The following is a 144,179-nucleotide window of genomic DNA, read 5'->3' on the forward strand; positions in this document are numbered from 1 at the left end:
ATATACATTAAGACTCTGTCTTTAAAAAAAAAAAAAAAAAGAAAGAAAGAAAAGAAAGAAAGAAAGCTGCTTGACTTCTAGGACCCCTCCTCTGTTTCTGGGTAACCATTCCTTCCTCTCTCCTAGCCAAAGATCAGAGGCTTGTTCACCTGCAGAGAGAAGGGCCCTCTAGTCTCAGAGCCAGAGGACACTGAAGGATGCTTATGTACTGGATGTGGAAGCCTCCAAGCCATCTCCCTCTCTGAGCTCTGGATGGGCAGGAAGCTGGAGGCATCTTCTTGGGTACATAACCTACTGACATCAAGGGAACTCTAAGGAGAGAACCTAGGAGGGGCAGGACCCCCGTGATCGGCAGAGGCTCACATCATCCAGGCCAATATCCCGTGGCCATGCTGAGAGAACGGTGAATGAAATGTGATCACAGATACAGAAATGAGGATTGACACCATGAGGAAACAGACAAGTCCAAGACACAAGATGTGCCAAAAGATCAGGACCAGGACTCTTCATCGGGTCCATTTGATGAAAAGTTAAAAAAAAAAAAAAAAAAATGAGAGGGGAATTTAACACCCCCCCCCCCCAAAAGAGACATGGTGGACAAGAGGGCTCGGGGTAAAGAACACTTGCTTGCTGTTCTTGCAAAGGGCCAGAGTTCTGAAGCCTCCACCCATGTCTTGAAGCTCATAATTGCCTGTAACTCTAGCTCCAGGGGAATGTGACACCCTCTTCTGGATCCCATGAGCACCTCACTGCAGGCCCACATACCCCCCCCCCCACTATACAATACATATATACACAATTTAAAATAAATTCAAGGGCTGGAGAGATGGCTCAGCAGTTCAGAGCACTGGCTGTTCTTCCAGAGGTCCTGAGTTCAATTCCCAGCAATCACATGGTGGCTCACAACCATCTGTAATGAGATCTGGTGCCCTCTTCTGGCATACAGGCAGAACACTGTATACATAATAAATAAATAAATCTTTAAAAAAAAATGAGAGAGAGAGAGAGAGAGAGAGAGAGAGATGTGGGTGTGGCACTTGACTAGTTCTAGGTCATAAAAACAAATGAAAACTTGAAATAAACATGAATATTTTAATGTAGATAGTTTTCCTATTGAAAACTAGGAAATGACTGTTAACCATCTTATTGTTCATTTTGATAGATGCAATCATTGTATTTCAGACAATATCCTTAGTTTTTAGATTATACCTATAAAGATTCTGTACTTAATTATGTCATCAGCCTACAACGGCATCCCAGCCTAAAAAGCAGGTGGGCCCTCTGTGCGTCCCCCTCTTTCCTTTCTGCTCCTTCCTTCCATCTGTCCTCTCCCTCTCCCTCTCTCTCTCAATAAAGCTCTAAAAAGGTAACCATGGCTGTGATTATTCCGACCAGCACTCTCCTCTGCCGGCTTGGCTACCGCGGGTGGCGGCCAGCCACGAGCAGCGCACTGTTTAACCAACATTGGTGCCGTTCAGACTCGGATACACCACCGAGTGCTGCGGGCCGCAGGAATATCATAAGAACTCAGCTGGTTATGGCAAAGTCACTACCTGGAGGAATCAGGGAATTCCTCCAGAGGAAGCCAAATCCCAAGGAGTTTTTGGTGTTACTTGGCTTGTTATATATCAGCTGTATTCTGTTATGAAAATCATGTGTGCCTTCATAGCTTTCCCAATTGATTTTTCCCTAAGAAGGGCTAATAATTTGGACTGATAACTCTCTAGACATACACATTCCAGGCATTTGGAGAACAGCCTCAGGAAAGGCTTTCTCTGGAATCAGATATCTCCCCTAGCCACTTTCAAGGACTAAAGGAGACATCACCCAGGTGGTCACCCAACTTCCGAGGATTAACAGTGATAACAACCCACAGGCGAGTCTCCTGACTTAAGGTAAATTCCACAAGGGGACATGGCCTAGGTCAGGTAGACATTAAGTAATAGCTTTACACAATTTAGCTCAGACCCCTCCTTTCTTACAGCCTCACTAACTTTATAGACCTCTAACTACTTACCTAACCACTTCTAGGAATATTTAGATAACCTTCTGTGCTGACAGCTATGCTCAGCCAGAACCCCAGTTCAAGCCTCCCTGTAATTATCATCATTGGCAGCATCCGGCCAGGTCCATCCCCAGATGGAGGAAAGTACCTTATCAGAGATACCTCCATACTTTCTAAGAATAGACTTAAACATCCAGGCCACCTGTTTGAGAAGGCCTGGCGGATGTGCCAATTAAGCTTAACTTTCTCCTTTCCTAAACCTTACCTCTAGTCCCAGATCTCCCTTTAACTATCACCAGAGGCATCTAGCTGTACACAGGTTGCCTAGCGACTGAGCACACTTTCCCCCACCCTGCAGAAAAAACGGCAGATAGCTTGGACAGATAGGAGCTACAGGAAAAAAGAAGACAGTTTTATTTTCTCCCATTGACCTAGCAACTTATAGATTCTTAACACTTTCTACCAACCACATTTGAGATTATAGTTGAGCACATAAGAGCCCCCTTCTTAGATATTACCTGAATTTAGCCTTTAGTTAATTCATTTCCCTATTGGTCACTTCCCTTTGGGGTTGCAAGTGATAATTAACGGTTATTGCCTCCCTGTGTGATTCTTATCACCCCTCCATTTGACCCTGGAAGCCTGGCTTTGCACTGCTAAGGGAATACTGCTTGTAAGTGTATATATACCAGAACTCCCAGGGCACGAGAGGACAGAGAAGAGAAAAGAGAATGGAAGAACTAGATGGGTAAGAACTTGAGAGGAACAAACTGAGATGGGGAAGAACTAGATTGAAGGGCTACAAGAGAGTACTAGAGGAAGGAGATGGAAGATGAGAAAGAGCCAGATGGGGAAGAACAAGATGAGGTAGAACGAGAAGAGGAGAGAGGAGACAGGAGAGGAGATGATATGGGAAGGAACAAGATGGATGAGAACCTAGAAGGGGCAGAACTAGATGAAGGAATTAAGATAGAACCTAGAGGGGATCGCAGACAAGTGCCGAGAGAAACCAGGCTAAAGATGACCTAAATATGAGAGCAGAATATAAGCTTATAACTGTCACAGAATAATAAAGTATATGGACTAAGGAGTTTCGTGTACATAGATTCATTTCTTTTCATCAAAGATTAATTATCAGCTGGTTGTAGATTCTTCCCGGACCCTGGGAGGGGACTATCGAGGGGCTGGACCCCCACAGTTCCCGATAACCGAGCACAGAGTACCTGCTGTGACCGCTGCCGTCTGCCACCTCCTCCCCCATCCAGCGAGGTCCCTCACCTCTGCTGGACCCCCACACAGCTTCCACTACTGCTACCGCCATTGATTCTTCACAGTGAGTCTGCCGTTCTCATGGTTGTAGTCTGAGCTATATTCTTTGTGACAGACACCCCGGGGGTTGTCCTCGGGCTGTATGGCAACGGGAGGCACATTTTCGCTCCTGACGAGGGGGTCAGTGGTGTCTAGGGTTCAACGGGGGACCAACTGCAGTACAGCCAAGCCCTCACCTCCCCTTGACGAGGAGGAATTGTGACTTGAGCTGATTCATAGATCTCTCTCCACTCTTTGGGGACGCCCAAGATTGTAGTCTGATCCAGGTTTGTTATTTTAATTTTCTATTTTTCTCTCGGCTACAGCCATGAGACAAAGGGGCGGATACATTGGCAGATAGGGGCGGGCACAGCGTAAACCTGGCCACATAACAGTGTAAACCTAGCCACATAACAGAGTCGCAGGAACTTTGCCAGCAAAAGGGCAAATAAGAGTTGCTTTATCCCCAAGCTTTCTGCTAAAGCTCTAAACCCTTCTCCTTCCCCACTTCTGCGTCTGCCATGTCCAACCTTTTCTGTCTGACTTCCGCCGGCAGTGGGCAGGCTCAAATGGGTGGGCTTGGGCAGTTTCTATGACTTGCCCTAACTCACCTTAACTCCACCCACTCATTCTCAAATGCCTTGAGAAGCACAGATGGGTCTGGAAGCGGCTAAGATCCATACAAATAAGTTTACAGTAGTCAGGATGGCTCTTGAGCCAAAAATCAGCTGATAGCCTCAGACAAGTCTTCCAAAAGGATCGGTTTATAGTCTGCCTCCTGGCAGATCTTCCAAAAGCTGTCCTTAAGCCACTGTTGTGCCCAGATCGCGACCCCCAGAGAGACCACCAAGGACGAGCAAGCCGGAATGCAAAAGCAAGGTTTAATCGTGGATATCCAAATGCAATACAAGCCTAGGCAGGGACTTCGTCCAACAGATCCAACGCAGTGGAAGCTGGAGGAAGTGCCCACCTGTCTGCAAGCTCAGTTTTTAAAGGGAAAAATCACAAGGTTACATCATTTAGGGGGTACTAGTACGGGTACAATTCTGATTGGCTTGTGTCTAGGAATTCCAGAAATCACAATTCAGTTTTCCTTCTAAGGAAGTAGTTGCCCACCACCATTTTTCATTGGCTGCCCCCAGATGGGGGCATCTGGTGATTACCCAGTCACTATGGAAACTAGGGTTGGGACATTCTATGGTCAAGCAGTTGCCTAGGGGGCCAGGGAAAGGACATTCCATAGTCCGGCAGCCATTACCTCCTGACTACCTTGTGACTCTGTACTTTTACACTTCCTGGTTTCTGGAATCTGAACTGACTGGTCTCAGTAACTTCTGGCCTGTTCCAGTAACTTATGGCCTGTAGCTAAAAGGAGCAGTCTTAGGCCTTTACAGTCTTGGGCCTTTAGTTTTGGGGTGAGAGCATTTTGGTCTTATTTTGGTTCCACACCACCAATTATCAGGGGGAAAAAAATTTAGGACATGGAGTAAAATCCATCTCTTGTTCCCCAGACCTCCCTGACTAAAACTTAAGAATCTGGAGAGCAAGGCTCCTGACCCCACAGGCAAAAGAGTCGTCTGTGGCATTTAAGGTGTGCCAGGGAAGATATAAAAGCCCCAAAACAAAATCGCCAAGTGCTGGCACTAGCTGACTCCCAAAAGCTGTTAGGTCCCTGTTTTAAGTGAATGCCCTGCCAGGCCATCAACAGCCTTGTTAAAAGTGCCACCTAGAAAGACAAAGAGTCAGCTGACTGCCCCCAGGCACCAAGATGCATGGGTACATCAAGCTAAGACCTCCAGCAGACCTAGGCTTGGCTACAGACATGGCAGGGAACCCAGAACACAGCAGGGAAGCAATCAGTTTCTTTCCTTCTGGACACCAGAGCCACTGACTCAGTCCTGGGAGTTTTGGGATGTCACCTCTCCTTTATTGTCGGGTACAGAGGACAGCCTTACCACCTTACCAGATTTAATTGCACTTTCAGAGTTACTTAATGAAAAAAGATTCCCACCTAAAATAAGAGCTCATTGCTTCACTCCAGATCCACTGCCTGTGTTTCTCACATGCATACAGACAGGGCCCTGATCTTTGCCTTGTCCCTAATTCCAAAAAGTAAATTCTCATGCACCACAAGCTTTTCTCTTCCCGGTTCCCTGTTCTAACTCACTGTTCAGCCAATGATATAGGACCACCACAGAACCGGAGTCCAGAAATCATCAAGTAAGAAACTGTAACAGCTACAGGTATTTACACCCCCCAGACCCAAAAGTGTCTGGGTGCTACAAAAAAGACTTTAATATAAACATCTATTACTGTGAGATGCTTTTAACAATTGATCACCTGTCTCCTGGATGCCAAACTAGTAAAGGAAACAGGTGCTTTAAAATAATCTGTCTCTGATAAAGCTTAACATGTTTCAAAATCCATAGAGACAGGCCGGATCTACCTCAGCACTCGGGAGGCAGAGCCAGGTGGATCTCTGTGAATTCGAGGCCAGCCTGGTCTACAGAGTGAGAGCTAGGACAGGCACCAAAACTACACAGAGAAACCCTGTAGCAAAAAAAATGGGGGGGGGTGTCTGGGTATAGAGTACTTGCCTAGAGTATGAAAGGTCTTGGATTCAGTGCCCAATATAAGAAAAAAAGAAGTCAGGGAGCGAAGATTAATAACATACACTGTCAGAGACATCAGAGGTCCTAAGGGCTGGTGACCAAGTTAGACCGGGAAGGCAGCTCTTGCCCCTGTCCAAATGGAGCTTGTATCTGGTCAACGTGACCTTAAAAACCCAGACACCCAGTCCCTGGGTAAGGTTTTCAATTTTTGTGTATTTGTTTGGTGCTGGGATTGACCGCATTCGGCTTTGTGCACACCGAGTACCTGGTCTACCCCGGAGCCCCACCACTAGCCCATTATTCATCCATCACCTGCTACATTTGAAAACAGGCAGGCATCATGCTTCCTAACGTCAGCCTCAGACTCTCCTTCCTTGAACTTGAGGTTGGGGCATAGACTCTCCAGTCTTACAGGCCACAAGAATTTATTATAGAGATTCAGCTGTGTATTAAAGCTATACCTAGAAATTTCAAGGCATTTTTCTAGTGGGAAGTCATTTATCACGGAGTATTTGGTGTTATTCAGCTTTAATATTCAGCTGCTCCTCGTTATGAATCTCTGTGTTCACAATTCCCATAGAACATGTATGTGTGAGCATCCTGCTTGGGACAATACTTGGATAAAGTCACATAGGCAGGGCCTTCTGCCTCTGAGCTCCCGGCTCCCTTTTTAGCATTTGAATGAGGTATCTGCCTTTTGCAAATATCCCTTTCAGCTACATCCAAAGATAGGGCCAAGCTCCAAACAAAGCACTGAAGGACAAGCAAGGAACAGAACAGCTCCCAGACCACCTGCTAGGTGCCTGACGCCCTTGAACTAAGGTAAAACTAAGGTCCTTTCAGAGGCAACCTGGCTCCTAGATGCACAGCTTTGTTTTTTGTGCAGATGAAGCTCAGACCATCCATCCCCTTCCTTCAGGCCTAGTGGCCTTCCAGAGCAACTGACTGAGAACAAAGGAGGTTTTTGCATATCCAGGTGGTGTGAAAGGTGGAATGGGATTCCTGAGACAGAGAACTGGGTGGCCAGAGAGAAGAGAAGACAGAGATACTGTGGAGGGCAAGGCAGATCTCTTGTAGAGTTTTCTGAGAGCCAGGAGTGAGGAGCCAGGAAGGAGAGATGGAGGACGAAGGAACAGAGGATGAAGATGAGGTCAAAAGCATAAGGGCTTAGTTATTACTGGGGCTACTCAGGACAGAAAAAGTAGGTACAGCGAGGAACTGAGAGTCAGGATGGAACTGAAGCTGTGTAGATAGAATTTTGTCTTAGAGGGATAAAGTAAATGGACAAAAGAGCTTGGTGTATCTAGATTCATTCCCCTGCCGCTGGTAGCATCTCTCCTGGGCCCCTGGGAAGGAAATTAAAAGGCTGGACCTCAAAATTCCCAGACTCTGGAATCAGAAGCCCAGCTTTCCCAGGGTTCTAGAATTGGTTCTTTCTTTGTGGAACCATATGCCACGGACCATAGCAAAGCAGCTTCCTCCTGGGAGACTCTGAAGAGGTTATGTTATTATAGGGGACTTTTGCTTTAGCCGATTGTTATTGTGACGCCGGGCCTCTCACATACTTGGCAACTGCTTCCCCACTGAAGTGTGTGTCCCCAGCTCACGGCCACATCTTTTGCCATCCCCTGTTGCTCTGTAAGGTGGCTTTACTTTTTATTATTTAAAAAAAAAAAAAAAAGGAAACCCAGTAAGACAAGAAGTAGGTCATTGAGATCCCAATACTTCCCTTGTCTGGATTAAAAAATTCTTAACGTTTTGTCATATTGATTCAACTTTTTTTTTCTGTGCTAGTATAAATAGAGTATTGACAAAAGTTATAAAAGTTAATGAAAAAAAAAAAAGATACCAACCCCAGGGTTCACAGACATCAAGTTTGTAACCCCATAATGTCATTGATCTTTGATTTGCTTATTTGTTTTGGTACTGGGTGCTAGGATCCTGCCTCACTCCTGCACATGCGCAGCTCGGGGTCCTATGTCTTATGTCATCAGGGGGTTCTGATGACTACGTATGCGCCTTAAAAGCCAGATGCAGACCCCATGCTCCTTAATTACGTCATCAGCCTTCAAGGGCATCATCCCAGCCTAAAAGCGGGTGGGCCCTCTGTGCGCCCCTCTCTTTCCTTTCTGCTCCTTCCTTCTGTCTGGACCTCCTTCTCTTCTCTCTCTCTCTCTCTCTCTCTCTCTCTCTCTCTCTCTCTCTCTCTCTCTCCCTCTCTCTCTCCCTCCCCTCCATCTCCCAATAAAGCTCTTAAAAGGTAACCATGGCTGTGATTCTTCCAATCAGCACTCTCCTCCTCCGATGAGGAGCATAGCCACAGCGTAATCAAAACCCGCCCCCCCCATCTTTCTCTCTCTCTGGTCCTGGCTCTCCTCTCTCCTGTCCCCTCCCTTTCCTCCCAATAAAGCTCTCTGTAACTCTGGTAGAAGTGGCCGAGGCTCGTGACTTTTCCGCCAGTAACCAGTGCCACCACTAGTGCCGTTTACCTTTCACTGGGGATTATTTGGAAGTGGGGTCTCATTAAGTCGCCCAGGCTAGCCTTGAACTCACTCTCTGTAGTCTAGGAAGGACTTGACCTTTTGATCTTCCTACCTCAGCCTCCAGAGCAGCTAGGAACACAAAAGGTCCTCGACTACTTTGAGTCTTCTAGATTAGAGTATTTCTACCCGAATTCAACAGTCAAGCATACAGCTTCCAGTCTTGACCACCAGACACCAGTAAACAAGGCCTGCAATGGAGGCCTCCAGTTCCTCTGACTTAGGCAAGGCCAACTTTAAAGCACAGACTTTCCCTCTCCTTAACATTGAGGGAGCTGCTGGGCATGGAGGCACACACCTTTAATCCCGGCACTCAGAAGGCAGAGGCAGGCAGATTGATGTTATGTCGAGGCCATCCTGGTTCACGTAGTGAGTTCCAGGATAGCCAGGGCTACATAGACAGACCCTGTCTCAAAAAATCAAAATATAAATAAATAAATATTAAGGGGAGGCTGGAGAGACGGCACAGCAGTTAAGAGTACTTGTTACTGTTGCCAAAGATCCAAATTTGGTTCCTAGTGACTGAAGGGTTTACAACACGCCCCCCATGGTCCTATTTACCAGGCGGACACTTCCGCCTAGCCATTTCCGGGTCAAAGCGTCTCTCGTAGCCAGGATACCCGGCGGACCCGGACACCTCCGCCTAGCAAGTTCCGGCCAAGGCATCTCGTGTGACCAGAATCTGTGACTTTACATGGCTACGTAAACGCACAACGTGACCATGTGATCTACGCACACGCGTGGAGTAGTGACGTGACCTGGCCACGCCCCCAGCCGGTTTTAAAGTGGAGCGCCATGCTTCCCAGTCCTTCTTCTCTCCACGCACGTGTCTCTCCCACAGGCCTGCGCACTCTGTCCCTTTAACTCTAATAAATTCTTATAAGCGGATTCTGTCGTGTTTCGTGACGTTTCCTTGCAGGGTAAGAACACAACGCAGCTAAATAACTAACAGTGACTACACTGAGTGTCTCACAACTGGCCGTAAACTCCAGGGCATCAGACACCCTCTTCTGCAGGCACTGGTACACACAGAGAGACACATGAGCCTACATAAAATCTCTCTTTTCAAGTTCTGAAAAAGGATTATGGGGAATGGAAATCCTTGGGGGAGGGACCAAGACAAGGAGCCTGTAAGTCTGGCTGCAGCAGCTGCCGCCAAGCCAGCAGACAAACATGGAAAGCTGTGGGCAAACCGGCTAAGACCAGCCATCACCCCATCACCCGGGCCTGGTAAACCTGACCAATGACTGTCCTCACTAGGCCACCACAGCAGTGCATCAGCATAGGGGCATTCCACCTGGGGAGCAGGCACGCATGTAAGCCATGCACAAAGGAGGGCGTGTGCCGAAGATTCAAATCCTTCCTGTGATGTGAAAGGCAAATTTGTGGGCACTCCGTCCGTCCGTCTGTCTGTCCATCTGTCCGTCCGTCCGCCTGCCCGGGGCAGCCAGCTGTGTCTCATGGCTGCTGTGCTTCCTGTCTGTAACCAACGTTCACTTCTTCTTTGAAAATACAGCTGATCGGTGGGCAAGGTCAGGCCCATTCTACAATGGTTGAAAGATTATGTTCTCACTTTGCCAGGCAGTGGTGGCGCACCCCTTTAATCCCAGCACTGAGGAGGCAGAGGTAGGCAGATTTTAGAGTTCGGGGCCAGTCTGCTCTATAGTGCTAGTTACCATACAGCCATGGCTACACAGAGAAACCCCGTCTGAAAAACAAACCAAACCAACCAACAAACAAACAAAAAATAAAACTGTGAAAGGGCTGGAGAGATGGCTCAGTGGTTAAGAGCACTGACTGCTCTTCCAGAGGACCTGGGTTCAAATCCCAGCACCCACATGGCAGCTTACAGCTGTCTGTAACTCCAAGACCTGACACCCTCACATAGACATACATGCAGGCAAAACACCAAGGCGCAGAATACTAAAATAAATTAAAATTATGTTCTCAATCACAACACTTGAGAAACTTAGGACAACCAGAAATTTGATGCAAGTCTGGGCTACATAGAGCATTCAAGGCCATTCTGAGCTACATAGAAAGAAAATGGATCAAAAATGCCCAGGGCTGAGGTGTGCCTTAGTGGTAAAGAGCATGCCTGGAATGCTCCCTATCAAAACACACACACACACACTCAAAAAGAGTGTTTACACAGGGCTATTCAACTGGTGCACTATTTGACCCATTGTTTAGGAAACTGAATAGACTAAAATACAGCCACACAATGCTTTACTAGGTGACCATCAAAAGCACTGGGCTATAATCGCCAATATAGAATAGTACATCAACGAGGCTTCTCATTGGCTAATAGGATCAGAGGCTGGAGAGTCCCACAATGGCAAGCCACAAGCACCAGGGACACTAAGCTCAGTCCAAGAAGCTGGCGGCTACGGAACAAGAGGGACTAATGCCACATGGCTGAACTAATGCCACGTGGCCCGGGAGCTGCCTGGAGCGTTGCTGGTGCAGATCTACGTTCAAAGGTTGAGGAAGCTGGAGTCTGGTGTCCATGGACAATGGCAGCAGGGTAAAAGTAAATAAAGGAACAGCAACGCCCACTCAGCAAGCTCTTCTGCACATAGGCGAGCGTTCCCCTTTGTCCATGCTTTGCTTCATCCACGCCCTGCCTAGCAGGCAGTGGGCCTGCACAGTTAGAGCAGGTCATCCCTCTTTGCTGATCTACAGGCTAGTCATCTCTGGAAATACCCTTTCAAGAACACACAAAGACATACTTGACCAATTTTCTAGGCATCCCTCAAGTTAACAGTCAAACTAACTATTACTGGTTACTGGGGGAAGAAAAGGCAAGATATAGTCTGTTACTTTTTATGTAGGAAACACGGGAAAATGCTGATATTTATATTTTATATATATATATATATATATAAAATGCATGATATATACATATATATGCATGCATCAGAGAGATAGATCATAAACTAATAAAAAATAGTTACATAGAACAAGGAGTGTATTCACTACTCTTCCTTTGATATTTATGTATTTATGTATTTATGTATTTATTTATGGGTATGGGTGTTTTCCCTGCTGTACATCTGCACCATGTACATGTCTAGTGGCTTCAGAGGCAGAAGGCAGCATTGGATCCTGTCTAAGTCAGGGTTATTATTGCTGTGATGAAACACCATGATCAAAGGATCTCAGAAAAGAAAGGATTTATTGGGTTTACACTTCCACATCAACTGTCCATCACTGAAGGAAGTCAGGACAGGAACCTGGAGGCAGGAGATGATGCAGAGGACACGGAGGGATGCTGCTTACTGGCTTGCTCAGCCTGCTTTCTTACAGAACCCAGGACCACCAGCCCAGGAATAGCCCCACTCACAATGGTCTGAACCCTTACATCGATTACTAATTAAGAAAATGCCATGTAGGCTTGCCTACAGCCAGATCTTATGGAGGCATTTTCTAATTGAGGCTCCCTGCCTCTCTAAGGAGTCTAGCTAGATCAGTGGTTCTCAACCTTCCTAATGTTGTGACCCTTTAATACAGTTCCTCATGTTGTGGTGACCTCCTCCCATCATAAAATTATTGTGTTGCTACTTCATAACTGAAATTTTGCTACTGTTACGAATCGTAATGTAAACATCTGATATGCAGGATATCTGATAGGTGATCCCAAATGGGTGGTGACCCACACATTGAGAACCACTGCCTAGCTTGTCAAGCTGACATAAATGTAGCCAGTCCAGATCCCCTGGAAATAGAGTTATAGACAGTCACGAACCTCAGTGTTAGGTGCTGGGAACTGAACCCGGGTCCTCTTGAAAAGCATCCAGTGTTTTTAACCACTGAGCCATCTCTCCAGCCCTTCATGACTTTTTCATCGATCTGACAGACTACCTGAGAAACACCACTTTACAGGGGAAGATTTGGCTGGGGGGGGGGGTATTATTTGAGAAGAGACACAGTCCTTCACAGCAAGGAAGGCATAGTGGCAAGAATTCAAGACAGTTGGTCACACAGCCTTGAGTCAAGAACCCAGAGAGGAGACAAGAAAGCAGGGCTGGTGTGGGATGTCTCCTGCGGGGCGTTTACCCACCAACCCCGCAGTTTTCTTGAGTGTGAGCAGCAGGAAATATTAGATAGAAGGATTTAGATTGTGGAGATAAACAGATAGAAAATAAAGGATAGCCTCAAGAGGGCCTGGAACCTTTTCCAACAAGCCCTGACTGTCTCTGCACCAGGGTTTTTATAGAGATGCCAAGGGGTGGAGCAAAAGACCTCCTCCCCCAGCACAGCCAAGTGCAGACCATCTCAGACACCTGCACTCAGGCCCATGGTCCTGATCATCCTCTATGCGGACCTGCTGGGTAAAGCCACAAGGAACCCGAGAACGGGCTCCCACAGTCTCCCTGTGAGTCACTGATCAGAGAAGCCCCAGAGGCTCCCTCCCCCCAAAACAACAGATTATTGTCATTGCTCTTGGTTGCCCACCAAAACTAGATGGCACTGAAGACACAACACACTGATTTCAGGATAGAGAAATCAGGCTGGCACTGACCTGAAAACGCCCTCCCTGCTGACTGGCTTTCATAGTGCCAGCGGGTACTGTCACCGGGAGAAAAAAACCATTGCCAGATGTGGTGGCACATGTCTTTATTCCCAGCACTCAGGAGGCAGAGGCAGGGAGATCTCTGAGTTTAAGGCCAGCCTGGTCTACACAGAAAGCTCTAGGACAAGATTAGAGAGAGAGAGACCCTGTTTTAAAAACCAAAAAACAAACATCAACAAAGCCATCAATGGTCACCTACAATACCAACCTGCCAAGCAAGATGTGCCCACTGGTGCCATAGTGGCATGAAAATTAGGGGGCAACCAACTGTTTTCAGACCAGATTTGAGGCCGGCTCAAGAGGAAGGAATTTGTGCCTGGTACTGTAAACCTGGTCATGGGTTGGGAAGCCCTCGGGAGAAATCACTACTGTTGCTTTGTTAAAGAACACGTGGTCAAACTGCCTTCTAAATGTCAATGCTCATTCCCATAGCTTAGTGCTACCTTCAACCTCAGCCAGAGAGGCTTTTCTCTACAGTGGCCACAGAGATTCATAAACAGTCAGAGTGCTAAGTCCTAAATGAGGCAACTTTCTCAATCTCCCACCCACAAGCCTCAGGGAACATCATGGAAGAGAAACAGAAAGAACGTAAAAGCTGGAGGGTTGGAGAGGAGAGCCGTGAAGTGATGTCTCTGGGTCGTGCCAAGGCCACCGCACTCAGGAATTCACCGTAGCTAATGGTGACTTGTACAAGACCAAGTCAAGGAGAGCAGCCAACTTTCCAACAGCGGCATGAATTGGACTCAGTGAGTTATTAGCATCAAAAGAGACCATAAAGGGGGCCGGGCATATTTGGGGGTGCCTAGGGGAAGTGGACGGAGGAGTTGGGAGTTTCTAGGGGGGACTAGATGGGAGGAGCTGACTTAAGCAGCATTGTTTACAAGTATGAGATTGTCAGTGACCCACTTCCTCCAGCAAAGGTCCGCCTCCCAAAGGTTCCTCCACCTTCCAAAACAGCGCCACCTCCTGGGGACCAAGTGCTCCAACACAGGAGTCTATAGGGAATGGTTTTTTTTTTGCAGTCAAACCACAACATGGAAAGAGATGGAAGCTCTTACACACACACATATGCACTATATTGTTTCAATTTGGGAATTGTGGCTTACTTAGTCAAAAATTTAGTTCCCCGGTTCTCCGGTCTGTGGATGGTAGATCTGCAACTTCTCAGTCTTCACAATCACGTGACCCAATTCCTGTAATAGACAAGGAAACATGAATGCATTCACTTCTATTTCTCTGTAGCATGCTACTACAAAGACATTCCTTTTAAACACTTCAAAGTTGCTTTTCACGTGTGGCTGTATTTTAAAGATTTACTCATCTTAATTTTATATCTATGAGTGAAGGCTTCTGTGCATGTTTGTGTACCACATGCATGTCTAGTGCCCACAGTGACCAGAAGGTGGTGTCAGATTCCCTGGAGTGATGAGTTAGTTGCCTTGTGGGTGCTGAAAGCCAACCCTGGGTCCTCTGCAAGATCAGCAAGTGCTCTTAACTACTAAGCCATCTCTCCGGCTCCCCGTGCAGATTTGTTGTGAAGAGACACCATGACCACAGCAACACTTATAAAGGAAAACATGGAGCTGGGGCGGGCTTACAGCTTCAGAGGTTTAGTCCATTATCAGCATGGTGGAGAGTGTACCAGGCTTTTTCTTCTGGGCGACCCAACCAGCTCCCAAATCATGATGCAGAGAGACTTATTATTAGTTCTGAATGCTTGGCCTAGCTTAGGCAGGTTTCTGGCTAGCTCTTTTAACTTAAATTAACCTGTTTCTCTTTATCTACCTTTTGCCTCAGGGCTTGTTACCTTTCTTTCGTCTGTATATCTTACTTCACTGCCTCTCTGTGGCTGGCTGCTGGCGCCTACCTGGCTTCTGGCAATGAGCATCTCCATCGCTCTCTCCTCTTCCTTCTTCTCTCGTTCCTTATTTTCCTTTCTCCTCTCGAGTCTACGTTTCTCCTCCTATTTATTCTCTCACTGCCAGCCCCGCCTATCCCTCTCTCTGCCTAGCTATTGGCCATTCAGCTCTTTATGAGACCAATCAGGTGCCTTGGGCAGGCAAGGTAAAACAGACGGAACACACCTTTACATAATTAAACACACATCCCTACATCGTTAAACAAATGCAGCATAAACAAAAGTAACACACCTTTACACAGTTAAAATGATATTCTGCAGCATGAACAAGTGTAACACATCTTTGCCCAGTTAAAATAACATTCCACAACAGGAAAGAACGGTGGCACTCAGGCAGGCATGGTGCTGGAGAGGTAGTTGAGAGTTCTACATCTGGATTGGCCGGCAGCAGGAAGAGAGAGAGACACTGGGCCTGGCTTGAGCATCTGAAACCTCAAAGCCCACCCCCCATTGACACACTTCCTCCCACAAGACCACACCTCCTAATAGTGCCACTCCCTATGGACCTATAGGGGCCATTTTCTTTCAAACCACCACATACATGGTATGGGGTTTGGGCTTTCCAAAATTTTTTACAATAATTTTCCTGTTACCATTCATTAAGCAGTTTCCCCACTGATTTGAGATGTCATGTCATCTATGGAACTCTCCTAATGCCTGAACGATCTGTTTTTAGGCTCCGTGTTCTGTTCCACTTGTCTATGCTGTGTCAAAGTCCACCATATCAGTTACTTCAGATTTATAATATCTTGGCCTATGAAACTTACTCTTCCTTCTCAGTGCTGGTTTGGCTTGTCATAGATACATACAACTATATTCCACATAAATATAAGAAATACTTGTCCAGGGACAGCTAAAAGTTCGTTGGGAAATTTTTGTTAAGGTTATATTGAACTTACAGGTCGATTTGTGCAAGGTCACCATTTTAAGATAATTAAGCCTTCCCTTCATTATTATGATTTATTAAGTTCTTCACATGTGTTTCTTTTAAAATATACTTAATTTTGTTTGCCTGGGGATGGGAAAAAAGGGGCTTTATGGATGCCAGGCAAGATCTAAGTCTTTCTTTTTTTCCAGACAGGATCTTACTGTGTAACCCTGACTGGCTTAGAACTCACAATGTAGACCAGGCTGGCCTCTAGCTCACGGAGATCTGCATGTCCCCACCTCCTGAGTATTGGGGTTAAAGGTGTGTGCCACATGTTCGGCTGAGTCTGTTTCTGTAGTTTTTCAACATGAGCTTGAATCTCGCTTGTGAGGATCATGCCTTGCTAACACAGATATCCGTTTCCATTCCTCCCCTTGATTAGACCCTCAGTGGTCAGTCCTCCTATAAAGAAGCGACACTTTTTTATGTTTAGCTTTGCTCCAGCCACCCCGCCAACGCCCTTTGTCGACTCTCCCACGCCACAGCCAAATGACCCCAGCACAGTGAGGCATGCTGCAGCCATCACAGGTGCCTCTGGCTCCTGACTGCTGTGGAGATGCCCCAAAGTCTCACCGCAGAGAACAATGCTGGCCGAGGGCTCTTGAGTAGCCCGTTATGAAGATCTCCGAGTTCTAGTTTGCCAAGAAATTCTGACCAGAAGTGCATTCTGAATCTTGCTAAATGCATCTTTTGGGATCTATTTAAATCATACCGTGTTCTTCCTTCAGTGTGTTACTGTATTCAGTTAATATGTTTTCTAACGTCATCCTAAAATAAGCCCCCCAGGCTCATGATGGTTGATACAATGGTTGATTCAATGTACTAATGTTACAATTTATTATAATTTTTCATTTTTTCTGCACTGAAGACTGGACATTGCTTTTCTTTGGTTGCTCCTTGCCCATTCTTGGTGTGTGTGTGTGGGGGGGCACATTATATAATCCTTGCAAAGTGAGTTCAGTAACTTCCTGTTTTCCTTTGCTCTGGAACAATTTGCATTATGAAAGAGTTATTTTCTTGGACCACTGGCTCATAACATAGCCCCAGACTAGTTGTCTATACATGAGGGCGGGGACAGTGTTGACTACTGGTTCGATTCATTTGACCATTATTAGTCTAGTCTTATTTTCCATAAACTGTTTCAACAAATCTCCAACTATACCCAAGTTATATACTGGCTACCTTGCTGCATATGGACGGAGGTTCTTCTGTTGCCTCATCATCAAGCAAGAAGTTTAGGTCGTCAGTATCTTTTATCACCCGCGTTGTGCTGGATCACATACTCCTTAGGGTTTGCTAGAGGAACAGAATCAACTGAATGAATAGCGATTCCATCAGGGAACTGATTAGACTGGCTTACGCAATGTGTCGAGCGGTCCAACAATGGTTGTCTTCACACTGCAGAGGCCGAGAATGCTGTAGCTGCTCAATCCACAAAGCTGGATGCCTTGGCAGTTCCAATTGAAGGCTCCTGGAGATCCACTGGTCTTTAGTACACACGGGAAGGCCAGGTTCTGAGGGTAGCAAAGGATGGGAGAAGCAGCAGCAACCACAGGATAGATGCACTCACTAGCAAGAAGCAAAAACAGGCAAACGTAGAGCACTGCCTTTGTTTAGATCTTTTTCAAGCTGGGTCACCACAGGAAGATGCTGCCTACTCTGGGTTTGGGTCTTAACCACTTGGTTAATCTTCCCTGGAAATAGCTTCACAGACCTGCCCATAATTCTTAGTTGATTTCAGATTCAATCAAGTTGATAGTCAAGGTTAACCATCACTGGCTAGCTGAGATGGCTTAGCTGGTAAAGGCAAGTGCCACCATGCCGGATGATCTGATTTTGATCTCCAGAATCCTGTATTATGACTAGAGAGAACCAACTCCCACAAGTTGTCCTCTGGCCTCCACCTATGTGCTGTGACGTGTGTGTGTGCATACATACAACATAAAAGCAAATAAGTAAATATAAAAAAAAGACACTAACCATCACAACTACCGGTTTTTGCTAACTTCTTAAATACAGAATGGGATGATAAAACTGTGGTTATGCATTTCCAACTTAACCTGAATTTAGTTTGTCCTGAGCCATATGCCACCACACAGGACAGCAGTTCCCATTCCTTCCCTGTCTTTCTCTTCACTTGCTGCAGCTATCATGAGCATCAATTCCACACTGGCTGGGGCTGGAGAGCAAGAGATGGGAACTATGAAACCATCTGACCATCCACAGCTCAAATGATTGGCAGTTGGCTTCTGGACCTCCAGGTCTACTGCATGTCTATTGCATGCACTCACTGCAACGATCTCATTAAATTATTGTTGCAATAATTTATATCTTTAAATATTTGGACTTCATTTGTTTTGTAGCTATCTTCTCTGAATGAAAGATGGCCTCCCGCAGGCAGGCTCCTCAAGACTCAGGAAGCAAACACAATTTACCAGGCTCTGGAAGTAAACAAAACTCACAAATCTAAGGAAGCTCCTGAAACTTACAAGATTCACAAAGTTATACAAACATAACAATTGGTAGTTGGTTCACCAAGTGAAAACTGAGAGGAATCATTTCTTTGGTCTGTTGTAAATGCCCTAATCTGGGGTGAATAGGTATTTGTTCATGTCTCCACAGGAAAAATCACACAATAACACATAACTTTTGGTAGACTTTATCATATTATTATATATGAAACTACACTTTATCTGTGACCAGCTTACCATACCAAAGGTGACATTCCATATATACTGATGTGTACCCACCTTTTTTAAATGAGTGTTTCTTCATCTTGCTCTACTTGGAGGAGAACTTTCAAATTCTTTTTTTATTGAAATGGTATTTCATTGCTGGTTGTATCACAAATAACTTATCTGATTGTATTTTGATGGCAATTGGATTGTTCACGGTCACAAAAGATAACCTTAGCACACATCAGTTCACACATGTGGGTAGAGTAAATTCTCAGAAGTGATACCACTTGGTCAAAGGTTACACACATTAGTAATTTTGTCAAAAATTGTCAAACTGGATTTGAGAGACATTCAACCAATTTATGCTTGCAACCACTGATCCCCTGAGCTTTACCTGCAGAGTATATTATTAAACTTCATAAATTTTGACAATTTGATAGGTGAAAAATAGTATCTGCCTACATTAAATTTACATTTCTTTTATTCTGAATGATATTGAGTATATTTTCATGCATTTAAGGGAATTCATATTTTTATGTGAATTGTTTGTTCATTTTTCTCATTTTTTAAATATTTTGTTAATTATTTTCTATTGATTATGAATTCTTAAATATATGAGAGGGACTTTTTCTTTTGGAGACAGGGTCTTGTGTAGCCTAAACTGGCCTCAAACTAACTATATAGTTGAGGATGATCCAGAACATCTTAGTGTATTTTGTATACACAGGTGCTTCTGTAGCACAAATCTTAAAAGGTCTTATTAATAAAAACAAACCTGGAGTCAGGTATTGGGGTGAACGCTGAAAGGTCAGAGAAACAGAACCAGCCACAGCTAACCTCACCTTGCCAATTCCTCAGCTGATCTCGTTTCCTCAGACTGGAAGCCCCTGAGTCCTCATCCAAATGAGCTGAACTGATGCTCAAAAACCTAAAAGCTTAACCAGCTCTAGTTCCTGGTTTTCACGCCTTATATACCTTTCTGCATTCTGCCATCACTTCCATGGGATGAGTCACCATGCCTGGCTGTTTCCAGTGTGGCTTTGAACTCACAGAGATCCGGATGGATCTCTGCCTTTGGAATGGTAGGATTAAAGGCGTGTGTTCCACCATTTTCTGGCCTCTGTATCTAGTGGCTGTTCTGTTCTCTGACCCCAGATAAGTTTATTAGGGTGCACGATATTTTGGGGAACACAATATCACCACGTTTCCTTGCTCTTGTGCAGGTCAAAGGTTGACACTGGGTGTCCTCTTCTCTCTCCACCTTCTCTTTTGTGACTGGGTCTCTCAGTGAACCTAGATCCCACTGTTTTGCTAGAGTAGCTGGCCAGCAAGCCCCCGGAGTCTGCCTGTCTCTACCTCCGCAGATGCATACCACCACATTTGGTGTGGCCTGCTCCTGAGGTACAAACTCAGGTCCTCACGCCTGTGCACTAACACGAGCCATGGAGCCATGGCTGCACCCCTATAACATTTTTTTGAGGTAAGTGTCTCACGAAGCCCAAGCTCATCTCAAACTGGCGATGCACCTGAGTATGACCTTGTATTTCTGATCCTCCTGATGCCACCTCACTTGGGGTCACATGGTGCATCACCATGCCCAGTCTGTAAAGTGCTGGGGACTCGACTTAAGTTTAGTCATGGTGGACAAGCACTCTCTACCAACCGAGCCACATTCCCAGCCCATAGATATTTCCCTATGACATTTCACTTGCCTGCCTGCCTTCCTTCCTTCCTTCCTTCCTTCCTTCCTTCCTTCCTTCCTTCCTTCCAGACAGGGTTTCTTTGTGTAGCCCTAACTGTCCTAGAACTCACTCTGTATACCAGTTTGGCCTCAAACTCACAGAGATCCTCCTGCCTCTGCCTCCCTCGTGCTAGGATTAAAGGTGTGCACCACCACCTGGCTTTCACTTTCCTTTTGACTTCGCTTAAGAACTGTGGGGGGTAAAATAAAATATATATATATTCATATATATATATATATATATATATGAACTGTGGGGGCTTTTTTCCTTTTGTTAAGTGGAACTTTGTAGTAGAGTTGCAAGGGCCTCTTTACTCCAGTTAGGAAGAAACTCCCCTGTGTCTCCTCTCAGGACTTTTATGGTCTGGTTTTACCCTTATCTACAACCTTTAACCATTTGGAGTTTTTCTTGTGCTTTGTGGTAGAGCCGTTTTTCCTCCCAGACGGAGTTCTGATGTCTCAATACAACTCACCGAATAGTCTTTTCCCCATGGAGTTCAGTCCTGTTAGTAGTAGTAGTAGTAGTGTGTGTGTGTGTGTGTGTGTGTGTGTGTGTGTGTGTGTAGGTGTAGCTCACTAGTAGAGGGCACATTCGAGAGCCTGGGTCTGATTCCCACACTACCAGGAAAAAAGTGAGTATGTGTATTTCTTGTCAATTGTGTCTCTACATTTTCCACACCCACTGTTTTCATTTCTGAGAGTTTGTATGGTTAAGGGTTGGTATGGCTGGTTCCCACTAGTTGATCTACAATTATTTTTTTGCTAACCATTCTTTGTTTTTCCATACATATACTAGAATCAGTAGCTCTCGCTCTAACCAAGAACTCATCTTTTAAAACTTATATTGTGTGTGTGCACATGACATAGGTGTGTGAGAGTAGAGGCGTGTACATGCCACCATGTACATGTGAAAGTCAGGGGACAAGTTTTGGGAATGAGTTCTCTCCTTTCACCATGGGTTTCAGGGATTAAATTCAGGTCTTCAGGGCTGCATAGTGATCACATGACCTGTTGGTCCATCTTGCGTGCCATGAGCTGATATTTTTATTGCTTATGTGTTTTGTTCATAAATTAGCTTAGAGGCCTAATGTGCTAGTTCATGCTTGAAATACCAGGACTCAGAAGGGTGAGGAAAGGAGATTGGGCTATATACGTGAGTTCAAGGCCAGCCTTGGCTACAGATGTGACACTCATAAAGAATTAGCTGGGTGCTGATGGCCGCACACTTTTAATCCCAGCACTCGGGAGGCAGAGGCAGGCGGATCTCTGAGAGTTCAAGGACAACCTGGTCTACAAAGTGAGTTCCAGGACAGCCAGGACTGTGACACAGAGAAAACTCTCGGAGACGGGGGCAGTTAGCTTAGGTAATTGCTCTCCTCAAGATGACCCAAGAATATGGAATGCTTCCCCATTTGCTCAGGTCTCCTGTGATATCCTTCGACAGTATTTTAAAGTTTTCTTCATAAAAGTGTTCTACATTCCACATTAGGCAATCTCTCAGTCACTGTTCTACTGCTGTGAAGAGACCCCAAGACCAAGGCAGCTCTTGTAAAAGAATGCACATAACTGGGGGCTGGCTTACAGTTTCAGAGATTCTGTCCATTATCATCACGGCGGCATGCAGGCTGGTGCTAGAACGGTAGCTGAGAGCCACATCCTGATCCGTAGGCAGAGAGAGAGAGAACCCAGGCCTGGCATGGGCTTTTAAACCTCAAAGCTCACCTCAGTGACACACCTCCTCCAACAAGGCCACACCTCCTAGTCCTTCTAATCCTTCCAATATATGAACCTACGGGGCCTGTTCTCATTCAAACCACCACAGGCTGAGTCTTAGCAATCTCTACCCAAACCCCTTCATTGGTGTCTGACATTCATTCATTCTCACGTGCTCCACGGCTCCTCTTTGAATCCCAAGGGCTGGAAAGCAAGCCCTAACATCTCCCGGCATGTGTGACAGCTAGTATTCTACCTGACCCATCTAGGACTAAGCAATCTTATAAACAGGAGCAGGAAGACGGAAGTGAGCCAGAGACCATCATCATCCTGCCGTCGTCCAACCCAGCTAGCAGAGCTGGGCTGACTGGCCTGCTTAGTGTGTCCATTGCCCTCTCTGTGAACACGGGGAAATTGTTCGAGCGCCAGAAGCGACAGCTTCCTGGCACCTGAATTACAGCCGTGAGGATCTGATTGAAGCATTCAATCTCCTAATACTTTCAACTTAGCACTTTCAAGTTTTTAATCTAATAGAGGCTCCTACAATACATATCATCTGCCAGAAGCTGTTGGATGCAATTTCTTAAAAATTATGTCTGTGACTCTCAGTGTTTCCTGGCCTGACAACGATTCTGAAAGCAGCCTGTCTTCTGCGATGAAGGAACTGGATTGGGGTGGCTTTTGTTTTCTGCGCTGATCCCTGATGGGCTCAAAGCTCTTCTGTGTGAGTGTTGTCCAGAAGGCTGGCTTCTGTTAGATCTTCTGCTGTTTTGTAAAAACAAAGATCTAGCAGTTCTTCAGAGGGTGTCAAAAACCTCCCATGATTATATATTTGTCAGATTCCAATAGGTTTGCTTTATATGTCGTAATATTCTCTTACTGAATGCAAAAAACACAACACATTATTATCCTTCCTACATTCAGCCCTGTCCCTGATACTGCATATGAGAGAAAACAGATCTGTTTCCCAGAGTTTAGCTTATTTTGGTTAACATGATACCTAGTTCCACTCATTTCCCTGCACAAGACATAATTTGTTTGTTTGTCTGGAGACAGGGTCTCACTATGTAGCTCTGACTGTCCTAGAACTCACTTTGTAGACCAGACTGGTCTCAGAGATCCACCTGCCTCTGCCTCCTGAGTGCTGGGATTAAAGGCGTGCGCCACCACATCTGGCTTGTAATTTCATCCTTGACTGCCAAGTAAAACTCCACTGTCTATACACATGGTCTGTATTGTTCTGTTGATGAGCACCGAGGCTGATTCTATACCTTAGCTGTTGTGAGTGGTGCTGATACTGTGGATGCTGGGTTTCTGTGGGGACCCACTGTGGTGTCTGGGTTCTTGTATCTGGAACAAGGAGTTGGACATGTGACCAGGAGCAAAGTCAGAGAATATATTAAGAAAGAATATAGCTCTAAGGGAGGACGCAGTCCAAGCACATTGTTCAGAAGCTTGCCATCAGCGCTCTGCAAAGGACAGGGGCATTTATGTCACATGAGGGAAGCCTCTTAGGCCATGTGCCTACCATGGCCTTTCTCCTTCAGGCTGCTCCATCTAGTTTCCAGAGTTGCAGGTCACTGGCAGGCTGTGGCTGTGCCAGGGGCTCCAGCCAGCTGCAGGAGAGGGTAGTTCCAGCCTTTCTCTTTGCCAAGTTTTTCTCACATGCTAATTTTCTCATGGCAGCCTTTGAGCATGACATTTCAGACCTCAATTTCTACCATACTCTCCTGCCTCAATCCCCACACATCTCTGGTCCCAGAAACCTTTTTTTTTTTTTTTTTTAATGGGGGGAGAGGGAGCTGAAGAACGTTGTTCTATTATCTTGTAACTACTTCCTGTTGATGGGGGACATGGACTTGACAATTGTAGCCAGAGGGGAGGAGCTGGATTCCCGTGTAGGAACAGGCTGGAATCTCTCCTCACAAAGGAGTTTGGTCTGATGTGCTCCATCCTAGAAGACACAAAGACAGTCATTAGGAAGGTTCCCCCTTGGGCCATGAGTCCTGCTGTACACAGCCGACCTCACTATTTTATCCGTAGAGTTCAGAGGCTGGAAAACAAACACTCTGATGATTACATGCTAAGAACGTGGCAAAAACAACCCCCAGGGCACCAGCGGTGGAAGAGATTAAAAGGAAAAACAGTGTGAGGTTGTAATCACGGAGTACATGTTAAAGCACCTGTGCCAGAGGAAAAAAAAGACACACAGCAGGGTGACAACGACCCACGGGTTTGCAGACAGGACTTAACTCTGCGTTAAGGCATCCCTTTTTTCTTTTCTGACGAGACTTTTAAGGTGCAGGTGTAAATGACCTTCTCTTCAAGGCGGTCTTGAGGCTGTGGAGACTCAGAAAGGACAAGTTTTTAGAGTGTGGCTTATGTGTGGTGTGGCTGTTCACCGAGGTGTCATCCAGCACCAGACTTGGTTCCTCCGCGTATGTGTGGCTTTTGTGAAAAGGACGCATCCACAGGGTTCAGAGTCTACGCGGTCAGTGAATTGCACCCGCATCTGACTCCAGTTCCATAATTCTCTTTGCTGGTATTATCTGGAGTTTCTCCCAGGATGTTTCTTTCTTTTCCCTTTCTTTCTTTCTTTCTTTCTTTCTTTCTTTCTTTCTTTCTTTCTTTCTTTCTTTCTTTCTTTCTTTCTTTCTTTCTTTCTTTCTTTCTTTCCTTCTTTCTTTCTTTTTCTTTTTTTTTTTTTTAAGATTTATTTATTTATTATGTATACAATATTCTGTCTCCATGTATCCCTGCAGGCCAGAAGAGGGCACCAGATCTCATTACAGATGGTTGTGAGCCCCCATGTGGTTGCTGGGAATTGAACTCAGGTCCTCTGGAAGAACAACCAGAGCTCTTAACCACTGAGCCATTTATCCAGCCCCCAGGATGTTTCTTATAAACAGTAACTAGCTGGATTTAAACAACAACAACAACAACAACTATTTTTCAGTGCTGGGAACCAAACCCAGGGCCTCCCCTCTGCTGGGCAAGCATTCCATCATAACCACGATCCTCTGCGGAAGCCCTGACCAGACCTTCTAAGGAGACACACTGTGTCTCTCCCTTTCGCAGTTAGAATATTAAGAGAGAGACCGTGACAGACCCAGTGGATCCCAAAGAATCAATGCTTCTCCAGGAATCCTGTGCCGGGGGAAGAGACTAAGCAGCCTGGTCCCAGAGGCCAGCCAGAGAAGGATGTGCTTCACATGAGGAGATGTGAGCCCTGACGGCTTGTCTGTTGCAGTAACACACGCTCACCCCCTGGGTTCTGGCGCTTTTTCTGTAAAACCGTCACAACACTGCAGGAGAGTCAGAAAGGAAGTAGGAGCCTTTCTCTACGGGCTGGTGAGTTAAATCAGTGCGTTTTCTTTCACCAATAACTGTTCCCTAATATCTTTTAAAATACAGAAAAACCAAGGCAGCAGGTTTATGAACCTAGTCCCCCAGCAGTACCTAGAGTCCTGCTGGACCCTATTCCCAGAGTCTCACTTCTAATAAAGAGATCTAATCTCCACGGACTAACTGATCATCAATATAGTCAGAGCCATAAGTTGCTATCTTGTGGTGTTTTGTTTTGTTAACAAATCTTTAGTTATTATTGTGTATGTGTTTTTATATGGTATATGTGTGACTGTACATGTGTGTGCGTCACGGTGTGCACGTGGACACGATAGGACAATGTTCTGCAGTCCAGCTCTCTCCTTCCACTGTTTGTTCCAAGGCAGCAACCGCTTCTACCTGCTGGGCCACCTCACCAGACCCACCTTGTTGTTTATGTTTATAGGTGTGTGTGTGCGTGCGTGCGTGCGTGCGTGCGTGCATGCATGCATGCGTGTGTTCGTGTGGGTGCATGGATGTATATACACATATGCATACGTGTGTGTATACATATATGCATGCATGTGTGTGTATATATATATGCATGCATGTGTATACATACATGCAGCTGTGTGTGGAGGCAGGAGATCAACCTCGGGCTGCTGGAGAGTTGGCTCAGCAGTTGCAAGCACTCCTGTTCTTGCAGAGGACCCAGGTTCAATTCCCAGCACCGACGTGGTGGCTCATGACTATTCCTAACTCCAGTTCCAGGGGAGCCAACGCCTTCTTCTGACCTCGGAGGATAGCAGGCATACATACGGTGCCCACACACACATGCAGACAGGCAGGCAGGCAGGCAGGCAGGCAGAACATACACAGGCCCTAAGGGAAATCTAAAAAAAACTGAAGCAGGGCATGGCAGCCCACATCTTTAATTAATCCCAGCACTTGGGAGGCAGAAGACTTGTAAGTTTAAGGCCAGCCTGGTCTACATAGCAAGACCCTGTCTCAAAAACAGATAGATAGATAGATAGATAGATAGATAGATAGATAGATAGATAGATAGATAGACAGATAGAAGATAGATAGGTAGATAGATAGATAGACAGACAGACAGACAAATAACTAAAGAAATAAGTAAATGAAAGAGATCACCCTCTGGAGTCATTCCCTGAGACATCAACCTTGTTTTGGGGCACAGGGTCTCTCAGGGCTCCACCAGAGCTCCCCAGGTAGTATGACTGGCTAGTGAGCCCCAGCGGGTACCTGTCTCCCACACCTTTCCAGTGCTGGGCTTACAAATGCCTGCAGCACCACAGCCAGCCAGCTTTGCTTCCCATGGGTTCTGGGTTTGAACTCAGGCAGGCTCAGCGGCTGCTGCTACCCTTCTATTTACAGACAGAACTTCATCTTTTTCTTCTCGCCTCTCTTGCTTTTATTTTTTCCTTTTCTCCTCTCCAGGACGATTTTATCAGAGTTTAAAAGAGAAAGCAGGCAAGCTGTAAATCTTGGCACCTGCCCAGAGGAGGAGGATCAAGAGGAAGAGAGAAAAAAAAACCATGATGCCACGGAATTGGGCGTGGAGGTCAGCTAGGCAGCCCACCAGCTGCCACACGGCAAGGATGTCGGTGGGGGTGGGGTGGGGGTGGGGGATTCAGAGGGAGAGGAAGGATGATGCCCCGGGTACCAGAAAATGCACACACGGCCCAGCACCCGGAAGAAAGGCGTTTTGGAAGGACAAGGGAAAGGCAGGTCCAACCCCACCTCACTCTCACCCTCTTCTGTAACCCTGATAAAATTCCCCTTACTCTATGTTTAATGTAATGCTTCCAGTAACTGAAGAGTTTCATACCATGTGTTTTGATCATATTCGCTCCTACCCACTCTTCCCAGATCTACCTTCACCTTGTTTTTTATTATTGTTACAGTGTCTTAGTTAGGGTGACTATGGCTGCCATGGAACACCATGGCCAAAGTAACTTGGGGAGGAAAGGGTTTCCTTGGCTTACACGTCCACAGCACTGCTCATCACTGAAGGAAGTCAGGACAGGAACTCACACAGGGCAGGAACCTGGAGGCAGGAGCTGATGCAGAGGCCACGGAGAAGTGTTGCTTCCTGACTTGCTTCCCCTGGCTTGCTCAGCCTGCTTTCTTATAGAACCCAGGACCACCAGCTCGGGGGGGCCATCCGCCATGGGGCGGGGCGGGGCGGGGGCGGGCCCTCCCCCATCAATCATTAATTGAGAAAACGTCCTACAGTCAGATCTTACGGAGGCATTCTCTCAATGGAGGTTCCCTCCTTTCAGAAAACTCCAGCCCGTGTCAAGCTGATGAACGACTAGCCAGCATGACACGTATACATATTTATAAGTGCATAAATACAACTGGCTGGGTCCAGTTTGTGTCGCTCCTACGCGTACATGTTGGGGGCACGCCTCTTGGCATGATGGGTCACTGTTAGACAGTTCATCCCTGGGGAAGACTGGTTCTCCCTACTCGGCAGTCAGGAATTGCCTGCAGCTCTTCATCTAGGGGAGGGGCCCTGTGGGAGTCGCCCCAGGCCCGCTGGCATGTCAACAGGTGGAATCATTGTTTAAACCTCTGTTAGGCGACCATATTGTTGGGATGCCATGAGTGCCGCCTCCTTTTCAAAGCAATCTCAAAACAGACACACTGGTCCTCTGGCTCTTAGGATCCTTCCACCTCCTTCTCCAGGACCTTCCTCGAGCCTTAGAGGTAGGGGTTGTGTTTTAGATGTAATCACTGGGGTTGGCACCCACAGCCAATTGTTCTGTATTTTGACCAGTCATGGCTTCTTGAAGGATGAAGGGTGAGAGGTACACTTATCTGGGTCTGTGCCCCATGTGGTGGGGTAGCGGGCTCCCCAGACAGAGAAACAGGACCCCAGAGGGCTTTGGCAGGCAGGAAGCAGCTTTAACTGTACTGACAGAGGTTCACTGGATTGATATCTAAAGGTCTAGCTGTGCACTCAGAGGGCCTGGCCTTACATATAGTTCTAGGCTCTGTCCCCCTGAATTGGCAACATACATTTTATGGCTATAAGGCCACAACACCAAGGCCACTAGGATGAGACAGGGTCACCGAGGCACTAGCACAGGGATGTGATAAGTTTGCCATGACATTGAAGTCACAGAAATGAGAGAAGGCAATGCACACATAATGTCCCTAACTAAGCCATGTTGTCTTTTCTCTGCTCTACAAGGGTCCTTATCACGGTGGCTCCAGGGTCCCTGGTGGCAGGCAGGCTTTTATTCTATTTTTCTTCTAGTTAGGAGTTATTCTCTATGTCTAGTCTTCCAGTGATAGTACTTAATTTAAACCATTTACTCTTACGTTCCCTTAGCAAAGTCTAAAGCCAGAAAGTATTGTAGCCTCCTTCTTGCCCTCACATCCTTTTGTGGCCTAGACTGTAACGGTCAAGTCGCCTTTAAACACATGCACTGTTGCTGTACTGATTGCATTCGAAGATGTCAAACCTGTTTACCACTGTCTTTTCTCCATTCTCCTCTCTCTCCTCTCTCTCTCTCTCCTCCTCCCTCCCCTCCCCTCTACACGGTTTTCAGAAGTTCTTGCAGTAAAGGTCTGCTGCTCAGCCACTACTTAGTCTTCAAACATCTGAAAATGTTTTTACTGTACACACATTTCTTTTTTGTGGGATAGCAGGGGATTTGTGACAGGGTCTGGCCAGCTTGATAGTCAGTATGCAACTCAGGCTGGCCCGAAAACCACAGCAATCCTCCTGCCTCAGCCTCCAGAGTGCTGGGATCGAGGCGCTGTCACGACTGACTTGCACACCGTCTTGGTAGGTCAGCCATACAAAAGCGGGTTTCAAGTTCTCCTCTCTTGTATAAACCATCCTCACTATACGGTGGCTCAGCTTGGAATTTCCCGGCTTTACCAGTGTCTAAGTTCAGCAGAAACTGCACTCTGAATCTGGATCTTTTTCAGGCTCAATTTGAAGTATAGTGCTGTTTTACAAAGCCTTTTAGACAGTCCCCTCTATCCCTAATATTTTGTCATCTCACTGTCCTAAACAGTTTTCTTTTCTGTTTCTTATGATAATCTACCTGACATTCAGTATTTTTAACCTGATGATTGGTGTCCTTCTTGAGACACTCTTAACTATTTTATCTTCAGTTATTGACCTCTTTATTCCTTCTTTCTGGAAACACTTCTCAGGTGTCATGGTAAGTCGGGTCACCAACAGACTTCCCTCAGCTTTACCTTCCTATTCACTAATTCTCTCTTCGCTTGTATCCAAACTAGTGGTTTTCAATTTAAGTTCTGATCCTTTCCACAGTCACCTGCTCTTATTCCATTGCCTCCTGATCTGATTTCACAGGTACCGGCCCTTCTGTTCTATCCTTATACATTTTAAACATTTATATACTTGAGATCTTTTGCATTAGCCCGATAGTTTCATTTTTAATATAAACTCTCTACTTGTAGCTGGGTATGGTGCTGCGTATCATTAATCTCAGCACTTGGGAAGTTAAGGCAGGAAGCTCAGGAGTTCAAGAGCAGCCTAGCTGAAAAAGCAAGTTTAAGACCAGCCTGGGCTACAAGAGACCCTGCCTCTAAATAAATAAATAAAGCTATTTGTCAGATCTCGTTAATGGTGCTAGATGCTCCACCCCTAAAGTGCTTTGTAATTCACGTACTGTAGTTTCATCCTGTGCCCTTCCATTTAAGTACCTTTCTCTGGTCCTGACATTTAGCCTCATGTTAGGGCTCGGGACTCTTGTCCCACCCAGATCCTGCACGGGCTTCACAGTGAGGTCTGACATGCAGATACTTCTCTTCCTCCTCCATGACCACAGACAGGTGTCGTGTTTCCGGTTACAGCACCATAGCAATCGTATTACTGCCCCTAAGTAGCCATCATTCCTGTCTGCTGAAAGATTATATTTTCTCACCCCAACTGTTTTCAGGCTAGATCATTCACCTTTTAAATTTAAAAAAAAAAAATGTTCGACACTTCCAGGCAGAAGTTTTAAGCTCACGTTGCCGTGCCTTTTCAGCTTCTTCCAACACAAACATGGCAACTTTCCAGGGAAGGGTGGTGCCTTCATCCCGCATCCCCAATGAAGAGGCTGTGGCAGTCAGCGCCAGCCCGTGAAACACAGGCAGTGTCAGTAAAAAAATAGATCTTCACGGCTCTGATGCTCGGGGAGCTGGAGAACGCTGGTTATGCTATTTAGCTTAGCCCGAAGTGACTAATGCACACTTCAAGCTGTCAGATGGAACTACATTTAAAAATATTTTGTATCATATGCATCTATCAATCTCCTGCTATTCCCTCCCCCTCTCCTCTTCTCTCTTCGTGATGCCGGCGATCAAACGCGGGGCCTCACACGTGCTTAAATGAGTGCTCTGCCCTCGAGCCCGTTAGTTACCATTTCTAAGTGATCATGTGAAACAGAACATTACAGACCCACTCTACTTTTAGTACTGTGGGAAAGTCTACGTAACACAAATGTACCATTTTAAACATTGTAAGTGTGTGTGTGTGTGTGTGTGTGTGTGTGTGTGTGTGTGTGTGTGTGTGTGTGTTGTGAGGCAGGCATGCCACGTGTGCATGTGAGGTCAGAGGACAACTTAGTGGAACTGGTATGTGGGTTCTGGAGATGGAACTCACATTGTCAGGCTTGCGTGGTAAGAGCCTGTACACAAAGCCACCTTGCTGGCCCCATTTTAATCTTTTTTTTTTTTTTTTGGCAAAGAAATGAATAAGTACGTTTTCAGTGTTGGGTAGCACAAATCACTTCCAAAACGTTTTCATCATTTCAAACAGAAACGCTACTCAGTCTACTCCTCGATGGAAGTAGACGCATACAGCCTTTGTCCGTTTACACACAGCTCATTTTCCTTAGCATGTTCTGAAGGCTTTATCTCCCTTGTAGCATACCTTGGAATTGCATTCTATTTCTAGGCCAAATAATATTCCATTGTCTATGTGTGCATTGTTCATCCAGGCTCTTGGGTGGCTTTGACATTTCAACCACTGTCGTTTATTTTTTTATTTTTTTTTATTTTTTGGTTTTTCGAGACAGGGTTTCTCTGTGTAGCTTTGCACCTTTCCTGGAACTCACTTGGTAGCCCAGGCTGGCCTCGAACTCACAGAGATCCACCTGCCTCTGCCTCCCAAGTGCTGGGATTAAAGGCGTGCGCCACCACCGCCCGGCTGTCGTTTATTTTTAAACATAGAACTGCTCACATATATGCCATTATTTACAGAAGCCTGATGTCTAGGGATGTAGCTCAGTTGGTAGAGGGCCTGGCATGCTGAAGCTCTGGGTTTGATCCCCAGCATGGCATAAACCAGGCGTGGTAGCTCAAATGGGTAATGCCAGCACCTGGGAGGTCGAAGTAGAAGGATCACAAATTCAAGGTCATTTTTGGCTACATAGCAAATTCAAGGTCAGCCTGGGTGACACAAGACCTTGTCTTAAAGAAAATAATAATTTTAAAAGGGCCAGAAACATAACACAACAAAACAGTACTGCTGGGTGACTACTGGGTTGAGTCTGGAAGATGTTTACTCTGAACTTTATAGATTCCCATCTGACTTAGGTTGCTGTTAACAATTTCACTCCATTTTAAAATCTAATGAAGGGAGTTTTTAATAAATGCTTCCCTTTCATCTGGGGAGGCCCAATAATGAATCACCGCAAATGTGCGGGGGTTTAAAATGATAGTTAAAACACACACCATACATGCCACCCTCTCAGCCACTTGTAAGTACATGTGCAAGTGTGTCTTTGAAAATCATTAGACAAAGCCCTGGGTGGTTGCACTGGTAATCAGCCAGCCCCAGAATCTCTATAAATGAAGAGCAGTTATTAAAAAATTAAAACCACACCACAGGAAGCTGCGTGTGACTAAAGGAGACTCCTGCACGTAATACTTTGGCTCCTTCTCAATTCTCCCTGTCATCCGGATCAGATGTTACGGCTCATCACGACTAATGATTATTAGGGGTAACAGCCGGTCCTCATGACACAGAGACCATCCTCCGAGTGTAAATGGGATTGAGGACACACTCAACCGTAGCTACACCACTGTTAGTGGATGCCCTTCTGTATGACTGCTCTTGGTTTTCAAATGAAAATACCACGGTGGTTTTAGCTGTTCACACTGCGTCTCATTGTTCCTGATAGGCCTGGAATTCTCATGTGTTGCTGTTTCCCAGGAGGTCAGACAAGAATTCAAACAGGATTTCTTAATATCCTTGCAAAAGGCACTTGAATATAAGGTTTACCATGTGAGGAGTGGAAAGCCTGGCCTTCACCCTCAGTACTCAATACAACTTGAACTTTCACCCCCTCTGATTGAAAAGTAAGATCACCCATCGATTTTATGTCCAAAGAATATAGCTTCAATAGAATAAAGTTGGCCAAGCGCAGAGAGGAAATGGATGACGCTCTGTGTGCATGGGGATTAAACCCCAGAACTGCTTTTTTTTTTTTTTTTTTTTAAACCAGCAATCCTCATCATAGAACCAAGACTTCTGGTCTACCAGTGACCAGGGACTCCTGCGCTACCAGGAGCTGTTCTCTGTAAATGAGGACTTGGTGTTAGAAGTCCTAGGCTTGATCTCAACCAAGGCAGGAAGAGTTAGTGACCTTAGGAAGGTTGATTTACTACCCTGAGATATTTTCAAAGAGAGGATTGATAGTTTGGGAACATAGTCCAGTGATGCAGACTGTCTGACGTGCACAGGGCTCTGGGTTTCATTTCCAGCATCACACAAACAAGCAGAACAAAGCACACACAGGTGCACACAGACACAGACACAAAGACACACACACACACACACACACACACACACACACACACACACACACCCTAAAGGGAATTAATAATACTTACCTTGCAGTATTAAGTCAGTCAGTCAGTCAGTCAGTCTCTCTCTCTCTGTGTGTGTGTGTGTGTGTGTGTGCCCTTGCACATCATCTGAGAACAAACTTTCCTCAGGAGGACCTGCACTTTTGTTTGAGGCAAGTCTCTCGCTGGCCTGGGACTTCACCAAGTAGACTAGGCTGTCTGATCAGAGAGTCCGGGGATTTGCACACCTCCACATTCCATCTCCCCATGGCTGGGATTACAAACGTGCCCAACTTTTTACATGGGTTATGATGATCAAACCAAGGTCCTCATGTCTGCAAGGCAAGTGCTTTATAAACTGACCCAACTCCTTTGTTGGGGCGGTTTGAATGAAAATGGCCCCCACAGGCTCATCTAGTTAAATGCTTAGTGCTGGAATTCCTGGCCACTCCCCCGGCTACATGACCGCACATGCACAGTTCAGTAGCCAAGCAAGGAGCCTTACATGTCCTATGTAATCCGTGCTCTGAGTGGTTGAGTAATTTTTGTGCAATGTTATCACGCAATCTATGCACATGCATGGCGTAGCTCCGTAAGCCCCTATGTGCATGTGCAGGGGAGTCCATAAGAAGCAGATCACAGACTTCTCCCTCTTTTCCTCCTCCCCCACTTCTCTCTGCACGTGTCTTCTACAGGCCTGGTCACGCGCTCTTCTGTCCCTCCCTTCTCCTAATAAAGCTCTGATACTGGGTTTTGTCGTGCCTTGTGGCCTTTCTCACACAGTAACAGCGCCACTTAAGGAGTAACATTGCGGCGCTGAATTAAAACCAACACTTAGGGAGTGGCCCTATTTGAAAGGGTTAGGAGGTGTGGCCTTGTTGGAGGAAGGATGCTGCGAGAATGGGATTTGAGGTTTCCAAACCCAGAGATTCTCTCTTCCCGCTGCCTACGGATCAGAATGTAGAACTCTCAGCTCCTCCTCCAGCACCACGTCTGCCTGAGTGCAGACATGTTTTCCGCCGTGACAGTGGACTAACCCTCTGACACTGTGAGCCAGCCCCAATTAAATGCTTTCCTCTATAAGACTTGCCTGGTCATGACGTCTCTTCACAGCACTAGAACACTGACTAAACCACTCAGCCACTGACAATTTTTGAAAAACTAACTTGGCGGCTTCCTTCAGTCTTCTCTATCCCACACTGCTCTCTTAACCTAGACCCGCCACTGTTCACACTAGCCATTCTGTAAGTGCAAACAGATCACTGTAAAACGCCTGGCTGCCACCCCAAGTGACTTAACAGGAATAAAAAAATAAACACAGAGCAGAAAAACCGACCTTATTTTGAGAAGGAAAAACACCTTGATACATAAACTCGGAAAAGGCCCTGGAGGAAACAGACCAAAAATGTTAAAAATAATTGTGTAGGGTTGGCTACATGATAGTCAACATTTATTGAGTCTCATGACCTGCTGGCCTCTGGGTTGTATGTTAGGAATGCAGTAATTAATCAGATCATGAGGTCATTGTTCTGGCATGGTAACAGGTAAGGGAGGAGAGAGCATCTAATGGTTATGATTTTTACAGCAGAACATGAGTGCCCTGGGAAGAAATGTTTGCACTGAAGTCTGAAGGAAAAATTAGCTGAACTGCAGGGAAGGCGTGGAGGCGAAGCATTATGGATGAAGCTCACTTTCTTCCTTAGGACCATCTGCAATGTCTTTTAGTTTTTAAAAAGCCAGGGGCCAGAGAGATGGCTCAGCAGTTATGAGCATTGGCTGTTCTTCCAGAGGACCCAGGTTCAATTCTCAGCACCCTCACGGCAGCTCACATCTGTTTGTAACTCCAGTTCCAGGATTCTGACATCCTCACACAGACATACATGTAGGCAAAACACCAATGCATATGAACTAAAAATAACTGTGTTTTTTTTTTTTTAAATCAGATGCTAGCCTCAAACTTATAATCCCCCTGCTTCTGCCTCCTGAGTACTGGGATTACAGCTTTGTGCTCCATGCCTAGCTTCTTTATTTCCTTAACCTCCCCCTCTTTCTCCCTCTCTTTATATTTAATTATATATATATATAATTTATATATAAATAAATATAATTTATATATATATAATTTATATATAAATAAATATAATTTATATATATAATTTATATATAAATAAATATAATTTATATATATATAATTTATATATAAATAAATATAATTTATATATATATATATAAAATCTGGTTATACAGCTTAGTATAACCTATCTCAAATCCTGATCCTCCTGCCTCAGCTTTCCCAAATGTTAGGGTTCCAAGACGGTGCTACAATCCTTGACTTTTTTTTTTTTTTTTTTTTTGAGACAGTCTTGCAGTGTCTCTCTGGCCTAGGAGAGCCTCAAATTTGTGGCAATCCTCCTGTCTGGGCTTCCTGCACAATGGGATTCCAGGCATATGCCACCATACCTGGTTTTATATTTTCTTCCTTCCTTTCCTTCCTTCCTTCCTTCCTTCCTTCCTTCCTTCCTTCCTTCCTTCCTTCCTTCCTTCCTCCCTTCCTCCCTCCCTCCCTCCCTCCCTCCCTCCCTCCCTCCCTCCCTCCCTCCCTCCCTCCCTTCCTCCCTTCCTCTGGTTTTTTAAGACAGGGTTTCTTTGTGTATCCCTGGCTATCTTGGAACTCACTCTGTAGACCAGGCTGGTCTCAAACTCACAGAGATCCACTTGTGTCTGCCTCCCGAGTGCTGGGATTAAAGGTGTGCGCCACCAATGCCCGGCTGGTTTTACATTTTCTTTTTTTTTTTTTTTTTTTTGGTTTTTTCGAGACAGGGTTTCTCTGTGTAGCTTTGCGCCTTTCCTGGGACTCACTTGGTAGCCCAGGCTGGCCTCGAACTCACAGAGATCCTCCTGGCTCTGCCTCCCGAGTGCTGGGATTAAAGGCGTGAGCCACCACCGCCCGGCTGGTTTTACATTTTCTTAATGAACATAATGCCTAGCATCCTAATTGTCCTGTTGGCAATTTCTCTCTAACCATACCAAAGGTTTTAGCCACAACTGGGCAGACATCTCATGCACATAATCCCAACACACATGAGACTGAGGCAGAAAATGTAGAGTTCCAGGCCAGCCTGGGCTACACATCAAACAAAAACAGATAAATGAAAACCCCCCACAAAAGCTTGGCATGGTGGCTCGTGTCTGTAATCCCAGCACTTTGGAGATGGGAGCAAGATGAATGGAAGTTCAAGGTCATCCTCAGCTACATGGTGAGCTTGATGCCAGTTTGGGATACACGGAGACACCATCTCAAAAGGAGCACAGAAACAAACACCAACAAAGGTTTTAGCTAGCCGGGCGGTGGTGGCGCACGCCTTTAATCCCAGCACTCGGGAGGCAGAGGCAGAGCCAGGCGGATCTCTGTGAGTTCGAGGCCAGCCTGGTCTCCAAAGTGAGTTCCAGGAAAGTGGCAAAGCTACAGAGAAACCCTGTCTCGAAAAAACAAAAAAAAAAAAAAAAAAAAAAAAACACCCCCAAAAAAACCACAAAGGTTTTAGCTAATCTTCCAGGATTTACCTGGAGCCAGATGCAGGCTGGGAGATACAAACGGAGGCCAGAAAGAACCTTAGCAGATTCCCTTAGTTAAAAACAGACCCAGAGAGATTAATTAAGCATTTTTTTTTGCAAGTGCAGGAACAGTCAGCCCCACAGCGATGCTCAGACGGTATGAAAAGCCATTTTTCTTTCAATTCTAAAACCTTCAGTCCAATACATGGTCCTTGATCTGGTTGGCTAGAAACTAAAAATAAGGAATGCCCATCAGTAACAAAGATTTACAATTCTTCACAAGAAAGCATCATTCACTAGTTATTAGGGAAAATAATGAGACAAAATCTAGTGTTGACTGGAGTGTGGTGGAACTGACCACAGGGCATGACACTGTAGCTTGTGGGCCACCCCTGAGAGTCGGTGTGGCAGCCAAAGTTACAGAAATAGTGAGAGGGGGCTGGAGAGATGGCTCAGTGGGTGGGGGGCTGGCCATGCAGATCTGCAGAAGCCACGTCAATACCATGTGGGTGAAGAGACTGCCTGTAATTCCAGGGCAGCAGGAGGGGGAGAGAGAATCCTGGAGCAAGCTGTCTAGCCAGATTAACAGGAAAGGCAAGCTTGGGAGTCAGTGAGAGACCCTGCCTCAAAACACAAGGTGAAGGGCAACCAGGAAGACGTCTGACCTTAACCTTGCTTTCAGCATGCACACATATAACATTTGCATATACACATAGCATTTGCATATGCATATACACATTCACACACATATTTGCATACACACATTTGCATATTCACATTTGCATATACCCATGCGCCTACTAAGGCTTTTGGTTCATTTCTACGAGTCCTATCTTAATGAATGAATAACTTCCAGGACATCCAAATACAGATACCCAAAAGCAGTGGTGGCCCAGTCAAGTGGCTAAAACACTTGTCATCCAAGCCTGACGGCTCAAGTTCAGTCCATGAAACCCATGGTGGGGGAAGACAACCAACTCCTGAGTGTTCAGCGTGGCATGCGTGCACACTCATATCAATCTATAAATCAATGTCTGGGGAGTTTCCACAGTCAGAGGCAATGTTGCTGCTGCTGTATGGGCCCACTCTCGTCCTATCCTGGCTTATGAAAACACTCCTATCTTCCTCTGGCCTGGAAGCCTCCGGAATGGCATTCCCCAAAACCTCACTGGCTCCTTGTCGCTGAATTCAGTGGACACGTCTCATCCCTATAGCTCATCTGACCACGGGAGACAGTTAACACCCACCCACTGTCCCATTTGGTGGCTTTCAGGGACCAGACGTAGGAACATCCTCTTTTCTCTCAGTACTAAGAGAGATTTCTTTCCTCCATATTCCTTTCCAAACTAGTTTCTATTTCTCTGACCAAGGCAAAGATTTCCCACTCTGACATCTGGATGACTTTTTTTCAGACTTCTTTTCGGGACTTCAGGCAGAGCCACCAGCCTGTGAGATGTCTCCATTAGAAATTCTGTCCAGGTCACCATCAGTTTCCACAGAAAAGCTGTTCACACACTGTCTCTCTCACTCTTGCTAGGGGATCCACTCACCACCTTTTCATTGCTAGATAATGGCCACAAGTATCTCATTTAGTCCCCTGGTACCCAGTCTCTCTGTATCCTGAATAGCTGGCAGTGTGCCTCCTGAGCACAGATCCTGACATGTTGTGGCAGTCTCCTGGCTGATGTTCCTTGATGGTTCTCTCCCTGTGCACTTACTCAAACAAATGCACAAAAAAATCCCCCCTTCTCTTGCTTTAGCCCACAGAACCCAACCAGTACCACCAATCTTTAAGTGTCTACCTCCGAATGAATCTGGGAACCACTTCTCCAGGTTCCCAGAGAGAGAGACGTCTTCTGGGATCAGCCACTTAACTTCGTATCTTTTATCTCACTGGTCTCTGTCCCTAGCTCTAAGGAGTATGTGTGTGTGGCGAGAGCCTAGCACAGAGGGAAATGAGGTGAGAACAGAGAGGATACCTACTGATGGGGATACGTTTGTTTTCCTGTCTAATATACAGACCATACTGTTTCTGTAGGTTTCGAAAGTCAATTGTTTGTAAGGCGTCTCAACTTGCTCTTCTAGAAAACACGTTAAGTAGGAACCCTGCTGCCCAGAACCGGTCTAGCTCAAGTTCTTCTCTCTCAGGAACCCTCTGGCTCCTCAAGACCACCCTTGAATGTCACAAACTCAAGACTGGGCAAGGCAGAAAGGCTTGTTTCAACATTTCCGGCAGATGGGAGGCCCACCCACATACGCGCACATTCCTTGGCTTTGGAAAGGCCTTGTCCAGTGCCAAAACACATTTTTGGACAAGTATTAATCAGGACTCCCCTGTTCACAGGCTGAACACAAAAGATGTACCCTGACAGACCTTGAGTAAAATTCATAGAGGATAGGGATGGTGGTACCTCTGTACGTCTAACACCTTGTCTCCCTGAGACTTGGAATAAAAGATGAGGAGGGGTGATATTTGGAAATTCTCCCTTCCCCCACCTTTGCAAAAAAAATACACATTAATGATCTTCTGTGGTCATGATCCTCAACCATGCACATCAAGCTTACACTTAAGTTGGAGAAAAATCATCCAGTCATATAGTGTTCAGTCTGGCATCTGCTATTATTTTTTCCCTTAAAAGAAAAACAAAAACCTGATTAGTTCCAAAAATAAAACCCTAAGGAAAAAAAAGGCTCAGACAAGCAGCAAACCTCGTGGCTGAGAATTCATCACTGTGATTAACAGCACATGAGTGTTACCTGCCGCATGGGCTCCTGTCTGAAATGCAATTAGCACAATTTCCCTGTGATTCCCCACTGTTCTTAGCATTTATGCCGAACTCTTGAAGCAACCACTTTAACTGAATAAATGACAGGAAACCTCTTCTGGTACACAAGCAGACTTCTCCATCTCAGGCAGGGAGCCCCTAGGTGGAAGTCACAATGAAGCCCAGGGCCAGCAGCCACCCGCTGTGACAGCGGAGGCAGGCGGGGCTTCTGGTGCCACCGGCCTGTGCTCCAGTGGATGTATCTGCCATGACGGTGGGACCTTTTGGAGGGTGGGGGTTCTGCAGGGATGGCGCAGAGAGAATAGGGGTGAAGAGGGAGGAGGGTCACATGACTTGTTCCTTAGCACTGAGAGTTCTTTCTGCCACTGAGAACAGACTGAACCCCAGCAACACTGGGGAGTATAATTAGCAAGACTTCTGATTCAGGTTCACACACAATCCATGCCTGTGCGTACTCATCACCATTAACTGGAATCTAACATTGATCATGTTCTTACCACAGAGGAGTAGTTAAAAAAGAAAGAGAATACCCAGGAGCCAGAGGAACCACATGATTGGTTCATGGCCGCCCAGCAACAAAGGCACTACCATTACCAGGAGACAACTTTCGGCTGTAGGGTGCTCACCTTGGCTGTGCAAGGCTGAGGGTCCACGCCCAGTACCGGGGGAGGGTGTGCCTTACCCACCAGCCCTTTCATGCAAACCGAGGCACTGGCTCAGATTAAGTCAATCAAGAGAGGACCCAGCGAATCATTAAGTCAGCCCCACAGAGTAACGTGCATGCCGTATCAAACGAGAGCGGGGTCTCAAAACCAAGATTTATTAATTCTGCAGATGTTCCAGCTGTACAAATTTTGTTTGGCAGATGTGCATACAACATGTTTACATCATAACAAAGTTAACATTTAATAAAATAGTATCTCCTCAAGGAAGGACCGGAGAGGTCCAAAAGCTTCAACCATGAGTTAAATAGGTGATGTACGTTTATAGGAACTACCATAAATACATATGTAACACAGTCAAGGAGAGCTGTGAGCCAAACGATCACACACTTTACTACGTCTGTATTAAGGTAGAAAACAAGAGATTACATCACACAGACGGAGCTGATTGAAAGACTTTTTTTTTATTAGATGATAAAAGCTACGGCCATGAACCATCCTTTCTCTTAAGACTTAACCATACATTGTAGTGACCTTAAATCCCAGACGGTAACAGACCCGTTATCCTCTGTTGACACAGGACATCCGACCCCCGTGATAGATAGGTGCAGTGACCGTTCATGGTGGCTGTCAGCAGGGAAACAGCAAGCGCATTTTGTATAACTACTGCCACTGAGAAAAAGATCAATCAAAGGAATGGTTAAAACCATTACCTCCTTCAACCTGCTGGGTCGCATGTCCTCTTTTAACAACACAAGCCCAGAGCACGCGCGTGCAGTCTCTTCCAGAACATCGTTACACGGTGAAATACTTTCTAACCCAGGTTTAGATTATCCACAGTAAGACAAGTTTTTCTTTCTTGCATGCATGGATTCTGCCAGGGCTGACTCATGAGGCACACAGAAATATGAGTCACAGGAAAAGTCTATTTGACCATACGAGGCTCTATTTTAAGGCAAGTTAGTCTCTCTCTCTCTCTCTCTCTCTCTCTCTCTCTCTCTCTCTCTCTCTCTCTCTCCTCCCTCCCTCTCTCTTACACACACACACACACACACACACACACACACACACACACACACAGAGCAATTCATCCACCGATGGACTTTATCATGTAACAGTGCCAACTAGGAAACCGAGGTACAATGTACTCAACATAAATAGAGATCATCAAACTGTAGAGACATTCATGGCCATATCCCACACATAACTATATAAGAACTCTTCCAAATGTTTTTTATATGCCCCCAAATACCCAAGTCTGAATTCTAGAAAAAATACTTTAAATCAAGTTCTCCAATATCTGTGTAATAAGGCTTTCCACATAAGGCTATCTTTACAATAAGGTTACTTTGACAGAATTTCTGAAAATAACAAAAATGGGCACCAACATTCAAGCTATTCTGAACTAAAGAGAGAGGCGTTGGTCTTATTCCGGATGGCAGGGTGATTGTTGATGAATCAAAATTATACTTAATCCAAAATTGAAATTAAAGTACATAGAACAAAATGTTTCTTATTATTTTTAAGCATAAAACAGAACAGTCATGATACAAATGATCAAATATATAAAGCACTATAGTGCCAAATGGACACACACTTTACCTTTACATATATAATTCAAATAGAGCATAATTTATAACATGTAGATTACAATTTTTAAAAAAAATCCATATTATTCAAACCTTACAGGGTAGATCTAGTCTTTACTTTCAAGTTAGAAAAGGCCTAACGGCTTCTTTGGGGATGTCCAGTCAATGGCTTTCTAAAATGAAGGCAACACAAATCTAAGTCACAGGCCATTTGGTGCATTAATGCGTACACCATCAATTCGGGGCCTCAGAAGCAAAGAATGATTGATACTACATGACACAGAGAGAAAAAAACCAAAACAAAATTTCTGCTCTAACCCAAAGACTTAGAGAGTCTATGTATTTTTAATTACTGAACAGGTTGATACAATGCTATTCAGTAAAAACAAATTGATTACCAACTACAGTCACATTCAAAATGTTTTCCTTAAGATGGAAACAGTCCCACCTTGCCCCAAACACAAAGATTAAACTAATAAATAAATAAATAACAAATGAATGACGAGGAAGATCTTTTTTAAAAAGTTGGACAGTTACTGTACTCATATCCTCTACCAAACTCTCAGTGACATTAAGAGGAAAAAATTCTAATTATTTTTGCCCAATAATTTAATCAAGTACCATAGAAAAATAGCATTTTAAGGGCAGGTTTGTCAGGAATGGCTTATTCAGTTTCCAAATTAGATCAAAATAAAAGAAAACAGGATTCAAAAAATTAGACTACCTAACTGGACATATAAAGATGATGATGATGTCCTGATGATGATGATGTTGGCACACTGAGTAACTGTAAAGATTCACAACCCAAATTCCCCTTGCCCAGGATGCCAGGAGTCATCTGGTTGTGAGGTCGCTGCTGTTTCTGGTGTAGGCAGATACAAAATCATCCTCGGGTATCACTAGTACCAATTCCACAGAGCTTTTCCAAGGCTGAAATGTGCTAACAGTTGGGGTGAAGGTGGGTGAGGCCAATTAAAGTGTGTGTTCCTTTGGCTGGAGAGATCTGAAGTCTGCTTATTTAGTAATTAACTAAACATGCCCCCAGCTTCAATCCAAGCACACTCACACTTCTAGACACAGATACCAACCAGCCACACCTCTGCCCACGGAATGATTCATTCTTCTTGTAACTGTGTAAGGAGAGCAATTAAGAGATCTGAATAAACCCACTTTCTAATCTTGAATGTGGCAGGCAGGTCAACTGTTATGACATCCAAGTAACTTGCTACTTCCTGCTCATCATGTCCAATCATTACATGTCATCAGTTCGGTGGCCAGGGTACAGTCCTGCTCAGTGTCTCCAGGGGCCATATTATGGTGCTCCGAACACATCCTTATAAAGAAACTACCCATGGTGACTTTCTCATGCCCTACTTCCCCTAACCAGGGGCCTGGCTGCGGAAAACCTCTTCCCAAACCTAGATAATGGTAGGCCAAGTTGATGCCAATACAGACTCTGAACTGGAAAAGTGGAAAGAAAATCAACCAGTAGAGTCCAAAGGGTAAAGATGTTGGAAGAGAAGCTAAGATGCCACGTGGACCAAGATCATACCAGCCCTGATGCTAGACCCTGAGGGACAGGAGGGGAGACCCCGGAATCACCACAATCAGCCAGGTGGCTGCTCTAAGTTCTTACAGTAACATCTATAAATTTAGAGTCACATCTCTAACCTTGGGTAACCTCTGTGCTTCCGTGGAACAAACAAGTTTATAAATATAGAGATATAGATATTGTCATTTTGTACAACACACACACACACACACACACACACACACACACACACACACACACACACACACCGAGTAAGTAGCACTTGCTTGAAATCTCAGCATTTGGAAGGTTGAAGTCAGATGATTTCAAGTGCCAGGGCAGACTGGGCTGGGTGTATTCTCAGATTTGAGACCCTGTCCCCACAACCAAACCAGGAAGACGGAGATCTAACCAAGGAGCTTGCGCACAGTCTGCAGGCATTCTGCTCTACTCTACCACAGAGCTAAACCATAACCCAAAAGACACATTTCTAATATTTATTTTTGTTTCTCATATGGGCGTATGGGTGTTTTGTCTGTATGTGTGTCTGGGTTCTATGTGGTGCTGGAATCCCCTGGAACTGGAGTTACAGACAGCTGTGAGCGGTCCTACTGATGCTGAGACTCAAACCCTGATCCTCTGGAAAAGCAACCGGTGCTCTTAACTGCAGCCATCTCTCCAGCCCCTGAAGGATACATTCCCAAGACTTTTGGCTAGCATCTTTTCTTTAAACAGATTTATTAGAATAATAACTAGGGCCAGAGATTTGTTTTCAGAATACTTATAAAAATATTAAACAAAATAAATAAAACATCAGTACCTTATTTTTTATTTTAAAAAGTTGCTATAATTTTCATTATTCTCTAAATGCTAGGAATCTTCGCCATTATTCAAGCATTTGGTAACTAAGAATTGGGGATCCTCCTGGTTTCATGAACAATTGTTGTGCATTGTACTGAATACATTTATCCTACAGTTATGGCAAAGTCTCTCTCTCTTTGAGAGCTTTTTCCACAAAACATTTTTTAATAAAAGTATTTCGATGTGACCCAAATCTAGGTTCAAGACTCCATTGGGTTTGCTCTCCTGCACTGAAGAGTGGTAACATTTGTTCAGCACAGTCATAAAATTTATTAAGCCTGGTCTATAAATCGAGTTCCAGGACAGCCAGGAACTCAGAGAAACTTACACAGAGAAACCCTGTCTCAAAAAACCAAAGGCCTCTGGGGCATATGTACAAAATTGGAGAAATGTTAAGTGTTCAGTCAGATACCACATTAGCTGTGTTGCTCATGAAAAACGCCTGCGTGGGAGCGTCTACCTGTTAGAAGTCCGTCACACTGGAATGCCTACCAGTGGTCTTCAACATTTGAATCTGTTATTGACAGACAATGGCCAACTCTTCCGACACTTCCTTCCTGAAGGGATTTCAGGATGACCGTCTTCTTGATGACGAATGACCTTTTAAAATCTAGACTCGGTGCTTATATAAAAGAGCCTCAAACCAACAAAGATCTTTACCAACTGTTTAAGATTAAAAAATAATAATAATAATTATGGTGGTGGGGCTGAGTATGTGAGCAAAGGTTCCTGCAGAAGCCAGAAGAGGATGTCAGATCCCCTGGAGCTGGAGTTAACACGTGGTTTCGAGCCACCTGACGTGGGTGCTGGGAACCCAATTGGGGTCCTCTGCAAGAGCAGGACACTCTTAACCCCTGAGCCATCTCTCCACCCCCAGAAAGGATCTTCGGACTAAACAGGGAAAGGGCTTTTCAAGGTCCAAAGCTTTCTCAGACCGTATCTGCTCAGCAGAGGCCTCCTCTGTGCACCCCACGGGTGAAACAGTGGCTACCCTTTCCATGGCTTGAGACAACGCCTGTCTATGTTGACCAGGTTGTTCGCTCATTTGGAATCCTCCTGTCTTGATCTTTTGAGCGTTGGGATTACAGCATATAACAACTGCACGTGGAAACAACACCCATGAAGCAATTGTTCCCTACCAGCACACAATGAGAAGGAAAAATTACCCAGGTATGGGTAAATGTACCCACATTCAGCTTAATTTTTTTCCCCTAAGGCAATGACCTCCCCACGCCAGGCAGGTTAACTATTAAGTCTTATTTTTTTTTTTGAGACCTCCCTCCCCCAGCACTTAGAACTCAGCAACATGTTTCCTTTGTAAAAAATATACTACAGACAAATACAGATTTCAGTTCTACTAGGAAGCTCAATTCTTAGCCTTCCTATGGAGGCATCCCTAAAATGTACAGAGAGGAGAGGAGGGGAGAGGAAGGGAGGGGAGGGGAGGGGAGGGGAAGGGAGGGAAGGGGAAGGGAGGGGAGGGGAGAGGGAGGGAGAGAGAGACAGAGAGAGACAGAGAGACAGAGAAAGAGAGAAAGAGAGAGAGCGCTCTGACCTTTCAGGGTGACGACAGCCGCACCCAGCTCATCTGACTCTGAGAATCCAAGGTTAGGTAATAGAAAAGCATTCAAAGGAACCAACCACTAAAAACAAATCAACTTGTATCTTCTATGTCCAAGTTGTCTCTGTGTCTTTAGGCAAGTGAACACAAACCCAAATTAAGTCGGGTTAATGAAGAGTCAGTTTAACAGACTCGGAAACCATTCGATGTGTATCAATCGAGGGGCTGTTTAAAGGCCATTAGCGAGCTCGTCTATGTCTGCGACTTGATGAGTACCTTGTAAGGGACTTAGAGACGCTCATCAGCAAAATATGTTTCCTGACACAGGGCAGGACAGCCCGACTCACCATAAAGCCTGCCCATCTGTTCATGAAAACACATTGTTAGGAACTAATATCCTGTCTCGATAAAAACACCATCCATCAAAGAATAGGAGGAAAATCCCCCAGCCCAAGAGATCCACTGCCAGGATGACTCTAATGGCAGAAGGTGGAAACTTCCCTCTGGGACCAGGAGTAAGAACAGGATGTCGTACTAGCCACGCACATTTGACAAGTCCCAACAGGGGCAATTAGGCAAGAGAAAGAATTAGAAAGTGTCTAGATTGGGAAGAAAGAAGTAAAACTATGTCACTGTAGATGTTGTGACCACAGTAACAGAAAACCCCCAAGAACCTTTTCAAAGCTGTGAGAGCTGATGAGGTGAACTCACCAAGGCCAGAAGATATAAATCATTATATGACAATCATACCATACACTAGCAATGAACACTCTCAAGACGAAATCAAGAACAATACCAGCTGGGTGGGATAGTACACACCTTTAAGACCTGCAATTGAAAGGCAGAAGCAGGTGGATCTCCATGAGTTCAAGCCCAGCTTAGTCAATACAGTGAATTCCAGGCCAGCCACGACCACACAGTGAGACCTTATCTTAAAAAAAAAAAAAAAGAGGGGTTGGGGATTCCACTTACAATATCATCAGCAGAGGCAGGTGGATCTCTGGGAGTTTGAGGCCAGCCTGGTCTATAAAAGAGATCCAGGACAGCCAAGGCTGTTACACAGAGAAACCCTGTCTCAAAAAGAAAACAAAAACAAAAATCTGTCACTATGGTTCCTGGCTGGTTTTGTGTCAACTTGACACAAGCTAGAGTCAGCAGAGAGGAAGGAGCCTCACTCTGCTGAGGAAATGCCTCCATGAGAGCCGGTTACAAGGCAATTTCTCAATTAGTGATCAGTGAGGGAGGGCCCAGCCCGTGGTGGGTGGTGCCATCCCTGGACTGCTGGTCCTGGGTTCTAGAAGAGAGCAGGCTGAACAAGCCAGGGGCAGCAAGCCAGTAAGCAGCTCCCCTCTAGGGCCTCTGCGTCAGCTCCTGCCTTCAGGTTCCCGCCCGGCTTAAGTTCCTGTCCTGACTATCTTGAACAGCAATGTAGAAGTGTAAGCTGAATAAACCCTTTCCTCCCCAGCTTACTTCATGGTCATGGTGTTGGGTTACAGCAACAGAAACCCTAAGACACAGCCTTTCTTATAAAACAAAAGCATTTTAACATCCACACTGTGCAAATGCCTCTACTCTGTCATGGGCAGAATTGTAGATATTGGCAGCAATACCAATAATTGAAGTCTAAGAGAAGGAATCTCTCTCTGTGGCAAAATGATGGAGAGTTTTAGTTTGAATGGACTGGGCATCAGTGAGGACGCCAGAGTCCTAACTTGAATGTAATGACAGTCATTTTTTGCAGGCAAACATCAAATAATAGTCATTTTACCCACTAAATGTCGTTTATGCTTTGACTTGGGTTATTGGATTCATGATGACATTTTTTTAATTCCCACCAGAGCTACTAAATTAAATTTGAGTGTAAGAACTGGGTGAAAAGCATGTCTGTAAATCCCAGCATTGGGGGGGGGGGGGGCGGCTGAAGCAGGACTGTTACCGAGTTGAGGCTAGCCTGGGTCACACAGCAAGACTCTGTCTCAAAAACCAAAAACCAACAAAGGAGAAGGCAATGTAGATGCAGAAGAGAACCACACTCCATTCCCTAAACTGGCCATTAAGCCTACCCGAAAGGTCAAAAGTTAAAGTGCACTCCTGGGAAGTGTAGCTCAGTGGTAGTGTGCTTGACCAACATGCTTGAGGTGCTCGGTTCAATCCCCAGTTGGAGAAAAAAGGATATCGTGCTTCCCTGGGAATGCCTGAGAGAATTGGGAGAATCTAAAAGTGTATGAGTAAGTTGTCACCTAGCAGCACATCCTCACCATCCTCAGTGACAGTTCACAAGTCTAAGGAAGGTTCCACGGCCAATGGGATGGCAAAGCATTTGTCTTTCTTTTCGCAACAGAACTGCCATGCCCATTCTCCCCAGGGCAGATGGGCTCTAGAAAGGCAGGAAAAGCAAACACCATATGAAGGCTCACTGAACAAACAGAGCAGTGTGTGCAGCTTTCTCTGACCAATTGGAGCCTGTCCAGAGTTCTCCATGAAAGCTTCCTGCTCAGCTGTGGCTGTCCTCAACAAAACCATGACAGCAACCAACAGCCTGCAGGCGCGCGCATGCATACATACACACTCACTCAAGTTTTTCTAAAAGTCTACTGAAGGGCTAGGATGGTAGCTCAGTGGTGTGTTTGCCAGGCATGTACCGAGGTCAGTTTTCAGCACTGTGGGTGGGAATGAGATGAGGGATCATGAGAAAGAAGAAAAACAAAGACAAGACATCTCTTCAAAGTGTTGAGTTCCTTCCGGACATGGTGGTGCATGCCTGTCATCTTAGGGTTTGGGAGGCAGACACCATCGAGTCACTAGTTCAAGACCAGCCTGGGGCCGGGAGGCAGAGGGAGGCAGATCTCTGTGAATTTGGTGCCGGCTTGGTCTCCACAGTGAGTTCCAGGATAGCCAGAGCTATATCATATACACCTTGTTGAGGGAGAGAGAGAGGTCTAAGATACTCAGAATCCTATTTCATAAAACCCAAACAAATCAAACATACAAAACTAAAATAAAAGTCTAAGTTTCCTAAGGCATTGTACAATCCCAAATCCTCCTTTCTGATGCTTAAGGCCTCTAAAAAAATGACTTTTTAATTAGAATAATAGTGGGAAGGAATCTCTAAAGCAATAAAGAAAAATATATTTTAGAATATGTATGTATGTGTGTGTGTGTGTGTGTGTGTGTGTGTGTGTGTGTGTGTACCATATGTGTGTGGCTGGTACCCTTGGAGGCCAGAAGAGGGCACTGGATCCCCCGGAACTAGAGTTAGGAAGGGTTGTGGGCAACCAAGTAGATGCTAGGGAACTGAATCCAGGTCACTGGTAAGAGCAGCCAGTGCTCTTAATCACCGAGCCATCTCCCCAGCCCCTAAAGAAGAAAGTATTTTTAAACGAAATCCTCCATACCTTTAACTTTGCAAAATTAAAAACAAAGTGGGGTAGAAGGAAGGAGTCTAGAATCAATTTCCTGTTGCCTAGGCTGAAATGACGGAGTATGACCTTTCCGGACTCACAACCCAGTGGACTTCAGCTCTTACTAGAGTCTGGGTGGGGTAAAGGGTGCAGACCTCGGGGCAAGGTAGACCAGAAGGCCTTCCACATCTGTTTAGTCCTAACTGCCTGTGAGCCTGTAGATACTGCAGATGTGACTGGATGGTTGGTCTGCTTTACTACACAAAGAACACACACCTATGTCAGGGGGGAATAATCTACTCCTGGGTGTTAAGTTTGAAGCTGCGAAGCTTAACTCAATAACTGAGCTAGGAGCTTTCAGTTATTTTTGTTTCTACAAAAAATGGAAAACAAGCTTCTTCTAGAAAATATCAAACCGACTAAGAAAATTCTCCACACATCAACATTCAACTTCAGCCCACCTCCACTCTTCAGGACCACAAGAGATGCAGGCAAGATCTGCACACAAAGATTGAAAAGGGCTGAGGAGATGGCTCAGCCGTAAAGGGGACTGCGGCCAAGTGAGACAGACTGAGTTCAATCCCCAGAAACCACATGGTGGACAGAGAACAGAAGACTGTAAGTAAGTTGTTCTCTGACCTAGATTCTCTCTCTTCCCCTTCCTGTTTCTCTCTCTCTCTCTCTCTCTCTCTCTCTCTCTCTCTCTCTCTCTCTCTCTCACACACACACACACACACACACACACACACACACACACACACACACAGTAAAATAAATGAATGTACTTTTTTAAAAAAAGTATTACTTTGATATACTAACAGCCACTAGGAATAAATAGATTTTAACATTTTTAAATAAGAATTTACAAATGTGCAATCACATGTAACTACTAACTCCAACAACAAATGAAAGTGTTTGAATAAGTAACTCAACAAAAATAATAATAATTAAAACAAAACAAAACAAAAACAAAAAGACCTGGGTGTGGTGGTGCCCGCTTTTAATCTGAGCATTCAGGTGGCAGGTGGATCTCTTGAGTTCGAGGCCAGCCTGGTCTACAGAGTGAGTTCCAGGACAGCCAGGACTGTTACACAGAGAAACCCTGTCTTGAAAAAGAATCAAACAAACAAAAACAACAAGAAAGGGAATTTATTGAGTTATATGTTCACTTTCACATGTACTCCCTAATTTTATTTTTCCAGTCTTCCTACCCCCTTGTTTCAGGGAATACAAATTAAGTTACGTGTAAGAGTGATCAATCACATAGGCTCAAACTCACAATAAAGACTTGGGCATCTTTCCCTCCTCAGTGTTGTGGATCCTCATGAAAGCATTTCTGCCATGAAGACCGAACTGTGAAGAATGCTGAAATACATCTAAGGAGAAGATACCCACCCTGCAATTTTAAAAAATGATTTATTTTTAAAATTTGTGTGTGTGTGTGTGTGTGTGTGTGTGTGTGTGTGTGTGTGTGTGTACCTGTGAGTATATGTTCATTATATGTGTGAAGAAGCTTACAGAGACCAGAAGAGGGCTCCAGATCCCCCTGGAATTGGAGTTTCAGACAGCTGTGAGCAACCATGTGGGTGCTAGGAACTGAACTCCATCCAGTGTCCTGCAAGAACAGTAAGCACTCAAACACTGAACCATCTTCTCTGTGTTTGTTTTTTAAAGCAGCTGGATGCTGTGGCATGCACCTGTAATTTTAGCACTTGGGAGGCAGAGGCAGGAGGATTGTCACAAGTTTACGGTCAGCCTTATGTACACAGCAAGAGGCCCTATCTCCAAAAAAGCAAAATAAACACATAAATAAATAATTAAAACAACAAAAAAATTCAGTAACACTCAGAGAAAACTGTAAAATGCCTGTCCCTAACAAGCTACAATATCCTTACAGGGCAAACCAACTCTGTTGTATTTTCTCATTTATGAGTGAACCAGTTTATCATGTCTCATCTCCTTGTTTATAAACAGGTGGCTGAACTGATGAAAACCAGCCCCTGTGAAAAGCCAAGCGTCATCACTTGCTACCTACAAGCATCTCAGAGTTAGTGGGTGGAATCTCATGTGTGGCTAACCATGTGCGTGTCCAGGCATGTCCATCTTTGTCTCTTCCTATCAGGTTCTGCCACACATCAGCCCGCCCGTAATACACACTGTGAGGATATGGCAATGTGTGTGTGTGCCCGCGAGAGCCCCAGCTCACAAGAGTACTAAGTTGCTTAGAGAGGTAATACATATTCACATTAAGTATCCCAGTGCCAGTAAAATGAAAGGTTACCATATTCTTACTAATAATATAGATGAGCTATCATCTGCATACGATTTGCATAAATCACAAAGCTTAAAAATAAATAAAACTATGCCATATGTTCAGTTAAAATGCAACAAAAATACATAGATAACAATCGAGTGTGTGAAGTTTCAGCACACCAATGAAGGCAATGGGAAAGAAATAGCGAGATTTTTTTTTTTTTTTTAATGGCCAGTAGCACATGAATTCAGAAAAGGGAATTAGGGAACAGGAAATGGTTTTGCTATTATTACCTGATCATGGCAACAAGAAAGAAGTGTGGCTCATGGCAGTTCCTGCCAAACCTGGAGGTGTGGGCAGAAGAAACCACTGGGCCTGCTTACAGGAGGCGAAGATTTCATCCCTCACTCCTTAATTAGTGCACTCTCTCTCTTGCCTTGGCGTCTCTACCCGTAATGGTGAAAGCTGACGGATGGCTAATATTCCTTTAGTGGACACTTCTGGCAACTCTTTCTTTGAAACGCACATCCAGGCCCCAGCCCACTTCCTTCACCCCTGATAATCACAGTATGCAAACTAAATTACTGGTGAGTCGGTGACTTTGATTCTTGTGTGCATTCACATGATTTCTTTATTAAGATTTGTTGAAAATTCAACAGTCTAATTCATAGTGTGAAAATTTAGCACTCAGCGGCCATCACTTCTGCACAGCCTAACACTAGCGATCTAGACAGAGTTCATGATTGCCTGAGACCCTTGCAAGAATTTTGGTCTAACTGTGATTCACAGTGTTGGGGAATCAGGAGAAATAATGCTGTCTGCACTGCTTACAGCTGGCTTAGGGTTGACTTGGTGACACTGAACTAAGATAGTAACATTTCTCCTTTTATGGCAACCTAAACAACACACAAGTGTGATTGTTGTGCCAAAGGCTAAATAAATATCTTTTCATCTTTTAAACTCATGGTACTGAGGGAGGGTGAAGAGCTGCAGAAGAGAACTATGGGGTCTAACGTTGAGAATATCAGAATATCAAACTATTTCTATTATCATTTTATGTTAGAAATTCTTGGCTATCTGAATGTTAGGACTCTTGGGGCCTAGTCACGGCAATGGATTCTAATATCACCCAACAAAACACTAAACAACACGAGCGCTCTCCGTTGTCACATACTCTTTGGAAGTTATTTCAGGGAAGTGGGGAGCCTAACTAGGAAGAGGAAACACACTTAAGGTTCCATGAAGTTGTTAAGATAAGGGAAGCGCCGGGCACAAAAATTAAACTGCAGATCCAGAAGTGTGCAAAGTTTTTCAAATAATATTTTTGCTTGTCTCTAGCTCCACGATACAGTTTAAATTTGGGCCAACTTTTTAAAGTATTTGTTAAACAGTTCCCACATGTGACATATGTTTCCAGGATACTTCTGACATTGATATGAGAAATTATAAAACATTTAGAAACGAAAATGTTAGTCTCAAAAATAACACTGTAAGTTCCAAGCCTCTTCTGAATTCGTTAAGACGGGAAAGCATTTGGAGAATGGTGTATTTCTGCTTTCAAGTGTTCAAATAATGTGCCTAACAACATCCCACCACGGAACTGCGAGAGCCAAGACCAAGAGCGCCAGGTCTTAAAGCTTACTCTCGGCGTGTGAGGTCCCGGTCCTGTCTACCCTGAACGTAGGTCCCTTTACCCCTTCATCTGGGAAGGGTGTCACTCTCCCCACCAGCATGACAATGCCACTACTCGGCTCACCCCGGGGAGAAGAAACACATGGATAAGAAGCAGCGTCAACTCTCAACCAAAGGAAGGGTGAGCAAGGACCGATCTGCAACACATTAATTCAGAAACTCAGCCGAGAGGCTCCTACTATATCTAGCCGATCTAAACTTGAGCTCGTGATAACACTGCACAAAGCTATGGTAGATGAAAGTGATAGGTAATGCCAACAGAACAATCCCACTGACAACACAAACTCCTCCAAGGATTCTTCCAGGCACCGTGATAGGATACATATCTCCATAGCCAACTGTCGTCATGGAGATAATCACCCACCAGCAGGCAGCGGGGATGCTGGCGAAGTCCTTGTTGGATGTTTCCAGGTCCAACCCATGTTCAAGAAGCTGAGAAAGTGCACTAAAGATTGCCATGGCAACACAGATGAAGACAAGTAACATAACCATCTCCCGGTAGCATCGCTTGAGAGTCAAGCCCAGTGTCTGTAGACCAATGAAGTGCCGGGCAAGCTTAATCACCCAGAAGATCCTCATCATCCGGAGTACCCTCAAGGTGACTCCAGCCCTCTGGAGTTGCGAGTTCTCGCCTGTAAACACTGTCATGAGCACAGAGATGTAATAGGGCGTGATTGCCAGTAAGTCAATGATGTTCAGGGGTCTCTTGACAAACTCACACTTGTTCTTGGAGACGATGAACCTCACGATGCACTCGGCGGTGAACCAGCCTATGCAGATAGCTTCAATTATCCTGTCAAGGGATACAAAGGGAGAATTGATCATTTTATTTTTAAGCATTTTAATAGCTCTCTGATTCTTCAGATAGTACTACACTGACATATTAATTCAGTCACTTTTCCAGAAAACATGAAGAACAGACAGTGTTCACATCACCAGACCCACCAGGACGCAACACGACAATAATACTACAATGATAACTGAATTTCAAAAAGTTCTGATGCCTTAGCCTACAGGAAACACTATTTAGAAGAAGTAGGTTGGTTGTTGTTGTTGTTTTTAACCCATCATTAGCACTTGAAAAAAAAATCTCTCTCCTCTTTGGTGGTGTGAACTTAGCTTAAATTGATCTAACCACGTGAGATCTCACATATTCTTTGAGGACAATGGTTCCCAACTATGGGTTCAGCAATGGAGGATGGGACAGGAAGGTCTTGTTCCTAGAAAGTGGAAAAATGTCCTAAAATGTGACTCTTCTTTTACATCCCTCCCCCAGGAGGCTTGTGTGGGGGACACTGAGGCAGGGGGAGACACTGAGGCGGGGGTAGCTTTTACGGATTGCGTGAATGAACACTACAGAGAAGTTCCTGGTCCACTTCCCTCAGTCTGGAAAACAGGCTAAGGACCCTGGGCTGGGCCAAACCATTACTAAGATCTCCCCAAAGACCACAACTACTTGGTCTTTTACTTTCATAATGATTTTTATTCAGCATACAGATTTATTTATTTTTCTTTTTTGTGTATGGGTGTTTGCCTGCATATATGTATGTGCACCATATGTGTGCAGTACCCACACTGTCCAGAAGAGGTCATCAGATCCCTTGAACTAGAGTTAGAAACACCTGCAGTTATAGATGCCTGGACTTATAGCCACCATGTGGGTGACAGGAATCCAACCCGAGTCCTCTGGAAGAGCAACAAGTGCCATTATTTCTCAAAGTTCCCATACCACTGCCCATGTTGAAAATGACATTTGCAGAGCATCTTAGAGACAAGGGGCAGGCTTCTTAGAAAGAAGCAGCTGCTGGAAGGCTCCAGCCACCCCCCCCCCCACCCTCATCCCCATCTGCACTCTGAGGCTGAAGAAATCCAATTTTAGCATACTGGTTAGGAAGCTCTGGCCTGGAAGAGCAGCTAATCCAGGGGTAATTGCAAACTGACTTAAACATTTTAATTCCAAGTTAAAGTTAGTGTTGGTATTATGTTATTCACTTTCCACACATAATCAAGGGGGTGGATGGAAGCAGGTCAACAGTATTATGAAAAAGAACTACTCTTAAGTTCACACCACAGAACCCAAGCTGCCCTGAACGCCGCTTGAAAATGAGTAAATACAATTAACCGGGTTTCCTTATTACGCAGCTTTCCAGGGCCAGGAAGATGAACTTTATAAATTTGTACTTATTTTTTGAGTAAATATTCATGTTCATATGGCTCAAAACTACAAAGCTGGCCAGGCGTTTTGACACACACCTGTAGTCTCAGAACTTGTGGAGGCAAGAGGATCAGGAATTTATGGCTGGCCTCTGCACGTAGCAAGTGAGAAACCACCCTGGGCCTCATAAAACATACCACCTCTACTCCCCAAAAAACAAAACACAAAACAAGAATACAGAAAGAGAAATCTCTCTCAGCCAGGCATGGTGATGTGTGCCTGTAGACCCCAGAAAAATCTCAGCCTGGCCCAGCAACATGTGCCTGTTCACCCGGAAGCTTGGATGGTGAGGAAGGAGCATCACTCTAGCTCCTAAGTTAAGGACCAGCCAGGGAGACTCAAAGAGTCAGATGGTCTCGCTCTAATCCTGTTTCCAAACGCCCCAGTTCCCCTCCCCAGAGGCAAGAAATAGTTTCTTACGAACCCTTACAGAGTTATTTTATGTATGCTATAAACAAGTAATATCCGTAGTCTGTGTCCTCAGCATCTCTTGGGGGATCATTTCTTTCAAGTCAGTGAATAATGTTTTCTCAGTGGGGGGATGGGAAGGGTACCTAAAGGACCGGGGGTGGTGGTGGTGGTGGTGGTGCATGCATCCATGTGCCTATATATTACTCTCTACCTAATTCTCTTGAGACACCGTCTGTCGCTGAACCTAGAGCTCGGACACAGGCCAGCAAACCTCCTCGCTCCTCCTGTTTCTGCCCACCCCACCCCCCAACACTAGAATTACATGTGTGTGCACAGCTATGACCAGCTTTTCACATGGGTGTTGAGGATCTGTACTCAGGTTCCCAGGCCTTTGCAGCAAATGCTTTTACCCACGACACCAGTGGCTCTGTGAGTCACAGGGGTCACACATCAGATATTTAGACAGAGAGTACTCTGGAAGAAGAAATGGGCAGGTCGCCAGCCAGTCACGGAGGAAGCAGGGCATACAGGAGGAGAGGTAAAAGCCACCAGCCATGTGGCAGCATGTAGATAAATAAAAATGGGTTGATTTCAGTTATAAGAGCTAGTTAGAAATAAGCCTTGCCAGGCGGTGGTGGCGAACGCCTTTAATCGGGAGGCAGAGCCAGGTGGATCTCTGTGAGTTCGAGGCCAGCCTGGTCTACAGAGCAAGTTCCAGGATAGGCTCCAAAGCTACACAGAGAAACTCTTGTCTCGAAAAAACCAAAAAGGAAAAAAAAAGGAACAAGCCTAAGCTAAGGTCAAGCTTTCATAATTAATAAGAAGTCTCTGTCATTATTTGGGAGCTGGCTGGCAGGACAGAGAAAGACTCCTTACAATGGCATTTGCAGGAAAAGTGAGGCAGGGGAATTGTGAGTTCCAGGCGAGCATGGGTTACATGTTGAGACCCTGTCTCAAAAAAAAAAAAAAAAGAAAAAGAAATAGAGAAGATGGGGAGCGCGCACGCGCACGCGCGCGCGCACACACACACACACACACACACACACACACACACACACACACGGGCATACTAATATCAGCAATTGGGGGGTAGAAGCAGAAGGATCAGGAAGGGGGTTCAAGGTCGACCTATCTTCAAAGCAACACAAATTTAAAAAATTTTTAAAGTTTCCTCACTTTTTAAACATGGTTCCACAGAATGCCTGAATGTTTGTATATGACCGGCTCAGGCATTCCACTTGGACATTTCTAGATGTCTAGGCAGTTTCTAATCCCTGGCTCCCCAAACTAGGGTGCAAATTATATTGTACCTGTGTTATGTGTTTCATTTTTTTAAAATGTATTTATTATTTAATGTATGTGAGTGCTTTGTCTGCATGTATGCCTTTCTGCCAGAAGAGGGCATCAGATCCCACTGTAGACAGTTGTGAGCCACCATGTGGTTGCTGGGAATTGAACTCAGGACCTCCGGAAGAGCAGCCAGTGATCTTAACTGCTGAGCCATCTCTCCAGCCCCATGTGTTTTATTTTTTGAGACAGGCTTTCACACTGTAGCCTAGGCTGGTCTAGAACTTACTGGGTAGCTCAGGCTGGCTTCAAACTCACAGCAATCCTCCTGTCTCGGCTTCCTGAATGCTGGGATGACAAGAACAGGCTACTAGGCCCTGCTGAATCTTCTTGCGTAGTTCTACATCAGTTCACATTTTTGCAAATATAACTGTAGGATAAATCCTAGACTTGGGAGAAATTTTTGCTAGATCTCGCCTAACTATTCCCTCTAACAACCCAGGCAGTGCCCACAGCACCCCAAGGTAAAGCCCCATGGAACGCGGAGCTCTCGGCCTCGCTGACAGATGGGAGCCGCAGTCCCATGTGAAAGGATGCTGAGAATATTTTCATCTGCTATTTTCTGTTCCATGACCTATGTCACTTGCTCCAGGCCTTTCATCTCCCCGCACACGATGGAGATACCGCAGGGCATGTAAAGTGTCAGATCAAGTCTGTCTACTTCTCAGTCTTGGAAAACCATCCACCGGCTTGGCCTATAAACGTTTGCCGTAGGAGAGAACAAGCTATAGCCTGCGGTCTGAATCCATCCTTCATCCGGCAGTCCTTCTTTTTTTTTAATGACATTTTTTAATGGTTGGAGGGGGAAGAGAGAAAAGAAAAAAAAATTAGATTCCATGACATGTAGTAACTCTAGGAAACTAGAATTTCTGCGGCCATACACGCTCTTACGGGAAGGCAGCCAAACTAGTCTGCTTGTGGTTGTTTCCACACTACAGTGCACAAGTTGAGTGAGTGGTCATGACAGACCTAAGACGGCCCCATCCGGGGCATCAGGACCTTGGCTGTGTCTTCTGGAGTGAATGGCGGTGTTTTCAGCCCACCAGTAACTTAATGCCGTGGTGAGGGCAATGAGCAGGTGACGTCACAGCTGGGCCAGCCCACCACACAGTCAACTAATGTCCTGGTGAGGGAGATGAGCAGATGATGTCACAGCTGGGCCAGCCCACCACAGTCACCTAATGTCCTGGTGAGGGCAATGAGCAGATGACGTCACAGCTGGGCCAGCCCACCACACAGTCACCTAATGTCCTGGTGAGGGAGATGAGCAGATGACGTCACAGCTGGGCCAGCCCACCACAGTCACCTAATGTCCTGGTGAGGGAGATGAGCAGATGACGTCACAGCTAAGATATGTGGCTGGCTCTACTCGTGGACTTTTTGATTGACAGAAGCATTCCTGTCCTCGCCAGACTACTGGTGGGTCATAAATCTTGGAAGAGATGAAGAACCCCAAAGGACAGTTTTCAAATACACTGCTTAAACAAGCATAACATAATATCATGTCTACCCAGTTACATTTCCCATATTTCTAGACTCCTTGAGGGTGGGCAGGGTCATGTGACCTGTTCTAACCAATGGGCAATGAGGACAGGAGCAGAGAGGCGTGGGTGTGCATTCTTGCCCTGCTGTGGTAGCCTGGGAGCCACATTCTCTGGTCCACCACAGGATGGAGGACCTCCACCAGCTCTATTCCCTGACTCACTGCGCACAGAGCATAGGCACTTCCCACCCTGACCCAGACTAGACACGGTACACGATCAATAACTAAATCTTTGTTGTATTGAGCCCTGGGACATCTACCTTGCTTGCCGTCCTTGGTCGGTAATGAACCAGTGAATCCAGCAAGCAGTAAACTGCGCACTCAAAAGGAACTCCAGGAAGACACTGTAGTACCCGATGACCACCTAAATCTGAAGAATATGCCGGGCGGTGGTGGCACACACCTTTAATCCCAGATTTCAGGAGGCAGAGAAGGGTGGATCTCTGTGAGTTCGAGGCCAGCCTGGTCTACAGAGCAAGATCCAGGACAGGCACCAAAACTACACAGAGAAACCCTGTCTCGAAAAAAACAACAAAACAAAACAAAACAAAAACCGGAAGATCACTAAAAGTATAGTAAAAGATCACCTCCAGGCCGTGTGCATAAGATATATAGAAAACAGAAGTGGATTTCAGGGTCACCCTTGGATAACCTATTACATGTATGGAAATGTGGAGGGAATGCCTGAAAGCCAAACCACTTTGGGTCTCGAGCATTTCAGGTAAAGGATCAGCAACCTGTAACAATTTCAGTTCTGACACTTGCTGTTGGATAAAATGCGTCTGCTTTCTAACTACTGGATGACGTGTCTTTTCTAGCCAGCAGGGCACTGTACCTGACAGCAAGAAGCTCGCATTCTCCTCCTTTGATGGGGGAGCCCCAGCCAGCAAGTACCGGTATCTGCGTTCCCGGGGCCCCATCAGTTCTTTATAAAATCCTAAGATCTATCACTTTCAGAAGAGCAAAATTCTTAATTGTGCCCAAAATACCAGAACATTTTCTGACTAATTATTTCCACCAGCAGCCCAAGTTGCTTAGATTAAAAAGGAGGAAATTCAAACGATGTGGAATAATCTTTCAGTACGGGAATTGAAAGCTTGTCTGTAATGAGGTCCTGGGGGCTTCACCGCCTGCCCCCCTAAGTCGGATGAATTCTCTCCAGATTAGCACTGAAGGGATGGATCAGCCAGGCACCCCAGGCACTGCTTTCTACCGTGGCTCACGCCAAGGCGACCTCCCTCAACAAACACCTGAAGCCTGCCCAAATCCCCCAGCTTCCAAGGGTTTCCAAAGGGCTCTCACCAAAGCACCAGCAACCACGGGGGAAAGTCTGCACCGTTGGCCGAGCACCGTGGCAAACAATGGCGTGCTTCTGAAGGCTATTTCCACCAAATGCAAACGGGGGGACACTGTGGAAGAAGAGCTCGCCTCGGAAGCCTATTCTAACTGCACTAAAAACAAACAAACAGAAACACACAAACAAATCACTGCCAAGTTACTGAGGCCCTTTTGGTTGGGTACTGTGCTGAGCACTGTATAGACATCATCTTGAATACTCTTCCCAGAATTCTAGGAAGTGTGTATAGATGACAAAGCCCGACGCTGGTGGTTAACTATCTTGTCCAAGGTCACACTAACAGGGACCACAGAGGTACAGGGAACAAAGCCCAGACCTACAGGCCTTTAGAGCTGTGTGAACATCTAATAACACTGATGATTCCTATGAGTGTCCACTGTTCATATGAAACGGTTCGTCTCCGTATCTTCATGTCCACAGCTTCTAAACTCATTCATAGTTTATTACCTCAGGAGTGGGGCCCCTGAGGATAAGAATGGCTCAATTTTCTTTCTTGGCTTCTGCCACGTAGTGAGGAAGCTTGAAGGCCTTTGATACACCGGTGCTGTGTGTTTTGGACTTCCCTGCTGAAAAACCATGAGCCAAGTGAAGGTCTGCATGAAACTCGGGAAAAGTTACAATGTACAAAGCCCTCCTCTCTCGGGTCCTAGAGGACCTTCACCACGGCCTGCAGACACCAGCCAGTACTAGTCGCTGGCCGATCCTTCACGACAGAAGGCACTTCTGGGAATGACTCTGAGGACCTCTTAAGGGAAGAAAATGCTTCACAGCATTAACTAGCATCTGTCTCCATCCCATGGGACAGGGCACAAAGACTATGCCAGTGAGGAGGAAGGTCAAAGCCTATGGGTGGTCTCTTTGTCTGTTCCCCAGGACAATTTATTACCCAAACTTTTAAGCATACAAATTCAATCAGATGCATCAATGTTTTACTTACGTGTTTGTGTATTTATTTTGGCGGTGTTAGGCCTGGCACATGACTTCTAATGCTAAGTTCAAGGTTCAATCACTATCTTAAAATATGTTGTGGTTGCTTATCACCAATTTTTCTCTTTAACTATTCTTTAATCTCGCTTCTAATGCAGCTCAATTGCAGACATCAACTCACTTCCCCCTAAAAAACCCAGAGTGTACTGCAGTTAGCATTTATTTAATGTTTTTCTTTTGATACAAACTTTATATGATGAAATGTTCAAATCTTAAGGTACATTCATTGTAGTTTTGTTTTTTAAATAATTTATTCCTATTTTAGGTACATAGGTGTATTGCCTGTGTGCATGTCTGTGTGATGGTGTCAGATCCCCTGGAACAGAAGTTTACGGACAGTTGTGAGTTGCCTTGTGGGTGCTGGGAATTGAACCCGGATCCTCTGGAAGAGCAGTCAGTGCTCTTAACCGCTGAGCCATCTCTCCAGCCCCATTCACTGCGTTTGGACAACACATTTAACCTAAACCCTTATCAAGTCAAAGCTCTCCCATCGCCCAGAGCTCTCTGCTTGATTCTTCCTTCTGTCTCCAGCCCTCACCCCCAGACTCCTCAGTCACATAGTGAGCATACGACAGGCAGGTGCTTGTCTAGCACAAGGTAAGTGACTTTTATGGACAAAGAAGGCCTGGCATGGCTACTCCACAGCAGTCAGTGGGATTGTTAAACGGGGCATCTACCAGGTGAAACAGCGCTTCCTCCCGGAAAGATAGAAGTTTCATCAGGCTGGGCGGTGATGGCGCATGCCTTTAATCCCAGCACTCAGGAGGCAGAGGCAGGCGGATCTCTGTGAGTTCGAGGCCAGCCTGGGCTACAGAGTGAGTTCCAGGATAGGCTCCAAAGCTACACAGAGAAACCCTGTCTCGAAAAACAAAAACAAAACAAAAGAAGTATCACCAGGTTCACGTCTCTGAAAGGATAAAGAAAGAGTGATGTGCAGAGACGTATTGTTCAGCTCTGTGTGCGCAGGTGTACTCAGCCCTGTGCACACGCGTGTGGACGCCACGGATCAACAGCGGGTGTTCCTTTATCATTCTCCACCTTATTTTTTGATTTTTAGGCAAGGTCTCTCACTGAACCTAGAGCTCGCCATTTCATCTACTCCAGCTGACCAGAAAGCCTGGGATCTGCCTGTCCCAGCCCACAGCCCACGCCGGGGTTAGAGATGCACTCCAACCAGGCTCAGCTCTAACACGGTGCTGGAGATCCGAATTCAAATTCTCAGGCTTGCAAGGCAGGCATTTTCCCGCTGAGCCCTCTCTCCGGCCTTGCCCAGCGTTGAAAGGGAAAGAGAATCCTCTGACGTGCTAGTTACACCACGCCCAAACCTTCCACGCGTTAAGCTAAGTGAAAACAAGCCGACCCCACAAAGCCAAAAGCTAGGGCACTCTGTCGATAGGAGGAACCCCAATAGTTAATCTGAAACAGAACATGGAATTGTGGGTAGCAGGGGCTGGGAACTGTGTGGTAGGTGCACAGTTTCAGATTTATAGGTTGATACAGCGTCGAAAGTCTGTTTCACAACTGCGAGACTACTTAGCACCACTGAACTGCACACTTAAAATGTCTTTTAAAAAGTAAAATTTGATATGTGGGCTTTTAAAAGCCACAATTAAAAAATATATATATGGGCAGTGATGGTATTCGATGCCACACCCTCAACACTTAACCTGGAGCCTCAACCTGGCACGTCTTACTGCGGAGCCCCATCACCCTCCAGACAATGACCCCCCCCCAAAAAATGGTGTCTAGCTTGCCAGTAGTTAGTCCATATTCTGATACTTCAAAAAAAAAAGTATGACAAGGATACCTAGAAAAAACGGACAACTAGGTGGAGACATGATTCAGTGGTACCTCTTAAAACACACAAGATAATAAGCTTGCAAAATAAAATAAGAGCTAGAACATGCTTTGGCACACAATAAATTGTGACTATCACAGACTTATTATTACGACTCCTACTATTATCATCCCTTGGCCACAGTCTTCTCTTCACACACAAAAGATTATTTTCATGTTTTACCGAGTGCAAAGAGACGGAGCCATGGCGTCACTGCCCAAACCTCATCTGAAATTGAGCTGCCCCTCCAACAGTCTCAGGAGACGGGTCCTTCAGCAGGGCATTATGTCACTAGGGCTCTGCCTTTGTAAATGGACTAATGTCAACAGTAGCAGGAGAAGGTGGAAAATGATGGAGGAAAATCGGATGTTAGCTTCTGGTCTCCACATGCATGCAGAGGGTGTACAGCGCTCCCTACACACACCCACACCCACACAAACGCTCGCACACATGCACACCCAAAGCTCAACAGCATCCATCACGAGAGTGGGTTCAGCTCTTTGGAAGCACACCCCCTCTTTTTCTCTTTGCTCTTTTGCTCACAATGTCTGGTGGGAGGATGCCTCGTGAGCAAGTGCTCTGACCACACTCGGACCCCTCAGTCTTGACTTTCCCAGCTCCAGAGGTGAAAGCTAATGCATTTTTTTTTTTTTTGCTCATTACTAATTACCGAGTCCGTGGTCTCCTGCAACAGTAGTGCAAGGCGGACGAAGACAGAATTCTTTGAAGGCTTTTGCATATATTCTTACACACTGATAGTTGCAGCATAAAGTGTTCAAATGCCTCACCAGAGCAACTGGCAAAGATCTATCAAGCTGAGCACTACACAGGAGTACCAGCCACCCACGCAGGGATTTATCCCACACAGGCACCCACACACTTCCAAGAACATGTATGATGAGAGCCGTTACTTACATTACCCAAGGATAGAGAATATATAAATGTCTCCCCGCAGGAGATGGATTATGTAAGTATGTTTCTAAAAGTTATTATTGGTTCAAACTGTGTGAAATTATCAAACAAATACCCAGTTTTATATCATGCAGCCGTAAGAAGGCATCGTGCCTTGTGCCATGCGGTCACAAGAAAGAGAAAGATGGATCACTGTAAGCTGATGTAGGATATTCCTCAAGACACAGAGTTACGCGAGGCATGGGAGAGCACAAATAACACACTACAGTTGTGTGAGGATAGTGTGCATGTGTGTGCACTGGAAATATACCTGAGACTCTAGCCAGGAGTGGTGGCACATGCCTGTGTAATCCAAGCACTCCCGAGGGCCGAAGCAAGGCAATGGTAGTGAGTGTGAGAGCAGCCTAGACTATACAGCGAAACCCAGCTTCCACAACCAAGTGGGAGGGGGAGGGGACAGGGGAAGGGGAGAGGGCGGGAGAAGTGTCCTCCCCCCCCCCAAGGGCACCCCTCAGACCTGATGCAGGATGGAAACTCACTTTTCACTCTATTCCCCTTTGTATCACTAAATGCCTTACCAGGTGCACACATTATTTTTCCAATTTAAAAACACTTTTAAAAGTAAAAAGCATGGCCAAACAGAAAGGCAATCATCACGATCGGGTTGTCAGCCGGTTGAATCAACCCAGACAACCCTAGGAGAAGCCACAAAAGGAAAAGCTAGCCCCACCATCCCAAGCTTTCAGACTTGAATAATGCGAGAGGCAGTTCTAGTTTCCAATCACTCGGTTTGTTTTGGTTTTTCGAGACGAAGTTTCTCTGTGTAGCCCTGGCTGTCCTGGAACTTGCTCTGTAGACCAGATTGGCCTAGAACTCGGAGATCCATCTGCCTCTGTCTCCCAGGCACTGGGATTAAAGGTATGTGCCACCACCATCCAGCTTCCAATCACATTTTTAACAGGTAGATGTTGTGTAATAAAAATTTCCAACCAACATTATCGCTGCCTTGGGGACCAGCCTCCAAGGACCACAGGGCTCGAAGGGAATCCATAGTCAGCATGTACTATACTAGATTTTCCTATCTGAAAAGGTTAGGGGAAAAAGACCCTCACACACTCCCTTGAAGGCTTCCTTCAGATCTTTTCTTTATCCTTCTTCTGCATTCTCTAGTCTTCATTTTCCTGGTGATTTCCTTCTCTCATTCCTGATGTTTTCCTTCTAACTCATGTTTTAACTCTCTTATTCTTGATGTGTTCCTTCTAACTCTCATTTTTGAATTTTTCCTTTTAGAGCATTTTAACTCCCTCTGTTCTTTCCCTTACTGCGTACATACCCCAGCAAAATCTTTCAGGCAATATAAAACTTACATTGGGGCTGCATTCTGTTTTTCTAGTGAATGAATACAAGTACAAAACAGCATGTCTTCCCTATCCCTCCCTTACGTGATTAAACATTTTACGAATTACAGGTGAAAAACAAATTATCCCAAGAACCCACGTACATTCATACCCCAAGCAACTTGTTATAGATTAACCATGTGGGTAAGCAAGGTATTCTTCTCAGGCAGGTCTTTTACCGGCAGGCTGCAGTTTTGCAGTTACAAAGAAAGGGCCAATTATTTTATTACTTATCTTGAAAGGCAATCTTATAAGGAATCTTAAAGGAATCACTAACCTAACCTTTTATATATGGAAAAACCATCCGTTAGGTCTACTTTAAATCTTTAGGGTGCATACCCACCCATTAATAGTTTCTTATATCAGGAGATCGAGGGCAAAAATGGGCACAAGGAATTAGTTATCACCTTGGATCACCAACCAATCCCAGCAAGGAAAGTACATCAGCTAATGATAATTGGGCTGCTTCGTTCTTGTTCCCCGACCTTATCGAGTTCCTCATTCAACTATGTGCCTTTCTAAAACTTTAGATCTTGTTGGTTTTTTTTTTTTCACCTCAAAACTATTTAACATCTTAGTCTAACTTTAATTTATTTTCAAAGCTTAGTTTCAGCTGTGATGCACCCCGAAACCTGTGAAGACATCTCCCAACATTAAGGTTAAAAGAATTTAAGCTAGCTGGGCTAATTGGGACTCAGTTGTTTTTCTTAATCATTAACCTAAGCCATAGTCTGTATGGCTCCTCAATAGGAATTCATGTGTTGTAGCAGTGTGATATTTCCATATATATATATATATATATATATATATATATATATATATATATATATATATATATTGGTTTTTTCCAGACAGGGTGTCTCTGTATAGCTTTGCGCCTTTTCCTGGAACTCACTCTGGAGACCAGGCCTCGAACTCACAGAGATCCGCCTGCCTCTGCCTCCCGAGTGCTGGGATTAAAGGCGTGCACCACCACTGCCCGGCTCCTTGTTTATATTTTTAATCATTAACACTTTATTTAAACTAACATTATTATTATCATTAAGACAGTAGAACCTAGGAAGAAATTATCTTCATATTAATCCACAGGTAAAAATGCCCAGTAGGACAGGGATGTTTCCATGAGATAAACACACTACATTACAGGCAGAGGGGATCTCTCCACACCCATTCACACCATACCGGACACCAGGGAAAGATGGCAGTGGCGAACATGTGAAGGCCCAGCAGAAGCAAAAGACATTCTAGAGTCTGTGGTCTCGGGGCCTTGTTGTCCAAGAGTCACCTCTCAGGGATTTGCCTCCTGGTGGGCCGACACCCTGAAGTCAACTGCCACCTGCTGCTCCTCTGACATGGCCGCCAGCACAGCAGCTCACCAGTACCCACCATATTACCTAGGGTCTTTCCTATGTCCTTGTGCATGTTTTCTCTGTTACATGAAAGAAGGTGGGCTCTTTTTTCACATTCAACTTTAAAGGAAAAGAAAATCATATCAAGTACTTCGGATCCACACTGATGGGAATATGGATAAATAGATGCTGAACACTTTCCCAAAGGCAAACTACTTTTCTCTAAATGCGCATGTATTAGTTCATTTAATTCTGACAGCAAATGTACATGGCAGGTTTTGTTCTTATCCCCACCCAGAAACGAGCAAACTAAAGCACATTTATTCCTGCCACAGAAGAGATCGCCATCACGTCAAGTCTGTCATACACTACATCCTATCGGGGTTTTGTTGTTGTTAATTTTTTAGATATATTTATTTATTATATGTGGAGGAGTGTTTTGTTTGCCTGTTTGTCCGTGCACCTGGTACCCTCTGAGTTCAGAAAAGGATGCTGGATCCCCAGTAACAGCTTGGAAGCTGCCATGTGGGTGCTGAAAAGCCAACCCAGGTCCTCTGTTAAGCAGCCAGTAAACCACGGAGCCATCTATCCAAACCCTGTGCGCTTTCTTATGGTTATAGTTCATGGATACTTGTCATTTTACATTCACTGCTCGAGATTATTTGCTTACCATGACTTCTATTAGTCAGCCACCGGTTACTGTAACAAATACCAATCAATCTACAAAGAGAAAAGGCTCATCTTTGTCTCAGCGTTTGGAGGCTTTGGTTCCTGGTTGTACGGCTTTACTGTTTCTGAGCCTGAGATGTGACAGTACATCCTCATGGCATGGAGCTTATGGGAGAGCAAAGCTGCTCACTTCATGGCTGGGAATTTAAAAAGAGATCCTGCCATCCCATTCAAGCGCATACCTTCAAAGGCCCTGAAGACCTCCCCGGCTAGGGCCAATCTCTTAAAGTTCCTACCACCTCCCCAGCTGGGGGACCAAAACTGTAACACTACACCTGAGCACCTGCTGCTGGAAATACGCGGCACGGTTAGGGTAGCGGTGAATTTAAAGCGACATTTCCAAAGCCAGGGGGACGGGCTGTGGAGACGGGGCTCCTTGGGCAGAGTGAAGGAGCTGATACTAATCGGGTGCACTCTTCTGTCCATATCCACCACCAACCCCTGCCTGACTTCCTTGGAAATGTCCCACTGGCTCCACCTCCCCTAGGTTCCTCTGTCTCCTGCTTTGACAATACGGACCCTGAACTCACACTCTCTGTGGGCAAACAGGGGCTGACAGTCCTCTGCAAAAGGACAACCCAGTTCCTGCCCGCATATTCACAGACTCCCATTCCAGCCCCGCCAGGGTGGGGCCACACACCCCACACCACATTCCATCCAAGAAGAGTGTTTAATTTTTATTACATTTATTTATTAACTGGAGTGTAGGTGTGTACACACATTAATGAAGTCAGAGGACATCTTGCAGGAGTCAATTCTCTCCTTCTGTCATCTAGGTCCCGGGGAATGAACCCAGAAGGTCAGGCCTGACGAGTGCCTCTACCTAGCTCACTTGTCCTAAAAGGATTATTTTAAAAACAAAGAAGAGGGGCTGGAGAAACGGCTCCGTAGTTACGAGTACTAGGTGCTCTTGTAGAGGACCAGGGTTCAGTTCCCGGACTCACTTGGCAGCTCAGTTTCAGGAAATCCAACACCTTAATGTGGAGTTGCCAGCACCAGGCATGCATGCGGTTCATACAGATACATGTAGGCAAACATGCATATACAGAAGATAAAAAACAAACACATCCTTAAAAATAAAGAGAAAACTCAGCCTGAAAGAATCTGCTAACTAAGCTGGGTGTGGTGACGCACACCTTTAATCCCGGCACTCTGGAGGCAGAGGCAGGCAGATCTCTGTGAGTTCGAGGCCAGCCTGGTCTACAGAGCGCATCCCAGGAAAGGCAGGACTACACCAAGAAACCTTGTCTCAAAAACAAAACAAAACAAAAGAGAATCTGCAGAAGAGTGAGCAAGTCCAGGCACATGACCTCAAGAAAAGACAGACGGCACGCACTCTGTACCGAGCGACCCAGGCTCTTCCTGAAGAACACATCAAAAGGGTTCAGGGGTGTAGTCGTTTGGTAGTTGGCCATCTGGAGACGCTACTCCAGGTCTAAATAAGAACTGTGCTTGCTCCGAGAGAGCCTAGTGACTTCTGGACATGTGTCCGGGGTGCCGAGGTAAGGCCATTGGGGATGAATTTGGCTGTCACAGTGGGGCAGACTCAGGATCCAAACCAAACACGTTCTCACCTGGTTAACTTCATTCCCTTAGAATTCTTCTTAGTTCTATTTTATTGGTATTTTGCCTGCATGTATGTCTGAGTGAAGGTGTCAGGTCCCCTGGAACAGAAGTCAGTTGTGAGCTGCCAGGTAGTTGCTGGGGAAATGAACCTGGGTCCTCTAGAAGAGCAGCCAGTGCTCTTAAATACTGAGCCATCTCTCCAGTCCCCTCTTGGAATTCTTTAACTATGTATCACGCTAAGAGATGAAACTCCTTATTGATAAAAATGCCAATAAAATAAAAAATAAGGCATATAACAGATATGAAAGTGATAAACGTAGTCATCATTATACTTAAGTTCAGAAAATGAGTTCAGTTTTCCTTCACTTGGGCAATCACAGACGCGTCTTTGAAAACGATGCGATTTAATTTGGCATGGAGAGACCAGCACAGGGGAAATCAGGGGAGAGCTGAGTAAGCGATAACACTTTTAAAGCAAGAAAATAAAAGAACAATAACAAAATCCCTCAGGGAGGTAACGGGTAATAAAGATGGAAAGGGAAAGCTGACGCTTACCTAGTGGTCATAATGGGGACCATTCTTTGAAATGGCAGCTGAATTGGACCCTGAAGAACATCAGGTCATAGCTACAGTTAAGTACCTAGGCAGATTATCAGGTCGCTAACAGGGTGTGGCAGTTTGAATAAAAATGGCTCCCAGAGGCTCACTGATTTGAAGACTTGGTCACTGGGGGTGGTGCTACTTGAAAGGATCAGGAGGTGTGGCCCTGTTGGAGGAGGTGTGTCACTGGGGGTGGGCTCTGAGGTGTCAGAAGCCCATGCCAGGCCCAGTGGCTCTCTCTCTTTCCTGCTGCCTGCAGATCCGGATGTAGAAATCTTGACTCCTTCTCCAGCACCATGTCTGCCTGCAGGCCGCCATGCTCCCCGTCTTGATGACAATGGACTGACCCTCTGAAGCTGTAAGCCAGGCCCCTGTTAAATGTTTTCCATTATAAGACCTATCTTGGTCATGGTGTCTTTTCACAGCAATAGAAGACTAAGACAGCGGGGTTACCAGATATGGGGCTGGTAGAAGGATTGTAAAGTAAAAGACTGTATTTGTGAGTTTCCATAATTGGAACGTACAGTATTAACTGTAATTTTAAATTTTATTGCGCACGTGCGTGTGTGTGTGTGTGTGTGTGTGTGTGTGTGTGTGTGTGTGCGCGCGCGCGCGCGCGCGCGCGCGTGCACGCACGTGCGTGTGAGTGCATGGGTGTGGAGGTCAGAAGGCAATTTCTGGGAGCCAGCTCTCTCCTTCCATGGTGGAGTTCAGAGCCAGCCATGAGGAACGCACAGCAAGTGTTTTTACCTAGTGGGCCAGCCAGGACGTTTTCATTTTTTAAAAGAATGTTTAGGGCTGGCGAGAGGGCTCATTAGGCAAAGGCACTTGTCGCCGCCAAGAATGAGAACCTGAGTTTATTCCCTAGAACCCCATCACGGAAGGAGAGAACCAACGACAAACTGTTCTCTGACCTCTACATATGTGCACCTGTGTGTGCATGCATGAACACACAAACACACACACACACACACACACACACACACACACACACACTCACTCACTCACTCACACCAAACTAAATTTCTAAAAAAGCAAACAAACCAAGCCTCCTTTAGGTGTATATTATTAGTGCCCTTCAGGGTCCATTGGTTTCATGTCACCACAGTATCATACCTATTTTCCAGATGAGGAAACAGCCCCCGGGCACAGCTGGGGTGCTGGGTCACAGACACTTCTGCTTCGGGAGAAGCTAGCTGGGGACCAGCACAATATTAAAAAAAGAAAGAAAGAGAGAGAGACAGAGAGAGAGAAAGAAAGAAAGGAAAGAAAGAAAAGAAAAGAAAAAAGACTCCAAAGCATGGGAAAATGAGGAGTGGGCTCGGAAGAGAACAACATACCCCCGAGTCCTTGGTGTTGGCCCTGGTGCCAGGCCTGTGAGGTGGGATGCCGGTGGGTGTGGGGATACTCAGAGCTGGAGGTGTGGTCTGTCAGGAGGTACCAATGCTCACCGGGGAAGCGCAAGGCCAAACTGGCAGATGCCAGACACAGAACTAAATAAAACAAAAGGGACGCATCCAGGAGCCTTTGACAAGAAGACCCTGCTCCGGCTGGCCATGCACAGTGTCGTCATGGCAGCGAGGATGTGGGCCAGCCAGCATCGCACCCTCGGGCACAAAATGGACATTTGTTTGCTGTCTTCCACGGAGGGCCTGTGAGTGGTGGGGGTGAAAAGGAGCCAGGCGGAGCCCCTGAGGCTTTCTCTAAACCAAAAGGCAAGGAATCAAACCCAGGCTGTCTGGCTCGTACAGCACACACTTCTGCTGTTAGGCCATCTCGCCAGCCCTCCCTTGACTTTCTTAAGAGCTGGAACAGCAGTCATCATCTTTTAGGAGCTGAACTAACTTAGGAACGTCATCAACCCCATCCTTTGGCGGGCTGTCTTGTCCTTAGCTCTGAAGTGGCGCCTGAGAATCAGGAACGAGTCTCTCCAACTGACCAGGAATCAGGGGGCGATCTTTCACCAAAGCCATAGCCCGGGTTTCAGAAAACTATCATGTTCCAGGAAAGCACTCGGAGAACACAACCCAAACTCTATGGCTCTAAAAGAGGTGCTAGAGAGCCACAAAAACCCACACCAGCACCGGCCCCCACCCACCCACCAGGCCTCATTCTCCATTCCATCTGGCTCCCCTCTCAGCTCCATAGAGCAACTTCAAGGCTCCTTCCACGCTGCTCCGTGTACAGGCATTAACCTAAAGGATGCTCTAAGGAACCCCTTCAACCTGAGCCTGCCCCCTCCCCTTCCACACAGTAATGAGCCCTGTGGTTCTCTGCCCTTTCCATTCAAATGGCAATTGGTTCCTAAAAGAATTCTAAGACAAACGGACATCAAACCAGTTCCCTCTTCAAACAAGACCTTACAAACCGATACCGATTCTTTTCCTTAATAACGCTCTAGCATTTTGATTTCAACTATAGCTTTGTATCTACCGATCAACTTTAGAATGTATTTGTAGATATAAACACTGTATGTATGCATAGATGGAGAAAATGAACTTCAGAAGTTCATTTTTTAAAATGAGTCAAAATTATTCTTTTGAGTTATTTTTTAAGTGAAGTCATTGGGCTGGTATTACTTGCCATTTTCTAACTACAGATAAATAATACATCCAGAGTTCAGGATTATTTTGAATAATTGTAATAATTCAACTATATATAATTGGATTATTATAAATCTAGGTTTTTCCATTTAATTTCTGTATACTAGGTACTCACTGCAAACGTTAAGACATCAATAATCAGGTTGGCGGAACACTTCTGCAAAACAGTTTCCAACATACGTATGAAAAGACTTTAAAACCTAAGTCAGAAGCTCATTTTCTAGTAAAAGGGGGACCTGTAGGGCCCTGGCCCCCTGTTTTGGGTAACTGTTGCCCTGCTTGCTGACCTTGACCTTGATGTCCTCCCTATGCTAATTCCCTGCCGGGTTCCACCCTCCTTAATGCTTAAAGGAAGTTCCTTGTCTGTGTATCCTGCATAAAGGGCGTTAACAGCTTAGATGCAAGTTTGTGAAACATAGGTAGAGAACTTCTGCCCTCCGGGGTTCTCCCATTGTGCTGTAAGCCTGTATTTAATGTTTCCTCCCTCTTTCAATAAATGGCATTCAGCAAAAAAAAAAAAAAAAAAAAAAAAAAAGAAGAAGAAGAAGAAGAAGAAGAAGAAGAAGAAGAAGAAGAAGAAGAAGAAGAAGAAGGAAAAAGAAAAGAATCACCTCAAAAAAAAAAAAAAACACAAACAAACAGACTTTAAATAGGGCATGATAATTACAGGTGGTGACCCTTCCAGCACTTCAGAGGTCGAGGTAAGCTTCAGGTTAGCCTGGTCTATGTAATGAGTTCTGGTATAGCCTGGGCTAGGAAGTGAGGCCCTTAAAAAAACATTCCATCCATCAAGCTCTGCCCTGGTTATTTTTTTCACCACTGAGATAAAACAGGACACGGAGACAGAACGGGGAGACAGCTCCCGCTGCCTCAGTTTCGGAGGAAAGTCATACGCCATGTGCGGAAGCCACAGGAAGCTCGTGGCAGCAGGGTCAGAAGCAGGTGGCCCCTCAGTCATTTGGCGGAGCAGGAATCGGAGCTCATGAGAGATAGGAGCAGGGATAACATGTCCCCAAGGGCCCACCCCCAGTGACCCACTTCCTCCAGAGAGGCTCCATCAAAATGAACAACATCACCTGGAGACCAAGTGGTCAAACCCACGAGCCTCGGAGCGGTCATTTCAGACAGGAACAGGAATGTGCTCCCTACCCGAGCTTCTGCCCCACCACAGGCCCTGAGCAGTGAGACTAAAGTGTAGCAACCAAGGGTGGGTCTCCCGAAACCACCAGACAAAACCAGAGCACTCAGGAGGAGCCAGATCTGCCTGAGGACTGAGGAAGAGACCCAACCATCACCAGATGACATTATGTATAACATGACCATTATGTCACAAAACACCTGGGCCACTCTCTGATTCTCCCAGCAAACAGGAAACAGGGCAGTCTCGGTCACTGCAAGGCCCCTGTCTTTACACACATACCCACCTTTCTTGGTATCCATCAGGCTTGTGGGTCTGGTCTTAAACATGACCGACCCAGACACCCTTGAGAGTCTTATGGTTGACTCGAAGCGTGTTTCGTGTGTGTCACGGTCTGTGATTGTTTTTGTCCCAGTTGTAGACAGCAACTGCTTGCTTTAGTGTGTGTGTGTGTGTGTGTGTGTGTCTGTCTGTCTGTCTGTCTTCTGTCTGTGGGCATGTGTGTCTGTCTGTCTGTCTTCTGTCTGTGGGCATGTGTGTCTGTCTGTCTGTCTTCTGTCTGTGGGCATGTGTTTGGGAATACAGGTACCTGAGGAGGCCTGAAGAGTTTGGGATCCCACAGAGCTGGGTTGAAAGGTAGACGGCTATGAGCTGCCTGATGGCGAGGATGCCCAATGGTGTAGGTGTTGGAAAGCAAACCCAGGTACTCGGCAAGAACAACATGTGTCCTTAGCCACTACTACCCCAACTGCCTCTTTCTGAAAGAAATTCACTCTCCTTTTTTGTGTGTGTTTATTTTTAAGGCAAGGGTTCTCTGTGTAGCCCTGGCTGTCCTAAAACTTGTTCCATAGACCAGGTTAGTCTTGAACTCAGAGATCTGCCTGTCTCTGTCTCCTAAGTGCTGGGATTAAAAATATGTACCATCACCACACACACACACACACACACACACACACACACAAATTGCTGGGCAGTGGTGGCGCACGCCTTTAACCCCAGCACTCAGAAGGCAGAGGCAGGCGGATCTCTGAGTTTGAGGCCAGTCTGGGCTACAGAGTTACTTCCAGGACAGCCAGGGAGGGCTACACAGAGAAACCTTGTCTCGGGGGAAAAAAAAGTGTACCACCACACCCAGCACTACATTTTCTTATAATGGCATTAAGTGACATGTTTAGTGCATTAATGCTGTAATAAATTTTACCACTTCCAAATCTAGTTGTTTCATCAGTCTAGTGGAACACTTAAAACAAAATAAAATGGGTTTGGGTCTTGATTAAGAAGACAATGGGGGAGCTGGAGAGATGGCTCAGCAGTTAGCGCAGTGCTGCTTCTGCACAGGACCCAGGCTCTATTCCCAGCACCCACATGGGAGCTCACAATGGTGGCTCACCCACAGCTCCAATTCCTGGGATCTGGTACCCCTTTCTAAACTCCATGGGCACCAGGCATGCATGTAGTACATGTCCATACATGCAGGGAAAACACTCATACATATAAAATAGGTAAGTAAATCTTTACAAAGAAAGAAAACAGAAGCTATGCATGCAGGAGAGGCAGAAGTATTGAGTTGGAGGGTAGCCTGAGCTACGCAGCAAGTCACAGGCTATGCAGGGCTCCATAGCAAGACTCTATCTCAAAACAAGAGCCATTTTAGGAAATGAATAAACCACATGGCTAGGAAATTGGTGAGGACGGTACCTGCTGTACACACACAAGGACCTGAGTTTGACCCTCAGTTCTCACTACAAAGCCAGCCACTGGGGGACCGAGAGGGTCCTAGGAGCTCAATGGCCATCCTAGCCTCATCAGTGAGCCAGTGATAGACTCTGTCTCCAAAGGGCAAGACGGTTTCAACTCTTCCCCTCAAAACAAAGCAAGGTGGACCGCTCCAGAAGACACCCAAGGTTAGCCTTTTACCTCCACACACTTGCACACACATCCACCTGCACATGTGTAAACAGGCGCATACATATTTGCGTGCACATGTGCACCCATGAGAATGACTAGCTAAGTCTCCTGCAGAGACTGGAGAAAAGAAATTTACAAGACATCTGGCAAAGTATTAGCATCCAGAATGTATGAAAAACTCCTAAGACTCAATAATAAATGCAAATATACCAATTTTAAAATAGGTTACAAGGGTCTGAGAGATGGCTCAGTGGTTAAGAGCACTGGCTGCTCTTCCTGAGGATCCGGGTTCAATTCCCAGCACCTACATGGCAGCTCACAACTGTCTGTAACTCCAGTTCCAAGAGAGCTGCTGCCCTCTTCTGGCCTCTGCAGGAACTACACACATTAGTGTAGCCAAATAACCATACACATAAAACAGAAATAAATAACTATTTTTTTTGTATGTTTGGTTTTCAAGATAGGGTTTCTCTGTGTAGCTCTGGCTGTCCTGGAACTAGCTCTGTAGACCAGGCTGGCCTTGAACTCACAGAGATCCGCCTGCCTCTGCCTCCATGAGTGCTGGGATTAAAGGTGTGCATCACCACACCTGGCTAAATAAATGTTTGTTTACAAAGCAGGGTACATAATCGGACAAGCATTCCACATAGTAAGATATGTAAAATGCTACCATGCACATTAAAAATGATTAGCACTCTTTATTATCAAGAAAATTAAAATGACTTCAGTATGGTGGTCATCTGAAATGTCAGCACCCAGGAAGCTGAGGCAGAAGGATCATCATCAATTTGAGAACAGCCTAGGTTACATCACATGTTCCAGGCAAACCTGGGCTATTGAGTAAGACCCTGTCTGCAAAAACGAAAGGAAGAGAGAGAGAGGAAGGGAGGGGAGGAGGAAGGAAGGAACGAGCCAAATGTGGTGGGCATACCGTTAATCCCAGCACTCTGGAGGCAGAGGCAGATGGGTTGCTGAGTTCGAGGCCAGCCTGATCTACAGAAGGAGTTCCAGGACAGCCAGGGCTACACAGAGAAACCCTATCTCAAAAAACAAACTAAATCAAATAAATAAATAAAAATAATAAAAATTTAAAAAGAAAGGAAAAGGGGGAAGAGAAATGAAAAGCGCAGTGAGATACTACCACCTACCCAACAGAATACCTAAACTATCCAAGCCAGTCCTGACAAGGAAGGGAGGCCACTGAAACCCCCAGACTGTAAGCAGACAACCGCTCTGTGGTGCTCACCAGGCTCTCACTCTGCCAGCAGCGGATAGGCCGTGGCCTCAACGTCCAATATGGGATCGGTTTTTTACAGGACCAAAGATCAAACTCAAACTAATGTTCTGCCAACTGATGCCTCTAGGGGCTTCTGCTGTGCCAGAGCATAGGAAAGCACAAACACATCCCAAACTTTAAGTCCTGGAAGTGTGTCTCTGTTCAAGGACACTGCACACAACTTAGAAACCAAAAACACTGAAGGGACAGACGGGACAGAGGAAGAAATAAAATAATAAATATACAGTGAGTGATCAACACGGTCGGGCACATCTGTAATCCCAGCACGCAGACGGAGGGTGGAGGCAGGAGACTGCACAGCCTGAGGGAGAGAAGCAGGGAAGGTGTGTGCGGGCAGAGCTTGCCGCATTTACCGGGCGGGCACAGCAGAAAACAAAAAGCACCTCATTTGGTTTTCTGAGACAGGATTTCACGTCCACCAGGCTAGAGTGCAACTCACCGAATAGTGAATAACCTTAAACTGCTGATCCTCCTGCCTCCACCTCTGAGTGATGGGATCTCCAGTGTAGAGGTGGGAGGCATGCCCTCTGATGACAGAGGCACTGTCTGAGCCTGGAGCCCTATCTGGGTTCTCCCCAGGGTATCCCCTCTGCCTCCGGGGGAATCTCCAAGCAGATACATCCATTTGTCTGATGTCAACAAACTAACTACTTGAGAATGTTGTATATTCCATGAATGCTATCTCAATAAATTTGACTTTAAAAGGTATTTCCTGTGTACCAAATCAGCAGCGAGAATCCAATAACGGGAGCCAGCTAGGGCACTGAGCACGGAGGCTATTATTCCCGGATGAGAAGTGCATAAATCCATGAGCGCCAACGCCAGCACCTGCTGGGAGAAATGCGCATACCTTCCCACCTACAAATCAGTCCCAGGTAGATAAATTAAAGGCATTTTCCTATCTGCGTGCTGAGAGGTGAACAGAGCTCCTCACTGCTGCATCTCGGTAATGGAAGGTTTCTACAGACAGAAGTACAGCTGTATCTCTGTCTACTGTAGTAAACGTGCAAGGACTGCGGCTATGGAAGTCTGCATCGCAAACAGAAAGGGCACGCGGCAGGCTGGGCTGTGGTGCCATTCCTAACAGCTGTAGAAACGCCGCTACGGTCCGAGTGCGGGGTGTCCCCCAGACACCCACGTTCAAGGCTTGGCTTCCCACTTGGTACTGTTACTGGGAGGCAATGGGAATTTTACAAGGTGGAGTCCAGTGGGAGGTCTTTAGGTCATCGAGGGCATGACCTGGAAGTGAAAAGCAGGACTAGTCTTTTCCTCTTCCTTTGTGTTTCCTAGTTTTGAGGTGAGCGATTCCGCTCCATCGTCAGCATCTACTGTGATTTATTGTCTCATCACAGACACAGAACGACAGGGCCAACTGGACATGGCCCCCCAAAACCTCCCAAACTATGAGTCTTCTCTTTCTGTAGGCTGATTCTCTCAGGTATTTATCACAGTCATGAAAAGCTAAAGCTAACAGGCAGGAACATACACTGTTGCTGGAGGGCTTCTCTCCAGCTTCCACCAAGCCCCGCAGTCCCACAATCCACTTATAAAATAATCACTCAGACGCTTATGTTACTTATAAACTGTATGGCCGTGGCAGGCTTCTTGCTAACTGTTCTTTTATCTTAAATTAACCCATTTTTATAAATCTATACCTTGCCATGTGGCTGGTGGCTTACTGGCGTCTTTACATGCTGCTTGTCCTGGCGGTGACTGCAGTGTCTCTCCCTCCTTCTTCCTGTTTCCCCAATTCTCCTCTCTCCTTGTCCCGCCTATACTTCCTGCCTGGTCACTGGCCATCAGTGTTTTATTTATATAGAGTGATATCCACAGCAATACATGTCTGTGCATACATACAATTATTCTGGTCTCCCTATGTAGCCCAGGCTAGCCTCAGTCATGCTGTGTAACCCAGACAATGCTTGAATTTATGGCAATCCTCCTGCTTCAGCCTACCAAGTGCTGGAATTACAGGCATGTATCATCACACTCAGCTTATAAGCATACACACACACACACACACACACACACACACACAATTTACTTATCTGGATGTACAAAGGGACACGCGCATGTCCTGAACCCGGTGTGGAGGTCAGAAGCCCATTTATGGGAGTCAGTTCTCTCCTTCCTCCATGTGGGTTCCAGGGATGGGACTCAGCACAAGTACCTTTGCCCAACCGGGCCACCTCCCCAGCCCTTAAGTGTATTTTTAATGCACACAAGCGAGAAGACAGCGTTGTTTCAGGATATTCCTTTACACTGTGTGAAGATGTGTCATTGTGATTGTTTGTTTGTTTGTTTATTTATTTATTTATTTAACGCCAAATGCCATTTATTGAAGGAGGGAAGAGGTCTTAAATACAGGCTTACAGCACAATGGGAGGACCCCGGAGGGCAGAAGTTCGCTACTGATGTTTTACAATCTTGCATCTAAACTGTTAACACCCATTATGCAGGATACACAGACAAGGAACTTCCCTTAAGAATTCAGGAGGGTGAAACCCCCGCAGGGAATTAGCATAGGGAGGATATCAAGGTCAAGGTCAGCAAGCAAGGCAACAGTTACCCAAAACGGGGGCCAGGGCCCTACAGGTCCCCCTTTTACTAAAAAATGAGCTTCTGACTTAGGTTGCGTGGGACGTCAGCAGGTCACCTTACCCATCATGGTTTAATAAAGAGCTGAATGGCCAATAGCTAGGCAGGAGAGGATAGGTGGGATTTCTGGGGAGAGGGAGATGCCAGTGGGACCCTTTTGTTTGAGTCAGGGAATCTTTCTACGCATTCCAGGCTGTCCTGGAACTCAATACGTAGATCAGGCTAGCTCTGAACTTGAGGCAATTCTCCTGCCTCAGCCTCTGACGTGCTAGGACAACATGCTTGGCCACACCAGCTCTGTAATCTGTATGTTTACACACGCCCCAGAGACTCTCCTATGCATAATTTCTCCTCCAATTTTTTTAAAAATATCATATCCCGCCCATGCCCCACTCTGTTTCAGAAAGGATCCCAGGCAGCAGAAGCTAGCCTCAGACTCCATGTGGACAGAGAGTCAAGAATGACCTTGAATTCCCAGTCCTCTGGTCTCCACCTTCAGAGCACTAAGATTACAGACCAGCACTGACATACCCTTCATAAAGCATGTTTCTTTTATTTCACACGCCCGATTTATTCTGCTTAAGTTTTGGTAAACGTTATTCAAAGAAAACACATTTTGATTGGCACAAGAAAGTCTTCATTAAAAAAAAAAATGCCTGAATCTTGTTTTGCTTTCAAGCCTGTCATATTTAAGAAAAATCCTTCAGAAGACTTACCGGAATACCTTACTGTGAACATTTAAATAAATTATACAGGTTAATTGAGACACTGGAACAATTTGTTTTAAAAACCCATTGTATATTGTGCTGTTAACTGGTGAGATTTAATTTGTATCTTTCTAGGGACTGAAAAAAAATCTTTTTCATTGAACTTAGTTCTTAAGTGACATATATAACAACAACTATCAATTAGGTTTAATTTGGTCTTTAATTTGGCTTTTGTAATGTGAGTCGAAATTCCCCATGCATCATTTATACACCCAAAGAGAGAATGTGCTGTGCAGGAAGAACTGGATCTCGGCTGAGCAGAGTCTGGGACCAGGGGCGGGTATCCCCAACCCTCCCCCATCACGTCACCGACACCACTGATTCCCCATCATCTCCCCTGAACTGAAGACGCTGGCTACCTCAGCATATTTTGAAACAAACAAACAGAAAACCCTAAGACGGTTCATGTCATGCCATCGCTGGGTATGTAGGGTAAGGTCTACCACATCTCCTTCACCTGTTCTAGGTCACACACACACACACAGCGTGCATGGAACAAAGATGTTCACATGGTGACAAGTCAAAACAAGAACCACCTCTGTTTGACTCCAGTGCATCTCATACGGAGGTCACGACCTTGTGACCTGGCGATCACCTATGGCCACACACTGTAACCACGTGGACAAAGGACAGGATGTCCATGAAAGGCAAACACCTGAAGTCCCTGGACTTCTCAGTACTACCTAGGGGGTCCCTTCTTCCTTGACACAGTATCCCTACCTGTAAAGCTACAGTTTAATGCCCTTGCTGAACACTGTCTGGCCTGATGCCCTCGCTGGCCACCTGCATCTCCTGACCCTCGTGACATTTGAGACTTCCTGACCTACAGCAACATGGTCCCTAAACTATCCCGCAGTTCTTGCCTGGCACTGGTGAGCTAAGGCATGGTGCTCTCAAAACGGGGCACCCTTGAAAGAACTTAGAAAAACTATGTACCCCCTCCAACATTTTTATTTTGGTACAACTCTGTGTGTGTGTGCGTGTGCGTGCGTGTGTGTGTGTGTGTGTGTGTGTGTGCGTGCGTGTGTGGCTCTGTACCTGTGTGGCGGCCAGGAGGATGCTGAGGTCATGTTCTATTAATCCCTGCCTTATCTCCTTAAGACAGGGTCTTTCACTAGGCTAACCAGCCAGCAGAGTCTCCCGTCTCTGCCCACCCCCACCCCCAGCACACTAGAGTTACTGGTGTTCACAGACACCCCCGGTTTTACCTGGGTGCGGGGATCCAAACTCAGATCCTCATACTTAGATAGCAAATGCGCTTACAGATTCAGCCATCTCCCTAGCCTGACACTTTTTTTTTTAGTTAAAATAATTGCAAAGTATGTAAATGATAGCATATTGTAAACACAAAACCTTTCTATCTAAACGGATAAATGAAAGCAGGGGGTGTAGCTCAATTGGCGGGGTGCCTGCCTTGCGTGCTCGAAGCAGGGCCTGGCATCCCCAGCACTGAATAAACCAGGCACCCAAGAGACTAAGGAAGGAGGATCAGGAGTTCAAGGACATCACAGGTTATATAGCAAGTTCAAGGCCAGTGTGAGACAAATTAAAACCTAACTTCAAAATGTAAGATAATAAAATGCTTGCTTATTAGTGGGCAGAGATTGAATGGAGCATCAAAGTTCTCACCACCAAGGACAAGTACATCCAGCGTATGGGGTGACAGACATGTTTGTTAGCCGGATAGAATGATTCCAGAAGGTAGCCGGGGTCTCCGGCACTCTAGAGGAAGGGGCTGGCAGATCTTTGCAAGCTGGAAGGCAGCCTCGTCTACACAAGAGTTCTAGGCCAGCCAGGGGTACACAGGGAAACCCTGCCTCAAAAAGAGAATGATTCCATAAGGTGAACACATACAAGGTCAATGGTACCTTCTAAATACAATTATTATTTGTACTTTAGCACACGTTTTGCAGGGCTGAGAATCAAGCCAGGGCCAGGCAAATGTTCTCACTGAGCATCTGCCCTGGTGGTGGTGCTGCGTTACATTTTGTTGTTTTTTTTAAAGAAAACAATGGACTCTAATGATATCTTCTGTCAAATCTGTTCCATTCTTTGTGCTGAAATCAAAGAAAGGATTGAGAATCAACTAATTCGCAGAAGGATTTATTGCCCATCATTAGAACCATGCATGTTCTCACTCTGTAGGAAGTACTGCGTAGGAAATTACTCAGCTATATACACACTTGGCTCTTCTACTTAAAGGCACCAGTTTGGAGGGGACATGGTGGCACACGTCTGTAATCTCAGCACTTGGGAGGCAGAGGCAGGGGGATCACTATGACTTCAAGGCCAGCCTGATCTACATTCCAAGTTCCAGGCAGCAGATACTGAAAAGAAGGTTCATTAGGTGAAGAACTTAATACCCAAGAAGGAGAGACTGAGTTTGGGTCTCCAACACCCACAGAAGAAGCCAGGCCAGGCAGCTGGTAAGTTCCAGGATTAGTGAGAAGCTCTGTCTCAAAGAAATAATAATAATAATAATAATAATAATAATAATAATAATAATAGTAAATAGTAGTAGTAATAATAATAATGTGGAGACATTGATTTCTATCTCACACACACACACACACACACACACACACACACACACACACACACACACACGACTTTTGACGAACAGTCTCACTGTATGAATGGCCCTGGCTGGCCTGGAATTCACCTATGCAGAGTAGGCTGGTCTTGAACTCACAGAGATCTGACTGCCTCTGCCTGGAGTGCTAGGACTAAAGGAGTTCATCACGACATCTAGCACAAAGTAACTTTTTTTTAGATATATTTATTTTATTTTACATGTATGAGTTGTTTCACCTACATGGATGTACGTGTACCCTGTGCATGCCTGGCTCCTGCAGAGGTCAGAAGACAGTTACAGATGGTTGTGAGCCTCCACGTGAGTGCTGGGAATCGAACCTGGGTCCTCTGCAAGAGCAGCCAGTGCTCTTAAGTTCTGAGCCATCTCTCCGGTCCCATGAGCGAATGGTTCTATCTTGGGAAGGGTGAACAGAGAGCTTGTTAGGAAAAGCAACTGGAAAGGGGCAACAGCAGGAACTTCCTGAAGCTTCTAGAAGAGGGGTTTGGATGTCCACACTCAAACTGAGACTTACTTAGGTGAGTTTGGGACATTTTTGTTTCACACAGGTTTGATCTATCAATACTTGCGTTAGACATAAAGTAGGGATTTTTGAATTATTTGTTGGCTCATTTAAAATAGTAATAAATAGGGTCTGAGAACGTCGTTTAGTTGGTAGAGCACTTGCCTAACACTGCATGACATCAACTGGACAGGGGGTGGGGGGGTGGGGGGGTGCTTGCCAGAGCTGAGGTGGCAGACCAGCCATGGCTACACCAGAAGATCTTGCCTCAAGAAGTAAACAAAAACAGAGCTAGAGAGATGGCTCACCAGTGAACACGTTTACTGCTTTCCCAGAGGACCCAAGTACAGTTCCTAGAACCCACATGCTCACAATTACCTGTAATTTCAGTTTCCAGGGTATCTGGCGCCCTCTCCTGGCTCCCATGGGCACCTGCACTCACATGCACATACCCATACACACACATCATTTTTTGAATTTTATTTTTAACTGCATGTATATTTGTATGCCTGTGTGTGCAGGTGCCCATGGAGGTTAGGAACATTCCCCGCCCCGCCCCCCAGAACTGTAGTTACAGGTGGTCGTAAGCCAACTCTGGTCCTCTAAAAGAGCAGCGTGGGCTCTTAGCCAATGAGCCATCTTTCCAGGTCCCAATTTTTAAAGAAATCTTTAATAGATTTGTTTTTAGGAGAAGAAATTTTACTAGCCCTCATATATAACTGCAGACACTGGCTTCGGCACCACTATACCCAAACTCCAAAGGGGACGGACGTCTTCTCGGAGGTTAGACAGCGCCTGGGACAGCAGCGACCTCTGAATGGCCGGAGACGAGGTTGTGAGAGTGCACCAGTGTCTTTGACACCCCCGATGGGCTCTCTTGCAGCACAATTTTGTGACATCCAGGATCGGTCATTTAGGATGTACCGATGTCTTGAGTGATGCAGACTACAAAATGCTGACAGAGCTGTGTGTGGAGCCAAGGCTGGCCTGGAACTCACCCCGTAGCCTAGGCTGGCCTCTCGAATCCTCAAACCTCCTACCACAGGTTCACATCACCACAGCCAGGAAGTTTACAGCTACTTATCTGGACCTTCAAGACTGAATTTTATCAACAGCAACAAATATTGCCCGCTGTTCTCCTCCAAGACTGACCTGATTCATTTCAGAGCTGCCTTGTACTCTGAATTGATGGAAAGTATCAGACTATCAGCAGCGTTGGGGGGGGAGGGAGAGGAGATGCTAGTTCAGCTCCCACCTCAGCCCCCTGAGAAGTACCCTCCTTTGAGACAGTCACAATGTGTCACCATGCACAGAGGCGCCTTCTGCAGCCTCCCGGATCATCACACAGATTATTTAAAAACATACACCAGGGCTGGTGTCACCGCACAGTGGCAGAGTCCGGGACTCACAAGTTCAAACCAGCCCTCTCTAGCACTGCAGCTGTTTTTCCTTAATTACAAATACGTAGCAACGGTCAAGTTATAATGAGAATCAATAGTTTGGGTGCTTTCTCTAGGACACTCTTTCTTTTCCCCCCAAGACAGGGTTTCTCTGTGTAGCTTTGGAGCCTGTCCTGGAACTCGCTCTCTAGCCCAGGCTGGCCTCGAACTCACAGAGATCCGCCTGCCTCTGCCTCCCAAGTGCTGGGATTAAAGGTGTGCACCACCACCGCCCGGCTGTCTAGGACATTCTTAAATGAACCCTTTTTAAGAACCAACTCCATGATGGCAGAGAATACAATGCCTGGCGCAGTTGGGTTGGCTGCGCCATTTTGTGGCATCCGTGTGCCTGGCATTGGGGACTTCCAGCACTGCCCCCTCCCCAGTTTCCCGCCCTTTGTGGCACCACCGCTCCTCGTCAGCGACCCCTGGTCTCTTCTCCCTCCTGAAGAGATGCTGAGACCAAGGCTGTGTCTTCCTACGCCACCGGGGCAGGTGGGTGGGTACCATACACACAAACCACTGGCCCTTTTATTGTTTTCTGAAACAGGGTCTTGCTATTTACCCAGGCTGGCCACAAACGCATGATCCTCCTGCCTCGGCCTCCCAAGTGCTGAGAGTACAGGAGTGGATCCCCACAGCAGGTTCAATTTCCTGTTCTTATATGTACTTAACATTCATGTGAAAACCATACACTTAAATTTTATCTACTTATTTACGTGTGTGTCGCAGCATGCATGTGGAGGTCAGGAGGACAGCTTGTGGGGGTCAGTTCTCTCCTTCCACTATGTGGGCCCCAGAGATCAATCTGACCATCAGGCTTGGCAATCGACGCCCTTTATCTGCTAAGCCAATGATTCCCAACCTGTGGGTCACGACCCTTTGGGGATGAAGGGCCCTTTGACAGGGGTCACTTAAGACCGTCAGAAAACACAGATATTTACATTACCATTCGTAACAGTAGCAAAATTACAGTTAGGAGGTACAAACGAAAATGATTTTATGGTCGGGGGTCACCACAACCTGGGGAACTGTACTAAAGGGTCGCATTGATGAAGGTTGAGAACCACCACTCTAAGCCATCTTAACGCGGCCTCAAATCAACGTCTAATATGTTGCTGAAGTGCCTGTCCCTGTTTTAACAGGACCTAGTCCACGGATCCAGGTTTTGGTCACCCATCCCCTCTCCATTTGCCAGCACGGGGCACGTGAGAGCTGAAGTCAGGGTGCAGCCTCTCACTGCATGTACTGTACCCTGCCATCGTCTCACAATCAACTCCCACGCGGTGAACCTCTGAGGTTTCTGAGACGGAACCCAGACATGCATATCCTGACAGAGGAATGTGATAAATGAGGAGAGAGGGTAAGGGTGGATGAATGTGATCAAAATGCCTTATATGTGTGTATGAAATTCTCAATAGCTGAATAAAAATTTTTGAGACCGAGAGGAGAGAGAGAGAAGTTTTATGGTCTGCCTGGGCTACATAGAAACTCCCACGCCAGCCTAGGCAACTTAGCAAGACCTTGTCTCAAAATAAAAACAAAACAAAAAACTCACATGAAGCTAAGCACAGTGGTGCACCCTTTAATCCCAGTACTTAGGAGGTGGAGGCAGGAGGATCTCTGTGAGTTCAAGATCAGCCTGGTTTATACAGCGAGTTCTAGGACAGCCAGAGCTACATAGTGAGAGAGACCCCATCTCAAACAAAATAAAAAAGCAAACAAATAAATACATACACATTAATTAGGCAAACCTTAAATAAACAGGATGCTTGTTGGCATATGAGATCTTGATTTCCCTTACCAAGCAGAGATAGTAAACACAAGACCTCAGTCCACCCCAACTATGACTGGATAAAAAGTTCCGGTAAGGAAAAAGCAGAACCATCTGTAGGTCAGGATGCCTCAGCAGGTTCCAAGGGCAACATCTGACGCCAGAATCTCTAGAAACAACCGTAAGTCATTCACCTCCTCAGACACCCAGAGAGGTAGTATCATTGCTATGATGATTTCTATGAAGTAGGAAACTCAGGCCCAGGGAAGCAGTGAGCCAGAGGACTCTCAGATGGACACAGAGGACAAAACACAAAAAAGCTTGGGTCAGGCCTGATCGTAAAGTCTGTTATCCCAGCTGAGGCTGGCTGGATGCTCACAAGTCCTGAATGGGCTACAGAGCCCAAGACCAGCTGACGTAACCTAATAAGATTTTGTGTCAAATTTAAAAAAAAAAAAATTAAATAAAAGATTTAAGCATACAACTCAAAGGTAGAACCCTTGCTTAACATGTGCGAGCTCCTAGGGTCAAGACTGCTGAACCACCAAAATGTGGGAACTCGGATCTGAGTGAGGCCATCATTTCAGAAGGCCTGGGGCTGGCAAACTTCCTCTGTAGGCAGCCAGGCTTTGAGGTACATACTGCCCCTTGGGGGGCTTGCTTTCTGAGACAGAGTTGCATGGAGCCCAGGTTGGCCTCGAACTTGAACTCCTGATCCTCTTGCCTTTGGCTCCCAAGTGCTGGGCTTATTACAGGCATGCACCACCATGTCCTGCTGAAGGCCATATTACTATATAACTGCTCAATTCTGCCAGACCATGAGTAAAAGAATCATCACAGCTGCATTTCAATAAAACCTTAGACACGGACACTGAAATCCGAATGCCATACAATATGTGGTAGTTTGAATGTAATTGGTCCCTATAATCTCACAGGAAGTGCTATCAGGAGGTGTGGCTTTGTTGGAGTGGGTGTGGCCTTGTTGGAAGAAGTGTGTCACCATGGGGTGGGCTTTGAGGTTTCCTATGCTCAAAATACTACCCATTGTCCTATTGTCTGCAAGATGTAGGACTCTCTGCTACTTCTCCAGCACCATGTCTGCCATGCTCCCCATCATGATGATAATGGGCTGAACCTCTGAAACCATAAGCAATCCACCCCAACCAAATGTTTTCTTTGTAAGAGTTGCCGAGTGATGGTGGCGCACACCTTTAACCCCAGCACTCGGGAGGCAGAGGCAGGTGGATCTCTGTGAGTTCTAGGCCAGCCTGGTCTACAGAGCAAGTTCCAAGACAGGCTCCAAAGCTACACAGAAAAACCCTGTCTCAAAAAGAAAAAAAAAAAGAGTTGTCGTAGTCATGATGTCTCTTCACAGCAATAGAAACCTGAACTAAGACAGAATGTTGAGTCACAAAATATTTCAGGGTTTTAGTTTTTAAAACGTTTGAGGCTTTTATTTGAGGCAGTACTCCTGCCTGAGCCTTACAAGTCTATATACCAAGAGACCTAGTTTTTCTTTTTCTTTTGCTATTTAAAAATCCAACCAGTGAGTGGTGGGATGCACAGAAAATTCCAGCATATTTTTTACTTCTATAAGCTCACAACCAAACCATAGGATTAAAATAATATGGACTGCCACTTGCCTATGCATGGGTTCAATCCATACAGTAGAAAACAATGATCATTCAGTCATCCACTCCTGTGTGTGAAAGAGAGAGACAGAGACAGAGAGAGGACAGACAATAAGACATGGCCTAAGAGTTGGAAAAATAGTGAGTTTGAGGCCAGCCTGATCTACAGAGCTAGCTCCAGCACTTCCAGGACTACACAGAGAAAGCCTGTCTTGGAAAACAAAACAAAACAATACAAACAAACAAAAAAAACCCAAAAGAATTGGAATAATAAAGCCAAGAAAGTTTAAAAACTACTTAAGGCTTTGGTACACACACACACACACACACACACACACACACACACACACACACACACGCTATTATAGCTATGACTTCCCATTACCTGGTGAAGCTGTCCTCAGGCCCATGAGTATCAGGGGTCCCCCTGGCTTGTCCACTCATCCAACAGTGAATACAATTCTCTCCTACAACCTCTGCCTCCCATGTTAAGGTGTCATGAGAAGTGTCTAGCAGGGTGAACCTCAGGCAGCGGTTGGTGAGTGGAGAGTCAGAGGCCATTTTCCACACCATGTGACCAAAACCATCTTGTAGAAACAGTCCCAGACATATGCTCGCTAAATGAATCATGGCTTACTCATACACTGGAATACTATACAGGTATCAAAAAGAACAAGAGTACCAGGCACGGTGCCTTAAACCTATAACCCCAGTACTAGGGAGGCTGATGATCAGGATTTCAGGGCCAACCTGGGCTCTACTGCCAGATTCTCTTAAGAAAGAGAGGGACAAAGAGGCAAAGATGAACTGATATGGAAAGAATCCCAAGATGCATTATTAAGTGACAAAAGCAAATTCTTGGGAGCCAAAGAGATGGCTCAGCAATTACGGGTGCGTACTGCTCGTGCAAAGGCCCTGTGCTTGTTCCCTGAACCCACGTTAGTCAGCTCACAACCACCTGTAACTCTAGTTCTGGGGGATCTGGTGTTTCTGGCCTCTGCAGATGCATGTGCATACCCATACACAGAAACATGCAGACACACACACACACACACACTCAAAAATTTTTTTAAGGTAAACTACTGAACAAGCTTATAGAGTAACCCCAGTTACACATATTTTTAACATGTTGTATAATGTGCACTCTTATCTACGCATGTGTTTGCATGTATGTGTGCATGTCCACCTGTATAGTGCACGGAACCTTCCTGAAAGAATACTCAGCTACTGGAAATGGAGCAGGAGGATCAGGAGTTCAAGGTCATCCTCAGCTACAGAGCAAGCTGAAAGCCAGCCTGGCCTACATGAGAGGCCAGGAAAGGAACCCGGGAACTGCACAGGGCGTGAGGAGAGCGGGGCATGCTAGTGCTTGGCACTCTACCCCCTCCCCCACTCCGCCTCACCCCGCCCTGCAAAGACACTCAGGTGAAGTTTTCATTAAGAATAGATAAATAAGAAGAGCATTTAAAATGACTTGCTCACCAAAATGAGAAAAAAAAAAGCCCTTCATTAGATTAAAAAAAAAAAAAAAAGGCACTGACAAAATAAACCTTTCACAGAACCAGAAAACCGGCAGCAGACATAAAAACCCTCCCCATACCTAAAAGTTCAGGGTGAAAGAACAGGGTTTAACTGAGGCCCTGGGTTACGTCCAATCTTATCAGCGATCTATTAATTACCAACTTGTGCAAATCACCGCCTTATCTCCCGAGTGAAAGCCCGTGGACCTTTCCTCTGCAATTTCACACAGCGCTCTTATTTTTAACACACTCCAAAGCCCATCGGGCTTATGTAATATCGGACACAAAGGCAGTGGAACTAACACAATTGATTTTTAAATTTCCATCACCTTGGCGCTGCGTTCTGACTTCCGAAATTCTCTTAACAGGGGCTTAAAGTAACACAAAAAAAGTTAAACATTTTACTACAATCTCCTCAAATTCTCGGCACCACAACAAAGTGATACAAATTAAAGATCAGAATCCCCACATGAACCAACCGTAACAAAGAACCAAGGAAAGAACAGATCAAAATTATCAAAAGGCTTTGCATGCCAGAAATGATTAAAAACTCAGAACTTGTCTACGGAGACGGATGGAGAGAGAGGACCCAAGTCCACAGATAAAGCGATCAGACACAGCTATTATACCGGACCTGCCTGCCAGAAGTCAGTCCTCCACACAGGCAGCTATCAAAGGGTACATTTTTATAAAATAGGCACCCATGTTTAGTTGTTTTGTTTTGCTTTTTTTTTTTCATTATTTCTTTTCTTTCTTTTCTTTTCTTTTTTTTTTTTTTTTGGTTTTTTGAGACAGGGTTTCTCTGTGTAGCTTTGCGCCTTTCCTGGAACTCACTTGGTAGCCCAGGCTGGCCTCGAACTCACAGAGATCCGCCTGCCTCTGCCTCCCGAGTGCTGGAATTAAAGGTGGGCGCCACCACTGCCCGGCCAATCATTATTTCTTAAAAAGGATTTATTTACTTTTTTTTTTCTTTCGAGACAGGGTTTCTCTGTGTCGTTTTGGTGCCTGTCCTGGATCTGGCTGTATAGACCAGGCTGGCCTCGAACTCACAGAGATCCGCCTGCCTCTGCCTCCGGAGTACTGGGATGAAAGGCCTGTGCCACCACTGCCCAGCGATTTACTTACTTTTATGTGTATGAGTGGTTTTGCCTATATGTATGCCTGTGTTCCACATGCGTGCGGTACCCTCGGGGGCCGAAAGAGGGTGTCAGAGCCCCCTAGGACTGGAGCTGCAGATGTCTGCAAGCTGCCATGTAGGTGCTGGGAACAGAACCAGGTCCTCTTCAAGAGTACCAAGTGCTCTTAACCACTGAGCCATCTCTCCAGCACAGGGTCTCACTACGTAGCTCAGGGTGGTCTCAAATATGCAGTCTCCAGACTTCAGCTCACTCAAGCGCTGAAGTAATCTTACGAGGTAACTTGTCTAGATGCTTCGGTGCCAAAAAGAACCAGGAATCTCTTTTGGCAGGATGAGATTCAACCACAGCTAAAAGGCAAAACTGCCTGGAGAATCTACTTTATCTCATCACTCAGATAAAGCAAGAACACACTCACCCAAAGACTAATTAGTCACTTTGTGTATCTGGGGGCCTGTAAGTACATTCACTACAGATTTTAACTAAGATGACATCATAGTCCTCTCACCGAGATGGCTTCAGTCATATGGCATGGGGGATGTTCTCTGACTCCTTTCTCATCAACCCTCTGGGGTCCTCCTCACAACACCCCCAAAGAGGAAGCAGGCCCCATAGAAAAAAACTGTATTCAGTGCTCAAGTGGTCGAGCCAGGGGCACCGGGATGCCTGCAGGTCTGAGGACAACCCAGTTACATCTCAACCCTCCTAGTCCAGTGAACCCTTAAATAATGAAGGTCCCCAAGGCCAGGTACTGAAGGACTCTTGGTAACTGTTAGGAGGTGGGGGCTACGAGAAAGGAATCAGGCCACTGGATGGTATCCTAAATCGGATATTGGGACCCTGACCCCTCCCTGTTGTGGAATATTAGTTGAAGATGTGTTACATTTGTTTATGCTCTGGGATATTTGTTTAATGATGCAAGGATGTGTTGCATTCTTTTATGTTGCATTTGTTTAACTCTGTGAAGCTGTGTTACTGTGCCTGTCTAAAATACCCGATTGTTCAAATAAAGAGATGAATGGCCGACAGCTAGGCAGGAGAGAGGACAGGTGGGGCTGCCAGGCAGAGAGAATAAGTAGAAGGAGAAATCTCAAGAAGAGAGGAGCTAGAAAAGGAGAAAGAGAGGACGCCAGGGGCCAGCCACCCAGCCACACAGCCAGCCATGGAGTAAGAAGGAGAGAAAGATATAGAGAATAAAGAAAGGTAAAAAGCCCAGAGGCAAAACATAGTTAAAGAGAAACTGGATCATTTAGGTTAGAAAAGCTGGCTAGAAACAAGCCAAGCTGAGGCCGGGCATTCATAAGTAAGAATAAATGTCCGTGTATTTATCTGGGAGCTGGGTGGCAGGCCCCCAAAGAGTAAGGAGTTAAAAACAAAACAAAACAAAATTTAAAAAAAAAACCGAAAAACAAAAACCTACAGCTTCCTATTCCCTTTGCTTCCCGGACGTGAGATGAGCACTGTCCCATGCCTTGGGCTCCAGCCATGAGGGCGGCACAATAGTCCCAAAGCCACAGGACCAAAAGTCCAGGGATTGAATCCTGGAAGCCGTAAGTCAAGCTAAACCACGCTTCCTTTCAGGTGACTGCTCTCGGGTATTTTCTCAGTGATGGGAAGCTAACACACCTGTTCTAGGAGATGCTGTAAAATGGAACCCATCCCTGGCCTAAGTCCAGTCTCTTTTCATCTTCTCCACAGCTGTGCCCCTAGGCCGAGGCTCACCTTCCTGCCTGCCTGTCACTGATCCCCAAAGGGCTGGGGACATGGCTTAGCAGGTGCCCACCAACCTACACCAGGCTCTGCTTAATCACAGTGTGTGTGTGTGTGTGTGTGTGTGTGTGTGTGTGTGTGTGTGTGTGTGTTACATTAGAATATATATATATAATTTCTTTAAAAACCTCCAGGGGCTGGAGAGATGACTTAGAGGTTAAGAACACTTGGTCTTAAAGTGTTCAATTCCCACTGGCTTCGATTCCCACAACCCACCTGGTAGTTCACAACCATCCATAGTTCCAGTTCTAGGGAATCTCAGGTCCTCTTCTGACCTCCACAGACACCAGGCATGCATGTGGTACACAGATATGTATGAAGGCAAAACATATATAAAAAAATAAATCTAAACAACAAAACACTTCTGTGTCTGGAGAGATGGCTCAGCAATTAAGAGCACTGGCTGTTCTTCCAGAGGATCTGGGTTCAATTCCCAGCACCCACATCTGTCTGTAATTCCATTTCCAGGGGATCTGACACCCTCACGCAGACATATGTGCAGGTAAAACATCAATGCACATAAAATACAAATAAATAAATCATTAAAAAACCTTCCAAAGCTTGTGTCATGCTTGAAAGAAAATGCAAACTCCTTCCATGGGGGGAGGGTTTCCTCAGCTCTCTGTCAACGTCTTCCACATATTTGTCTTGGGAATAAATTCTAGCCCACCAGATGGGCTTCTATAAGCTGGACCCACTGCCTTCTCAAAACTTTTGCAATTACTGTTCTTCCTGCCCTGAACACCCTTCCCTCGAGTTCCCACAGCTAGCTTTCTCATATCCAATGTCCCCTTTTGCAATTTGAAATTTTTGTTTTGTTTTGTTTTGTTTTTTGTTTTTCGAGACAGGGTTTCTCTGTGTAGTTTTGGAGCCTGTCCTGGAACTCACTCTGTAGCCCAGGCTGGCCTCAAACTCACAGAGATCCGCCTGCCTCTGCCTCCAGAGTGCTGGGATTAAAGGTGTGCGCCACCACCGCCCAGCGCAATCTGAACTTCTTATGTATTTGTTGACTGTGTTTTCTGTCTCCCCACCCCACTATCGCCAAGTTAGAATGCTCCAAAAGAGCAGGAACCCCACCTGATAAGCTTGTGCACCCACACAGACTACCACAGTCACAGAAACTTACCAGCTGATGAATGTTCAGAATCCGCCCCCCACACACACACCCTCAGAAGAGGTTGCACTATGTGGCCCAGGCTGGTCCACACCCAGCCTCATGATAATTTTTCAACTATGACCTATTTTTTTTCCTCAATAAGCAGCAAAAATCTGCTAGAACACCAGGCAGTGTTCTGTTAGAACATTAGGCAATGGTGGTTGCCTTTTAATGAGGGTCTTAGAGAATAAAGTATTTCAATTCCTAAAGAGCGAAATCCAGAACTTTACCCCTAACGGCTCTTTAAACTGTGTGCTGGTTTGAAAGAAAATAGCCCCCAAGGGGAGTGGCACTCTTAGGAGGTGTGGCTTTGTTGGGGTAGGTGTGGCCTTGTTGGAAGAAGTGTGTCACTGTGGAGGTGGGCTTTAAGGTCTTGTATATGCTCAAGCCACGCCCAGTGTCTCAGACCACTTCCTGTTGCCTGCATATCAAGATGTGGGGACTCTCTGCTCCAGCACCAGGTCTACCTGCACGCCACTGTGTGGCACCATGATGATAATGGACTGAACCTCTGAAAATGTAAGTCACCCCAACTAAATGTTATAAGAGTTGCCGTGGTCATGGTGTCTCTTCGCAGCAACAGAAACCCTAACTCAGACAAGACTGTAACAAAAGAGGTATGCCAATCTGGAGAGAAGGCTCAGCAAGGTACCTGACTTCAGATCCCCAGCGTCCACATAAAAGCAGGACACGGCAGGCCAGGTCTGTAATCCCAACACTGGAAAGAGAGGTCCCTGAGGCTTGCTGGCCAGTCAGCCAGCCTAGTGGAATCCATCAGCTCTAGGTTCAGTGAGAGAGACACTGTCTCCAATAATAAGGTAGAAAGTGATCTAAGAAGGCATCTGACATCAACTTTTGGTCTCTGCATGTACATGCACCTGTATACACACACACACACACACACACACACACACACACACACACACACACACCTCTGTGTGTGTGCACATTCCACACACCCCGAGCCTGTAGTCCTAGCATGTGGGAGGGAAAGTTAAGCAGGAGGATGCACAACTCAAGGTTATCCTTGGACACAACTGAATCTCAAGCCACCCTGGGCCGTATGAGATGCTGTCTCCACGCCCACCTACCCCCAAGTGCCCAGAGGCAGGGAAAGTATGTTTCAATCTGACATGTAGTAGTACACACCTGTGATCTCAGTACTGAGAAGGCTGAGGCAGGAAAACCGTCAAGTTGAGCCACATAAGATGGACTCAAAAAATAAAATGGCGGCACGTATGTGAGGCGGGGTATGAATCAGTTTACCTGCCTTCAAGGGCTTTTCTTCAAATCCAGTACAGGAGCTACAGTGTGTTTATGAGGACATGCCACCTAGGAAGGCCATGACAAATGACACAGGAAGAGCACAAACCAGCAACCCCTCAAGGTGGGGAGGAAATACCTCATTTACAAGGGCAGCCCATGAAGGCGTCGAAGAGAACCTGAGCTGGGCTTGAATAATCGTTTCATTAGGTTAGGAACCGCGCTGTGAGGGGGCACAGAGGTGGCTTGGGGACAAATAGGCAGGGCTGGCCAGACCAATGGAGCCCGTGAGTGGTACTGAGTGTTCCCAGCTCCTGGAAGGCGGCCTGGTCAGGCCCCACGGCTCCCATCTTCACAAGGCTCTGGAGGAATTTCAGTTCTTCCTAGTACAGACCAGAGTTGTTATGTAGTCTCTATTCTCCCAAGCCCAAAGCAGTACAAGCTCTCAGACCCCACGCAAAGACCTCCCAGCTCTTCTCTGTTTCCGCAGGGCTGGGACTCGAACCCAGGGGCTTTGGGGCAGGCAATTTAGTACTGAGCTAACATCCCCAGCCCTTGCTTCTTCTTTGGGGACAGGGTCTCACTACTTTGGAGCACAGGCTCCAACTCTTGACCCTCCTGCACTGAACATGAGTGGAACAGTAAGAGCTGTGTGCCTCCACGTCCAGTCATCTTTCCTGCGTCCAATCTCCTCCCTCTCCAAGCATGCTCCACACTTAACACATTCTCTGCTTTCTATGGACCAGTTTCTCAGCACAAATGATACAAACCAGCCAAGAGGTAGCCATGGCTGCAAAATAAAGGGTTCTTCCCACTATTCATATAAGCTCTCCAGCCACCTCACACTCTATCACTGGATTCTCACTCCCTAAACATAACATACAAGTTTCATGCCTATGCCCACGCTGTTCCTTTTGCTGGGAAACTCTATTTTGTTCTTAAGCAAGACCCAGGATGGTGCAGGTTGCATAAACCAGTTTATGTAAGGGACGCCCCCCCTGCCAGGGTTGGATAGTGCACAACCTTTCCAGGATGGCCTGTTTCCACCCTCCATGACCTTGAAGGCTTTCTTGGAAGACCTCGCAACTCTTAGAAACCCACTGCGCCTCTGGGTCCTACGTCAACTTCTCTTCACAAGAAAAGTTAACAGCATGTGGAACAGCTTCTGTGGGTAGAAGAGGGCTCACTCAGGAAGGATGCAAATGTGTGTTGAGATGAAACAAGACTGGTGAGTTGTGAGGCTGGGACATAACTAAGCGGCTGGACCCTTGCTTAGCAGGTGACGGTTAATGTCAAGTGTCGGAGAGGACTGACGGACGAGCGGACTTTGGCTTTGTTCAGCGGATTCCTGGTCAAAGGACTCATTTGAGCTGCCACAGGCTGCCAGGGACCGAGGGACGCTAACATGGCAGCTGAGGAGACCAGTGAGGGGCTTCCTGCGCAATGTACAACATCCTCATTTGACTGTCCTCCAGCGTGTCTGGGATTACAGACACTGGCTTTCTTATACCTACAGTCAGAGGGAGAAGCCTCAAACTGGGCCATTAAGCCAAGAAAAACATGCATTTGCCTGAAATATCTGTGTATCTAGGAAACAGTTTGACTTGAATAATTGCATCCATACTTTTAAGATACGTATACACAAACGAAGCCTTACTCTATCTTCTTCTTCCCCTCCTTGGCAGCTTCTCTCTCTCTCTCTCTCTCTCTCTCTCTCTCTCTCTCTCTCTCTCTCTCCTCTCCTCTCCTCTCCTCTCTCTCTCTCATCTCTGCCTCTTCTCTTCCTGTTTTCTCTTTTTATCTAAAATCACTATTCATCCTAATGCTTCACATGAACGATCTTTCTCCCCAAACGCCCTCCGTCCTTCAAAACAAAAGTCTCACTCACTCAGTGCCCTGTTCTTGCTGACTCCTCTCCCTGTCGTCATCTTCCTCAGAATCTATACTTTTCAGACAACCCTCCTGTTTCCTTTGCTAATGGGCTCGGTCCATCACTAGCCTTCGAGTATCAACACCTACTGATGAATCATTTCAAAGCCGGTCCACTCGTGGCTCGTTTTTCTATGATCTCCCCCCACCCCAAGAAAAATCAAGGTCCCTTTATTTATATATAGAAGTTAATTTCATTGCATGATCGGGGCACCAGGGAAGCAGTTCCCATCTGTGAAGTGAAAACATAAAACCGTGTTGCCTTACGTGAGTGCCATAACCGAACACACCAAAACATGACAATGAGTTCCCCGAGGTGTTTCTTTTCCAAGCGTAGGTCTTGGATTTCACACCAAGGTGGCATACTGGTCGTGGGCTCTGCTACTAGTCCACTGTATTTACTCCTAAGAGTGATACAGAACTCTTGACTCCCTAGAGGAAGAATATTCTGTGGAAGCAATCAATCCACTGCCGTACCAACAAACACCACCGTCCCTAAGCATACCCAGGCCCATCAGGAAAAGATTACAGGGTACAGCCTTGACTTGAAAGTGAATGGCGAGAAGAAAAATTAAAACAGAGAGTGACTGGAGAGGGGGAAATCTCCAAAGAGCTATCCAACAAAGGGTAATAGAGATTACACAGTTTGGGTTTTATGCCCAAAATGGCTGTCTCCTCTCAAAGTCCAACTTTAGTTCTGCTTATTCCTCCCACCAAATATGCAAAATAAACTCACTTGTTCTAAAAACAGAAAAGTGTTATCGCCATTAAGAGGTAAGTATGAATCCAGGAAAGATTCAAGTGTTTTCCTTTCATCCTAGTAAAGGCGGGTGGGGGTGGGGGAAATACTTCAACTACCGAATCTTGTTTCTGGGTTTGGAGAAGTTTCAATTTTTCTTCTCTCCCAAGGTAATAGTTGTTGGTGTTTTCTTCCTCACACTGAAGACCCTCTGAATGAAACCGTAAATCTTTAATACCACACAGTGGACAGGAATGTGCTAGGCCAGTACTTGATTGGAAAAGAGAGAAGAAAAGGGCACCGACATCCATTATTCAGAGTCCAACGCTAAATTAGCCTCCTTTATAATTCGGCAATTCCATCCCAGCACACATTATGCCAGGGGCAGGGTGTGCAGAATGTGTGGGCAGTGTGCAGCAGACCACATTTCTACGGAACGAGACATCATCATCTTTTCAAACACCACCCGTATTGGCACACATTTCAAAGTGCTCTTAGCTCAAATTGAATTGTCGTGTAAATTATTGTATATTAGCAATAAAAGTTTAGAGAAATCTAGTTAGAAGATTGCTATTTGCTTAGAATTAAACTACAAAGCCTGGGGGGTTTTTTTTTATCCTAAAAGGTGAGGCCCACGCACTGGCTGGCTGTGCCTGGGAAAGAGGGGCGGGGTTGGGGACCCACACATCCCTCCCTGGGTTGGAGCGCCAGGGGCCTCGTGGGACAGGAACAAGCCTGGCAGGGCCACCAGGCAGACAGGACGGAGACCGGACGGACGGACGGCACGGATGGACGGACGGACGGGACGGGACGGGACGGACTGGACGGGCAGAGAAGCAGTGCGTCCTACCCGGAGGGCTCCCTCCCAGGGACGGCGGAGTACCTGCTCCGGTCATCCAGGCTGCGATTGTCGGCGGCTGCTGCGCGCCAGTCGGGCAGCGTGCTGGCGCACAGCACCACCATGGACACGATCACGAACACCACGGACACGCTGGCCAGGATCTGCGCGGCCAGCGACGACGTGGGCTCCTCGAAGGTCCGCCTCATGCGCTCCAGCCAGCGCCGGGAGGGAGCCGCCTCGGGCCCGGCAGGGCGAGCCTGCTCGCGGCCCAGCTCGTCCGCCGCGTGGAAGGTGTGGGTGTCGGACATGCGGTCGTCTAGGCGGCGCTGGCAGCAGTACTCCAGGTGCGCGCCCTCCAGGCCCCAGTAGATCATCTCGTTGTAAAAGGAGAGCTCGCACATCCGCGGCGCGAAGCGCAGCTTGCCGTGGCCGCGCACGTACAGCAGGATGAAGCCGAAGGCCTCCGAGTGCCGGTCGAAGAAGTACTCGTTGCGCTCCCGGTCGTAGTCGTCGCACACCTCGAGCACGTCGCGCTCCGAGCGGCAGCCGTGCAGCCGGCTCACGCGGCGCAGCGGGAAGTCCTTGAGCAGCTCCCGGGACAGCGAGTACCGGGCGCCGCCCACGTTCAGCACCACCGAGGCCGCCCCGCCGCGCACGAAGGTCATGGCTGGCCGCCCCGGGGGGCCTGGCCACCGCGCGCACAGGGTGGCCGCGCCGTCGGGGCCCGCGCTCCCCCGGGGGCTCGCGCCCCGCGCCGCCTGGGTTCCCCTCCGCGGTGTCAGTGCCGCCGCCGCCCCGCGCTCCCGGGTTCGTCCTTCGGAGTCCGGGTGGGTGTCCGCGGCTCCAGGTGGTGCCGGCCTCCCGGAGGGCGCGCGTTAGCCGAGGCGCCGTGGGCAGGGCTCCACCGGTCCCCGGTGCACGCAGCCCGGCCGCCGTCCAGAAGCGAGAGGCAAAGTGAGCGGGCTCAGCGGCGGCGGCGGCGGCGGGGAGCGGGCTCCGGGAGGCGGGGGCGGGGCCTCCCTCGCCGTCCTCCCTCGCCGTCCTCCTCCTCGCCCGCCGGCTCCGCGCGCTCCGCTCCCTCCGCGCGCACCTCCTGCCCGCCCGCGCCCGCCCGCACCTCCCGGCTCGCTCGGGCTGGGATTCCCCGGCGCCCCGCCCCGGACCTCGGGCTCCCCGCCTCGTGACGCCGTGCGCCCCCGCCCGCAGTGGCCGGGAGGGCTGCGCGGGGCGTTGATGCTAATAGCTGCGGGAAGCCCCGGGGCCATCGGGATGACCCGCACACCTCCTCCTTCCACCCGGGCTCCTTTAAACCGTCCCCGAGGGGAGGGGCGGGAGGGATGGGGGCAGAGGTGAGGACCAAGGTGCGGGGTTTGAAGTAGGGAGCAGACGGCGTCTGGATGAGCCATTGCCAGAGACTGTTCGGAACCCGGGTCGGCTCCTAAGGCCGCCCCAAAGGATTTCTTAAAGCGAGCAACCGAGTCGCGGCTTGGCCTGCCGACTTTGCGCTTCCCTCTCCGCGCGTGGGGCGCCCCACGTGCGGTGCGCTCCGAAGGCGGCCGCGCACCCCGCACCCTCCCCCCACCGGCTCCGCGCGCGATTCCCTGGGCCTGCCGACTCGCCCCACCCGCTCCCCCTCTTTCCCAGCCTCGGGTCCTGAGAGGGCGCCGACACCGCTCTCACGATGCCTCCCGTGGAGTGGGGTGGCAGTCTGGAGAGAATCTTTTCACTGGCAAAACCAGAATGTCTGGTTGCCTCCTCCTCGGTCTTGCGTTCTCCTTTTCGTGCTCTCTCGATGTCCACTCCTCCCCTCCCCCGTTGCACCCCCCAAGCGGCTGCGGCACCGGCCCCCCAAAGGCGGAGACCGTCTTAAAGCTTGGTGAAGCCAACTACACTGTGCAAAGCCACGGGGAGCGGGGGTTCGACTTGGCAGGCATTATTTTAAACATCAGTTCACACATCCGACACCCGCAGCCCAGCCCGTCAAAGGCAAGAGACAGGTGAGTTGTATGTAAGGGAGACGATGTTCGGATGCAAAGCAGACACTGGAAGAAAAAAAATAAATAAGGAGGGTGAAGGGGTGGGCTGCGGTCCTGCGACCACGGAGTACCGGGGGAAGGAAGGGTTTTACTTTCCTCTCCACTTTCCTTAATTTTGTAGGACTGCCCCGCGCCCGCTAGAGGTCACCATAAAGAGCCATTTGCTCTGGTTCTCGGGTAGATACTTCAGGAAAACACAGCCGCTTTTGCAAATTTGAGTTCTGCCTCTTGACAAAGTCACCCTCGGTGGTTCTTAAGAGAATGAAAATCTCTGTAAGCTGTTTATCCCTAGACTCGGACGATTTTTTTTTTTAAAGCACTTAATGTGATTAAAAGCTCAGAAGCAAGAGTTGTTTATCTGCTAAGTAGCTACTAGCGAGGAAAACATCCTGAAGGAAGTGAATTCGATACAGAATGGCAAGGAGGTGTTGGCGGTGAGTTGGCAGAAAGGGCGAAGGATTCCCGGGAGCGACTGTAAAGGAAGCTGGTGCATTTGTCTGGCCGAAACAATAGGAGTTCCGCGACCTGTGCCCGCGCCTGGGCTATCAGCAGTGGGATCCCTGAAGCTTTAATGACCCAAAATGTGGCCACATGAAAGCCTTAGTTCAGGAAGATGCTCCGCTCTGTGAGTTCTACTAAGGAAAAGACCCTTTCAGAGAGCCAGGAATAGAAACCCCAACCTCCTGTCGGTAAAAATGAAGGCCAGATAGGAGAAACCCAGGCCAGTATCTAGCCGGTCTTAGTAATGGATAGATAGATATATCATAGGACAGTGATGAAAGAGAGAAACCAAAGATTAGCAGGTGAGAGCCAGCCAAGAGCCTGGCTTCACACCAGAAAGAGCAAATTCATCAGGAAGTTGTTAAAAAATACTTTCTAAAAGCATCCTAAGCAACAGAATAGCTATTGTGTTGGTTACTTGCTTGAACATTACTAAATTTATTTCCTGTGCTCCCTATTCCAAGTCCCTTTGCAGTCTGCTGTTGGAAGCAGTTAGAGAAATACCTCTTTTTAAATTAAATTTGAGCCTAAAAAACAAATTAATTTGGTGACAATGCAGTTTGTTTCATAAGTATGTTTTTCACAACACTTCTTGGCGAGATAGGTTTAAATCATTTCATTTGTTTTGAATGCAATATTCTTAGTTGATTGTAATATCATTAGCCACTATGGCAACAGCTATACCCAAATCCTTTTCTTAAACAACGTGTACAGAAAGATGCAGAAATGATGGGTTTGTCTCAGTATAATCTGGTTTAAAAAAACATTCTTAAGAACAATCCTCTTTCGTTGTACTCTGAGAAGAGGATTATGCTGAGAATTATTACACCTGAGCTCTTGTCGGGGTTCAGGATGGTATCTAGGGCCCTCATATGTAAATCCCTGGCATGCATTAAAGTTTAAAAGCATCAGGCAGGGTTTGAGTTTGAAAGAATCTAGAGGTTTTTCACTCTCAGTTTACCAACCCAGGCGGGTGTGGCTGGAACTTGCTGGCGATCCTCTAGCCACAGAAGCAGGACAGGAAGAAGGCTTAAGCCACGGCCATCTCCAGCATCAGGACTGTCATCACAGACTTCTACCCATCCCTACCATTCTTTCCTGCCATGGTTATCCCATCCGATGCCACCAGACATTCTGTCCGTTTTCCCCAGGACATCCCTAGTTCACACTCTAAAAGGAAACCAGGGCATGGTGGCATGTGCCTCTGATCCCAGCACTCAGAGGTATAGGCAGAAGGATCAGAAGTTCAAGGAAGCTACATGCTGAGTTAGGGTTTGGGGCCAGCCTGGGCTACAGGAAACCATTCTTTGCTAGCACATGCACACACACACACATACATACACACACACACAGACACACACACACACACACACACACACACACACACACACCATCTCCCAAAACCTGGAAATACAGCTTAGTTGCTAACATGTTTGCATGCACGAAGTACAAATCACATAAACTGGGCTTAGTGGGACATTCCTGTAATCCCAGCATTCAGAAGTTCAGATTGGTCGGGCAGTTGTGGCGCCCACCTTTAATTCCAGCACTCGGGAGGCAGAGGCAGGCGGATCTCTATGAGTTCGAGGCCAGCCTGGTCTACAGAGCAAGTTCCAGGACAGGCACCAAAACTACACAGACAAACCCTGTCTCGGGGGGGAAAAAAAAAAAAAAAAAAAAAAAAGAAGTTCAGATTGTCCAGAATGACTGTTGGGGTCATCATCCTCCATTCAAAGCTGGCCGCACTGTTTATTTGCCAAGTGATACATAACAAGTCCCTTAACCTTTGAACCTCAGTTTTTCATGCATAAAATGAAGATAAGGATACTTATATTAAAAGGGCGATATGAGTGTTATATGAGATAGATAATGTCAGGACATTAGATAGCTCAGTGCATGGCACTGGAAAAATTACATTTCATGTATGTTTCCACTAATCCAAATAAGCCATATCATTGTAAAGTGAATGATTCATATACAGATAGACCCCTCCACGAGTAAAGTAACATGAAACATCAAACATTCATTAAAAAGTTCTGTTCTTTATACTGCTAGCTCTGGGTTCAATGTGAATTCCTACGCCCCTGGTGTGGAGAGGGGCTGTGCCCTGCCCTAAATGACTCCATGTTATGCAAAGCAGAGGTTTTTCATGCTGTGCCTTGCCCCGAGAGACTCCATTTTACAAGTAGCTGTTGAGTCCATCTTGGGTACAGACACAAAAGCAGGCGGATTCTGCATCTTGGTAGACACATCAGCACCATCTGTCCAGTCCTGCACCACTATGAGGCATCTCCTGAGGAACAACTTGTTCCTAAACGCAGAACAGGTGCCACCCTCCAAAATTATCTACGAACCTGGAACTGCCGGGACCTATGACCATAGTCAGATCCTCCTGGGGACGGGGAAGGTAGCTCGCAGGTTAACGTGCTTAGTGTGTGAACGTGGAAGGCTGAGTTGGGATCCCTAGAGCCCACATAAAGCCAGACACAGGAGCGTTTGCCCGGTCTCCCAATGTTCCTATGGTAAGATGGGAGGCAAGACCGGAATCCTTGGAAGCTCACAGGCCAGCTAGCCTGGGATATACAGCAGCAAATGAGAAACTTGTCTCAAACAAGGTGAAGGTGAAGACCCATACCGGAAGTTCTCCGACCTCGATGAATTTACTGTGGCAGGCACACACCTGTACTCACACACATGAATGAGGATATTTACATATACAAACACACATCTTACATACATACACACCAAAAAAGGATGAAAACGGGTCCAAGAATTTACTGGGCACAACAGGCTAAGGAAAGGCTGTAGCACCCTCACCTGTACCCAGAAAGAGGACATCTAACAAGCCTTTAATCCCAGCTCCCAGGATGTAGCATGAATCTTAGCGAGTCTTATTAATTAAATAAACCTGGGGCCACTTATTGGGGTGAAATGCTGGATAATCAGAGAACCAGAACAAGCCACAGCTACCTCACCTCACCGGATCCTCAGCTGGTCTTGTTTCCTCAGACTGGAGGCCTCTGAGTCCTCATCCAGAATGGGTCTCAGCTGAACTGCTGCTTAACCAGGCCAAATGCTTCACCAGGCCAAATGCTTCTAGCTTCTGGTCCTCACGCCTTATATACCTTTCTGCTTTCTACCACCACTCCCTGAGATTAAAGGCTTGCTTTCTGGGATTAAAGGCATGATGAGTCACCATGCTTGTCTGTATCCTTGAACACATGGATTTCTGCCTCTGGAATGCTAGGATTAAAGACGTGTGCTACCACTGCCTATCCTTTATGTTTAATATTGTGGCTGTTCTGTCTCTGACCCCAGATAAGTTTATTAGCATGCACAATATTTGGGAGAATACAAGACCACACCAGGAGGTGAGTTCAAGGCCAGCCTAGTATACATATAGAGTTGCTGGACAGCCAGGGCTAAATTGAGAATCCCTGTCTCCAAAGAAAAGGGGAAAAAAGCAAACAAACAAAAAAAAAAAAAGAACATTCAATGCTTCATAGATGTCCTACCTGTCATCTGACCACCGGGCAGGTGACTCCCTACTGTCCCACAGACTTAGCTAGCCTAGTCTCCGCAGGTGGCACAGGCTGTGCATGCAGCTGTCTGGATCTGACTTGCAGTGGCCTCCGTGATCCCACATTGCATTTCTGCAGCTTGACTTGACCCTGAGGCCCAACTCACCGTTGACCCCAGCAGCTACCCTGGGGTGCTGACTCAGCGTGACTCAGCAGCTCTGGCACATCTCTAACAGGTTGGTTATCTGCTTCCCCCACTACCACCCCTGGTCCCCTGCAGAGTTTTCTTTTACATCCCTCCCAGATCCTCAACCTGGCCTGGTGGAGACTCCTAATACTCGCTGTGTAGCTCACACGCCTGTGCGTGCGTGCGTGTATTTACTATGTAATATGTGGTCTAAGACTTAATATCTGTAACTAAAATTTGAATAAAAGAACCCGTGTTCATTTCGGCTGGCAGTGGAGGGAATTGGGAGTCCCTGCCAAAACTGCTACCAGTAAAATGGATGTACCTCGTGATTTGATTGTTTTTCAAGGAGCTTTGATACTGTCGATGGATAGGAGTGTGCTCATTTGTATTTCTGACATAGTGTGCTCATGACGACTGGGTCCCGTGTGACTGGCTGTACTCAAGCACTCCGAACGCCCTGCTGGCCCAGAGCTTTGGAAAGGGAAAAGCCCTGGGCGCTACTATTCTATACAGCGTGCATAGCAATTCTGTCCGCTTTTAAAGGCCCCTGCTCTGCTGTTAATTCATATTCCTGGGTACTGTACTATAAAATAAAAAAATGAAATAAGTTAAAAAGCACTTCTTTAAATGAAGACAGAGCCTTCTAACTTGCCTGTTTTTATGTAATGAAAGACTGTAATGACTTGCCCAATATACACAGTTACCCCTGTATAAATAAGTGCTGTAATTTTGGGGAACAGTGGTTTATGCTAGACTCCACACAGTACCCTCCTCTAAAGAATTCTAGGCTTGGGGGACTAGAGAGATGGTTCAGTGGTGAAGAGTACTGGCTGCTCTTCCAGAGGTCCTGAGTTCAATTCCCAGCAACCGCATGTGGCTCACAACCATCTGTAATGAGATCTGGTGCCCTCTTCTGGCCTGCAGGCATATTTGCAGGCAGAACACTGTAGACATAATAAATAAATAAATCTTTTTTAAAAAAGTTTGATTCCCAGCACCCACATGGAAGCTCAGAGTGTTACTCCAGTTCCAGAAGATCCAGTACCTTCTGTTGTCCCAGGGCACTACAAATGTGGTACAAATGTAATATTCAGGCAAAACACCTATACACGTAAAAACAAATCAGATATATATATGTATATATTTGTATATGTGTATATATATATATGTGTGTATTTGTATGTATACATATATACCAATATCACACACTGGTGTTGCGGTAACGCCCGCGTTACCAATACCCATTCACCATGTCTGAGTGAGGGGCTGCGGATTAAAAAATAGAGACGAGACAGCGAGTCATTCGCCATGGCTGAAATGCCGAATGCCAAATGCCGTTTATTGAAAGAGGGAAGAAACCTTAAATACAGGCTTACAGCACAATAGAGGATCCCTGGAGGGCAGAAGTTCGCTACCCAAAGTTCTACATTCTTGCATCTAAGCTGTTTACACCAAATGCAGGATAAAGTACAAAGAACCTCTGGTGATCTCTCTGGTGATCGTTAGGTGATCATTAGGTGAGAAGGAAACCATCAGGGAATCTGAATAGGGAGGACATCTGGTCAAGGTCAGCAAGCAAGGCAGCAGCCACTCACAGTCGGGGGCCGGGGCCCACACACTGGGTAATCATTTGATTGTTTCATTTAAAAAAGAAAAACAGCTGGACAAGATGCAAAACATTGACAATCTCCACTACACCGGAGGCTGAGGCAGGAGGATCGGAAGTTTGAGGCCAGCATGCGCAGTGTCCAGCGACCCTCTCTCACAAGTGAAGAAGACATTGATGGATGTTGTTTCTTAAAAGATGTGTAAAGTGGATGCACAGGCAGTGATTTCTTAGCCGAGAAACAGGAGAAGGAGAAAGACATCGAGGGTACTTAATTGATTATTGTGAGCACTCGCCTTTTCTCACTGTGCAGTGGTTACATTTTTAATTTTAAGAGATTAAAAACTGGAGCTGGTGACATGACTCGGCAGGTTAAAAATCACTTGTCACACAAGCCTGACAACCAGTTTGATCTCTGGTACCCATGGTAGAAGGAAAAGACCAGCTCCTGAAAGTGTGCCCATGGTGCTTGTGTACGTACACACACACACACACACACACACACACACACACACACACACACACACAGAATAAATACAACAAAGTAAAAAGCTTGTTGAAAAATGTCAGGACATATCTTCCTACAAGGTTACCTTCTGTTTAGGGCGTCCTTGTTGCATTTCAGTACTGGGCATTGAACCAAAGGTCTTGCACATGCTAGGCAAGTGCTGGGCCACCAATCTGTACCCCCAGACTCCTCCAGCCCTGTGGTAGTTTGAAAAAACATGGCCCCCAAAGGTAGTAGCCTTGTTGGAGTAGGTGTGGTCTTATTGGAGGAAGTGTCACTGTGAAGGCGGGCTTTGAGGTCTCATATAAGCTCAAGCCACGCCCAGTGAGTCAGACGCTTCCTGTTGCTTGTGAGTCAAGATACAAGGACTCTCAGCTACCGCTCCAGACCATGTCTGCCTGTGTGGTGCCGTAACAGTACTGGACTAAACCTCTGAACTGTAAGTGAGCCACTTCAATTCAATATTTTATAAGAGTTGCCATGGTCATGGCGTCTCTTCACAGCAATAGAAACCCCAAGACAAGCCCATGCTTGCTGTGTCCTCCATGTCAGTAATCCTTGACACCTGAGGCTCCCTTTGCTTAGCATACTGTCTCAGAGCATCTGTTATTGGCTCCTCATTGAAGTTTGGATGCAAATGTCACTTCCTTAGCCATTCCCTGGCCATTAGCATAGTCATCTGCTTTTTCATTTCCTTAACCTTATTTAAAACACACACACACACACACACACACACACACACACACACACACACACACCTAGGGCTAGGGAGCTAGCTTGGTGGATACATTGCTTGTTATACAAGGGTGAGGGTTAGAATTAAGACCCCCAGGATCCACATGAAAACCGGGCAGGAACAGTGGCTCACGATCCTATCCCCCAAGTGGTGGGTGGAGACAAGGGATCCTTGAGGCAAGCTCTGATTGGCTAGACCAGGAGAATTGGCAGGCTCCGGGTTCAAGGAGAGACCCTGATCCAGTAAATAAGATGGAAAGTGATCGAGGGAGACACTGGGCATCAACTTCTGGCCTCCATGCATGCACACATGTACACTCACACATGAGAATATGCACACAAGCCCCCCACCCCACCCCACACATACCAAAGCAATTTAATTTGTCTAAACCTATAGAAGATCCAACATCAAGAATAAACTTTAGTATGAACTAGTGATTACGGTGTGCCCATGCAGAGCCCTCAACTGTGAAAAACCCTGGTGTGAGATGTTGGTTATGGGGGGAGGCTGTTCCGTGGGAATGGGGGGGGGGTGACAGATGTCTGCACATCCTCAATTTTGTAGCACATCTAAAACTATTCAAAATGTAAACTTTGAAAAATCATCTTGCTCATTCACCTGTTCCTTGCTGAGCATCTGCCTTCCCAACAGACTTCTCTCTCTTCCTTTGAAAGCGGGGACCCGGGGACCAGTTCTCATCCACAGCAGCTTCTAGGCTAGTGCCTTTCTCCTTTCCAGAGTGCAGTAACTGCCGAGTGAAGGCATACATGACGATTGCTGTTTGCTTAAACACTGCTCTCTGAGTGCTGCGCTGGTACCGGAAACGAGGCTGGAATTAGACATCTGGGGAAATCTGGGCTTTTTCTGAAAGCCACTTCAGTTTTGGCGTATGGGTGGAGATGGTGGCGCTGCGTTTCCTCTGGGCCTGTGGTGGCTGCAGCTTTAAGCATGGGTTTGACAGGCTCCCACCCTGTGTCACCCAGTCCTGGTTTCACTCCCTACCCAGCAAATGTTCCAATCAGAAAAGTTCCTGGACTCAGTTCCAGTCAGTTCTGGGTCCCCTCACCCCAGTGCTGCTCCTGGAGAGGAACTGATGTGGGAGTCGACCAGTGCAAAGAAAGAAGAACCATCCAGAACCGGTGGACGTTCACCGATTCAAATAGGCACGTTATAGAGTACAGCTCAAAGCCGTTACACTAATATAGGTGTGTGATATATATATATATATATATATATATATATATATATATATATGTATGTATGAATGAGCTGGGTGTGATGGTATTATTCCTACAATCTCGACACTTGAGAGACTGAGGCAGGAGGATCCAGAGTTCAAAGCCGACACGAGCTACATGGCAATATTCAGTCTCAAAAATGTAAAAAAGGGAGATGGCTCCCGAAGCTAAGAGCACTTGATGCTCTTGCAGAGGATCTGGCTTGGTTCCAGCACCCATCTGGCAGCTCACAGTCACCTGATGCAGATGAGCTGATGCCCTCTTCTGGCTCCTTAGGCATGCAGTGCACATACATGCATACAGCTAAAACAGATATGAACATAAGCCAAAAATGAATATTTAAAAAAATAAATAAACTGAAGAGAATTGGGCTGGATTCTGGAGGTTCTGTGTCTTGGCTTAGGAACTAAGCAAGTGTCCCTGCATGGCAGACTGGCATCTCAAGAGACCCGCTTCAACCACTTGCCTGGTCTTCAAGGGGAGACAGCTTCCAGCAAAGGCAACCTTGAGCCCAGACAGGAAGGAAGTGGGAAACCCTGGCAGGAAATGGGAATCCCTCATCCTGCCCTTTTCCACACGGTGCCACATTCAGACAGCCCAAGGGAGGATTCCATGCAGAAAGAAATCAGAGACGTTTTCACAATGAATGGAGTTTCCCACTGTGTTCTATTCATTCTGTGAAAAGTACAAGCGCCTTTCCCCACGCTGATGAACCAAGATTAACTCGTTTAGGAGGTAGTAGCTTTTAAAACTCCTGCTGTTCTTACCGTCTGTCCTCCTAGCCGGCTACGTCCAGCCCACCATCCCAGCCCTCCTCCCCTGTGCCCAGAGCTATCAGTTCTGCCTCAGGAATGACTGAGCCAGGGGCTTGGCTGCAGCCAAGCTTGTGGCGTTTCCGGAAATGATCTTCCCTTTGTAGACGCAACCAAATTAGCATCAGCCCCTCGAGTAACAACAGATACACTCTTCAACAGCAACTACATTTCCCCTCCAAGTACAGGATTTAAAATGAAGTTTTGATAGTGTTCGATTTAAGAATTTCAGTTCCGGTTTGTCTGGCTCCAGAAAGAAGATTTTTTTTGTTTTGGTTTGTTTTGGTTTTGTTTAGTTTGGTTTGCTTGAGGGGAGGGGAGCTGTTTGTTTGTTTGTTCTTTGGTTTTTAAGGGCAAGATCTCACTCTAGCTCTAGCTGGCTTCAAATCCCTTCAGCCGCAGCTTCTGTGGTTCCTGGTTTCAGACTTATCTGTTTGCTTAGGTAGGTGTTGGGATTCCAAACCCCGCCCAAATGTTCAGCTGGGAATGTGGCCGGACTCCTCCCATTCCAGACCCTGCCCAAAGAAACCCAGCCAAGCAGCGGCTCCTCCCCCGAGCCCCTCAAGACCACGCCTACAGGGTATTTAAGGTTCGGTCATAGACCTTCCAAGTGGTTTCTTCTTTTCCCCAGAGACCATCCAGGGATGCTTTGCTCATTAAACCTGTTAATTCAGTTTGATTGGGCTATTGAATCCGTGGAGTTACCCACTTCTGGGGGGGATATATTTTTAAAAAGTGCTTACCAGTAGGGGCTCAGGCTGGCCTTGAGTTCCCTATTTAGTTGAGAATGACCTTGAACTCCTAATCTCCCAGCTTTCACTTCCTGAGTGTTGGGATTTCAGTGTTTAGTGGGAGATAAAGATCGTTCAGTTCTGATGTGTGTGATCCCATTGCCTTTCTGTGAGAAGAAACCACAAGGATTTGCCTTAGTTCACTGAGACATTCTGACAGATTAGCAAAAAAAAAAAAAAAAAAGCTCAGTGGAAAAGTGCCTGTGATTTCTCTTTGGTTTGAGAAGGCGGGGGTTGGGGTAGGGTCTCACACTTTCTCAGACAACCCTCAAAGGTCTGGATTCAGTTCATTCCCAACCTGCTGAATAATAGGTGTGTCAGCACCTGAGACTAACCAGGAGCAGATACTGCTCTAGACAGGTTTGCACATGTGTTGTTACTGTTACATTTGTGTAGAGGACAGGGCATCTGTGTAGAGGCCAGAGGATAATTGGTAGGAGCCATTCTCTCCCAGTATGTGGGTTCTGGGGATGGAAATCAGGTCACCAGGCTTCCAGTGGGTACCTTTACCCCCTAAGCCATCTCCCCGCCCCTAACTTGCAGTCTTTATTTTATTTATTTATTCACTCCTTTATTGAGATGGATTCTCCCTTTGCAGCCCTGGCTAGCCTGGAGCTCCCTATGTAGAACAGACTAGCTTCAAACTCACAGAAATCCTATTGCCTCTGCCTTCTGAGTGCTGGGATTAAAGATGTGAGCCACAAAAGAACCAACCAAACAATACTGAGGCTGGATGGTGGTGGCGCACGCCTTTAATCCCAACACTCAAAGGCAGAGGCAGGCGGATCTCTGAGTCCGAGGCCAGCCTGGTCTACTGAGTGAATTCCAGGACAACCAAGGCTACACAGAGAAACCCTGTGTCAAGAAAAAGATAAACAAACAAACAACGATGTGAGCCACTGTGCCCATCTAACTTGCAGGTTAGATTTTAAAGGTGGTTTTGAGAAGATGTATTTTGGTTAGGATAAGCCTGAATCAGGCCTGAGTCAGGGAGCAGAGTCTGTGCCCCAGCAAGAGACGAGACAAGGACCTGCTGTGGCTCTCTGTGCTTTGCAGGGTTCTCCCATGCAGCCTCCTGGGTGACTTAAGAGGCAGTCTGGAAAAGGCATCTTTGCTGGCCGCAGGAGCCATACCCTCTGCTTAATGTTTGCTAGGACTTCATGTCTTCCCGGGAGGATTTTTCCTTTCCAGAGAGAAGTAATCACAAACAGGAATCTCTGTAGCCGAGGAGCTTTTTGTACCCTTTCACGGGCTCCTCTTGTGATGGATGAAACTGCAGGAACAATCAGAGCAGATGTCAGCGTAAATCTCAGGAAGGAGAAGGAAATCGGCTTGCCAAGTCCTCCGAGGATGCCCAGGCATCCCCGCCTCCAGGTACAGAGTGTGTTTAACTTGGACAGTCGTAGAGGGATTAGCGGACGCTCGATAGCTGTTCCAGGGGTCTGTTCCAATAGCAATGGATCCTTGCAGAGAGACAAATTGTGTGTGACGTCTGTGGAGTCAGTGCTTACTCAAGACTTGGAATTTACAGTTCACTGTACTTTCACCCCAGTCTCCAGCTCAGGAGTGAGATTTATTTTCTGTATAGATTAGACATTACCGAGACATCCTGACTTACAATACCCCGAAGGAAACTCCAGTTTTCATGGTGCCAGGAAAACTGAATTTTCTCAGGCTGTGAAAATACGAAGTGTACAGGAATATTGGCATGGCATTTGAATCGGGCCTTTTGGGTGTCTGTAGAGGAATGTTCCAGGCTGCCCTCAACTTTACTGACTTGCTAAAGCATCGGAGAGGCTGCCATTTCCAGCTACTCCTGCAGGGAACGTCTCAGCTCATCTTCGCCCTGGAGAGGCCCTTGTTACATGTTGAAGGTGTTCTTGGAATGTGATTTAGAATACCTGACCTTTGTTCAGTATTTCAGAAAGAGGTAGAGTGTTCGTCAGTCAGTCTCAGTTGAACAAATGTCCTTTCGTTCTTTCTTTCTTTTGGGTCCCCCCACTCTCTTCCATTACAGGACTGAGGTTGAGACGGTGTCTTATTAGGTTGTCCAGACCGGCCTTAAATTCATTCTGTAGCCCAGGCTGACCTGAAACTCTTGATCCTCCTGCCTCAACCTCCTGGGAAACTGGGATGACATATTTGCACCACCAAGCTGGGCTTAACCAAATGTCCTGAGAGCTGGACATCACTTGATGCTGGCTCTCTCTTCAGTCAGACACAAGCCTTTCCTGTGAATACACCATTCTAAACAGACGAACGCGCTAAACACTCAGCAGAGGTGACAGAGAGCAGCAGATAGCCTAGAACAGAGATTGGTAAACTAGTACCTGCTTTTTTGTTTGTTTCTTTTGTAATGCTAGAGGCAAAACCCAGGGCCTCACATACACCAAGTTCAGCCATGTTCCCACTGTTGTTTTGTGTAGTTGCTTAGTTGTAGCGGGCCGCTGTTCCAGCTTTGACCTTGAAGCATGGCCCCCTAGTGTGGCCCCAGGTAACTGCCACACCTGCCTATGACCTGCCCCTGGGGCGTGGCCAAGACAAGACCCCTTAAGACCTGAGATGTGCCTGCTCTCTTGGTTCCTCGGGATCCTGGATGCTGGATTGCAGACCAAGCCAGAGTTCTCCAGAGAATCCCGCTGGACTGCACCTCACCTCTCCTGGATCCTGTAACTGACCCCTCAGTGGCTGTAAGTTACTCCTAAAATAAACCTCTTTTAATTACCAGATAAACTATGTGGAATTGCTTTGTTAATTGCAGCTATACTTAGTTCTTTAGTTAGCTTGGTTGGTTGTTTTTTTTTTTTTTTTCACTATGCATCCATTATTAGCCTTGAACTCAAAGCAATACACTTGCCTCAACCTGGGATTACAGGCCTGTTTCCAATGGCATATTTTTTAGGACTTGTTTTATTATTAGTAGTAGTAGTGTGTTTGTGTGTATATATGTGTGTGGAAAGGGAGGTGAAAGATGTGTGTGGCACATGTGTGGGATTAGAGAGCAGAGTTTTTGAGTCAGTTTTTTCTTACCTTTGTGGGTTCTGAGGATCAAACTCAGGTTACCAGAGCAAGTGCCTTTTATATACTGAACCATCCTTCCAGCTCCTAAATGACCTGTCTTTCTAAATAAAGTTTATTTGACACGTGACTACACCCGTCACTCATTCTTTTAGAAGTGTTTATAATGATGCATACTCCAAGGGTAGGGCCTGAATAGTTGACTATACAGTCTTCAAGGCCTATAGCATCTACTCTCTGCCCTTTGTAGAAACAGCTCTCTATCCAATCCCATCTCCAGAAGAAAATGAGGGAACGCCGCACGCACGCACGCACGCACGCACGCACGCACGCACGCACACTGCATGCCATGAAAAAAGAAAACCTTCCCTGAAGGGCCACTAGGAGGCATGAGAAGAACAGTGGTCACAACAGGAAGTTAAGAGATGGCCCCAGCGCTCTCCTGGCCCATGGTAGAAACACTCCTAGCAAGATACATCGCCCTGAGGAAGAGTGCAACCAGGCTTATCAGGGCACTCAGAAATAATCTTTGAACAGTCAAATAGGACAAAAACCAAGGTCGAGCCGCAGGGCAGAACACCGGGGACATCAGGGAGAGCCTTTGGGAAATGTGGCCCAAGTGACAGGAAGCCCAGAGGCCAGGGCTGGAGTCTCTGAGAAAGATCAAGAAAGTCCCAACAGGCCTGCCAGCATCTGCTTTCGAAGTCTGCCAGGGGCTCTGGGAAGGGCCTTGAAGGGCCCCAGATCCCAGTGACACCCACCAATGCCGCCACGCTTCCACATCAGAACTGAGAGCGTAAGACCTAGATTTGCACCTTGAAAGAGGCCAACCACGCTTCTCTTAGCGCATGGAAGTTGTGCCTCGCCTCCTGCTTGTCATCTGTGGCGCACACTACAAGGGTAGGCTGAGCAGCTGAGACAGTTAAGCAGACTCAAGTTCCTGCGTTCTTTTAAACAGCTCTACTTTTACATTTTTTTTTTTATTTTTTTTTTTTTTTTTGGTTTTTCGAGACAGGGTTTCTCTGTGTAGCTTTGCGCCTTTCCTGGAGCTCACTTGGTAGCCCAGGCTGGCCTCGAACTCACAGAGATCCGCCTGGCTCTGCCTCCCGAGTGCTGGGATTAAAGGCGTGGGCCACCAATGCCCGGCCAACATTTTGCTTTGTATATGCGCGCCTGCGTGTGGTGGTTTCGGTTCTTTTTGCCAATGCTCTGAGGCCGACCTAGTCTTGCACAGGCTAGGCCAGTGCTCTCCCACGGCTCGGCATCCCAGAACCCCCATGTTCCCTTTTAAAACTCCTGCGAAAACTCAGCGTGCACTTGTACGCTATAGGGAGAGGGATTGGGGGCCACACCTGGGCTTCGGGATGGGAGCCGGAGGAGGGAGTCACAAACGCACCAGAAATCTGACTCCTTCTTAGATTCTCTACATTTTCAAAAGTATAGAAGATGGACATGCTTTTTTTGGAACTCAGAGTTTTTCTGGTTTGGGATTCCAGCCCAACTCTTGTCACCGAGGTATCCCAAAGCGACACTCTCTCCTTCCTCAACAATGGTTTTTTTGTAGAATTAAGATGTTTACAGGCATGCAAACTCAAAGTAAATGTCAGGCTTCATTTTAGAAAATGCCCTTGCCCTTCTTGTATCAGGGGACGGGAATTGGCTGCAGAGGCTGAGTCTGGAGACAGTAAAGACAGTTGCACCGTTTCCTGGTCTCAGCCAGTTCCTCCAAAGCCTGCTTGAGCAGCTTTATTTCATTTGTTCTATGTTTGAGAGAGTCTCACTCCACAGCCCAAGTGTAAAGACTAGGCTGTGCCGTGGCGTAAGTTACTCCATATTGTGTGTTTTTTTTTTAATTTTTTTTTATTTTTATTTATTTATTTATTTTTTTTGCTGTTGTAGTTTGTTTGAGACAAGGGTCTCCTGTAGCCCTAGCTGGCCTTCGATTTGATAAGTAGTTGAAAATAATCTAGACCTACTGATCTTCCTGCTTCTACCTCGTCAGTGCTGGAATTACAGGCACATTTAACCAGACTGGCTTTATGTGGTACTGGGGAATTGAACCCAGGGCTATATGCATGCTAGGACAAACACTCGACAAAGTAAACTACAGCCCATTGGTTTTTTTTTGTGTGCTTGCGTGTGTGTGTGTGTGTGTGTGTGTGTGTGTGTGTGTGTGTGTGTGTGTGCGCCTAGCCACACAAGTGGCATGATGCATGTACAGACATAAGAGAACAACGTTCAGGAGTTGATTCTCTCCTAGTATCATATGGGTCGGTCTGGGGATTGAACTCGGGTCATCAGGTTTGGCAACAAGTACCGTGACCTACTAAGCCATCTTGCTGTCCCTGCTTTCTTCTTTGACACAGGGTTTCATGTGGCCCAGGTAAGCCTGGAACTCACATTGCCTCCACTTCCCAAGTGCGGAGATTACAGGGGTGTTGCCATATCCAGCATCTCCTATAAGTGACTTTCTTTTGCATACTGCATTTACAATTACTTACAGCAAGTCCCTATCATTTTTAGGAGACACAATCTCGCAGCTGACTTTTGGGTCCTCTAGCTTTTACAGTCTTTCTGATCCCATTTCTGCAGTTGTTTTAGATCTTGATTTTAATACTATTCTCCGACAAAAAGAGCCAGGGCTCCTTAAGAAAATAACTAATTCCGGGGCTGGAGTAGGAAATATACAGGCTGAACCAAGAGTAGTTTACAATGGCAGGAGGCAAAGGAATGCTTGAGGGCTGAGACTGTAGCTCAGTTGGAAGTGTTCTTGCCTGGAATCCACCAAGTCCTGGGCTCAACCCACAGCCCTGGATAACAGCGGTAAATGTCTGTAATTCCAGCACTGGGTAGGTAGAGGCAGGACGATCAGAGATTTAAGGTCATCCTTGGCTATGTGGCAAATCCAAGTCCAGCCTAGGCTATATGAGACCCTATCTCAAAAAAAAAAAGTGCTTAAAAAATAAGTAATTTGATTGAAATATAACTGTGCCATAGATGAGTCAGCTGAAAAGCTTCTAATGGTCAAAGCTAGACAGTTTGAATAACAAAGCAATATTGCATTGAACTAGAGTATAAGAAAAATAATCCATAAATCTATACTTCTATAAAGAAATGATTAAATGCATCTAGAGAAAAGATACATCTCTGCTGTAAGATAATTATAATAATTTATGTAGCTGGGCATGGTAATTTATATCTACAATCCCAGCATTCTAGAAGCTGAGGCAAGTTCAAAGCCAGATTGGGCTACGTGGCAAGTTTGAAGCCAGTCTGGTCTGCATAGAGAGGCCTTATCTCAAAAGATAATAACAGTTTGTGTATCGTGGTTTAATCAATGTCCCCATCAATGAGGTGGATAATAACTACCTAGTCCTCGAGTTGAGGCTGCTCACAGTGACTTCCTCCCAAAGCATCCAGTGTAGAAAGGTGTGTGTAGGATGGTTTGAAACAGTTTCACTGTGTAGCCCAGGCTGGCCTCGAACTCCTGGTGCTGGGATTTTGTATGTGTGCTGTCCCACCAGGTAAAACAATTATTCCTAGTACCCTGTTCCTGTCTTGGCCTTCAGCCAACAAACTCAAGCTTGTAAGGCTCCCTGCCCCAGGGTGTGATCTGAGGTTTGGTGATAATTTACAGGGCCCCCTTCCCTGCTCTGGAAACAGGCTCCATACACATGGGTAGCACCTGGGGTCCTCAATCCTGGCTCGGGCTGACTGATAGGGGCTGGCGGCTGGCCCAGTGTGGGTGAACCACTCTCTCCTGCCTATAAATCAGGAGCAGTCAATGAATCAATAAAGAGCCAGAGAACTTGGGTAGCAGAAGCCGGAGCGTTGCCCCGGAGACTGTGTCCAGGAACTCCCACAGCTGAGGGCCTGAGATTGTACAGCTCCTGTTTTTCCTTAGATTGATGACTTTGTTCAATTCTTTTATTTTGTAAATGTAGGTTTGTGTGTGTGTGTGTGTGTGTGTGTGTGTGTGTGTGTGTGTGTGTGTGTGTGTTGTTTGTGTTTATTTTTTTAATTTTATTTTGGTTTTTTTGAGACAGGGTTTCTTTGTGTAGCTTTGCGCCTTTCCTGGAACTCATTCTGTAGCCCAGGCTGGCCTTGAACTCACAGAGATCCCCCTGCCTCTGCCTCCCGAGTGCTGAGATTAAAGGTGTGTGCTACCACCTCCCGGCTGTAGTTTTTATTTTTATATTATTTACCTTTATTATATGAATGTTTTGTCTTGCATGTATGTTTGCTTGCCACATGCATGCCTGGTCTCTGTGGAGATCAGAAGAGGGTATCAGATCCCCTGGTGCAGGAGTTACCAGGGAGCTGTGAGCCACTGTGTGGGTACTGGGAATTGAACCTGGGTCCTCTTTCTCTTAAACTCACAACATTTTTTTTTCAGCCAAAAGAAAATTAACATAAACTTCATGATATATTTATTGGCCACCTTTTCTATGTATATTGTGCTAGGTTTTGAGAATGCACCGAGGATTTATAGGGTGTAGGATTTTGGTTGTTGGGGTTATTTTGGTTGTGGGATGGTAGAAATAGGGACTCAGGAATGTTGTGAATGCTGGGTAAGAATGACTAGGCTAATATCCCCGACCCTTTTTGCTTTAATTTGAAACAGAGCTCACTAATAAATTGATCAGGTTGTCCTTGAGTTTATTTATGTGTTTGTTTGCTTATTTGTTTGTTTTGAGGCAGAATCTTAAATAGCCCAGGCTGACCTCAAACTTTTTTTTTTTTTTTTTTTTTTTTTTTTTTTTGGTTTTTCCGAGACAGGGTTTCTCTTGTGTAGCTTTGCGCCTTTCCTGGATCTCACTTGGTAGCCCAGGCTGGCCTCGAACTCACAGAGATCCGCCTGCCTCTGCCTCCCGAGTGCTGGGATTAAAGGCGTGCGCCACCACCGCCCGGCTGACCTCAAACTTTTTATGTAGCAGAGGCTGGCCTTGAACCCCTGACCCTCCTACTTCTATCTTTCAAGTGCTGAGGCAACAGGTGTGTGCTGCAGAGTCAACCCGTATCCTAAAGGGGCTTGCCGTTCGGTCTGTATTCCTTGGACTTGGCTCAAAGTTCTGAATGTGGGTTGACTTTAGCGTCATAGTGAGGCTGGAGAACTAGATGTCTCTCCAGTCCATTCTCCTTTACCTCTGGGCCTTGTGTCTTGGGAAATGATACCCCGAAGTGTGACACTGCCACCCAGAGTGCTTTGACTTGAGGTTTCTCTAACCTCCGTGGCTTGGCCTCGTTCCCCTCTGAAGCTCCCTTCTCTACCCGAAGACAGACTCTCCAAAAGGGCCAGGGACCCTCCGGGGGATCTCAGCCAGCAGGGAAGATGACCGGTGGCATCAAAGGGACTGAAGGTTGACAGCACAGGCCATGCCACAGTGCTGCTCCCCCCCACCCCCCGCTGGTCTCCCACATTATTTCAGCACTCTGGCAAATGCTCCTTGGCCATACAGAAAGAACTGCCCTGTGCTGAAGGACGTTACCCCATGGCGGTCTGCCACTACCTTCAGGAGTTTCCCAGCACGTTGACGGGCTCCATGTGCAGACAGCTAAGCCACATCTGAGAGACAGAAAGCTGAGGGGAGTGTATTGAAGCCCGCTCCCTTTGGCAGCAAGGTGACAGGATCCATACACCAGGGCTCCACTTGTTTTTCTGCTGCAGGAGAGGATAGGACAGACAGCCTAGGCCACCATGCCTGATGTCACATAAGCAATTTGAAACTTCCCATCCTAGCAGAGTCGTGGCACCGAAGAGGAACAAAAATTTGAAATCAGTTAGATAAATTTTCCAGAAAGAATGAAATGATAACATTTCCAGTAGCCCCTGTGAAAACAGTAAAAAAGGACCTGGTGAAGTGAGCTGTGCTTCGTTCGGGATTGGGGTAGTACAGCTTTGGCCCCCAAGACTTTTTGCAGACCCAGCATATGTCCTATCACCGAGTTACTCCCTCACCTGGACTTTTTCCCCAGCATATATTAAATACTATCATTTCAATTTGATGTAATCAATATATGAAGTTATAATGATATAAGATGAAACATAATCAATATAAACGTATTGCTGAAGTGGTACACGTTTTCCATGTCTGGCAGCTCACAGCTGCGTGTAACTACAGCTTCAGGGGATCTGATGCCATTTTTCTGGCCTTCATGGGCACCTTCACAGAGGTAGCATGCACACACAGCATATGTACACACAGACACAAAATCAAAATAATGATAATTCGAGGGTCATTAAGATGCCTCCATTGGATAAAGGCTCTTGGCATCAAATCTGAGGACCCAGGCTCAATCCCTGAACCCCAAATGGTGGAATAAGAGGACTAACTTCTGAAAAGTGTCCTCTAATCTCTGTGTCCATGCCATGATGCATGCACCCCCAATACACACAAATAAATTAATTAAAATATAACTTGAAAATTTTAAGGCACAGGCAGGCAGATCTCTGTGAGTTTGAGACCAGCCTGATCTATAGAGTGAGTTCTAGAACAGAGAGCTACCTAGTAAGACCCTGTCTCAAAAAACAACAAACGAAAACCAATAAACCAATCATTTGAAACAGTCTCCTGTAACCTAGGCTGAAATCAAACTCCTGATTCTTCTAATTCCACGTCCTGAGTGGAGCATTCCAGGGGAATACATGTGTACATACGCTCACATGCACAAATACAGAATAAATAAATATTTTTAAAAAAATCAATTCAGAGCCAGGCAGTGGTGGCACATGCCTTTAATCCCAGCACTCGGGAGGCAGAGGCAGGGGGATCTCTGAGTTTGAGGCCAGCCTGGTCTACAAAATGAGTTCCAGGAAAGGCGCAAAACTACACAGAGAAACCCTGACTCGAAAAGATAAAAAAAAAAATCAATTCAGAGGGATGGAGAGTTGGCTCAGTGGTTAAGAGCACTGACTGTTTTTCCAGAGGTCCTGAGTTCAATTCTCAGCAACCACATGGTGTCTCACAACCATCTGTAATGAGATCTGATGCCGTCTTCTGGTCTGTGTACATAATAAATAAAATAAATCTTTAAAAGAAATTCAGGGGCTGGGAGTTGTCCAGTGCTCACTGGACAAGCATTAGGACCTGAGTTTGAGTCCCCAGCATCCATGAAAAAGCCAGGCTTGCAGGTACAAGTGTAGAGTCCCAGCATTGGGACATAGAGACTGGAGGACCCCACAGCTCACTGGATAGCCAGTCTACCTAAATGATGGGCCAAAGTTCAGGTAGAGACCTTATCTGGAAAGCTTGGCCACTGGCGTGTTTACCCAGTGAGCTGAGTGTGAGCCTCAGAACCCACACAGAAGGAAAGAGTTGACTCCGGAAAGTTGTCCTTGGACCCCGTGACAGTTTGAATGAGAACGCCCCCCCCCCCCCACAAGCCCATATCCTTGACTGCCTAGTCCCTAATTCAAGGACTGTTTGGGGAAGGATTAAGGGGTGTGGTCTTGTTGGAAGCGGTGTGTCATGGGGTGGACATGCTTTCAGGTTTCAAAAGCATATGTCAAGTCTGTCTGTCTCTCTCTCTCTCTCTGATTGCTGCCTAAAGACCAGGATGTAATGCTCTCAGCAGCTGCTACAGCACCATGTCTGTCTGCTTCTCACCATGATGATCATGGACAAGTGTAAGTAAGCCTTCAATTAGAAGCTTTCCTTTATAACAGGTTCCTTGATGCTGGATGGTGTAGCAGCTGACACCTTCAATCCCAGCACTCGGGAGTCAGAGGCAGGTGGATCTCTGAGTTTGAGGCCAGCCTGGGCTACAGAGTGAGTTCTGGGATAGCCAGGGCTACACAGAGAAACCCTGTCTTGAAAGCTCATAAATAAATAAATAAATAAATAAATAAATAAATAAATAAATAAATAAATAAATAAATGATAAAGAGTGGTAGAGTAAGATGCCTTTTATTGACCTTTGGCCTCCACATGCTCACATGCACACCCATAGGGACAGAAGCAGATGTGGACAGACACGCAGACATTTTGGTACGTTAAAACACAAACTAAATGAACTCTCCCCCCAGTGGGCTTGCTGGTCGGTGTGGGGTGTTGAGTGCCCTTTCGCTGAAGTCAGTTGCTTTGCTGAGGTACTTTCACTTTGTTCTTATGTCTCTTGGTGAGACAGCTGGAATATTCTTTGCCACTAATTCGAGGCTCATCCTAGATTTGAGATCCATCTGGAGAAGCATTCAGATCCCCTCCCTTGGGAAGATGCATCCCACAGCCCTGTCGAGGTGTACTCCAGGGTCTCAGATCATCGTCATCACTTAGTTGGGTAGAGATCCTAGTATGGGAAGGTTCTGAGGGACTCAGGGAAGGGCCCGGGCAAGCACTTTGGCAACCTGGTAATGCTCTATGTGGAACGAGGTAATTAAAGTCACAGGAAGTGGGGGAGTATTTCCTTGGTGGTCTGAACATCTGGAAGGTCTGTATGAGAGTAAGTGAGATGTGTTCTGAACTAGAAGACATCCTGTTTGTGTGTGTGTGTGTATGTGTGTGTGTGTGTGTGTGTGTGTGTGTGTGTGTGTGTGTGGCTGCGGGGGGACGGGGGTGTCTCGACAGAGATACAGCAACCTACAGAAGAAAAGCAACATTTAAAAGCCCCTGATTAGGAGCTGGGGCTAGTCGGGTGTGGCTATTCACACCAGCAATCCCATCTGAGAGGCTGATGCAGGAGGATCACGATGGTTCTGAGGTCAGCCTGCACTGCCTAGTGAGTTCTAGGACAGCCTAGACGTCAGAGTGACAACCTGTCTCAGAAAGGGAGGGAGAAAGAGATGGGCCTGAGATCCGCCGTAGAGAGGGCCTGAATTAGATTCCTAGCACCAGACATTACAAATAAATCAAGCCCTTCATAAACCAGACTCTAAATGCCAGGAGAAAACATCCTGACGTTTTCCAGAACACACCTCTGGGGCTGACGTTGTGGGCATAGTTGTTTATGAATGGATTGCTGGGCCAAGTTCTTTCCTCAAAACAATGCACCTCGCTCACCATTTCATTGTACTTTCTTTCTTTTCTTTTCTTCTTTTTTTTCAATGCTGGGAGTTAAACCTAAGGCCTCACATTTTAGGCAATGGCTCTACTCACCTCTCCAGCCTTTTGGGGAGCAGTGGGGGGAGGGATAAAGTTGGAGGGGATAGGGGGAGATGAAGTTGAAATGGGGCCTCATATAGCCCAGGCTGGCCTCACTCTATGGCCAAGGATAATCTTTTACTCCTGACCCTCTGTACCTACCCCCAAGTACTGGGATTTCAGGAGTTCTCCAACATACCTGACTATTTTCCTGCCTCAGCCTCTTGATTAGACTTACTTTTTTATTTTCTTTCTTTCTCTCTTTCTTTTGAGACAGGGTCTCTCTATTCTGTAGCTCTGGCTGTTCTGGAACTCACTCTGTAGACCAGGCTGGCCTTGAACACACAGAGATCCGTCTCCTTCCGGTTGAGTGTCTGTTCTTTCTTGCTCTGCTGCAAGCTGCTCTGCCAGATCAGACCATTGCTGAGCCTTTCGCCCATCTCCACTGGAAAGTAAAATGCCAGGGAACGGCTCCGATCAGTCATCACAGGCTTAGTCAAAACACCAGGTCCTGAGAAGCGGAGAAGGGGCCTCATTGGGGTGGATAAAATAATGTGCATTACAACCCAAATGGATGCCTTAGAGGGGTGATCAAGACATACTTAGAAAAAATATTGCCTGTTATTAATATTTTTTTGAGATAGGGTCTCTAGTAAACTTTAAACTTACTTTGTAGCTGTGGACAACACTTGCTGCGGAATCACGAGGGCCAGAGTTAAGATTCCAGCTCCCATGTGACAAGCCAGGCATTGAGCAAACACTTGTGACTCCTGGCTCCAAGGAGTCAGTGCCTCCTCACAGAGATGTGGGCTGTTGCACACATTTGTATATACTTGCACAGAAACACACAAATAAAGTATTTTCTAAAAAAATTAAAAACAAGAAACTAATGAGATGGCTCACTGGGAAAAGGGGGCTTGCCACCAAGGTTGATGACCTGAGTTCAATTCCCAGAACCCGCATTGGTAAAAGAAGAGAACCAATGCCTGTAAGTTTTTCTCTAACTTCTACATGTGCACCATAGTGCTCTCTCTCCCCACCCCCACCCTCTCACCTGCCACACCACACACACACACACACACACACACCACACACACACACACACACACACACACGTGCATGCACGTGTGTATGCAGTATGCATGCACACACACATGTGAATAAATAAATTTAATTTCTTTTTTTTTTCATTTTAAGATTTACTTATTTACTTTATGTTCTATCTGCATGTATGCCTTTATGCCAGAAGAGGGCACCAGATCTCATTACAGATGGTTGTGAGCCACCATGTGGTTGCTGGGAATTGAACTCAGGACCTCTGCAAGAGCAGCCAGCTCTTAACCTCTGAGCCATCTCTCCAGTCCCTAAACTTAATTTCTTAAAAATGTAAAAACAGAAGACAAGATATGGTGCCTTATAAATATAATCCCAGCATTTGGGAAGAGTTTTGCCAGCAGTTTGAGACCAGCCTGGGCTACAGAGTCAGAAATACTATCTCAAAACAAAAACAAAAACAACAGAAGCTGGGAGGTTAAACCAGACAGGGTGGCACACACCTGATGTGGGATGTCTTTCTGTACACTGTGAATATGTGTTGCTCTGATTGGTTGATAAATAAAGCTGCACTGGCCTATGGCAGGGCAGGATAAGGTTAGGTGATACATTCAAACTGAAGACAAGCTGATGAAGGGTGGGGTGAGGGGAGATGCCAGTCCTCCACCGAAGGAACAACAAGATGACAGCAGACCGGTAAACATATAGATTAATAGGAATGGGTTGAATTAAGTTGAAAGAGCTAGCTAATATAAGCTGACCCATAGGCCATACAGTTTGTAAGTAATATAAGCCTCTGTGTGGAACCAAGCGGCTATGGGACGTGGGTAGGAGAGATTTGTCCCAACCTTGGGCTGGGTGGGACCGGAGAAACCTCCAGCTACACGTATCTGTCATCCCAGAACTTGGGATGCTGAGGCAAGAAGATGAGAGTGTGAGGCCAGTGTGGGCTTACATAGTAAGACACAACCGGGCTCCCCACCCCCATCTCAGGCAAAATGAACAAAAGAAGTTTTTGTTCAGTACCAGCCCTGTTGAAAATTCACCTTGTCACCTACAGAGTAAAACCGAAAGCCTTGCAGCAATTAAGGCTCTTCAGATTCTCAGTGTTTGCTTGTCTGGCTTCGTCTCCTGTGGTGTGCACCTCACCTTTTCCTTACACCCTATTAATGTCAACTTCTTAAGGACGCTCCTACTTAGATGCCAGAATTTGCGTTCCGTGGAAGATGCCTTAATGAAGGTCTGCAGAAGTGCTGTGGAGCCCAGAGGAGGGGTACCTTTGGCTTGCACTCTTCGGGAGCAGTGCCTCTAACCTTAAACTAGAAATTGCCAGATGGGGTGTAGGGAGAAGAGTGGCAGGTACCATTCGGGGAAACTGAGGAAGCTCTAGTGCAGCTCTCAGTGTATTTGGCACTCTAGTGAAGTTTAGCTGAGCATGGCATGATGAGGGAGGTGAAGGAGGCTGGGGCCAAGCAGCCCTCCCACCTACAGGAACTGTAGAGGCAGCGGAACAAATCAGAGAGATTTAGCTCGGTGGTAGAGCCGTTGCCCCGCACGTACGAGGCCCTTGGCTCAGTCCTCAGCTATGGGAACAAAGCAAAACAAGGTAACTTGAGTCAAATAGATGAGTGGCCTTAAAGGAGGGCAGGACGTAGAGATCCCTTAGGTGTGCGTCGTCAAGAACCAAGGAGATGCAGGGCTTGGAAGAGAAGGACTGAGTCAGAGCTGGAGCGATGCCAGGATGAAGGGTGAAGGGGGCGTGGTTCCTGGACGGAACCAGAGAGTTACAGTTAGTAAAAAGTTGAGTGTGTGTGTGTGTGTGTGTGTGTGTGTGTGTGTGTGCGCGCGCGCGCGCGCATTCCAGGAGAGAGGGTGTTATCGATGAAGAGCCCAGTTTCTTCCATGTAAATGCCTACATTGTTAGATTAAATGGGTAGTGAGAGATCTCAAATTTGAGGGTCAAGGACACAGAGGTGGAAGGTCTTGTAGGGTAAGAGATTTATTAGAATTGCCTCTTTTAAAAATATTTACATTTTTTTGGAGGGGGGGGCAGGTTTCGAGACAGAGTTTCACTGCATAGTCCTGGCTGTCCTGGAACTCCCTCTACAGACCAAGCTGGCCTTGAACTCTGAGTTCCAACAGCCTCTGCCTCTGCCTCCTGAGTGCTGGGATTAAAGGGGTGTGCCACCACTGACTGGCAGAGAGAGAGAGAGAGACAGAGACAGAGACAGAGACAGAGAGAGACTCTCAGAAGGTCAGAAGGAATCAGATCCTCCGTAAATGGAGTCACAGGTGGCTGTGAGCCATTCTGTTAGATTTCTAAGCCAGCAGAAAGAGACCAAAGCTGACTTTCAACAGACAGGACTGTGTTTGTTAGCACACCCAGTGCAGGGCTCTCTCTCCCTTGGGAAATTGAGGGGTCCGCCAAGGGAGAAAGCTGGCTGTGACCCTTTACAGGGTGAGGTGAGCGGCTTGGGAAAGAAGAAATCGTTGTGGCCAAAGGGACCTGTGTATCTCTTCTGCAGTGTCTCCTTCCTGAGATTGTTTGCCCAAGGTGACACAGACGATCTTGGGAGACAGGCTGTCCCAACAGACCTTCCTTTCTGGGCTGACCAATAACTTAGATAATAAATCCTGACCGAGCAAGGTCATCAGGAATCTCACAGGAATCCTGTTCTACGACTGAGGTGCTCTCTCACATTCAACAAAGGGTGTAGGAACCTAGCTCTGGTTCTCTGCAAGAGCAACACGCCATTTCTCCAGCCCCAGAATAATTATTAATAAAAAACTAGCGTGGTGGGGGCTCTGAGGAGACTCCTGGCCCACGTGGTAGGGTCGAGCATTCATTCTTACAGGTGTCAGAGGAAGGAGGAGGTCCCATGTCACGTGGTTGGTGAGGAGTCCAAAATGTGCTAGGGGGAAGTGGGGAAGAAGTGTATGACCTTGAGGTCATAGGAGAAGTTGGGGAACCCACTTAGCTAATGTATATCCATCATGAGCCGTATTGCGGTTAGTAGCCCCTGATAGCTTGGAGCTTGTGTGCAGAATCAGGTATGAAGATGTGGAAAGACGCAGCTGTTGCAGAGGGGCATGAATGGCCCAGTCATCTGGTCTGGGTTATAACAAGGAGTTTCCCTCCAGTGTGTAGTACGTGGTGGATTTCAAGTTGGCACATCATTTCCAACAGATTGCATGACCTATGGCTAAGCTGTTGGGACTGGAAGGACAGACAGCTCACAGGGATTCCAGCTATTTGGGAGAATCATGCCTGGGAGTTCAAGGCCAGGCTGCAGGCTGGGCAATCATGGTAAGATTCAAGGAAGCAGAGGGAAAGGCAGCAGATAGCTTACACACGTGACCATGGAGGCCAAGGTGCCTTAGAGCGAGATTTGGGTTGAAAGTCCAACCATGCCTTCTCACCTGAGACCTCTATCCTTCTAATGCCCCACACTGAAGAAACGCCAGCTACATGTTCTGGTTCTTGAATTTACTGATGGGGAGGGCTTCAGGCCAGCAGTGGGGAATAGGGTTTGCTAGCAGGTGAACCCAGGCCTTGGATGTGCCAAACATGTGTCTATCACCAAGCTATATTCCAATTATTACTGGAATAATTCAACTACCCCTCGTCCCTGGCAGTTGAATAATTGTTTTGAGTGTGCTATGCCAGAAACATAGATGAACAAGGTCATGTCTTTCCACACTGTCAGAATTTATTAACAATAAATCTATAAGGTGTAGCAGGGTTTTTGTTTGTTTGTTTTTTGTTGTTGTTTGGTTTTTCAAAACAAGGTTTCTCTATATAACAATCCTGGTTGTCTGGAAACTCACTCTATAGACCAGGCTGGCCTCGAACTCATAGAGGTCCGTCTGCCTGTGCCTCCCAAGTGCTAGGGTTAAAGGCGTGTGCCACCGCCGCCCAGCAGGTGTAGCAGTTTTGATGACCAATTTGCCAGATCATCTCACCTACCTTGGTAATCTGGCTGAGGCAGATTTGAGTTCTATTATTCAAATCTTAGTCACTAATATTAACTCATATCAAAGCACATATATCACTTTATATGTTTATTTGTGGTTTACAGAATGAATACAAGTTACATCAGCGTTCGAAAGGTTCCAAAGTAGGCTGATAAAGGTGTGAGTGGAGTCAGGAGCCCAGGGCCAGCCACAGGGAACCAGCTGCTGGGGTCGCAGGAGAGTCAGGGGTGGGAACTAAGCTTCGGAGTTGAGTCCAGCTGCAGGTGAGAAGCTTGGAAAAGGAATGGCAGATCCAGGTCCAGTGTGGGTGGATGGCAATCTGGTAGGCTGCATCAGAAGCAGGGAACTAGGGCTGGAGAGATGGCTCAGCGGTTAAGGTCCTGAGTTCAATTCCCAGCAACCACGTGGTGGCTCACAACCATTTGTAATAAGATCTGGCGCCCCCTTCTGGCAGGCAGAACACTGTATACATAATAAATAAATAAATCTTTAAAAAAAAAAAAAGGGAACTAAACTGAGCTGAAGCCTCAGAGACAGTTAAGAGTTCTCTGCCTGTGGGTCACACACACACACACACACACACACACACGCACACACACGTACATATCAGATGACAGGTTGGTGGAATCATGCCATTGAAGTGTTACGTGTCTTACACTGTGGGGGCCAGGTAAGGGAGTTATATGCCTTCTTTGGTCTGGTGTGTCTGATACGATTTTAATACATATGCCCCTACAGTCTCATTTCATCCGATAGAATAGGGCACATCTTGACCTCGACAATCATTATAAATCAAATTATTGTTTAGGTACTGAAAACTCAAACATGTCCTTGTATGCCCTGAGCAAGCAAACAAGAGCTCTACCATTGAACTACAATGCCAAGCCCTTGAATTTATTTTTAAAAAGGGGTGTGTGTGTGTGTGTGTGTGTGTGTGTGTGTGTGTGTGTGTGTCCATGTGAGTACCCGTGTTGTGGCATCCATGTGGAGGTCAGAGGACAACCATGTGAATTTGGTTCTCCCCTTCCACCTTTACGTGAGTTCTAGAGAGTGAATTCAGGTTGCCACCATCAAGCACCCCGATCTGCGGAGCGACCTTGCTGCCCCTGATCTTTTAACTTACTCACTTTTTGCATTGCTGTATAATCAAACCCATGGTTCTGTGCGTGGCAGGGTAAGAAACATTAAATATCGATCTTCTCTGCCAAACACTGTAAAACTTGGGTTTATGACAAGGAATTCAAATCTTACATTCCCAACCCCTCAGCTGGGAAAAGCCTTTGTGCAAATGCTTGAATCACCCCGACCCTGTAAAACTCTGGGTTCCATGAAGGCCCTGCTGCATCATCTGAATTTAAATGCCTCAAGTGGCCAACCCTGGCATCTCAGCTTTCTTTCATTTCCTCTGTGCATATTTTTTTTCAAACCTATCTAATCACGAAAGACTGTGAGGATGGACCACAGCCAACAGGAAAAAGACACGGCTAAAATAAAACCCACGTGCACTTCCCACTTCCGCCGCGTGTCCACCCCCCCCCACACACACCCCCTTACTGGCTCTTCCCCTTCTATGAGAAGTGCACCCTGCTGAGAAGAAGTAAAGTTGTGCCCAGTCAGGACACTTTAATAGGGATGGTGGCCTTTTTTCTTTGTGACTCCAAACTTATTTCTAACAGTAGGCAACACTCTGACACTCAGCTACACCCCACCACCACTTAAAAAAATTTTTTTGAGGGGCTGGAGAGATGGCTCAGCAGTTAAGAGCACTGGCTGCTCTTCCAGAGGACCCACATTCAATTCCCAGCACCCACATGTGTTGTGGGATTTGTACACTGTATGAGGATATATTGCTGTGGTTGGTGTAATAAAGAGATGAATGGCCAATAGCTAGGCAGGAGAGGATAGGTGGAATTTCTAGGGAGAGAGAGAGGAAGAGAAATCTAGGCACAGGGAGAAACTAAAGAGATCAGATATATGGTACAGAGTAGAGGTAATTGGCCGCATGGCAGAACATAGATTAATAAACACAGGTTAAGTGGTAAGGGCTAGTGTGACAAGCCTAAGCTAATGGCCAAGCTTTCATAATTAATAAGAAGTCTCCATGTCTATATCTAGGGGATGGCGATCCAAAGACAGTCCAACAAGAAAGCTTGCTATACCCATGGCCACTCACAACTGTCTGTAACTCCAGTTCCAGGAGATCCAACACCCTCACACAGACATGCATGCAGGTAAAACACCAATGCACATAAAAATAAATACATTTTTAAAAATGGAGATGGGATTTCCCACTGTCGTCAAAGCCGCCCTTGAACTTGCTGTTTTCTCTTGAGCACTAGAATTACAGGTAGGCTTCACCACTCCCAACCAGGAGTTCTCTTCTTCCCCCTCTCTCCTGAAGATAGCTCAGGTTGGCTTCAAATCTGTGATCATGTAAGGCCTCCTCCACCTCTCAGATGGGTACCGTTATACCCAGGTTCTAGGATTCCTTTTTAAGCCCAGTATTTGAATTTGTCCTCTCAGAAAGATGCTAAGAAATTACAGGGTTCACACTCACACTAATCTCAGTGAGACTGAAAGAAGAGTCCCCAAGCGACTCCTGAATCCATGCTATAGATAACCCGGTAGCGAGGAGGGAAGAGAAGCCTTGGAGGTCTAATAGAAAACCATTAACTGCAGCTAATAGCAAGAATAGAGGCACCCTGTGGATGCAGGCTCTTAAATTGTGTGTGGCAAACAGGAGGGCACCTTGGATTTCTCTATTATCACATGTTAATGGAGTAACTGTGCTCACAGGAAGGTCACAGGGGAAATTAGCCCAGGGGATAACCAGGCCCCTCACTGGGTGAGAACTCGGTGTGGGGTGCAGGCAGTTGGGGGACTAGAATTAGGATGCCATCCTCTGGCCTACATGGCTTGGGGACCCTGCTCTTCCCTGGACCTGTCTATAAGCAAAGCTGGGGTGACTATCCCCTGCCATCCCACTTGAAACCAGATGTTGGTTGTCTTGGTCACCATTACATTGCTGTGAAGAGACACCATGACCAAGGCAACTCTAAAAGAGAAAGCCTTTAAGTGGGGGCTTGCTTAACAGTTTCAGAGGCTTAGTCCATTATCATCATGGCAAGGTGGCAGGTAGAGCAGGCATGGTGCTGGAGAAGTAGTTGAGAGCCCACCCCCAGTGACACACTTCCTCCAACAAGGCCACACCTCCTAATCCTTCTAATCCTTTCAAATAGTGTCTCCCTGGTAACTGAACACTCAAATATGTGAGTTTATGGGGGCCATTCTTATATTTTTGGTTGTGAGCCTAGCCTTTAACGGCTGAGCTATCCCTCCAGCCCTATGGGGGCCATTCTTATTCAAACCACTACATTAGTTAGCTTCTTTCTCAGTGAAACCAAACAGCACTGGATTGGAGGTGTGATGTAGCCCAAATGGTAGAGTGTTGCCCAAATCCTAATTGGTCTTATAATAAAAACCTGGAGCCAGACATTGTAGTAAATGCTGAAAGATCAGAGAGACAAAGGAACAAGTTACTAGAGAAACTTCTCACCCTAGGCCAAAAGGGGAGGCGAGATCCTCTCCCCACGAATCCTCAGACTGAATGCCCCTGAGTCCTCAGCTGAAAGGGCCCCAGACTCCTGTCTCCTCCTGACTTATATTCCTTTCTATGCCCAACCATATCACTTCCTGTCTCAACCTTCCTAGCACTGGGATTAAAGGTGTGTGTGATTCCCAAGTACTGGGATTGAAGGCGTGTGCCACCAACCGGTGGGTGCCACACACATTTAATCCCAGCACTTGGGAGGCAGAGCCAGGCGGATCTCTGTGAGTTCGAGGCCAGCCTGGTCTACAGAGCAAGATCCAAGACAGGCACCAAAACAACACAGAGAAACCCTGTCTCGAAAAAACAAAACGAGCAAACAAACAAACAAACAAACAAAAAGGTGTGTGCCGCCACAGACTGACTCTGTTTCTCCTTTAGACTGGATTAATCTAGTGTAGTCCAGGGCGGCCTTGAAATGACAGAGATTCAGAGGCAGATTCTCTGCCTCTGATTGCTAGGATTAAAGGTGTGTGCCACCACTGCCTGGCCTCTATGTTTAATCTAGTGGCTGGCTCTGTCCTCTGATCTTCAGGCAAATTTTATTTGTTAACGAGTACAAACAAAGATCACCACAGCAGAGTGCTGGCCTGGCATCCACAAAGCCCTTGGTGCTACGCCCAACACCCAGTAAGTTGAATAAACCATCATGCTGGTGCACATTTGTGATCACAGTACATAGGAGGCAGAATTAAGAGGATCAAAAGTTCATAATCAGCCTCAGCAAGTCAGCCTCAGCTACAAGAATCCTATCTCACAAACAAACAAACAAACAAAACCAATAAAACAATTGAGCTGGCTGTAGTGGAACATGCCTTTAATTCTAATACTCAGGAGGCAGAGGCAAGTGGATCTTTGTGAGTGCAAGGCCATCCTGCTCCATGACCATCCAGGGCCACCACATAAGACCAGACCCAGTTTCAAAAAACAAGACAAAACTAAGCATGCCCGTCACTCTTAGTTTTATTCCTTAGACTGTTACAAATCCCATCAGACAACCAAGTGGATGGAATCTGTGATGGACCCTGTGGTGGTTTGAAAGAAAATGGCCCCCAAAGAGAGTGGCACTATTAGGAGGTGTGGCCTTGTTGGAGTAGGTGTGGTCTTGTTGGAGGAAGTGTGTCACTGTGGGGGTGGGCTTTGAGGTCTCATATATGCTCAAGCCACACCCAGTGAGTCAGATCACTTCCTGTTGCCTGTGAGTAAAAATGTAAGAACTCTCAGCTACTTCTCCAGCACTGTGTCTGCCTGCATGGTGCCTTGCCCCCTCCATGACAAGAATGGACTAAACCTCTATAAGCCACCCAGTTAAATGTTTTCCTTTATGAGAGTTACTGTGGTCATGGTGTCTCTTCACAGCAATAGAAACCCTAGGACAGACCCTGATGATATCTTCACATATGAGGAATATTGGGGTCCCTCTTGGGGTTCTTGGTCATAATAAAAGAATTGAATGGATTCATTCTGAAGCTCAAGGACAATTTCATTAGAGTTTAAAAGAAAAGCCTCCAGGGCAGGCCTTCTGTAGCCCAGCAGCCTCCCAAAGGAGAAGGAAGGAGAAAAGTTCCTTCAGCAAGGTGGCCTTTGTGCCTCTCGGGTGAGGCTGAGAATCTAACAAAACAAACAAGGAAAAAGCAATAAAAGCCAGGTATTTCACCCCTGGAAAATCAGAGGACAGACAGACAGGAGGACAGGCAGACTGTGCAACAGGACAGGCTTAAGCCAAGGGAAAAAAAAATCTGTGGAAGGAAGATCTCTAGTTTCAGAGACCAGACAGGTCACTGTAGCTTACAGATGAGGATAATTGTAGACGGGAAAGAGGAGGGGGTCTAAAAATGTCATTTTATTTATTTATTTGTTTATTTATTTATTGGCCCAGATTGATCAAAGAGTGGTGAGTTAAAAGTGTCATGCATGTGGGACCAAGTCCTGTGCTCACTGCATGAGTTGGCTGTTTGAAACCTGGAGCTTATGCAGGGACACTTGGCTCAGTCTGGGAGGAAGGGACTGGACCTGCCTGGACTGAGTCTACCAGGTGGATCGCAGTCCTCGGGGGAGGATCTGCTCTGGAGGAGATGGGAATGGGGGGTGGGCTGGGGGTAAGGGGAGGGGGTGGGAGGGGGGAGAACAGGGGAACCCGTGGCTGATATGTAGAACTGAATGGTATTGTAAAATAAAATAAAATAAAATAAAATAAAATAAAATAAAAATAAAAAAGTGTCATGCATGCTGGGTGGCAGTGATGCACATCTTTAATCCTAGGACTTGGGAGGCAGAGCCAGGCAGACCTCAGTGAGTTCGAGGCCAGACTGGTCTACAGAGTGAGTTCCAGGACAGCCAGGGCTGCACAAAGAAACCCTGTCTTGAAAAAGAAAAAAAAAATAATGTCATGTAATCCTCTGGCATCCCTTGTGTCCTCCAAGACTGGGACCAATAGGATGTAGGAGGGCAAGAATCTAGGAAAACCAGTTCCTTTATTTCTAGAAGTGAAAATCAGTGTGCTTCCAACTAGCGTCACAATGAAGGGAAGTGCTTGTGGCCCTGGCTGTCACCTAGGGCACAGAAACAGGAGGATCCAGATTTTCAAGGCCATCTACAGCTACATATGGAAGCCAGCCTAGGCTACATGAGACCACCTTGTCTCAAAAACAAAACAAACAAAAACAAGAAGTTGGAGGCTGGGGATATAGAATGGTAGAACACTTGCCTAGCATGCGCAAAAACCTAGATTTGACCCCAGCATGGCATAGCCCAGGTGTGGAGGTCATATATAGTAAGTTCAAGGCCTGCCTGGGATACACGAGACCCTGTCTCAAACAAGGGGAAAAAATTAAAGTAAGAAAGAGGGGCTTTCAAGTCTCCTCCCCTCCCTGAGGATCTGTGGGTGGTTAATGGTTGCTGGAGGAAGAAGAGATGTTTTCTTCAGTGATGTATGTAGCCATCAGGTAAATAGCCCTTAGTAACCCTAATTAAACTCGTTGGTTTATAAAAACAAAAACATGGAAGTAGAAATGAGAGAAAGGTGGTCATTGAGATTGTATGGGAAGAGTAATGGGGGTGACTATGACCCAAGTACTTTATACGTGTATGAAAATGTCATCATGAAGCCCGTTATTACATACCCGTAAAAACATTAACAGGCCTTTGAGATGGCCCAGTGAGTGAATTCACTTGCCACACGGGCCTGATGACCTGAGTTTGATTCTGGATCTGCCTGAAATATCAGAATAAAAGCATACTTAGGTTCTTGCCAGCATCGGAAAAAGGAAACAAGGTGAGTTGTTGTTGTTGTTTTTAACTCTTTGGGGGCCGGCCACCCAGCTCCCAAGTAAATACACAGAGACTTCGTCTTACTTAGGAACGCCCGGCCTTAGCGTGGCTTGTTTCTAGCCAGCTTTTCTAACTGAAATGATCCCATTTCTCTTTAACTATGTTTTGCCTCTGGGCTTTTTACCTTTGTTCTCTATATCTTTCTTCCCTTCTTACTCCGTGGCTGGCTGTGTGGCTGGGTGACTGGCCCCTGGCATCCTCCTCTCCTTTTCTCACTCCTTCTTCTTCTTTCCTCTAGAGCCTAGATTTCTCTTACTTATTCTCCCTGCCTGGCAGCCCCGCCTACCCTCTCTCCTGCGTAGCTATTGGCCATTCAGCTCTTTATTAGACCGTCAGGTGTTTTAGACAGGCAGAGTTAACACAAATGCAACATGAAAGAATGCAACACATCTTTGCATCATTAAACACATATTCTACAGCATAAATGAATGTAGCACATCTTCAACTAATATTCCACAACAGGGCGAGCAGAGGCAGTCTACACAGCTATTCGGTCTCAAACGCAGGACAATCCTCACTCAGTACCTGTGACTCCTCCCAGACCTTCTCATCCCGCCCCTACCCTAAACCCCTCCCTCCCAGGGGCGGGGCTTCCCCTTCCCTTCCCCCAGTCTGATCCCTATATAATCGAGCCATCTTGGCTACCCAGGTCTCTTGGCCTCTCTTGGTCAGCGGCTCCTCGTTTGCTCTCTCTCCTCCCCTCTCCTCTCATGGTCTGGTTTAGTCTGGCAGCCATGTCCAGCCCGGACTCTTCCCTCTGCCTGCTTTCTCCCTTTATATCTACAACAAAAATCTCTGTACTTCAGGAGTAGCCATGGCCTCATTCTTTTATTTCATTTTTCTCATTCAACAGCAAGACCCTGTCTCACACCAATGAATGAAAGAATACGGGACTTTAAATTAAAAACGAATAGATTTTAGAGGAGACAACAGAGGCCTGGAGAGATTGCAGAGGACCTGGGTTCAGTTCCCAGCATCCACAGAAAACCACCTGTAACTCCAGCACCAGGGGAACTGACACCATCTTCTGACCTCAGAGGGTACCAAAGCATGCCCATGGTACACATACATATATGTAGACAAATACTCCTACACATAAAAAAAAATTGAAAAATTCCCAGGGAAGCAGAGGCAGGGGAATCTCTGTGAGTTCTAAGCCAGCCAGAGATACACAGAGACACCTTGCCTCAAAAAAGAAAAAGAAAGAAAGGAAGAAAAAGAAAAGAAAAAGGGAAGGAAAGAGGAAGGAGGAAGAGGAAAAGAAAAGAAACAGCTAGCTAGGAGGCGGTCTCGCCTGCCTTTAATTCCAGCACTCGTAAGGCAGATAGAGGCAGGCAGATCTCGGTGAGTTCGAGGCCAACCTGGTCTACAGAGTGAGTCCCAAGACAACCAGAGCTGTTACACAGAGAAACCCTGTCTCAAAAAAGAAAGATAGAAAAGAAACTTTAGAAGTTTGACAAAACAAAGCATCAGTGTTTTGATTCCATCTCATGTACACATGTGCCCATTGGCATAGTGGAGAGACCAACCCAGATAACTAGTGTTCTGAGGGAGTTAAGTAATGACTTAACTCATAACTCTGCCACTGAACCCGTGTCTAGGCTCATGGGTTCAGTGGCGGAGAAGCCGGGGTGCAGGCTAGGTGGGGGAAATGTAGTTGCAGAGGACCAGGACCAAGAAAGCCCGGGCCAGCAGATTTGGGTTAAAACATTTGTGCGTATGATCAGGACAAAGGAAGTTCTGGACAGATTGCAAAGGGTCAACCTCGAACACGGTTCTGAGGAATCTCCTTGAGAGCCCCTGAAATGGTTAAGGCTTTGTTTTGTTCCTGTTTTCATGTGTGTTAGAAATAAGTTCAGGGTCTCGGGTTGGGGATTTAGCTCAGTGGTAGAGTGCTTGCCTAGCAAGCGCAAGGCCCTGGGTTCGATCCTCAGCTCCAAAAAAAAAAAAAAAGAGAGAAATAAGTTCAGGGTCTCAAGGAGCTATATTACTCTAACTGACCTGTCTGAACAGGGCAAACTTTACTCTCCATCAAGAGTGTGTGCTCCGACAGGCGGTGGTGGCGCACGCCTTTAACCCCAGCACTTGGGAGGCAGAGCCAGGTGTGTCTCTGTGAGTTCGAGGCCAGCCTGGTCTACAGAGTGAGTTCCAGGACAGGCACCAAAACTACACAAGAAACCCTGTCTTGAAAAAAAACAAAACAGAGTGCATGCTCCAAAGAGCAGACACACAGACAGGAAGTGCACTTGGATTTATTCTAGCACAAGCGGTGTCTGTGATCTTTTCCCCGGTGGCTGAGGTCTGACCTGAGAGTCTTGTTCAGTTGGTTATCTGAAAAGAAATGGGTGCACAGGACAGGAAGGAGAGAATGGAAAGGGGTCACTGTTGCTGGCCATCCAAGACCTGGAAGGCAGCAGGGGGTCTCTGTGTGAACAAAGGTTCGTTGGTGGGATTAAAACATTTGCATCCGAGGTGGTGTGTGTGTGTGTGGGGGGGGGGGGGGGATAAAAGGTTTAAACTCCTGTGTTAAACACAAGTTTATCTGATGGAAACAATTTGTCTGTTTGTTATTGTTGTTTGCGGGGAGGGGTGTTGTGGTGGAGTTTTGTTGTTGTTGTTGCTGCTGTTGCTGTTTTTAATTTCAGACAGAATGTCAAGTAGCCCCAGACTGGCCCAGAACTTGCTAGAATAGCCCAGGATGACCTGGAACTTCTGATCCTCCAGCCCGCAAGGCCAGGCTGCTAAGATTAGAAGTGGGTTCCACCTGTAGGTCTGTTCTCCCTTGCTTTTGCATTTGTGGTGGTTTTAGGGTAGTGGCTGGGGGCGCTGGGCAGCTGGCATGGCTTCCTTGACTCAGGTGAGCAGTAGCCAAAGGGGGTGGTGTGGAGAGTTGGGGGCTGCAAAATCAACCGCCAGAGGCACCCACGATTCTAGGCCCTTTGCCTCTCAAACTCAATGGTTTTCATAGCCCACAGAGAAAGTGGGTCTGTAGAAAGGAGGTTATTATATGTTCATAGGTGAGACCTTGAATGATGATACAGAGCTCCTGTATTGTTGGGGATCTCTAGCTCGGGAGAGGGGGCGCTCACTCCTTCCATTCCAGACCTTGCCCCTCAGAAAGCCCACCACGGGTCAGCTCCTCCCCAGGGCTGCTCCAGACCATGCCTACAGGCTATTTAAGACCTGGTCATCAGCCCCTCCCCCTTTCTTTTTCCCTCTCTCTCCCCTCTCTGCTCTCTCCCTCTCCTTTCTTTCCTCTTTCCTGCCTTCCCGAGAGTCACCTGGGAGTCTCAGATTAAACCTGGATTTATTAATTCGGCCTGATCTGATTTACTGCACAGGCAGAGTTACTACCAAGGAATGTTTTTCCTATTACATATGGCCGGAGCGGATCTCAAGAAATGAGTGACCGCCAGGGTCATTGTTTAGGGGTTTCGAAGGCTTTTCTGGGTTAACAGAGAAACCGGGGTTTCATTTTGGGTTCTTGATATAAGAATTTAGAAACAGACTCCAGAGGAAATATTGAGGACAATATTATTAGAGTCTAATAAAAACAACAAAGCAGGAAAGCTGTGAATCTCGGGAGCTGCTACTGGATAAGTATTTGCAGCTGTTACAAATATTCTCCACATCACTCCAAGAGACAGGCTAGCAAGGTCATTGCACACCTGGACAGGAAGTCCACTTGGTTTTTATTCTACCGCCGGCGGCCACTGTGTCTTTTCCCCCAATGACTATTGTCCGACATCACAGTCTTCCAGGACTGGCTCGCTTTAAAGGAGTCAGCACAAAACAAGAAGGAGAATGGGAGGGGACCAACTCAGTCCCCTTCAGGCCATCAAGTTACAGAAATGCAGCTGGGGACTTTGCAAAAACAAAGGGTGTGGGAAATGAACAGATTTCATACAAGTTTTACAGGGTTTATGGGATATTGGCTTTTGGCAGCCTAGAAATCTTCAATAAGAAAAAGGATTGGCTGGGAGGTGGTGGTGCACACCTTTAATCCCAACACTCAGGAGGCAGAGCCAGGCAGATCTCTGTGAATTTGAGGCTTTATAGAGCGAGATCCAGGACAGGCATCAAAACTACACAGAGAAATTGTTAGGATCCTGCCCTCACTCCTCGGTGTCTTGCATCTTACGTCGTCAGTGGAAGCTGGCGACTATGTACTCACAGTGTGGTTACACAATCTGCGCCCCGTCAACGGAAGAATGGATTGAGAAAATGTGGTACATATACACAATGGAGTACTACTCAGCAGAGAAAAACAATGATAGCATGAAATTTGCAGGCAAATGGATGGAACTAGAAAATATCATCCTGAGTGAGGTAACCCAAACACAAAAGGACAAACATGGTATGTACTCACTCATAAGTGGATTCTAGATATAGAATCCAAAGAAGAATCAGACTGCAACCCACAGAACCAGGGAGGCTATATGGCAGGGGGGACCCTAGGATGATTGTGGCTTAGGATAAGTTTTGGTTCTACTCAAAAATAAACAAACAAACAAATAAATAAATTGCAAAAATATAGATAGATAGATAGATAGATAGATAGATAGATAGATAGATAGATAGATAGATAAAAGAAGCCAGATGAAGACCCCACCCTCTCTCTCTCTCCCTGTTCTCTGCTCTGCTCCCTCCCCCTCCACCATCTTTCTCTCTCACCAGGCCTGGTCCCCTTCCCCCCACCCCTCTTCCCTCTTCCCTCCTAATAAAGCTCTAAAAACTAGCATTGAGTTCTGTCGTGGCTGAGATCTTTCCATGCAGTAACCAGCGCTGTTTATTACCTATCAGAAACCCTGTCTAGAAAACAAAACAAAACAAAAACCAAAAACAACAACAAAAAAAGAAAAACAGAAAAAAAATATTGGGGGCAATGAAAAACTGGCTCAGTAGTTAAGAGCAATTGTTGCCCCTGCAGGGGACCCAGGGCTCAATTCCCAGCATCCATCTAGTGGCCCATAATGACTGTAACTCCGGTCCTAGGAGGGCTGATGGCTGTCATCTGGCGTCGGCAGGCACCAGGCATACACATGGTGTCCATACAAAGACAAAGAAAGAAAAATCATTTTTCACACTGCTAGAGGGGAAATGGCGAGGAGGAAGAGAGAGAAAGCCAAACCATTTCTAATGGAGAGCAGATAAAAAGCAAAAAAGCCAGAGCTCAGGGAAAACAAGCCTGCTAGGGATTTGGCCGGTATCTGAAAGCAAGAGAAATGGATAGGAGGGAGAAACAAGGGTGGATTAAGACTTTCTGAATAACTGGGCACCTGTGGCAGAGATTCCCAGAGCGCCTGGGAAGCGGTTTCTGAGAAGCAACTGCACCTTAAGGAGATAATTATTCCTCCCAGCTCTTTTTAGACAGCTTAGATCACCAGCTCTCTATCCAGGCATAGAACTGGAACTCAGAAAAAAGCCCGGACAGCTTTAACTTTTCATATGCTAATTTATGCCCCAAGAAAACCCCAAACTTATGTGTATGTTTCTAGTGTTACCAGGGACACAGGCCGTAGGGTACGCAGCTTTGAAGCTTTGGTAGCCTGAGCCCACCTTAGCAGGTGGAGGTCTGAAGGGTTCCAGTTGGTCCCCCGAAGGAGTCCTAATGCCGTAGATCCCAGGTGTCTGGACTGGCTCCCAGGCGGCTGTAAAGGGGCAGAAAAAGATGACAGGGCCCCTAAACGCTTCTGACATGTTTAGCCTCTGGCCAGAACAGAACCAAAGGTACCTCCAGCTCCTGACCCTAAATTGCCTGGCTGGTTTCCAGGTCTTGTTCTTATCTGTAAGGAGAAGACCTCCAATATGTTGAATACATGCTCCACTGCTACACCAGTCACTGGGTTCCAGCCCCAGACACTTGTAGTTCTCTCTTTTTTTCTTTCTTTTTCCATTTTGTTTTTTAATCCTGGCATGATCAGACACTGGGTGGCCTGGGAATTGAACCCGGCTCCTTTGGAACATCAGTCAGTGCTTTTTTTTTTTTTTTTTTTTTTGGTTTTTCGAGACAGGGTTTCTCTCTGTGTAGCTTTGTGCCTTTCCTGGATCTTGCTCTGTAGACCAGGCTGGCCTCACAGAGATCCACCTGGCTCTGCCTCCCAAGTGCTGGGATTAAAGGCGTGCGCCACCACCGCCTGGCCCAGTCAGTGCTCTTAACCGCTAAGTCACCTCTCTCTTTTCCTTTCTTTCTTCCTTCCTTCCCTTGTTTCTTTCTTTTGGGTTTCTCTGTGTAGCCCTGGTTGTTCTGGAACTCACTCTGTAGACCAGACTGGCCTTGAACTCAGGGATTTGCCTGCCTCTGCCTCCCTAGCACTAGGATTAAAGGCATGTGCCACCACACCCAGCTTTCTTTGTTTTTAAAGATTTATTTAGTCTTTTTCCTGCATGTAATATGTGCACCGCATACATACCTAGTCCTCTCAGAGGCCTGAAGAGAAGATGATATTTCCCCTAGAATTACAGATGGTTTATAAGCCACTACTTGGATGCTGGGAACTGAGCTCAGCTGCAGAGCACTGTGCTCTCCTAACCTCTGAGCCACAACCCCAGGTGCTATTTGTTTAAAGCATCCTACTGTAGCTCACTCAGGGTCATAGTCCTAAAAATCGTAGTGTGGCAGACTGGCCTTGAACTCATGGTGCTGGGATTATAGGCGAGAGCCAGCAGGCCAGCTAGATCAGAGCATTTCTTTTGTTCTCCTGTTTTTCTTCACATTTATTTATTGTGGGTGGAGCATGCCCTCCACAGAGCTCATAAGATCAGAGGACACTTTGTGGGAGTTGCTTCCTTCCTTGTAGAGGGAGAAAACAGAACTAAAAGTGATGTATATAGCTTGTTAGATGACATTATGATGTATATGATATATTAGATGGCATTATGATGTATATGATATGTTAGATGGCACTATGATGTATATGGTATGTTAGATGGCACTATGATGTATATGATATGTGAGATGCACTATGATGTATATAGTTTGTTAGATGCACTATGATGTATATGATATGTTAGATGCACTATGATGTATCTGATGTGTTAGATGCACTATGATGTATATGATATGTGAGATGCACTATGATGTATATGGTTTGTTAGATGCACTATGATGTATATGATATGTGAGATGCACTATGATGTATATGATATGTGAGATGCACTATGATGTATCTGATGTGTTAGATGCACTATGATGTATATGATATGTGAGATGCACTATGATGTATATGGTTTGTTAGATGCACTATGATGTATATGATATGTGAGATGCACTATGATGTATATGGTTTGTTAGATGCACTATGATGTATATGTTATGTGAGATGCACTATGTTATATATGGTTTGTTAGATAGCACTATGATGTATATGTTATGTGAGATGCACTATGTTATAGGGACCAGCAGAACACAGGGGAACGATGTGGAGAGCTGGCGAGTAGGGCAGGGATCACAGTTTGAAATAGGATGAGAGAAGGCGATGCTGAGGCGGTGACAGATGACCCGCAAGGCAGGTGAAGGAGGGAATTCGGGGACCCAGTGCGACTGCAAAGGTTCTGGGGCTGCTGTCTGTCTAGTGAGAGAATAACCTGACCTGGAGGCGCAGGGTGAGGGCAGAGGACAGATCGGGCATCAGGCCCAGGGGGCATTGTAAACTCTGGCTGTTCTTTTTTGTTTTGTTTCTTTCTTCCCTCTGTTGAATGAGTTAATGAATAAATCAGAATCCAAGAACTAATTAGGAAGCTTAGAACTGAGTATGAAGTTTGTGCAAAAGTCTTCTCTTACTTGGATATTTTAAAAGCTTTTGAAGATGGGCCTGGAGAGATTACGACTTAGTTATTTGGAGAGAACACTTACTGCTCTTGCAGAGAACCCAAGTTCAGTTCCCAGCACCCACGTCAGGTGGCTCACAAAGGCCTGTAACTCCAAGCTCCAGGGGACCCAATACTTCTTCATTCCATGGGCACCTTCACTTGTGTGTACATCCCCACATGCAGATACACACACATATATACGTAATTTAAAATATTTTTAAAAAGATTTAAAGACAGGGGCATGGATTCATGGTAGTAGTTCCCAGTACTCACGAGTCAGTAGCAGAATGATGGTGCATGTCTGAGGCCAGACTGGGTTGCAGTAAGGAGTCCCAGGCTAGCCTGGGCTACAAAGTCAGCCACAGGCTATCTACTTACTAACCTAAGTTTTTCAAATTGGACCCCTGAACCGGGGGCATGGTGGCACATGCCTTTAATCCCAGCACTCAGTAGGGAGTTCAAGGTCATTCTGGCCTTTATAGTGAGTTCCAGGCCAACCAACCAGGGTGTGAGATCTTGTGCTGGGGGATGTCCTTCTGTACACTGTGAGTATATGTTGTTCCCATTGGTTAATAAATAAGCTGCTTTGGCCTATGGCAAGGCAGCTTAGAGGCAGGCAGGAAATCCAAGGAGAGAGAGAGAAGAGAGAAAGGCAGAGTCTGGAGAGACGCCAGACTGCCACCCAAGGAGCAACATGCCAGCAGACCGGTAAAGCCATGGAACATGTGGCAAAACATAGATTAATAGAAATGGGTTAATTTAAGATATAAGAGCTAGCTACCAAAAGGCCTGCCATAGGCCATACAGTTTGTAAATAAGCCTCTGAATGATTATTTTATAAGTGGCTGCGGGACTGAGGGGCTGGGTGGGACTGTAGAGAAACATTCGGCTACAATCTTGTCTTTAAAAAAAAAAGGGGTACTCCTGGGGCAGCAAGACAACTTCACAGGTAAAGATACTTGCTGTCAGCTGTGTGGTAGTGAGTGGCACATGCCTTTAATCCCAGCACTTAGGAGGCAGAGACAGGCAAATCTTTTGAGTTCCAGGCCAATCTGGTCTAGAGAGCGAGTTCTACTGAGACAGCCAGGGCTACTCCGAGCAATCCTGTCTTGAAAAAACAAAAAGAAACAAAGATTCCTGCTGCCCGGTCTGATGATCTGAGTGCAGGCCCTGTCACTCACAGGATGAAAAAAAGAAAACACCCCTGTGAATTGTCCTCCAGTCTTCACATATGCATGTGGCATGCACACACACACACACACACACACACACACACACACACACAATTGGTGTGGTGATGCATGCCTTTATTCCAAGCACTTGGGAAGAAGAGAAGAAGAGGGAGGCCAGCCTAGTCTACATAGTGAGTTCCAGGACAGCCAAGAACTACAGTGACTGAGAGACTCTTTCTCAAAAATAAAACAAAACAAATCATTCTAAAGCAACAACAAAAATGAAGGAACATGAATGAACTATTCAAGAAGTCCAAGATATATTCAAGAGGCCAAACTTGAGACCTCATGGTGGAGAAGAAGGAGCAGAGCTAACATCCGATGGAATAGACAGACTATTTAATGAAATGATAGCAGAAATCTTCACAGACTTAGAGAAAGAAGTAGACATCCGAGCACAATCAGGCAGAGAACTCCAAATAGACATGATGAGAGAAGAATCTCTCCCAACACATCATAGTCAAGACTTCCAAACAAAACATGAGGAATATATATATTCTCTAGACCAAACTGGCTTAACAAATATATACAGAATATTCTACCTGACCAATAAGGATACACATTTCCTCAGTGACACAGAACTCTCTCCAAAAGTGTTCATATCATAGGACATATGTCTCAACTGACATTTTAAAAATGAGAGAATTCCTTGTGTCCTACCAGCCCACGATGGGTTGAGAGTAGGAATCAGCAACAGGAGAAAAGAAACTATAGGAACCACCAAAATGGTAGGAGACAAAACAACACTTTTTTTTTTTTTAAACAACAGTGGGTTATCCAAGCAACCAGAGAGGAAAACTTCAAATTCCTTGAGCCAGATGAAAATGAGAACACAATCTTCCAGAGCACCTGGAACACAGCGAAGGAGATCCTAAGAGGAGAGCTTATAAGGAATAACCACATTAAAAGTTATGAGCGCTTTCAAATAAACAACCTAATGGTGCACCAAGGCTCCCGAAAACAGCCGGGCATGGTGGCGCACGTCTTTAATCCCAGTGCTCAGTAGGCAGAGGCGGGCGGATCTCTGTGAGTTCGAGGCCAGCCTGGGCTACAGAGCGAGATCCAGGACAGCCAGGGCTACACAGGGAAAACCTGTGCAAAACAAAACAAACAACAACAGCAAAAAGCAAAGGCTCCTGAAAACAGCAAGCAGCCAATCCCTAACCCAGTAGATGACAAGAAATGACAAAGCTTAGGGA

General features: G+C 46.3%; 1 protein-coding gene across 2 annotated transcripts; it reads right to left on the minus strand.

Annotated features, from left to right (window-relative positions):
* Positions 1-51,617: 51,617 nt before the first annotated feature.
* On the minus strand, positions 51,618-98,728 carry Kcng3 (potassium voltage-gated channel modifier subfamily G member 3). 2 transcript variants are annotated; one of them, XM_006990506.4, is made up of 2 exons: positions 97,947-98,728; positions 51,618-53,876 (listed from the first exon to the last, which is right to left on the minus strand). In XM_006990506.4, the coding sequence occupies exons 1-2, from the start codon at positions 98,600-98,602 to the stop codon at positions 53,231-53,233; spliced, it is 1,302 nt and encodes a 433-aa protein (XP_006990568.1). In that variant the 5' UTR covers positions 98,603-98,728; the 3' UTR covers positions 51,618-53,230. The 2 variants fall into 2 exon arrangements, with proteins under 2 accessions (XP_006990568.1, XP_006990569.1); XM_006990507.4 differs by having other exon boundaries at positions 51,621-53,876; positions 97,980-98,728.
* Positions 98,729-144,179: the final 45,451 nt, after the last annotated feature.

The sequence above is a fragment of the Peromyscus maniculatus genome, chromosome 22, assembly GCF_049852395.1.
Source record: "Peromyscus maniculatus bairdii isolate BWxNUB_F1_BW_parent chromosome 22, HU_Pman_BW_mat_3.1, whole genome shotgun sequence".
Classification (NCBI taxonomy): Eukaryota; Metazoa; Chordata; class Mammalia; order Rodentia; family Cricetidae; genus Peromyscus; species Peromyscus maniculatus.

Bases quoted from the DNA above. Each gene is read 5' to 3' on its own strand.
- Kcng3 (XM_006990506.4), bottom strand. From the start codon at position 98,602: ATGACCTTCGTGCGCGGCGGGGCGGCCTCGGTGGTGCTGAACGTGGGC. The intron at 53,877-97,946 runs GTAGGACGCACT...ATCCCTTGACAG, and splicing joins CCTGGGAGGGAGCCCTCCGG to GATAATTGAAGCTATCTGCA.